General features: G+C 44.5%; 1 protein-coding gene across 4 annotated transcripts; it reads right to left on the bottom strand.

The window, feature by feature from the left end:
* Positions 1–10,377: 10,377 nt before the first annotated feature.
* LOC112240862 (activated CDC42 kinase 1) lies at positions 10,378–120,204 on the bottom strand. 4 transcript variants are annotated; one of them, XM_042308121.1, is made up of 16 exons: positions 120,006–120,204; positions 107,392–107,725; positions 55,256–55,433; positions 50,354–50,424; positions 46,921–47,130; positions 41,688–41,840; positions 40,735–41,018; positions 39,896–40,022; positions 39,590–39,736; positions 37,318–37,412; positions 32,693–32,887; positions 27,083–27,174; positions 21,462–22,945; positions 18,203–18,298; positions 16,402–16,529; positions 10,378–12,173 (listed from the first exon to the last, which is right to left on the bottom strand). In XM_042308121.1, the coding sequence occupies exons 3-16, from the start codon at positions 55,416–55,418 to the stop codon at positions 12,167–12,169; spliced, it is 3,252 nt and encodes a 1,083-aa protein (XP_042164055.1). In that variant the 5' UTR covers positions 55,419–55,433; positions 107,392–107,725; positions 120,006–120,204; the 3' UTR covers positions 10,378–12,166. The 4 variants fall into 4 exon arrangements, with proteins under 4 accessions (XP_042164055.1, XP_042164052.1, XP_042164054.1 ...); XM_042308118.1 differs by lacking the exons at positions 107,392–107,725; positions 120,006–120,204 and adding an exon at positions 76,602–76,740; XM_042308120.1 differs by lacking the exons at positions 107,392–107,725; positions 120,006–120,204 and adding an exon at positions 64,237–65,486.
* Positions 120,205–121,702: the final 1,498 nt, after the last annotated feature.

The following is a 121,702-nucleotide window of genomic DNA, read 5'->3' on the forward strand; positions in this document are numbered from 1 at the left end:
ACTACCACTAGACCAGCCCCCAGTACAGTACTACCACTAGACTAGCCCCCAGTACAGTACTACCATTAGACCAGTCCCCAGTACAGTACTACCACTAGACCAGCCCCCAGTACAGTACTACCATTAGACCAGTCCCCAGTACAGTACTACCACTAGACCAGCCCCCAGTACAGTACTACCATTAGACCAGTCCCCAGTACAGTACTACCACTAGACCAGCCCCCAGTACAGTACTACCATTAGACCAGTCCCCAGTACAGTACTACCACTAGACCAGCCCCCAGTACAGTACTACCATTAGACCAGTCCCCAGTACAGTACTACCACTAGACCAGCCCCCAGTACAGTACTACCATTAGACCAGTCCCCAGTACAGTACTACCACTAGACCAGTCCCCAGTACAGTACTACCACTAGACCAGCCCCCAGTACAGTACTACCATTAGACCAGTCCCCAGTACAGTACTACCACTAGACCAGCCCCCAGTACAGTACTACCATTAGACCAGTCCCCAGTACAGTACTACCACTAGACCAGTCCCCAGTACAGTACTACCATTAGACCAGTCCCCAGTACAGTAAAACCACTAGACCAGTCCCCAGTACAGTACTACCATTAGACCAGTCCCCAGTACAGTACTACCACTAGACCAGCCCCCAGTACAGTACTACCATTAGACCAGTCCCCAGTACAGTACTACCACTAGACCAGTCCCCAGTACAGTACTACCATTAGACCAGTCCCCAGTACAGTACTACCACAGAGAGGAAAGAAGATAATACAATTTGAGAGATTTATTTTGTTACCATTTAAGGCTTTAGCCAAGTTTAAGCTGAGTCAAGCAGGGCATTAGCATCAGGTATGCCTAATTCCCCTCTACACGCACACTTCCCCAGACGGCAGAAGATTCTCAGTGATCTCTACTCTTTCTTTGTCTCCCTCTACTTTACCTTGCTCACTTTTTTATTTGCGTAAACCTAAATAATTTCTCTGGGGGAATGTTCTGAACCCAACGCTTCTTTTATACCATAATGATCAGGAACGGTAACAATATTGTGCACACACATCTCAAAGATGATTGGAGGACCCACTCTTCTCATTAGTAAGCAAAAGTTCAGCAGCCCAAATGGAGTGTGTGTGTGAGTGTAGACAGTACATGAGTAAGGGAAATAATATGTCCAGGGCCTCTACCTTGGAAATGCCAACCTCTTTGTAACTATTTATAACAAGTGACTCCATAGCTGCAGAGCTTCAACATATTTATTGTGTAATGAAGTTTAATCTTCCTCGACTGCGAGCTGTTTTAAAAACATCATTAGGAATTCCACAATCATAAAACACAAATGGGATATTTTCATACAAGTTGTATAAAGGACAAACACTGTACTCTGAAACACAACCCACTGGTTGAATCAATGTTGTTTCCAGGTCATTCCACTGAAATTACATTGAACCAATCTGGAATGGACATTGAATTGATGTCTGTGCCCAGTGAAAAGTGACATCGTTTTATAACAAGGCTAATTCATAATGACAAACTAGGATCCATATGTGCCTCGTTTCAGGAAACTAGGTGTATGTTGCGGGTCACTACTTCACGGGAGAGCCATTTGAAGGTAACATTTTTTTTTTTTTGATCAAAATGTGTTTTTTTGTCAGAAATGCCTTCTGGAACATGTGAATTTTTATGTGCCTTAATAACAAACTTGTATGCCATCTGTAAATACAAATAAAATTGTAAAATTACGAGCCTTGTTATCACGAATAACTGCACAAGTGTTGCTCTCCACTTTCTGGAAAACAGAGTTTTGAAATCCGTGGAATGCCCGGGGGACGCAAAGTATGAAAGCTAAGGAGATAGAGAAAATTCTGGCGTTTGATTGCACGGAGCAAGTCGTAAAGAGAACACACTGGCTGTTGTATAAAACACCCGTCTCCGGATTACATCTAAGGGTAACCATGGCATCCGTGACAGAGAGGGAGAAGCGTTCATCCATGTATACAAATGAGAGTCTAGCTAGGTACATTTTCAGATATGATAAGTTTCTTTCATTGCAAGTTAAAGAGCACTGTTAGCTAGCTAGCCACCGTTGGCTGGCTGGATTGCTAGCTACCGTTATGTGTATGATCTGTGTAGTATAGTAATATTATTCATATCTCAGAGCCATTTGCATTGCTAGTTATGTTAACTAGCTAACATTGAATCGAGTTGGTTAGCTACCTGCAGATTCATGCAGGGTAGTAACGTTTATGAGTTGGGATTACGGTTTTTGTTTAGCTACCTACATGTCTAAACAAAAGACTCCACTGTGCCAGTAACCATTTCACTGTAACGTTTACACCTTCTGTATCCTGTGCAATGTGACAAATAAACCTTGATTTATCTGATATAGTGTGTTTACCAGAGACTGTAATGTGAAGAACAACATGACCTGCACTAAAGTCAAATGAGGATATAACGTTAGGCCAACGAGACGGTGTCCAAGTTCTAAAATTCTCCTCACATTCAGTAACCAATAACAGTACGTTATTTTCTGTAATTAACTGGTCATTAACTTGTAAATAAATGATCTTGTTGTGAGTTTATTGTCCTGTAATAATGAATACAAATTAGCTAAAAAGGTTAAGACATTGTCAGCTATATGATGTGGTCATTATTTGAACTGGCTAGCCAGCTAACGTAACATTACCGTACTGTACTGTAGCTAACGTACTGTAGCTAATGTAACGTTACTGTACTGTACTGTAGCTAACGTACTGTAGCTAATGTAACGTTACTGTACTGTACTGTAGCTAACGTACTGTAGCTAATGTAACGTTACTGTACTGTACTGTAGCTAACGTACTGTAGCTAATGTAACGTTACTGTACTGTACTGTAGCTAACGTACTGTAGCTAATGTAACGTTACTGTACTGTACTGTAGCTAACGTACTGTAGCTAACAAGCTAGAAACGAACCAAAACATTGTTTAGAAAGTTGCTTTTATAGTTGCCTGGTTTGGTAGATTGAAATACACTAAATTCATTTTTTAAACTTTACATTTTTTAAACTTTTTAAACTGTTTATTGGTGTTAGAATACACCAGTTACGCTATTTTGGACCACCAGGCTGCTGATGCCATGCTGCTGATTTCAAGCATGTGAATCCTTAAACAGATGGGTGGGGCTAAGGCTTAAGACGGTGTAGTGACGCCTCTATAACTGAGATGCAATGCATTAGACTGCTGCGCCACTTGGGAGCCCCAAAGACAATGAAGAGTTCTCCAGTAGGTGAACCAAAACATTCAAGGACCATTTTTCTCAAAAGTGGGGTAACAAGTTTAATCAACTTTCAAAACAGAGTTACTTTCCCATTGTTCCTCAACTGTAGTGTGTGATATACTATGTTCTAGCTCTGAGTCTGTAAAAAAAACACAATTTCAAATTTTGCTACATAAGACCGAATCGAGCCGGTCGGTCACATATACTCAATATTTACTGGATACAAGGTGTGCATCCTTGTAGAGAGCAAGCAAGGCCATTTGTCAAAAGGTTGAGTCAATCCTCACAAGAAACCCACATAATGGATTCAGATTAATCAGATTAATTAAAAATAATCTACACACATTTCATGCACATATACTGAAATGAAGCCGTAAACAGTGATTTGGCCATTTGTCAGAGGTTTGTCTTTCCTTCACGAGCAAACAAAAGAAGCACATGTAATAGGGGAGTTAATCCTTGTGCTAACCCTTAACCCTTGTGTTAACCCTTAATCCTTGTGTTAACCCTTAACCCTTGTGTTAACCCTTAACCCTTGTGCTAACCCTTATGTTAACCCTTAACCCTTGTGTTAACCCTTAATCCTTGTGTTAACCCTTAACCATTGTGTTAACCCTTAACCCTTGTGCTAACCCTTAACCATTGTGTTAACCCTTGTGTTAACCCTTAACCCTTGTGTTAACCCTTAACCCTTGTGTTAACCCTTAACCCTTGTGTTAACCCTTAACCCTTGTGCTAATCCTTAACCGTTGTGTTAACCCTTAACCCTTGTGTTAACCCTTAACCCTTGTGTTAACCCTTAACCCTTGTGCTAAGCCTTAACCTTGTGCTAACCCTTATGTTAACCCTTAACCCTTGTGTTAACCCTTAACCCTTGTGTTAACCCTAAACCCTTGTACTAACCCTTAACCCTTGTGTTAATCCTTAACCCTTGTGTTAACCCTTAACCCTTGTGTTAACCCCTGTGTTAACCCATGGGCTAACCCTTAACCCTTGTGTTAACCCTTAACCCTTGTGCTAACCCTTAACCTTGTGCTAATCCTTATGTTAACCCTTAACCCTTGTGTTAACCCTTAACCCTTGTGTTAACCCTTAACCCTTGTGTTAACCCTTAACCCTTGTACTAGCCCTTAACCCTTGTGCTAACCCTTAACCCTTGTGTTAACCCTAAACCCCTGTGCTAACCCTTAACCCTTGTGTTAACCCTTAACCCTTGTGCTAACCCTTAACCCTTGTGCTAACCCTTAACCCTTGTGCTAACCCTTAACCCTTGTGTTAACCCTTAACCCTTGTGCTAACCCTTAACCCTTGTGCTAACCCTTAACCCGTGTGCTAACCCTTAACCCTTGTGTTAACCCTTAACCCTTGTGTTAACCCCTAACCCTTGTGTTAACCCTTAATCCTTGTGCTAACCCTTAACCCGTGTGCTAACCCTTAACCCTTGTGTTAACCCTTAACCCTTGTGCTAACCCTTAACCCTTGTGTTAACCCTTAACCCTTGTGCTAACCCTTAACCCTTGTGCTAACCCTTAACCCTTGTGCTAACCCTTAACCCGTGTGCTAACCCTTAACCCTTGTGTTAACCCTTAACCCTTGTGGTAACCCATAACCCTTGTGCTAACCCTTAACCCTTGTGCTAACCCTTAACCCTTGTGTTAACCCTTAACCCTTGTGCTAACCCTTGTGTTAACCCTTAACCCTTGTGCTAACCCTTAACCCTTGTGTTAACCCTTAACCCTTGTGTTAACCCTTAACCCTTGTGCTAACCCTTAACCCTTGTGCTAACCCTTGTGTTAACCCTTAACCCTTGTGCTAACCCTTAACCCTTGTGCTAACCCTTAACCCGTGTGCTAACCCTTAACCCTTGTGTTAACCCTTAACCCTTGTGGTAACCCATAACCCTTGTGCTAACCCTTAACCCTTGTGCTAACCCTTAACCCTTGTGTTAACCCTTAACCCTTGTGCTAACCCTTGTGTTAACCCTTAACCCTTGTGCTAACCCTTAACCCTTGTGTTAACCCTTAACCCTTGTGTTAACCCTTAACCCTTGTGCTAACCCTTAACCCTTGTGCTAACCCTTGTGTTAACCCTTAACCCTTGTGTTAACCCTTAACGCTTGTGCTAACCCTTGTGTTAACCCTTATCCCTTGTGTTAACCCTTAACGCTTGTGCTAACCCTTAACCCTTGTGTTAACCCTTAACCCTTGTGTTAACCCTTAACCCTTGTGCTAACCCTTGTGTTAACCCTTATCCCTTGTGTTAACCCTTATCCCTTGCGTTAACCCTTAACCCTTGTGTTAACCCTTAACCCTTGTGCTAACCCTTGTGTTAACCCTTAACCCTTGTGCTAACCCTTATCCCTTGTGTCGTCTTAAGGGCAAAAAAATGACCCGCCACTATGTTTAACAGCAGAGAAAACCTCCTAAATTATATTTTTTCAACTTGAAATTTGTTGACTTTTCCTAGAGTGACCCCAACATTATAAAAAGTGAAACATCGCCTTTGTTCCTATTTCCATTAAGGCTGTACACCACCAGGGTACAAAGGTTGTCTTAAGGGTAATTTTTGACCCAGCAGTTATAAAATAATTTACACACCACACAAACCACAAAGACACACACACACACAATGAGAAATGTAGATTATGTGTACTACTGATTGAACTCAGCCAGCAGCTCCTGAACAGGAAGTTCACCATGGTCGGCACAGTTAGAAAGAACAAGCCTGACCTCCCCCCGCACTCCTTTCTGCTTTAGGCTATACAAGTGCTATTTCTTGCTAAAAAAATATGTTTACACCTATGCAATACCTTTAGCAATAATAATAACAATCCTATACTTTATGACAGGTGTATGTAATAAGAACGAGTGGTGTCCACTGATTTAAATACAGTCTTTCTGCATTGTGAAGAGGGAAAACCCAGATATTCACAACGTTTGTGATGAATGACAGGTTGTTTCTTCATGCTAAATAGATTTGGGGTTTAAAATTAAATTAAGATGCTTTATTTTAGTGGTTTAGTGAAGGCGGGTCATTTTTGACCCTTAGGACAAGGGGAGTACACAGAATGGTAAGACTACACAGGGGTTAAGTAAAATGCCCCATAGCTAGCTATCCAAAAAGTATCTAAGCCCTTTTCATTTGAGGCTACAGTAAATGTAAAATATGGAGATATAGTTTTTTTCTTCTCTTTCAACTAATTGATGAGCATTCAGGGCAGTGTTCAGAGTTGCCGGGCTCTTTATCGCTAAATAACTCTAAGTGAGTAATTGACAATTAGCTGCCCATTCTTCTAAGTGTTATGTAAAAACTGTTACTTTCCTCGCTGCACGTTAAATATTTCATTTAACCTTTATTTAACTAGGCAAGTCAGTTAAGAACAAATTCTTATTTACAATGATGGCCTACCCCCGGCCAAACCTGGATGATGCTGGGCCAATTGTGCACCACCCTATGGGAGTCCCAATCACGGCCAGATGTGATACAGCCTGGATTCGAGATTCAGTGCTTTAAACCGCTGCGCCACTCGGGAGTCACCCAATCGACGCTCATCAAGATGACTCAATAATCAGACATAACGAGAGCAAGGTAAAAAAAAGTTATTTAAAAAAAATAAAAATACATTTTATACATTTGAGATTGGCAGCATTTGCATTTGTACTCTTGCACAATTCCAAACACCCAGGGAAAGGGGGGGAATCAACCATACAACCATGGGGAAATAATACACTTTTGGGGAAAGTACATTGGTACAGGTTCGAGGTCATAATGGATCCACATGTACCTGAATACCCAACACCCCATCTGGCACCCGAGTGGGTCCACAACCAGAATTCTAAATAATATCACGGATCGGGTTCGAATCTGATATGATTGTCACGGGTCTCTGGTACGTGTAATTTTAACTGATTTGCCCGGAAGGGAATGCACAGATCCGAATGCAACTGCTGCACTAGAGCGAGAGAGAGAAATTGTAGTTTTTTAAGCTGCTGCTCTTGCTTTTCACCAGAGTGGCGCTTGTTGTTGGTCAATCATAAGTCATGTAGCAAAAGTTAGAAGATATCTCATCAGTGGAAGATGGAATGAAAATGATGGAATTAAAAGTTAAAGGAGAAGGATAGGCTACAACAACCAAGAGCTAAGAGGTTGGCTGCTACATCAGGGTAGGCTGCTTCATCAGGTTAGGTTGCTACATCAGGTAGGCTGCTACATCATGGTAGGCTGCTACATCAGGGTAGGCTGCTTCATCAGGTTAGGCTGCTACACCAGGGTAGGCTGCTACATCAGGGTAGGCTGCTACATCAGGAAGGCTACATCAGGAAGGCTGCTACATCAGGTTGGCTGCTACATCAGGGTAGGCTGCTACATCAGGGTAGGCTGCTACATCAGGGTAGGCTGCTACATCAGGGTAGGCTGCTACATTAGAGTAGGCTGCTACATCAGGTAGGCTGCTACATCAGGGTAGGCTGCTACATTAGGTAGGCTGCTACATCAGGGTAGGCTGCTACATCAGGTAGTGTGCTACATCAGGGTAGGCTGCTACATCAGGTAGTCTGCTACATCAGGGTAGGCTGCTACATCAGGTAGGCTGCTACATCAGGGTAGGCTGCTACATCAGGTAGGCTGCTACATCAGGTAGGCTGCTACATCAGGGTAGGCTGCTACTTAATATTCTGAATGGATTTGTTGTTATTAGTAACAGTAGGATGATAATGCGCAGCCACTGCAGCCTTAGTTAGCCTAGCTAGCTAACTAGCTTCTCTTCCATGCTTGATGCAGTCCAAGACAGGTACTACATAATCATATTTGATGATAAATAACCTAGCTAAGGCAGCTATTAGTCTACTATTGCGTGAGTTGGCTTGGTAGGTTGCTGTCTCTCGTCTCTCCCTCCCTGCTCCCCGTGTCACCTAGCAGTTAAAGGCATTGGGCCAGTAAACAAAAGGTTTGCTGGTTTGAATCCCTGAGCTGTCAAGGTAAACAAATATGCCGTTCTGCCCTTGGGCAAGACAGTTAACCCCCCCCAACAACACCCACTCCCCAGGTGCCGATGACATGTATGTCGGTAAAGCAGCCCCCCGCACCTCTCTGATTCAGAGGGGTTGGGTTAAAATGTGGAAGACATTTCAGTTGAATGCGGTTGTGCAACTGACTAGGTTCTCTTTCCCCTCTCTCCATGTCGTTCACATTACGGCCCCTCCTCGACCTGCTAGAGTGGCACCTTTCTCTCTTTTGAAATAATAAATAACTTATGCATATCGGGTCCGGGTGGGAAAGCCCCAGCTAAATTTCGGAAACGGGTCCAACTTTTTTTGTACCCGTGAAGACCTCTAGGACAAGTACATCAGGATGAACGAACAACAAACCAACACCGAGGTAATATAGCGATCAACTTCAAAACAACATGAACAGGAGAACATTGGTTTGGGTAATATTGCCGTAATGTTGCGTCAGTCCTTCTAACTACAGCAGCTTGGTATCATGTAAGACATAGGGACTGGGTTGCCTTATCGTGACATCATCTGACTGTGCCACTAAGCATTTTTCTGTGCATCAAGGAGTTCACCGCAGTGGAAGCACTTTTTTTTTGTCATGGCTGGATGGCCTTGACTGTTGGAAGAAGTTACAGGTGCCTTATTATTGCAGACAGGAAATGCTCAAAGTTTGAGTTTGGAACAAAGTTTGAGTTTGGAACATGGCCAAAGTGTCTACGGGACGGTTCACAGACAGACACTGTTTTGTGTTCTAATCAAGACACGGTGTTCTAATCAAGACACGATGTTCTAATCAAGACACTGTTCTAATCAAGACAAGGTGTTCTAATCAAGACAAGGTGTTCTAATCAAGACACGGTGTTCTAATCAAGACACTGTGTTCTAATCAAGACACTGTGTTCTAATCAAGACAAGGTGTTCTAATCAAGACACGATGTTCTAATCAAGACACGGTGTTCTAATCAAGACACTGTGTTCTAATCAAGACAAGGTGTTCTAATCAAGACACGGTGTTCTAATCAAGACACGGTGTTCTTATCAACACACCGATCACAACTACTTGGCAAAACATTCTCTCTTGACTTTTAGACATAAAGACACAAACAAATAAACACAGTCACACAAGTCCAAATTGCTACAGTACAAAGACTGGATAAAGATCAGCCTGCAAGCCCACTACATGGTAGGAGTGGTCTGCTAGGTGTCTGATAGTTTTACCGTGTTGGTCTGTGCTTAAATTTCAACTCATTTGAAGTCAGATTAAGCCTTCTAATGTAAGATTCATTTTATAATTGAAATCAACTATAAAAAGTTATTGGGTTTATTGTGGTCTGATGTAGCTCAGTTGGTAGAGCATGGCATTTGTAGCAGCAGGATAGTGGGTTCGATTGCCTGGACCACCCATACATACTGTAAGTTGCTTTGGATAAAAGCGCCTACTTAAATGGCATATATTATGATTATATAGTGAACAAAAGTATAAAACGCAACAATTTCAAAGATGTTGGTTAGTTACAGTTCATATGAGGAAATCAGTCAATTGAAATAAATTAATTTGTCCCTAATCTATGGACTTCACATGACTGAGAATACAGATATGCATCTGTTGGTCACAGATACCTTAAAATAAAATATGGGCCTTACAACGAGCCTCAGGATCTCGTTATGGTATTTCTGTGCATTCAAATCACCATTGATAAAATGCAATTGTGTTCATTGTCTGTAACTCATGCCTGCCCTTATCATAACCCCACCACACCATGGGGCACTCTGTTCACAACGTTGATGTCAACAAACCGCTCGCCCACACCACGCCATTCACATGGTCTGCGGTTGGACGTACTGCCAAATTCTCCAAAACAATGTTGGAGGCGGCTTATGGTAGAGAAGTAAGCTTTTTGTGCGTATGGAACATTTCTGTGATCTTTTATTTCAGCTCACGTTACCAACACTTTACATGTTGCGTTTTATATTTGTTGTTCAGTGTACAGTATATTAATGTTCAGTTCGCCAAAAAACGTCATTTGAATCATAACACATGGAAAAGCAGACAGCGTGCATCAGGATAAGACAGTATAGAAAATAAGTCGAAAACTATCACATATCACTATACAGTTTGCTCTAGGTTATACACTTTATTGTCTGAGACTAACGTCCAGTTGATGTCACTGACAAACATAAGTGAACTCGAGTCAAGGAAAGCATAACATACATGGCTTTAATAACTGACAAAATATATATATTTTTTTATATCTCAAGAATTGAATGTTTTCAATATGTCCCCCTTTTCAAACAACCGGTGCAAAACCCAAAATATATTAAAAACACTAAAAACTAAAAATACCAACTTCTAGCACATATTCGCTGCAAATATATAACTATAACTATTCATGTATGTAACCGTTTGTGTGCATTAAAAAAAATCTGTTATCTCCTCTCCTTAATATTATAAATCAAGTCGAAATCTCTAAAATAGAAAATAAAAAAAGGAGTCGACTTAAAAGTAGACCAGCTGCATTTTTTTCTCTCCTTCCCCTCTCTTGTATTCGTTCTCTCTATGGGCTTTGTGAACTTTGTCCTCTGCTAAAACACAGTAGAGCCTGGGAGGGCGGGCGGGCGGCGCAGCAGAAAGATGCTGACCTCGCTAAAACAAGCCCCTGTCCAATCCGAGGAGCTTAGCAAAGCTCACATACAGTAGGGGAGTGCTCCCCTGATTCATATGTCAGTAATAACACAAAAGAGGTCAGTCTAGTTGGTCAATGGTGTATTGTGGCAGTGATATAACTGAATCGGGGAGACCAGCAGTGAAAAAGAGGATGTTTTTTCTTCAGTGTTGGGTATAGGGTAGGAACCAGCAGACACCATGGTCCCTTTAAGAGTATGGTTCCACTACCTGCATTCTAAGTCGACTTCTACTCATATTCGGTGGTAGAACGGGAGGCTCCTTCGTGGAGGCTAGCCTCTAGGTCCTCAGTGGAGGCTAGCTTCCAGGTCCTCAGTGGAGGCTAGCTTCCAGGTCCACAGTGTGGAGGCTAGCCTCCAGGTCCACAGTGTAGAGGCTAGCCTCCAGGTCCACAGTATGGAGGCTAGCCTCCTGGTCCTCAGTGTGGAGGCTGGCCTCCTGGTCCTCAGTGTGGAGGCTAGCCTCCTGGTCCTCAGTGTAGAGGCTAGCCCCCTGGTCCTCAGTGTGGAGGCTAGCCTCCTGCTCCTCAGAGGCTAGCCTCCTGGTCCTCAGTGTGGAGGCTAGACTCCTGGGCCTCAGTGTGGAGGCTAGCCCGCTGGGCCTCAGTGTGGAGGCTAGCCTCCTGGTCCTCAGTGTAGAGGCTAGCCCCCTGGTCCTCAGTGTGGAGGCTAGCCTCCTGCTCCTCAGAGGCTAGCCTCCTGCTCCTCAGAGGCTAGCCCCCTGGTCCTCAGTGTGGAGGCTAGCCCCCTGGGCCTCAGTGGAGGCTAGCCCCCTGGGTCTCAGTGTGGAGGCTAGCCCCCTGGTCCTCAGTGTGGAGGCTAGCCCCCTGGGCCTCAGTGTGGAGGCTAGCCCCCTGGGCCTCAGTGTGGAGGCTAGCCCCCTGGGCCTCAGTGTGGAGGCTAGCCTCCTGGTCCTCAGTGTGGAGGCTAACCCCCTGGTCCTAAGTGGAGGCTGCTGAGGGGAGGACGGCTCATAATAATGTCTGAAATGGAGTCAATGGAATGGTATCAACCACATGGAAACCACCTATCTAGGTCTCAGTGTACAGTAGGCAAGACTGCAGCCATGGCCCATCACACAGTCAAATGTACCCCAGGTTCACACTCAAATCCCCGTCTTCTTAAGGGGCGTGTCTGGCAAGTCAGAAAAGAGGGATGGTAGCAGACTCCGTCCCCTCAAAGACAGATGACAAATAAAAAAAGTTCTGCTGTTGCTCCTAGCATCGGTCACCGCCTGCAATGGGATGAGAGATTTATTTTGATGTTCCATTATTTCAAAACAAATCCAAGTACATTCACAATTCCATATATTTTACTTGGTGCTAGATGAACATAATTTGATACAGTTTAAATTGTGGATAGACACGAGTATATTAGGTTATTGGGCTGGACCAAGCAGCAACACACAGAATTGATTCTTAATTAGTAGAATCAGTGACTTATTCATTAGGCACCAAACAGAAGAAATCATACTGAAACAGGGACCACCTGGTTCCTTTTTATTTTCCTATTCAAAACGTTTAGTTACAGTGTGCCCTAATGAACATGACCCATGTGTTTGGCTGTTTGTCTGGAGAAAAATCCAGCATCGGCATCAGCACCAGTAGGGTTAGTTTGCCCTAAATTCTCCTGAGATATCCTTTTAAAGGGATAGTTTGGCATGTGGGCACGACAGTGCTTTCAGAAAGTATTCACACCCATTGACTTATTTCACATTGTGTTGTGTTAGCTCAGGAATTAAAAACAAACATTTAAAAAAACACACCCAGAATAATAGTTTGTGTGGAGGTGCTGACTATCAGCGAATAAACTATAAACTATCAAAAATAAAGTAGCACACTCCATGTATAAACTCACAGCAATTTAATGGGTAATTACCGACGTTTAAGCATCACTGTGTCTTCCTCGGGGTGATGTCATGAATACGTGAACCAGGTTATGTAGACAACCAGTGCAATTAGTGCAACCAATGACAGTAGTGAGGGGTGTGTCATAATGATTAAGTTAATTCAAATGAATTAGTGAAACTGTTAAAAAAATAGTATATGGCATATTAAATATATTACGCTATTGTTATCATATAGAAACATCATGGACCATTGTACATCATATTAGCATCAACATACATGATTGTTTCATTCAATTTCACATAATTTCGTGTTTCATTTTTGTTACATGTAATATTGGTTCAACCTTAATATATAATGATCATCATCAACAGAGGGAACATATTAGGTGTACGCTAATAAGATGTAAAAATATATTTTTTACATTTATAACATAAATTAAAATGTGTTCAGGAGGGCCTGAGATCAAAGTCAATATTCAGATCACTAGGGGTCAATGTTTTTAGAGAGGATATCCAGTAAGCCTCTCTTTGTAGTAGTAGGATCTCGATGTTACCTCCTCTCCTTGGTAGAGCAACATGCTCAACACCTGTGTATTTGAGGGAGGAGATGGGATGGTTAGCTTCAACAAAGTGAGCTGCTACTGGATAGTCAATGTTCTTACACCTGATTGAGCTGCGGTGTTCAGCTATGCGTTGTTTTAATTGTCTTTTTGTTTGTCCTACGTAGGCTTTTCCACATGAACAGGTGATGAGATGGATTACTCCCTTGGTCTTGCATGAGATGATACCTCTAACAGGGATCTTTCGACCTGTATGTGGGTGTCTGAAGAAATACTTTTTTGTTGTTGGTGCAATTACACTGTGTGCATGAGCCACATTTGTAGTTCCCATTTGGGATAGGTGTCTGAGTGGGCTCAGGGGGCATGTCAGATCCCAAACTATTTCCAATATCGCAACCACGCTTATAGACCACCAGTGGGGGTTCCTTGAAGAGGTGTGCATTTTTTGTTGTCTGATTGCAGAATATGCCAGTGATTTTTCAGGATTTCTGTTATTTTCTCTGAACCCTTGGTGTTCTTAGTGCAAAAGATAGTTGCGTTGTTTTTCTTCTTTGGTTTTAGTTTTTAGTAATTCCTCTCTTGGTTTTTGATATATTTTCATCATTGCAGCATCAAGAGTTTTGTCCTTGTAGCCTCTCATTTTGAATTGATCTGTCATTTTATTTAGCATTGCTGTCAAAATCTGACTGGTGGCCACAGATTCATTTAACAATACATAACTGGCTATATGGTAGACCATTGTTGAGGGGAAGGGGATGCATACTATCCGCACATAGCAGGGTATTGTGATCTGTGGGCTTTGTGTATAAATCTGTGTGTAATGCATCATTCTCTTTGATGATCCATAAGTCCAGGTAGTGTATTTTTCTCTCATCAGTCTACATGGTGAATTGGAGGTATTCAGAGCTCTCGTTTAGTAGAGTTTGGAATTCATTTAGTTCCTGCTGACTTCCTTCCCAGAGCACAAAGACATAATCTGTATCTCTTCCATAGAAGTATTTTAGAAAGTAAGGGGTGTGTGTCTGTTTTAAAAAGGAAAGCTTCTTCAAATTGTCCCAAATACAGGTTTGCATAGTTGGGGGAAATTACATCCGGAATTGAAAATAGATTTAAAAAAAAATTAAATCTCACCCATCTCCACACAATACCACAATAGCGACAAAGTGAAAACATGTTTTTTTTTTAAATAAATGTATTGATAATGAAATACAGAACTATTACACCCCTGAGTCAATACTTTGTAGAATCACCTTTGGTGGCAATAACAGCTGTGAGTCTTTCTGGGTCTCTAAGAGCTTTTCCCCCCCTGGATTATACAATATTATATAAAATTCTTAAATCTGTCAAGTTTATTCTTGAACATTGCTGAACAACCATTTCCGCGCCATATATTTTCAAGCAGATTTAAGTACTTTTCTTTTTATCCCACAAAAAAAACTCCCTAATCCTTGGGGTGGCAGGGTAGCCTAGTGGTTAGAGTGTTGGACTAGTAACCGAAAGGTTGCAAGTTTATATCCCTGAGCTGACAAGGTACAAATATGTCATTCTGCTGCTGAACAGGCTGTCATTGAAAATAAGAATTTGTTCTTAACTGACTTGCCTAGTTAAAAAATAAATATAAAAAATACCCATAACATGATGAAGAGTGGTTTTCAGTGATGTGTTGGATTTGCCCCAAACGTAACGCTTTGTAATTCAGGACAAAAAGTTCATTTTTTTTGCCACATGATGATGTTTTGGAAAAATATTATTCTGTATAGGCTTCCTTCTTTTTAAAACAATCTTTATTTAACTAGGCAAGTCAGTTAAGAAAAATTCTTATTTTACAATGACGGTCTACCCCGGCCAAACCCTCCCCTAACCTGGACGATGTTGTGCCAATTGTGCGCTGCCCTATGGGACTCCCAATCACGGTTGGTAGATACTGTGATACAGCCCTGGATCGAACCTGGGACTCTGTCATTTAGGTTAGTATTGTGGAATGACTACAATGTTGTTGATCCATCCTCAAGTTCTCTCATAACACAACCATTAAACTCTGTAACCGTTTTAACATCACCATTGGCCTCCATTGGTGAAATCCCTGAACAGTTTCCTTCCTCTCCGGCAACTGAGTTAAGAAGGATGCCTGTATCTTTGTAATGACTGGCCTTATTGATACACCATCTCAAGCCTAATTAATAACTTCACCATGCTCAAAGGGACATTCAGCATCTACTTTCATAGATTCTTTTTTTACACATCTACAATCAGTGCCCTTCTTTGCAAGGCATTTAAAAACCTCTCTGGTCTTTGTGGTTGAATCCGTGCTTGAAATTCACTACTTGATTACAGATAATTTTATGTGTGGGGTACAGAGATGGAGTAATCATTCAAAAACCATGTTAACCACTTTTATTGAACACAAAACTTACTATGTGTTCTATTTTTACTCCTGAACGTATTTAGGCATAACAAAGTTGGTGAATACTTCTTCGGATCTTTCGGATGAATGATTTTTCTAATTTAAAAAACATTCTATAAACAAAATTCCACTTTTAAATGACGGAGTATTGTGTGTAGATCATTGACATAAAATCTAAATTCAGGCTGTAACACAACAAAATGTGGAAAAAGTAAAAGGGTGTGAATACTTCCTGAAGGGACTGCATCTATTTTTTTAAATTTAAATTTAAGTCATGGACTCATTTTTATGTCTTTGCATCCAGTATGAAGGAAGTTACAGGTAGTTTGGCAAAACAAATGCTATCTAGTATTAGCCCAAACACTGGAAGTCTTTGGGATCAGCTATTTTTTTAATTTAACCTGTATTTAAGTAGGCAAGTCAATTAAGAACAAATTCTTATTTTCAATGACAGCCTAGGAACAGTGGGCCTTGTTCAGGGGCAGAACGACAGATTTGTACCTTGTCAGCTTGGGGATTTGATCTTGCAACCTTGCGGTTACTAGTCCAACACCCTAACCACTAGGCTACGCTGCTGCCCCAGCTAGCATGTATATAAAGGGCTTTGTTGCCAAACTATCCCTTTAAGTTCTCCAGAATTCTATGTTACCTTTGCGTGACAGAGCTGTAGGAGTCCAGGAGCTGAGTGCTGGCCACTTCCAGGTTCCAGTTGTACATCTCCAGCATCTTGAGACACTCCAGCCTGGTCTTCAGGCCAAGACAGAACAGCTGCTCAACCTAGACAACAACAGGATCAGTTACAACTCACCCTTACTACTCATCATCTCTGAAAACATTGTATTATTCATGTATCTGTCATCAGATATTTCAAAATCAGCAAATGTTTTGATAGGTTGACTTCTGTAAAAAGGACTTATCCCCGTTTGTAAGCTAGAGCGGTTTTATTTCCATAACTTCCGAAGGGAAAATAAAGAAAGTCGCACACCATATGCTGCCAATGATTATAGATCACTGGGAGTTTATACAGTTGAAGTCGGAAGTTAACATACACGTAGGAGTCATTAAAACTAGTTTTTCAACCACTCCACCCACTCCAACCACTCCACCCACTCCAACCACTTCAACCACTCCAACCACTCCACAAATGTATTTTTATGGTTAGGACATCTACTTTGTGCATGACACAAGTAATTTTTCCAACAATTGTTTACAGACAGATTATTTCACTGTATCACAATTCCAGTGGGTCAGAAGTTTACATACACTAATTTGACTGTGCCTTTAAACAGCTTGGAAAATTTCAGACAATTATGTCATGGCTTTAGAAGCTTCTGATAGGCTAATTGACATAATTGGAGTTAATTGGAGGTGTACCTGTGAATGTATTTCAAGGCCTACCTTCAAACTCACTGCCTCTTTGCTTGACATCATGGGAAAATCTAAAGAAATCAGCCAAGACCAACAGAAAAAATATTGTAGACCTCCACAAATCTGGTTCATCCTTGGGAGCAATTTCCAAAACACCTAAAAGGTACCACGTTCATCTGTACAAACAATAGTACGCAAGTATAAACACCAATGGACCACACAGCCGTCATACCGCTCAGGAAGGAGACACATTCTGTCTCCTAGAGATTAATGTACTTTGGTGCAACAAATGCAAATCAATCCCAGAACAACAGCAAACGACCTTGTGAAGATGCTGGAGGAAACAGGTACAAAAGTATCTATATCCACAGTAAAACGAGTCCTATATCAACATAACCTGAAAGGCTGCTCAGCAAGGAAGAAGCCACTGCTCCAAACCTGCCATAAAAAAGCCAGACTACAGTTTGCAACTGCACATGGGGGCAAAGATCATACTTTTTGGAGAAATGTCCTCTAGTCTGATGAAACAAAAATAGAACTGTTTTGCCATAATGACCATCGTTATGTTTGGAGGAAAAAGGGGGATGCTTGCAAGCTGAAGAACTTCATCCCAACCGTGAACCGGGAAGCTTGTGGAAGGCTACCCGAAACATTTGACCCAAGTTAAACCATTTAAAGGCAATGCTACCAAATACTAATTGAGTGTATGTAAACTTCTGACCCACTGGGAATATGAATAAATAAATAAAAGCTGAAATAAATTATTCTCTTCAAGATTATTCTGAAATTTCACATTCTTAAAATAAAATGGTGATCCTAACTGACCTAAAACAGGGAATTTTTTACTTGGATTAAATGTCAGGAATTGTGAAAAACTGAGTTTAAATGTATTTGGCTAAGGTGTATGTAAACTTTGACTTTAACTGTACATCACGGGAAGTTTATATAGTGCTGTGATTAGAAATGTTGTAATTGTAGGTTCCAGCAACTATGGTGGATGAGTAACCAGGACAATGTAGTACAGCTCTGATTGGCTCCATAGTGTGACAAGGTAATAGTGCACTACCACCAAGGGCCCCTACCTTGAGGTGGTGCACAGCTTTCTGCACGTTCCAGTTGTGGTTCTGGAGGGCTGTCTGACACTCCTCTACAGTCACGCCATGTACCGCCTCCTGCACCTGTGGATGCCACACAAACAACCAATCATATCAACGCTTCTGCTACACTAACCAATCAGCTCTGCAGTCCTCTACAAAATCAACCAATCAGGTCAATACTGCTGCTACACTGACCAATCAGCTCGGCAGTCCTCTACTGTCAATCAAAACCACATACACAACACTTTAAAAAATAATAATGATTCAACTATACTCAGACACTAACACTTCAGTGGCATGCTCATTATGTTGGTTCTACAAGTCTAATACATTGTGGAAAATAATAGGTGTTGAGTGACTATCAGTCTTTTTGAGTGAGTGAGTGGGCTTCAAATTGTATTCTCTGCACTCGTACACTCTACCTCATGGATGTGAAAGGAATGGACTGGTCTGAGCAATATGGTGGAAACTCCCTGCAGCTGTCCTTGCACCAATCCAATGCTTTTAAATGCATAGAGGAGTGAATGAGCGCACACTTCTCAAGAAGGGTACAGAATTTAAATGCAGCGAGCGTGTGAGTGCTTAAATGAGTGAGTGCTTTAATGAGTGAGTGAGTGCTTTAATGAGCGAGCGTGTGAGTGCTTTAATGAGTGAGTGCTTTAATGAGTGAGTGATTTAATGAGTGAGTGAGTGAGTGCTTTAATGAATGAGTGCTTTAATGAGTGAGTGAGTGCTTAATGAGCGATTGTGTGAGTGTTTTAATAAATGAGTGCTTTAATGAGTGAGTGAGTGTTTTAATGAGCGATTGTGTGAGTGTTTTAATAAATGAGTGCTTTAATGAGTGAGTGAGTGTTTTAATGAGCGATTGTGTGAGTGTTTTAATAAATGAGTGCTTTAATGAGTGAGTGAGTGAGTGAGTGACTGTCTGACTGCCTGTCTGTCTGACTGTCTGTCTGACTGCCTGCTTTAATGAGTGACTGCCTGTCTGTCTGACTGCCTGTCTGTCTGACTGCCTGCTTTAATGAGTGACTGACTGTCTGTCTGACTGCCTGTCTGTCTGACTGACTGTCTGACTGCCTGCTTTAATGAGTGACTGACTGTCTGTCTGACTGCTGTCTATCTGTCTGACTGCCTGTCTGTCTGACTGACTGTCTGACTGCCTGTCTGTCTGACTGTCTGTCTGTCTGTCTGACTGCCTGTCTGTCTGACTGACTGTCTGTCTGACTGCCTGCTTTAATGCAGCCTCCTTATTGAACCTTTTCCAAGACCCTTTTCTCAGTCCATCCATCTTCCCAAGTGCTCTCGGTGCACAAATTACATTACGTTGTTATACATCAAATAGAATTTGGTTACAGTTTGAAACATTGAATTTCGATTTAGTTAGGAAGTAATCAATCCACCAGTAAGGAGAAGATGTCTATAAGCAAAAGCAGACAAACAGTTCCTTGGCCGGAGTTGATGTTATGGAAAGACTGGTCAGGAATTGCCCTCTGTTGCCCCCTCCTGTTCAATGATGGCATGTGAAACACCAAAACACTCTCCAAAGCAAAACAAAACCTTATTCCAAGGATCATCAACGACATTCAGCTGCGGGGCAAATATGTCTTGAGCGTCTGGTCAGAGGACCGGAACATAATTACAAATCATTTGTAGAGCACAAATTTACCACAAGAAGCCCAAACAGATATAATATTGGACTAAACCATAATCAATTTCAAACCCTGCTTACATTTGTATACCATCACATCTCTCTATAATGCGTGGGAATACTTGGGAACAGATTTCCTGGTGTTTTTAGTCTGTTATGTCCAACAATGAAAATTCTGAAAATAAATTCAAATTATAATCATAATTTTGCTCAGAAAACTTGGCAATACAAATAAAACCACTGGCCACCAGTTGGGGAGCCTATGGGGCTCTGGTTAAAAGTAGTGCACTATATAGGGAATATTGGACTGGTCCCCCAACAAGTCAGCTTCCAGTTCAATCTAGGTGTTGATTGCCTCTGATCACAACACTTTACTATATTATACAACTCCAATGACATGGGTTGGGACAACACTTTACTATATTATACAACTCCAATGACATGGGTTGGGACAACACTTTACTATATTATACAACTCCAATGACATGGGTTGGGACAACACTTTACTATATTATACAATGCCAATGACATGGGTTGGGACAACACTTTACTATATTATACAATGCCAATGACATGGGTTGGGACAACACTTTACTATATTATACAACTCTAATTTCATTCCACAGTGCAATGTAATCTTATAAAATATATCTTTGATGGATACTTGATTGGTTGAGAGAGTGTTGATTTAGATCGATTGGTTAGATAGTTTTGCGCAGGGTTGTCTGTGGACCGAATCCCAGTACTTTAATCCTCTAGGGACTTGGGAAGTTTGATTTGGCAGCAAAATGATAAACGAACAAGGTAAAGAAAAACTGGTGGGTGTATCCTCTTACCAAAGTTGATTTATTGTAACTCAATTTCTAGTTTCTTTTAAATACTTTTTGTATCATTCTTCTTGTTTTCTGAATCAGTAGTTGTGCTCTTTGTCTCCATATCCAACATACTGTAATGCCATACTGTAGCATCATTACTCATACTTCATTACTCATACCTCATTACTCATAACTCATTACTCATACCTCATCACTCATAACTCATTACTCATACCTCATCACTCATAACTCATTTCTGTTTTGGTAGGCCTGTGTGTTTCTGTTTTGGTAGACCTGTGTGTTTCTGTTTTGGTAGGCCTGTGTGTTTCTGTTTTGGTAGACCTGTGTGTTTCTGTTTAGGTAGACCTGTCTGTTTCTGTTTTGGTAGGCCTGTGTTTTGGTAGACCTGTGTGTCTCTGTTTTGGTAGGCCTGTGTGTTTCTGTTTTGGTAGACCTGTGTGTCTCTGTTTTGGTAGGCCTGTGTGTTTCTGTTTTGGTAGACCTGTGTGTTTCTGTTTTGGTAGACCTGTGTGTTTCTGTTTTGGTAGGCCTGTGTGTTTCTGTTTTGGTAGACCTGTGTGTCTCTGTTTTGGTAGGCCTGTGTGTTTCTGTTTTGGTAGACCTGTGTGTCTCTGTTTTGGTAGACCTGTGTGTCTCTGTTTTGGTAGGCCTGTGTGTCTCTGTTTTGGTAGGCCTGTGTGTTTTTGTCAAATAGACTAAGTCCTTTCCAGTTATCACCTGATTACGGATTATAAAAAGTGGCGCTTTCGGTACTACACACCATCTTGACCTGGTCTGTTGTGATTCCACCCGCTGCCCTGCTGGCTGACCCCTCAGAGCTGACCCTAGGCAGGCTGATGGAGGCCTTAATGCCCGGCCGGCAGCCCAGGCTGCTGTTGTTGTTGGAGAAGTTGGCCTTGATATCTCCTCCTTTGCTCTGCTGCTGCTGGTTCACCACCATGGGCCTGACCGTGGCCGTGTTGGCCTGCTGCCTCTCCTCACAGATCCCACCGCCGCCACCGGTCGGCATGTTTCCTGCTTCCCTGAAGAAGCGGTCGTAGCGGTCCAGGTAAGGCGGCCTCTCGGGCAGGAGGTAGTAATGCGTGTTGCTGACTTTGCGGCCGTCGCGGACAATGGGCAGGATGCATGGCCCCTTGGCCAGGTCCTTACCCTGGGCTTGTGCTTGGATGACCTTGAGCGCGGCGTATTTTGGGTCCGAGGCAAAGCTGTGCGTAGTGGGCATGATCATCCCCGGGGACGTGGAGAGGTAGGATCCGTATGTGGCCGGAGGAGGGGCGCTGGGGCAAACCATTGTCCTCTGCTGGGGGGAGCCCACCTGGAGCCCCATGGGACTGGGGGTGCGTGAGCCTGGCTGGGACAGGGGGTTCCGTGGGGGGATCTGAGGGGGCCGGTCCTGGACTTCCTCTGAAGGTGGAGTCGGGGACAGGGAGAGGTCACCGGACCAGCAGGTGTAGTCCCCTCGTTTGACGGGGCGAGGAGGGATGGGAATGCGGGGAGGGATCTGGGGCTTGTCCTCGGAGAAGGACAGGACGATATGGCGGTGCACGTCTATGGACTGGAGGCCTGAGCTCGGTGACGGAGAGGGGGGCTGGGGAACTCCTCCTGTGGGCACATTGAGCCTCCTCATGCACTCCTGCTGGAGCTCCTGAAAGATCTCTGCTGACTGGGAGAAGGATGTGTAGGCCTGGTCCAGCTGGGAGGGTAAGAAGAGGTTGTCCCCCAGGGGTTTCCCCTCCTCCCCAGCCGGGATGGCCTCCGTGGGGCTGTGGCTCTCACCCATCCCCCCCTGCTGTCGCTGCTCCAAGCTGTTGATGGTGCTCACCTCCATGTCCTCCTCGTCCTGCGCCACGTCATCGTACGCAGGAGGTGGAGGTAAGGGGCGGGCGTCCCAGTCCACCACTGGCGTGGGGTGTAAAGGGCAAGGCAGCGAGCACCATGGGCTCTGAGGAGGAGTCCTGTCCAGAATAGACTCCGCCTCCAGGGCCAGCTTGACCAATGAGGGCAACTGTAGCTCCGCCACTGGGGAGGGAGAGGGTGTGGCCGGGGGAAACTCCTGCTCAAAGTCGATGAGCGACACCTTGCTGGGGGTGTGGCCTGAACCCGTAGTCCGTTCCCCCTGTTTGGAGGCGGAGACCCAGGCGGCGGGTTTGAGCTTGAGGATGGAACTTGCTTTCCGTAGCGACAGCCTCTTGAGGCCTGAGGCGGTCAGCTCCTCGTCCTCAGTCACTGAGTCGTAGCATGGCTCTGGACAAATAAACAGACAAACAAACACAACTTAATGACTTTGGCAACAATACCCTAACCCAACTCTGTAACCTCTCATTACTCATGTAGCAGTGTAGTCCATCCCCAAGGTCCCAGCTGTCTACATTGAGTGCTCAACCTTGAGTGCTGCCTTTGATGTAAGGTTTATTTATGCGCATAATGTCCCTGAAATGAGTAGGTAATATTCCTCAGTGTGTCCATCTATAATGTGTGGATATTCATACACTGTGTATGAATGGAAACAAACACAATCCTACAGAGAACATTAGCTCTTTAAAGATGTTTAGGAGGAAATCATAAACATTAAAAAGCACCGTAATGATAAACATTAAACTCATAAAAACATTAAAAAGTACCGTAATCATAAACATTAAAAACAACTGTAATCATAACCATTAAAAACTACAGTAACAACTTGTATTTTAACCCACTCAATGCACAGCAACCCAGACTGCCCCGTTTGTGAGAGAGAGGGAGAGTAACGACAAGGAGGAAGAAGAGAAATGGAGACACTGAGAAGAGAAAGAGAGATAAGAGGACTGGAGCTAGGAAAGAGCAGAGAAGAAGGCGGGAGCTGGGGGAGAGACAACACTGGCTGGGGGAGAGACAACACTGGCTGGGGGAGAGACAACACTGGCTGGGGGAGAGACAACACTGGCTGGGGGAGAGACAACACTGGCTGGGGGAGAGACAACACTGGCTGGGGGAGAGACAACACTGGCTGGGGGAGAGACAACACTGGCTGGGGGAGAGACAACACTGGCTGGGGGAGAGACAACACTGGCTGGGGGAGAGACAACACTGGCTGGGGGAGAGACAACACTGGCTGGGGGAGAGACAACACTGGCTGGGGGGAGACAACACTGGCTGGGGGAGAGACAACACTGGCTGGGGGAGAGACAACACTGGCTGGGGGAGAGACAACACTGGCTGGGGGAGAGACAACACTGGCTGGGGGAGAGACAACACTGGCTGGGGGAGAGACAACACTGGCTGGGGGAGAGACAACACTGGCTGGGGGAGAGACAACACTGGCAGGGGAGAGACAACACTGGCTGGGGGAGAGACAACACTGGCTGGGGGAGAGACAACACTGGCTGGGGGAGAGACAACACTGGCTGGGGGAGAGACAACACTGGCTGGGGTGAGAGACAACACTGGCTGGGGGAGAGACAACACTGGCAGGGGGAGAGACAACACTGGCTGGGGGAAAGACAACACTGGCTGGTGGGAGAGACAACACTGGCTGGTGGGAGAGACAACACTGGCTGGGGGAGAGACAACACTGGCTGGGGGAGAGACAACACTGGCAGGGGAGAGACAACAGCACTGGCTGGGGGAGAGACAACACTGGCTTGGGGGAGAGACAACACTGGCTGGGGGAGAGACAACACTGGCTGGGCGGAGAGACAACACTGGCTGGGGGAGGGGGAGAGACAACACTGGCTGGGGGAGAGACAACACTGGCTGGGGGAGAGACAACACTGGACAACACTGGCTGGGGGAGAGACAACACTGGCTGGGGGAGAGACAACACTGGCTGGGGGAGAGACAACACTGGCTGGGGGAGAGACAACACTGGCAGGGGAGAGACAACACTGGCTGGGGGAGAGACAACACTGGCTGGGGGAGAGACAACACTGGCTGGGGGAGAGACAACACTGGCTGGGGGGAGAGACAACACTGGCTGGGGGAGAGACAACACTGGCTGGGGGAGAGACAACACTGGCTGGGGGAGAGACAACACTGGCTGGGGGAGAGACACCACTGGCTGGGGGGAGACAACACTGGCTGGGGGAGAGACAACACTGGCTGGGGGAGAGACAACACTGGCTGGGGGAGAGACAACACTGGCTGAGACCAATATTACTGGGGGAGAGACAACACTGGCTGGGGGGAGAGACAACACTGGCTGGGGGAGACACCACTGGCTGAGACAACACTGGCTGGGGGAGAGACACCACTGGCTGAGGGGGAGACACCACTGGCTGGGGGAGAGACAACACTGGCTGGGGGAGAGACAACACTGGCTGGGGGAGAGACAACACTGGCTGGGGGGAGAGACAACACTGGCTGGGGGAGAGACAACACTGGCTGGGGGACTGGGGAGAGACAACACTGGCTGGGGGAGAGACACACTGGCTGGCTGGGGGAGAGACAATATTACTGGGGAGACAACACTGGCTGGGGGAGAGACAACACTGGCTGGGGGAGACAACACTGGCTGGGGGAGAGACAACACTGGCAGGGGGAGAGACAACACTGGCTGGGGGAGAGACAACACTGGCTGGGGGAGAGACAACACTGGCTGGGGGAGAGACAACACTGGCTGGGGGAGAGACACCACTGGCTGAGGGGAGAGACAACACTGGCTGGGGGAGAGACAACACTGGCTGGCTGGAGGGAGAGACCAATATTACTGGGGAGAGACAACACTGGCTGGCTGGAGGGAGAGACCAATATTACTGGGGGAGAGACAACACTGGCTGGTGGGAGAGACACCACTGGCTGAGGGGAGACAACACTGGCTGAGGGAGAGACACCACTGGCTGAGGGAGAGACAACACTGGCTGGGGGAGAGACAACACTGGCTGGGGGAGAGACCAATATTACTGGGGAGAGACAACACTGGCTGGGGGAGAGACAACACTGGCTGAGGGAGAGACACCACTGGCTGAGGGGCGACAACACTGGCTGAGGGAGAGACACCACTGGCTGAGGGAGAGACACCACTGGCTGGGGGAGAGACAACACTGGCTGGGGGAGAGACAACACTGGCTGGGGGAGAGACCAATATTACTGGGGGAGAGACAACACTGGCTGGAGGGAGAGACCAATATTACTGGGGGGGAGAGACAACACTGGCTGGGGGAGAGACAACACTGGCTGGCTGGAGGGAGAGACCAATATTACTGGGGGAGAGACAACACTGGCTGGGGGAGAGACAACACTGGCTGGCTGGAGGGAGAGACCAATATTACTGGGGGAGAGACAACACTGGCTGGGGGAGAGACACCACTGGCTGAGGGGAGACAACACTGGCTGGGGGAGAGACAACACTGGCAGGGGAGAGACAACACTGGCAGGGGAGAGACAACACTGGCTGAGGGGAGAGACAACACTGGCCGGGGAGAGACAACACTGGCAGGGAGGAGAGACACCACTGGCTGAGGGGAGAGACAACACTGGCTGAGGGGAGAGACAACACTGGCTGGCTGGGGAGAGAGACAACACTGGCTGGCTGGGGGAAGAGACCAAACTGGCTGGCTGGAGGGAGAGACCAATATTACTGGGGGAGAGACCAGACTGGCTGGCTGGGGAGAGAGCCCAGACACCACTGGCTGAGGGAGAGACACCACTGGCTGGGGAAGAGACCAGACTGGCTGGCTGGGGAGAGAGCCCAGACTGGCTGGCTGGGGAGAGAGCCCAGACTGGCTGGCTGGGGAGAGAGCCCAGACTGGCTGGCTGTGGGGAGAGACCAGACTGGCTGGCTGGGGAGAGAGACCAGACTGGCTGGCTGGGGAGAGAGACCAGACTGGCTGGCTGGGGAGAGAGACCAGACTGGCTGTCTGACATTGTGGCAACAGTCAAGTCAAATTGGACACATTGTGGCAACAGTCAAGTCAGATTGGACACATTCACACACCAACCACCGAGAAGAAACACCAGCGAGAAGAAACATCAGCGAGAAGAAACACCAACCAGCGAGAAGAAACACCAACCACCGAGAAGAAACACCAGCGAGAAGAAACATCAGCGAGAAGAAACACCAACCAGCGAGAAGAAACACCAACCACCGAGAAGAAACACCAACCAGCGAGAAGAAACACCAACCAGCGAGAAGAAACACCAACCAGCGAGAAGAAACACCAACCACCGAGAAGAAACACCAACCACCGAGAAGAAACACCAACCAGCGAGAAGAAACACCAACCAGCGAGAAGAAACACCAACCACCGAGAAGAAACACCAACCACCGAGAAGAAACACCAACCACTGAGAAGAAACACCAACCAGCGAGCGAAACATACTTCCTAGAGTCACTGACAATAGTTGTCCAAATAAATAGTGTTATGGGACAGGGGCTGTAGGTTGTTCAGGAACCCGGCCACTTACTTTTTGCTCGTCCCAGTAGCTGAGTGGGCCGGGCAGCATTGAGGTCCAACCCCAAGACATCTGGTGGGTCCATGGGGTTTCCTAAGTACAGACTAGAGAAAGAGATACAGAGATACAGAGAGAGAGAGAGAGATACAGAGAGAGAGAGAGAGAGATACAGAGAGATACAGAGAGGGGGAGAGAGAGAGCGATACAGAGAGAGGGGGGAGAGAGAGAGATACAGAGAGAAAGAAACAGAGATACAGTTCAGAGAGAGAGGGAGAGAGGGGGGGATACAGAGATACAGAGACAGAGATACAGAGAGAGAGGGGAGAGAGAGAGGGGGAGAGATACAGAGAGAAAGAGACAGAGATACTGAGAGGGGAAGAGAGAGAGATACAGAGAGAGAGGGGGGAGAGAGAGAGACAGAGAGTAAGAGACAGAGATACAGAGAGAGGGGGAGAGAGAGAGGTACAGAGAGAGAGAGGGGGGAAAGAGAGAGAGAGATACAGAGAGAAAGAGACAGAGATACAGAGAGAAAGAGGGAGAGAGATACAGAGAGAAAGAGAGAGATGGAGAGAGAGAAAGAGGGAGAGTGAGAGATACAGATAGAAAGAGACACAGAGAGAGAGAGAGATAGATAGAAAGAGGGAGAGAGAGAGAGAGAGAGATACAGAGAGAAAGAGACAGATACAGAGAGAGAGAGAGAGAGAGAGAGAGAGAGAGAGAGAGAGAAAGAGAGAGAGACAGAGAGAGAGAGATACAGAGAGAAAGAGACAGAGATACAGAGAGAAAGAGGGAGAGAGATACAGAGAGAAAGAGAGAGATGGAGAGAGAGAAAGAGGGAGAGTGAGAGATACAGATAGAAAGAGACACAGAGAGAGAGAGAGAGAGATAGAAAGAGGGAGAGAGAGAGAGAGAGAGATACAGAGAGAAAGAGACAGATACAGAGAGAGAGAGAGAGAGAGAGAGAGAGAGAGAAAGAGAGAGATACAGAGAGAGAGAGAGAGAGAGAGAAAGAGAGAGATACAGAGAGAGAGAGATACAGAGAGAAAGAGACAGATACAGAGAGAGAGAGAGAGAGAGAGAGAGAGAGAGAAAGAGAGAGATACAGAGAGAGAGAGATACAGAGAGAAAGAGACAGATACAGAGAGAGAGAGAGAGAGAGAGAGAGAGAGAGAGAGAAGAGAGAGATACAGAGACAGAGAGAGAGAGAGAGAGAGAGAGAGAGAGAAAGAGGGAGAGGGAGAGAGAGATACAGAGAGAAAGAGAGAGATACAGAGAGAGAGAGAGATACAGAGAGAAAGAGACAGATACAGAGAGAGAGAGAGAGAGAGAGAGAGAGAGAAAGAGGGAGAGGGAGAGAGAGATACAGAGAGAAAGAGAGAGATACAGAGAGAGAGAGAGAGAGAGAGAGAGAGAGAGAGAGAGAGAGAGAGAAAGAGGGAGAGCGAGAGAGAGATACAGAGAGAAAGAGAGAGAGATACAGAGAGAAAGAGAGAGATACAGATAGAGAGAGAGAAAGAGGGAGGGAGAGAGATACAGAGAGAAAGAGACAGAGATACAGAGAGAGAGAGAGAAAGAGGGAGAGAGAGAGAGAGAGATACAGAGAGAAAGAGACAGATACAGAGAGAGAGAGAGAGAGAGAGAGAGAAAGAGGGAGAGCGAGAGAGAGATACAGAGAGAAAGAGAGAGATACAGAGAGAGAGAGAGAAAGAGGGAGAGAGAGAGATACAGAGAGAAAGAGACAGAGAGAGCGAGAGACAGAGAGAGAGAGAGAAAGAGGGAGAGCGAGAGAGAGATACAGAGAGAAAGAGAGAGAGATACAGAGAGAAAGAGAGAGATACAGAGAGAGAGAGAAAGAGGGAGGGAGAGAGATACAGAGAGAAAGAGACAGAGATACAGAGAGAGATGGAGAGAGAGAGAAAGAGGGTGAGAGAGATACAGAGAGAAAGAGACAGAGAGCGAGAGACAGAGAGAGCGAGAGAAACACAGAGAGAGACACAGAGAGAGACACAGAGAGAGACACAGAGAGAGACACAGAGAGAGCGAGAGAGACACAGAGAGAGCGAGTAAGAAAATTTATTGACTTTCCATACCAAGAGGTTCTTTACTCTGGGCTAGCCATAAATCAGGTGTACAGTGGCTCCCCCAGGATTCACATCTGCTTAACAAACCCTGGGCCACGTTCAGCTAGTTGCTAAACATTGTCGAATGTTGTCAGAGTGCAATGTGTGTTCTACAGAGTAGAATATTTCTATTTGAAAAACCTTGCGTCCTGCTGAAGGTGCCCCTGGCCTGATGGTGTCATTTCAACTGCGCTTCACCTGACTAAAGTCAAATTAACTATACTCTACTGCGCTCTACTGGTCAGAAAACCAATTTACTTTTTTGGCAACAAAGACTCAAGTGAAGATACTGTTTGATTCTCTAACATTTTGTTGTTCCTGTATGACTCAGCTATTAAGATGATGGAACTGGCAAAGCCAAGGTTGAGGGTTCAATTCCATTTACAAATTGAACCCTGACTGAACTGTCAGAATGTTATACATTTTATCAAATGTGATCAGATTTTACACGGATGGGACAGTTAGATGGAGAAAGTTATGAGGACATGTCTTTACTCATTAATATGGTTCAGGTTAGTTATGAGGACATGTCTTTACTCATTAATATGGTTCAGATTAGTTATGAGGACATGTCTTTAATATGGTCCAGGTTAGTTATGAGGACATGTCTTTAATATGGTTCAGGTTAGTTATGAGGACATGTCTTTACTATGGTTCAGGTTAGTTATGAGGACATGTCTTTACTATGGTTCAGGTTAGTTATGAGGACATGTCTTTACTCATTAATATGGTTCAGGTTAGTTATGAGGACATGTCTTTAATATGGTTCAGGTTAGTTATGAGGACATGTCTTTACTCATTAATATGGTTCAGGTTAGTTATGAGGACATGTCTTTAATATGGTTCAGGTTAGTTATGAGGACATGTCTTTAATATGGTTCAGGTTAGTTATGAGGACATGTCTTTAATATGGTTCAGGTTAGTTATGAGGACATGTCTTTACATGTCAGGTTAGTTATGAGGACATGTCTTTAATATGGTTCAGGGTTAGTGTCAGGTTAGGTTATGAGGACATGTCTTTAATATGGTTCAGGTTAGACATGTCTTTAATATGGTTCAGGTTAGTTATGAGGACATGTCTTTACTCATTAATATGGTTCAGGTTAGTTATGAGGACATGTCTTTAATATGGTTCAGGTTAGTTATGAGGACATGTCTTTACTCATTAATATGGTTCAGGTTAGTTATGAGGACATGTCTTTAATATGGTTCAGGTTAGTTATGAGGACATGTCTTTTTGGTTCAGGTTAGTTATGAGGACATGTCTTTAATATGGTTCAGGTTAGTTATGAGGACATGTCTTTAATATGGTTCAGGTTAGTTATGAGGACATGTCTTTACTCATTAATATGGTTCAGGTTAGTTATGAGGACATGTCTTTAATATGGTTCAGGTTAGTTATGAGGACATGTCTTTAATATGGTTCAGGTTAGTTATGAGGACATGTCTTTAATATGGTTCAGGTTAGTTATGAGGACATGTCTTTACTCATTAATATGGTTCAGGTTAGTTATGAGGACATGTCTTTAATATGGTTCAGGTTAGTTATGAGGACATGTCTTTAATATGGTTCAGGTTAGTTATGAGGACATGTCTTTACTCATTAATATGGTTCAGGTTAGTTATGAGGACATGTCTTTAATATGGTTCAGGTTAGTTATGAGGACATGTCTTTACTCATTAATATGGTTCAGGTTAGTTATGAGGACATGTCTTTAATATGGTTCAGGTTAGTTATGAGGACATGTCTTTACTCATTAATATGGTTCAGGTTAGTTATGAGGACATGTCTTTAATATGGTTCAGGTTAGTTATGAGGACATGTCTTTACTCATTAATATGGTTCAGGTTAGTTATGAGGACATGTCTTTAATATGGTTCAGGTTAGTTATGAGGACATGTCTTAGTTATATGGTTCAGGTTAGTTATGAGGACATGTCTTTCTTTAATGGTTCAGGTTAGTTATGAGGACATGTCTTTACTCATGGTTCAGGTTAATGAGGACATGTCTTTAATCATTAATATGGTTCAGGTTAGTTATGAGGACATGTCTTTAATATGGTTCAGGTTAGTTATGAGGACATGTCTTTACTCATTAATATGGTTCAGGTTAGTTATGAGGACATGTCTTTAATATGGTTCAGGTTAGTTATGAGGACATGTCTTTACTCATTAATATGGTTCAGGTTAGTTATGAGGACATGTCTTTACTCATTAATATGGTTCAGGTTAGTTATGAGGACATGTCTTTACTCATTAATATGGTTCAGGTTAGTTATGAGGACATGTCTTTAATATGGTTCAGGTTAGTTATGAGGACATGTCTTTAATATGGTTCTTTACTCATGTCTTTACTCATTAATATGGTTCAGGTTAGTTATGAGGACATGTCTTTAATATGGTTCAGGTTAGTTATGAGGACATGTCTTTCTTTAATATGGTTCAGGTTAGTTATGAGGACATGACATGTCTTTCTTTAATATGGTTCAGGTTAGTTATGAGGACATGTCTTTACTCATTAATATGGTTCAGGTTAGTTATGAGGACATGTCTTGGTTCAGGTTAGTTATGAGGACATGTCTTTATATGGTTCAGGTTAGTTATGAGGACATGTCTTTACTCATTAATATGGTTCAGGTTAGTTATGAGGACATGTCTTTGTCTTTACTCATTAATATGGTTCAGGTTAGTTATGAGGACATGTCTTTACTCATTAATATGGTTCAGGTTAGTTATGAGGACATGTCTTTAATATGGTTCAGGTTAGTTATGAGGACATGTGAGGACTTTAATATGGTTCAGGTTAGTTATGAGGACATGTCTTTACTCTTTAATATGGTTAATATGGTTCAGGTTAGTTATGAGGACATGTCTTTTTAATATGGTTCAGGTTAGTTATGAGGACATGTCTTTAATATGGTTCAGGTTAGTTATGAGGACATGTCTTTAATATGGTTCAGGTTAGTTATGAGGACATGTTAATATGGTTCAGGTTAGTTATGAGGACATGTCTTTAATATGGTTCAGGTTAGTTATGAGGACATGTTTAATATGGTTCAGGTTAGTTATGAGGACATGTCTTTTTAATATGGTTCAGGTTAGTTATGAGGACATGTCTTTACTCATTAATATGGTTCAGGTTAGTTATGAGGACATGTCTTTAATATGGTTCAGGTTAGTTATGAGGACATGTCTTTATGGTTCAGGTTAATATGGTTCAGGTTAGTTATGAGGACATGTCTTTATGGTTCATATGGTCTTTCTATGGTTCAGGTTAGTTATGAGGACAGGTTAGTTATGAGGAAATGTCTTTAATATGGTTCAGGTTAGTTATGAGGACATGTCTTTAATATGGTTCAGGTAAGTTATGAGGACATGTCTTTAATATGGTTCAGGTTAGTTATGAGGACATGTCTTTACTCATTAATATGGTTCAGGTTAGTTATGAGGACATGTCTTTACTCATTGATGATTTAAGGTTAGGATTAGGATTATGTCTTACTCGTCAATGCGGTCTGGGAAGCCCCAGCAGCGGTGTGGGTCGGAGTCTCCATGGCCAGTGTGGATGAAGCTGTGTTTAAGGGGCCTGCTGATGTCGTGGGCCGACAGGCCCGCAACGGAGGTCACCACGTTCCTGGGGAACTGGCCCACCTTCAGTGTGCGTTTGTTCTGGCCCCGCCACCAGTAGTTCTCCGCTCTGACAAAGACATAGACGTACGGGTGAACGTGAGAAAAAGCACAGACACAGTGCAGACAGACAGACAGACAGACAGACAGACAGACAGACAGACAGACAGACAGACAGACAGACAGACAGACAGACAGACAGACAGACAGACAGACAGACAGACAGACAGACAGACAGACAGACAGACAGACAGACAGACAGACAGACAGCAGATAAACAAGCCCATGCATGCAACACATCTATATAAAGACCTAACACATACAGGTATATAAACACATAACACATACAGGTATATAAAGACCTAACACATACAGGTATATAAAGACCTAACACATACAGGTATATAAAGACCTAACACATACAGGTATATAAACACATAACACATACAGGTATATAAAGACCTAACACATACAGGTATATAAAGACCTAACACATACAGGTATATAAAGACCTAACACATACAGGTATATAAAGACCTAACACATACAGGTATATAAACACATAACACATACAGGTATATAAACACATAACACATACAGGTATATAAAGACCTAACACATACAGGTATATAAAGACCTAACACATACAGGTATATAAAGACCTAACACATACAGGTATATAAACACATAACACATACAGGTATATAAACACATAACACATACAGGTATATAAAGACCTAACACATACAGGTATATAAAGACCTAACACATACAGGTATATAAACACATAACACATACAGGTATATAAACACATAACACATACAGGTATATAAAGACCTAACACATACAGGTATATAAAGACCTAACACATACAGGTATATAAACACATAACACATACAGGTATATAAACACATAACACATACAGGTACAGTTGAAGTCAGAAGTTTACATACACTTAGGTTGGAGTCATTAAAACTCGTTTTTCAACCACTCCACAAATGTATTGATAACGAACTATAGTTTTGTCAAGTCGGTTAGGACATCTACTTTGTGCATGACAAGTAATTTTTCCAACAATTGTTTACAGACAGATTATTTCACTTATAATTCACTGTATCACAATTCCAGTGGGTCAGAAGTTTACATACACTAAGTTGACTGTGCCTTTAAATAGCTTGGAAAATTCTAGATCAGGATGTCATGGCTTTAGAAGCTTCTGATAGGCTAATGGACATCATTTGATTCAATTGAAGGTGTACCTGTGGATGCATTTAAAGGCCGACCTTCAAACTCAGTGCATCTTTGCTTGACATAATGGGAAAATCAAAAGAAATCAGCCAAGAAATAAGAATTTTGGGGGGGGGACCTCCACAAGTCTGGTTCATCCTTGGGAGCAATTTCTAAACCTCTGAAGGTACCACATTCATTTGTACAAACAATAGCACGCAAGTATAAACACTGTGGGAACACGCAGCCATGATACCGCTCAGGATGGAGACGCGTTCTGTCTCCTAGAGATGAACGTACTTTGGTGCGAAAAGTGCAAATCAATCCCAGAACAACAGCAAAGGACCTTGTGAAGATGCTGGAGGAAACAGGTACAAAATAATCTATATCCACAGTAAAACGAGTCCTATATCGACATAACCTGAAAGGCCGCTCAGCCTTTGCTGCAGGAGGGACTGGTGCACTTCACAAAATAGATGGCATCATGAGGTAGGAAAATTATATGGATATATTGAAGCAACGTCTCAAGACATCAGTCAGGAAGTTAAAGCTTGGTCGCAAATGGGTCTTCCAAATGGACAATGACCCCAAGCGTACTTCAAAGTTGAGGCAAAATGGCTTAAGGACAACAAAGTCAAGGTATTGAAGTGGCCATCACAAAGCCCTGACCTCAATCCTATAGAAAATGTGTGGGTAGAACTGAAAAAACATGTGTGAGCAAGGAGGCCTACAAACCTGACTCAGTTACACCAGCTCTGTCAGGAGGAATGGGCCAAGATTCACCCAACTTATTGTGGGAAGCTTGTGGAAGGCTACCCGGAACGTTTGACCCAAGTTAAACAATTTAAAGGCAATGCTACCAAATATGAATTGAGTGTATGTAAACTTCTGACCCACTGGGAATGTGATGACAGGGAATTTTACTTGGATTAAATGTCAGGAATTAAATGTCAGGAAACAGCAGAGGGAACACCCCCCACATTGATGGAACAGTAGTGGAGAGGGTAGTAAGTTTTAAGTTCCTCGGCGTACACATCACAGACAAACTGAATTGGTCCACCCACACAGACAGCATCGTGAAGAAGGCGCAGCAGCGCCTCTTCAACCTCAGGAGGCTGAAGAAATTCGGCTTGTCACCAAAAGCACTCACAAACTTCTACAGATGCACAATCGAGAGCATCCTGTCGGGCTGTATCACCGCCTGGTACAGCAACTGCTCCGCCCACAACCGTAAGGCTCTCCAGAGGGTAGTGAGGTCTGCACAACGTATCACCGGGGGCAAACTACCTGCCCTCCAGGACACCTACACCACCCGATGTCACAGGAAGGCCATAAAGATCATCAAGGACAACAACCACCCGAGCCACTGCCTGTTCACCCCGCTATCATCCAGAAGGCGAGGTCAGTACAGGTGCATCAAAGCTGGGGCCGAGAGACTGAAAAACAGCTTCTATCTCAAGGCCATCAGACTGTTAAACAGCCACCACTAACATTGAGTGGCTGCTGCCAACACACTGTCAATGACACTGACTCAACTCCAGCCACTTTAATAATGAGAATTGATGGGAAATGATGTAAAATATATCACTAGCCACTTTAAACAATGCTACCTAATATAATGTTTACATACCCTACATTATTCATCTCATATGTATATGTATATACTGTACTCTATATCATCTACTGCATCTTTATGTAATACATGTATCACTAGCCACTTTAACTATGCCACTTTGTTTACATACTCATCTCATATGTATATACTGCACTCAATACCATCTACTGTATCTTGCCTATGCCGTTCTGTACCATCACTCATTCATATATCTTTATGTACATATTCTTTATCCCCTTACACTTTTTTTATTTAATTTTTTTATTTCACCTTTATTTAACCAGGTAGGCTAGTTGAGAACAAGTTCTCATTTGCAACTGCGACCTGGCCAAGATAAAGCATAGCAGTGTGAACAGACAACACAGAGTTACACATGGAGTAAACAATTAACAAGTCAATAACACAGTAGAAAAAAAAGGGGAGTCTATATACATTGTGTGCAAAAGGCATGAGGAGGTAGGCGAATAATTACAATTTTGCAGATTAACACTGGAGTGATAAATGATCAGATGGTCATGTACAGGTAGAGATATTGGTGTGCAAAAGAGCAGAAAAGTAAATAAATAAAAACAGTATGGGGATGAGGTAGGTAAAAATGGGTGGGCTATTTACCGATAGACTATGTACAGCTGCAGCGATCGGTTAGCTGCTCAGATAGCAGATGTTTGAAGTTGGTGAGGGAGATAAAAGTCTCCAACTTCAGCGATTTTTGCAATTCGTTCCAGTCACAGGCAGCAGAGAACTGGAACGAAAGGTGGCCAAATGAGGTGTTGGCTTTAGGGATGATCAGTGAGATACACCTGCTGGAGCGCGTGCTACGGATGGGTGTTGCCATCGTGACCAGTGAACTGAGATAAGGCGGAGCTTTACCTAGCATGGAGTTGTAGATGACCTGGAGCCAGTGGGTCTGGCGACGAATATGTAGCGAGGGCCAGCCGACTAGAGCATACAAGTCGCAGTGGTGGGTGGTATAAGGTGCTTTAGTGACAAAACAGATGGCACTGTGATAAACTGCATCCAGTTTGCTGAGTAGAGTGTTGGAAGCAATTTTGTAGACAGACATCGCCGAAGTCGAGGATCGTTAGGATAGTCAGTTAGGTTTTGTTGCGGAATAGAAAGCCGACTCTTGATTTGATTTTCGATTGGAGATGTTTGATATGAGTCTGGAAGGAGAGTTTACAGTCTAGCCAGACACCTAGGTACTTATAGATGTCCACTTGTGTCTATAAGGTAGTAGTTTTGGAATTGTTAGCTAGATTACTTGTTGGTTATTACTGCATTGTCGGAACTAGAAGCACAAGCATTTCGCTACACTCGCATTAACATCTGCTAACCATGTGTATGTGACAAATAACATTTGATTTGATTTGATTTGAATTGTGAAAAACTGAGTTTAAATGTAGTTGGCTAAGATGTATGTAAACTTCCAACTTCAACTGTATATAAAGACAACCCATACAGGTATATAAAGACAACCCATACAGGTATATAAAGACAACCCATACAGGTATATAAAGACAACCCATACAGGTATATAAAGACAACCCATACAGGTATATAAAGACAACCCATACAGGTATATAAAACATACATACATACATAGAAAACCCAATGACGACAGAATATTGATTTACAGTTCATTAGTTGATCACACACACCTGCCCTCGATGATGGTGATGACGTCGTCAACCTGAATCTGAAGCTTGTCAGCCTCATCAAAGTCCTGCAGCGCACACATGTCTGTTGGCATGGTCTGGAACGGAGACACACACACACATAAAAACCAAGTGTGATTACCTTAAAACACACACTGCACCCCAACCAGGCACCCCAACATAGTCATTTGGGCCCAAAACCTAAATATGAAATCAGAGTGTGAGTTCTTCCTCCACAAATCTCAGTTAAGTACACATCAAGTTAGGATTCCTCAGTTGGTGAGGCCATAATGTGCCCCATGACCCATACAGTGTGCCCCTGACCCATTCACTGTGCCCCTGGCCCATACAGTACCGTAGTAGAGTCACTAGGTGGAGCTCGAGGTCCAGGTAACATATTAAGAGCTCCCACAGTCAAGACTTCATCTTGTCATTCAATAATGCAAGTAAAAATTTCAAATGATATGACATTTTACACAAATTGTGTATACAAGTTAAGTATTTAGAACGGACATCTCAGGTTGTAAGCAAATTGATCCACTAAACTTGACGTCAGAATATACAATTGTCGCTCATGAAGGTCTTGTATACAACCTTGAAGGTACACATTCAAAATATACTCAGACATTTAAATACAAACATACACGTAATGCAAACACTAATGTAAACACACATCCCCCCCTCCCCCCCACCACTCTACACACCCCCCTCCCCCCACCACTCTACACACACATCCCCCTCCCCCACCCCCCCACCCTCTACACACACATCCCCCCCACCCACCACTCTACACACACATCCCCCTCCCCCCCACCACTCTACACACACATCCCCCACCACTCTACACACACATCCCCCACCCCCCCCACCCCCCTCCCCCACCACTCTACACACACATCCCCCTCCCCCACCACTCTACACACACATCCCCCCCCCCCCCCACCACTCTCCCCCCACACACACATCCCCCTCCCCCACCCCCCCCCATCCCCCTCCCCCACTCTACACACACATCCCCCCTCCCCCACCATACACACACATCCCCCTCCCCCCACCACTTTACACACACATCCCCCCCCTCCCCCACCACTCTACACACACATCCCCCATCCCCCTCCCCCCACCACTCTACACACACCATACACACACATCCCCCCCCCCACCACTCTCCCCCCCACCACTCACACACATCCCCCCCCCTCCCCCCACCACTCTACACACACATCCCCCCACCATCCCCCTCCCCCCCCCCCACCACCCCACACACACATCGACACACACCCCCCCTCCCCCACCCTTCTACACACACACACCCCCTCCCCCCCATCCACCCCCTCCCCCACCCCTCTACACACACATCCAACCCCCCACCCCACAAGCACATCCAACCCCCACACACACATCCAACCTCCTCCCCCCCCACCCCATCCCCCCCCCCCCCCCTCTACACACACATCCACCTCCCTCCCCCACCCCCACACACACATCTACCCCCTCCCCCACCCCTCTACACACACATCCACCCCCTCCCCCACCCCTCTACACACACATCCACCCCCTCCCCCATCCCCCTCTACACACACATCCACCTCCCCCCCCCCCCACCCCTCTCCCCCTCCCCCACACACATCTACCCCCCTCCCCCCCCCACCCCTCTACACACACATCCATCCCCCCCCCCCCCCCACCCCTCTACACACACATCCACATCCCCCCCTCCCCCCACCCACACACATCCAACCCCCACCCCACGAGCACATCCAACCCCCCACCCCACAAGCACATCCAACCCCCCACACACACATCCAACCTCCTCCCCCACCCCACCCCTCTACACACACATCCACCTCCCCCCCCCCCCCCACACATCTACACACACATCCCCCTCCCCCCCCACCCCACACACACATCGACCCCCTCCCCCACCCCTCTACACACCATCCACCCCCTCCCCCACCACCACCCCATTCACCTACCCCCTCCCCCCCCCCACCCCTCTCCACACACATCCACCCCCTCTACACACCCCCCCCTCCCCCACCCCACCCCCCTCTACACACACACCCCCCCCCCCCACCCCACCCCTCTACACACACATCCACCCCCTACCCCCCCCCCACCCCACACACACATCCAACCTCCTCCCCCACCCCACCCCTCTACACACACATACACCCCCTCCCCCCCCCACCCCACACACACATCCAATCCCCCCCCATAAAATACCCACAGTTCGTCAACTTTTTGTTTGTTTACTATTCTGGTGTGTGTGTACCTCGAGCAGGAACTCCCTGAGGGCGAGGAATGTGGGCCTGTCGTCAGGTTTCTGGGCCCAGCACTGCAGCATGACGTTGTAGAGGTCCTGGGGACAGTCCTCTGGCTTGGACAGACGCTCACCCTCCTTGTCTATCTTGTGTAAGATCTGAAACACAGATTGAAATACTGAAATTAAACCCAGAATGAAATCGTGATGTACAAAAGGGACAAATAGTTTTTTCACACGTCTGCTGCGTGTGTGTGTGTGTGTGTGAGTGTGTGTGTGTGTGTGTGTGTGTGTGTGTGTGTGTGTGTGTGTGTGTACCTGGCTGCCGTTGAGACCCAGCCAGGGCTCCTGTCCGTGGGTACACATCTCCCACAGCGTCACCCCGAACATCCAGGTGTCTGTAGCGTGGGAGAACGTCCGTGTCTTCAGGCTCTCAGGGGCACACCTGGAGGGAGAGAACACACACACACAGCTAATTCACATACAGCAAATGTACGGACACACACACACACACACACACACACAGCAAATGTACGGACACACAAATACGGACACACACACACAGCAAATGTACGGACACACACACACACACACAGCAAATACACACACAGCAAATGTACGGAGACACAAACACACACACAGCAAATTCACATAGAGCAAATGTAAAGACACACACTCACAGCAAACACACTCACAGCAAATGTACAGACACACACACACACTCACAGCAAATGTACGGACACACACACACACACACAGCAAATGTACAGACACACACACACACAGCAAATGTACGGACACAACACACACACACAGCAAATGTACGGACACACACACACACACACACACAGCAAATGTACGGACACACACACACACAGCAAATGTACGGACACACACACGTTAGACAACTGGATCAAAAAGGTGATGAGAACAGAGGAAACAAACACACTACGGCCACGTCAGGGGCACAATGTTGTCATGTTCAACAAACATGCCTAAAGACACGTAGAAGAAACAGATCAGATGTACAATTACAAGATCATGTCTGATCTATTCATGACATTTCTATCTGCAACGTCAGACGTCTGCTTACTGAATGTGGCCCCTGACCACGACGACACACGGAAACACAACACCCCCCCTGTCCCCCCTCTCACCAGGCGAACGGCACCTTGCGGTGCTCCTGCATCACGTAGTGCTCGTGGTTGTTGGGTAGCGCTCGCATCAGGCCGAAGTCGCCGATCTTCACCGTCTCGGCCGACGCCAGCAGGATGTTGCGGGTGGCCAAGTCGCGGTGGATGAAGCGGCGCTGCTCCAGGTAGGCCATGCCGCACGCCACCTGCACGGCGTACTGGCACAGCGTGTGGATGAGAATGGGGCCCTGCGTCGGAACGCAGCGCAGATGGTCCAGCAGGGAGCCCAGCGGGGCTAGTTCAGTCACCTGGGGGGGGGGGATATGACACAGATGAATAGAACAAGGAGGAAAGGTCAGCCTTCATTTTAGTCCTCTGTCTCAATCAATCACTCCTCTCCTCCTCCCGGCCTTGACATTTCTGACGCTGACATGATTTAAATGGGGACAGGAAGCAGTCTGAGCAGTGTGTTTACTTAGCTCTCTGTGTTTATGTGTAACTGGTGTGTGTGTCCGGTGTGTGTGTTTATGATAGTCTGCTATGTGTGTCCAGTGTGTGTGTGTGTTTATGAGTGTGCAGTGTGTGTATGTGTTTATGTGTGTCCAGTGTGTGTATGTGTTTATGTGTGTGTTTATGATAGTCTGGTATGTGTGTCCAGTGTGTGTATGTGTTTATGTGTGTCCGGTGTGTGTGTCCGGTATGTGTGTCCGGTGTGTGTGTGTTTATGTGTGTCCAATGTGTGTGTGTGTTTATGTGTGTCCGGTGTGCGTGTGTGTGTGCATGTATGTACCACAGGAGGTTGGTGGCACCTTAATTGGGGAGGATGGGCTCGTTGTAATGGCTGGAGCTGAATAGGTAGAATGGTATCAAATACATCAAACAAATGGTTTCCATGTCATTCCATTAGCGCCGTTCCAGCCATTATTATGAGCCGTCCTCCCCTCAGCAGCCTCCTGTGCCATGATGTGTGTCCGTACCATCTTCATGGGGCGTGTGAGCACCACCCCGTACAGCCTGATGAGGTTCTGGTGATCCAGGGAGTGCATGGCGTTCACCTCGCAGATGAAGTCGTCCAGAGCGTCCGGTTGACTCAGAACGTCTGTCTTTAAACACTTTACTGCTACCTCCAACTGGAGAAGAGAAGGGGGTAGGGGGGGTTAGCGTAATGCTAAATCCATAGTGAAAATGATTGATGATTAGCTAGAAAATGTTTACTTTGAGTGACTACAGTTGTGCTTACTAACAGTGTGGTGGCCTTCGAACAATCTAAAACTAGGAGACAATAGAACACCAGGGGTGTATTCATCCAACCGGTAGCTTCTGTTAGCTTCCGTTTGGTTCTGTTAGCTTCCGTTTGGTTCTGTTAGCTTCCGTTTGGTTCCTAGTGAACACACCCCAGATTGGTTCTGTTTGGTTCCTTGTGAGTACACCCAAGATTGGTTCTATTTGGTTCCAGGTGAATACACCCAAGATTGGTTCTGTTTGGTTCCTTCTGAGTACACCCAAGATTGGTTCAGTTTGGTTCCTAGGAAGTACACCCCAGATTGGTTCTGTTTGGTTCCTAGGGAGTACACCCCAGATTGGTGCTGTTTGGTTCCTAGTGAATACACCCGGATAAAGCACAAAATAAACTTCAGTTAGTGCTAAATACGGCTGCTAGAATCCTGACTAGAACCAAAAAATGTGATCATATTACTCCAGTGCTAGCCTCCCTACACTGTCTTCCTGTTAAGGCAAGGGCTGATTTCAAGGTTTTACTGCTAACCTAGAAAGCATTACATGGGCTTGCTCCTACCTATCTTTCCGATTTGGTCCTGCCGTACATACCTACACGTACGCTACGGTCACAAGATGCAGGCCTCCTAATTGTCCAGCAAACAGCTGGAGGCAGGGCTTTCTCCTATAGAGCTCCATTTTTATGGAATGGTCTGCCTACCCATGTGAGAGACGCAGACTCGGTCTCAACCTTTAAGTCTTTACTGAAGACTCATCTCTTCAGTGGGTCATATGATTGAGTGTAGTCTGGCCCAGGAGTGTGAAGGTGAACGGAAAGGCTCTGGAGCAACGAACCGCCCTTGCTGTCTCTGCCTGGCTGGTTCCCCTCTCTCCACTGGGATTCTCTGGCTTATTCATGCTCTTCCATGCCGTCCCTAGGAGGGGTGCGTCACTTGAGTGGGTTGAGTCACTGATGTGATCTTCCTGTCTGGGTTGGCGCACCCCTTGGGTTGTGCCGTGGTGGAGATCTTTGTGGGCTATACTCTGCCTTGTCTCAGGATGGTAAGTTGGTGGTTGAAGATATCCCTGTAGTGGTGTGGGGGCTGTGCTTTGGCAAAGTGGGTGGGGTTATATCCTGCCTGTTTGGCCCTGTCCGGGGGTATCATCGGATGGGGCCACAGTGTCTCCTGACCCCTCCTGTCTCAGCCTCCAGTATTTATGCTGCAGTAGTTTATGTCGGGGTGCTAGGGTCAGTCTGTTATATCTGGAGTATATCTCTCTAATTCTCGCTATCTCTCTCTCAGAGGACCTAAGCCCTAGGACCATGCCTCAGGACTACCTGGCATGATGACTCCTTGCTGTCTCCAGTCCACCTGGCTGTGCTGCTGCTCCAGTTTCAACTGTTCTGCCTGCGGCTATGGAACCCTGACCTGTTCACCGGACGTGCTACCTGTCCCAGACCTGCTGTTTTCAGATCTCTAGAGACAGCAGGAGCGGTAGAGATACTCTTAATGATTGGCTATGAAAAGCCAACTGACATTTACTCCTGAGGTGTTTCCACCCTCGACAACTACTGTGATTATTATTTTTGACCATGCTGGTCATTTATGAACATTTGAACATCTTGGCCATGTTCTGTTATAATCTCCACCCGGTACAGCCAGAAGAGGACTGGCCACCCCTCATAGCCTGGTTCCTCTCTAGGTTTCTTTATAGGTTTTGGCCTTTCTAGGGAGCTTTCCCTAGCCACCGTGCTTCTACACCTGCATTGCTTGCTGTTTGGGGTTTTAGGCTGGGTTTCTGTACAGCACTTTGAGATATCAGCTGATGGAAGAAGGGCTATATAAATAAATTTGATTTTTATTTGATGATTGAGCTTCCTGAACAACTGAACTAGATGTTTTGTGCTCAGCCACTGGACTAGATATTCTGTGGCCCTCAAACTCAACTCTGGACATTGAAGACAGTTCCACAGTGTTTTTTTTCATTATTCCCCTCTATTCAGGGACTGATTTAGACCTGAGACGACACCAGATAGGAGCAGAAAACCAGCAGGCTCCAGACCTCGTATGGCCAGGATGGGACACTCCAGACCTCGTAGGGCCAGGATGGGCAACCCCAGACCTCGTATGGCCAGGATGGGACACTCCAGACCTCGTAGGGCCAGGATGGGCAACCCCAGACCTCGTAGGGCCAGGATGGGCAAGACTAGGGCCAGGATGGGACACTCCAGTAGGGCCAGGATGGGCAACCCCAGACCTCGTAGGGCCAGGATGGGACACTGGGCAACCCCAGACCTCGTAGGGCCAGGATGGGCAAGAAGGGCCAGGATGGGCAACCCCAGACCTCGTAGGGCCAGGATGGGCAACTCCAGACCTCGTAGGGCCAGGATGGGCAACCCCAGACCTCGTAGGGCCAGGATGGGCAACTCCAGACCTCGTAGGGCCAGGATGGGCAACCCCAGACCTCGTAGGGCCAGGATGGGCAACTCCAGACCTCGTAGGGCCAGGATGGGCAACTCCAGACCTCGTAGGGCCAGGATGGGCAACTCCAGACCTCGTAGGGCCAGGATGGGCAACCCCAGACCTCGTATGGCCAGGATGGGCAACTCCAGACCTCGTAGGGCCAGGATGGGCAACCCCAGACCTCGTAGGGCCAGGATGGACAACCCCAGACCTCGTAGGGCCAGGATGGGCAACTCCAGACCTCGTAGGGCCAGGATGGACAACTCCAGACCTCGTAGGGCCAGGATGGACAACTCCAGACCTCGTAGGGCCAGGATGGGCAACTCCAGACCTCGTAGGGCCAGGATGGGCAACTCCAGACCTCGTAGGGCCAGGATGGGCAACCCAGACCTCGTAGGGCCAGGATGGACAACTCCAGACTAGGGCCAGGATGGGCAACCCCTCGTAGGGCCAGGATGGGCAACTCCAGACCTCGTAGGGCCAGGATGGGCAACTCCAGACCTCGTAGGGCCAGGATGGGCAACTCCAGACCTCGTAGGGCCAGGATGGGCAACTCCAGTCCAGAGTGGTGTCACACTTTCTCCCTTTCCCTAGCGAACACAGGCGATGAAACTAATTACATTCTAAACTGAAGATCATGATTGGTTGATTATTGGAGTCAGGTGTGTTAGCTGGGGGCTGGGGGCTGAGGCGGAGGCTGGGGTCCGAGGACTGAGTTACCCATCCGTGTCATAGGGTAATACTTGAACAGCCCTGTTTTATGGGCTCTGTAAACCTTGTGTCACATGTTCTGTAAACCAGTCCTTTGTTCTGTTGGGACTCTGCACCTGGCTTTACTGGTCCCATCTGGCCATGTTGGGGTCACTGTGTGTGTGTACTGTGTCTTTTGTGTGTGTGTGTGTGTGTGTGTGTGTGTGTGGTCAATCGGTCACTTCTGGAGAGTGTTTGGACAAGATTCTCTCTTTCTCCATCACTTCCTCGAGGTCAAGTCTATAGGGGCTAGTGGTCAAGGGTTTGACCAAAACAGATGTTGGAGAGAGTGTTTTTGGTTATTTTTCCATGTTGTCATGGTTTGAACTTTGAAGCCACTGATACTGTTCCCCAGGTGATCACGAGGAACTCCCTCCTCCTCCCTCTGTTCCTCTATCTATTCTGACACTTTACTGTGGAACTATACCGCAAGCCCCCTCCCTCTGTTCCTCTATCTATTCTGACACTTTACTGTGGAACTATACCGCAAGCCCCCTCCCTCTGTTCCTCTATCTATTCTGACACCTTACTGTGGAACTATACCGCAAGCCCCCTCCCTCTGTTCCTCTATCTATTCTGACACCTTACTGTGGAACTATACCACAAGCCCCCTCCCCCCCTCCCTCTGTTCCTCTATCTATTCTGACACTTTACTGTGAAACTATACCGCAAGCCCCCTCCCTCTGTTCCTCTATCTATTCTGACACCTTACTGTGGAACTATACCGCAAGCCCCCTCCCTCTGTTCCTCTATCTATTCTGACACCTTTACTGTGGAACTATACCGCAAGCCCCCTCCCTCTGTTCCTCTATCTATTCTGACACCTTACTGTGAAACTATACCGCAAGCCCCCTCCCTCTGTTCCTCTATCTATTCTGACACTTTACTGTGGAACTATACCGCAAGCCCCCTCCCTCTGTTCCTCTATCTATTCTGACACTTTACTGTGGAACTATACCGCAAACGTTCCATAAGCATGTGTGAAAGAACTGAAGCGTAAAAATAAGTGCTGCCTGTGCGGCTGGAGTAACACCTCTCATTGATTGATTGATTTATTTAATTTAACCTTCATTTAACCAGGAAGGGCTCATTAAGATTAAAATCTCTTTTTCAAGAGCGCCCTGGCCAAGATAGGGAGCACCAAGTCATTACAAAACAATTACAGACAGACAACATGAAGAACTACAAGTAATCCAGTAAAAACCATTGAATTCAGAAGAGTATAAAACAGCAAATTAAAAACATCAGGGAATCAGCCTCAAAATCCTTCATCGGTGATTTAAAAACACCAATCGGGACAAGTTTTTCCAGTTTAAAAGTATTTTGTAAGGTGTTCCAAGACGATGGCGTAGAGTACATAAAAGCCCTTTTACCAATAAGGCCTACAGTGGCTCTATTTCACTAACGGTCCAAAAACACGGGTATTCTCTCTTCCCTGTTGACGATTATTGATCATCTGAATTAGATGTGTTGTCTAGATGGGACCCTGTTTTCTAAACGGGAACCTATAGGGGGTAAGATTTAGACCAAACCCCCATACACAGACAGAAGCCCCCCCCCCCCCATACACAGACAGAACCCATCCCGCCACACCCCACCCCCATACACAGACAGAACCCATCCCGCCCTCCCCCCCCATACACAGACAGAACCCATCCCGCCACCCCCATACACAGACAGAACCCATCCCGCCACACCCACACGCCCCCTCCCCACCCCCATACACAGACAGAACCCATCCCTCCCCCCCCATACACAGACAGAACCCACCCCCTCTCACCACTTTCCCAGCGGGCATGAACCACTCGCCCCTTTTGACCACGCCGAAGGAGCCTTCGCCCAGCTTCTGGAAGAGGACCAGATCCTTCTCACTGATCAGACAGCTGAGTGTCTGCTGCTGGGGGTGCGGCGTAGGGGACAGCTTGCGGAAGGAGGAGGTGGGGGCCGCCTGCTGGAAGTCCCCACCGTCCGGCCGCTTCCCGCTGAACACCTGGAGAAAGACGAGAGAAGAGAGAAGTCGTTAATAGAAGATGAATGAAAAGACCAAACTCTTACTACATTATGTAAATGAGTCTTTGGGTGCTGTAGTGCAGGAGGTATCTGACCTGTATGAAATAGACAAACAGTACTTAGCTCTGAGAATATAATGTTCACCATTAAGATATATACAATAATATGCAAATTAATTACTTAAAAATCATACAATGTGATTTTCTGGATTTTTGTTTTAGATTCCGTCTCTCAGAGTTGAAGTGTACCTATGATAAAAAATACAGACCTCTACATGCTTTGTAAGTAGGAAAACCTGCAAAATCGGCAGTGTATCAAATACTTGTTCTCCACACTGTATACACTCAGCGGCCAGTTTATTAGGTACATCACCCCATTCACGGAAATGGTTCTACAGACAGTGAGTCACGTGGCCGTGGATTGCTATATAAATCAGGTAGACAGGCATCAAGGCATTCAGTTACTGTTTCGACTGAACGTTACAATGGGCGGAAAGAGTGACCTAAGTGACTGAGTGTGGTAGGATCGTCAGGGACCAGGGGCGCCGGTTCCAGTAGCTCAGAAACGGACATCCTCCTGGGATTTTCACGTACAACAGTGTCTAGGGTTTACAGAGAATGGTGCAACAAACAAAAAACATCCAGTCAGCGGCAGTCCTGTGGGTGAAAACAGCTCGTTGATGAGAGGTGAACAACAAGAATCGTGCAAGCTAACAGGCGGGCCACAAACAGGCAAATAATGGCGCCAGTGGTGTCCAGAACGGCATCTCAGAATGCACAACTCTTCGGTCCTTGTCACGGATTGGATATTGCAGCAGGGGGTAAGATTTAGACCAAACTACACAGACAAGACCCCCATACACAGACAGAACCCATCCACGCCCACCCCCATTCCCGCCACCCCCCCCCAGACCCATCCGCCCCCCCCCCATACACAGACAGAAACCCCCCCCATACACAGACAGACAACCACACCGGGTTCCACTCTAATCAGCTAAAAACAAGAAGAAGATGCTCAAGTGGGCACGCCATCACCAACACTGGATAATTGAGGAGTGGAAAAACATTGGCTGGTCCGAAAAATCCCGGTTCCTGTTGCCTCATGCTGACGGCAGAGTCAGGATTTGGCGTAAGCAGCATTAGTCCATGGCTCCATCCTGCCTGCTGTCATCGGTACAGGATGTTGGGGTGGTGTAATGGTGTAATGGTGTAATGGTGTGGGGAATGTTTTCCTGGCAAATGTTAGGTCCCTTGATACCAACTGAGCAACGTTTGAATGCCACACCTTATAGAATCCATGCCCTGAAGAATTCAGGCTGTTCTGGAGGCAAAGGGGGTTCCGACCTAGTACTAGATAGGTGGACCTAATAAACCTATGACTTTGACCAACCTATTGTATGACTTTGACCTTAGTTGTACATTCAGAATAGCAGTACCGTTGGTTGTCTGTGTGAAGGCAGGTTATATGTTTCTGCAGTGTGGTGTGTATCAATGTCCCTGTTCTTCAGTCTGTGGTGTGTATCAATGTCCCTGTTCTTCAGTCTGTGGTGTGTATCAATGGGCCTGTTCTGTGGTGTGGTGTGTATCAATGAGTCTGATCTTCAGTCTGTGGTGTGTATCAATGAGTCTGATCTTCAGTCTGTGGTGTGTATCAATGAGTCTGTTCCTCAGTCTGTTGTGTGTATCAATGAGTCTGTTCCTCAGTCTGGTGTGTATCAATGAGTCTGATCTTCAGTCTGTGGTGTGGTGTGTATCAATGAGTCTGTTCTTCAGTCTGTGGTGTGGTGTGTATCAATGAGTCTGATCTTCAGTCTGTGGTGTGGTGTGTATCAATGGGTCTGTTCTTCAGTCTGTGGTGTGTATCAATGAGTCTGTTCTTCAGTCTGTGGTGTGGTGTGTATCAACGGGTCTGTTCTTTAGTCTGTGGTGTGTATCAATGAGTCTGTTCTTCAGTCTGTGGTGTGTATCAATGAGTCTGTTCTTCAGTCTGTGGTGTGTATCAATGGGTCTGTTCCTCAGTCTGTGGTGTGTATCAATGAGTCTGTTCTTCAGTCTGTGGTGTGTATCAATGGGTCTGTTCTTCAGTCTGTGGTGTGGTGTGTATCAATGGGTCTGTTCTTTCAGTCTGTGGTGTGTATCAATGAGTCTGTTCCTCAGTCTGTGGTGTGTATCAATGAGTCTGTTCTTCAGTCTGTGGTGTGTATCAATGAGTCTGTTCTTCAGTCTGTGGTGTGTATCAATGGGTCTGTTCTTCAGTCTGTGGTGTGGTGTGTATCAACGGGTCTGTTCTTTAGTCTGTGGTGTGTATCAATGAGTCTGTTCCTCAGTCTGTGGTGTGTATCAATGAGTCTGTTCCTCAGTCTGTGGTGTGTATCAATGAGTCTGTTCCTCAGTCTGTGGTGTGTATCAATGAGTCTGTTCTTCAGTCTGTGGTGTGTATCAATGAGTCTGTTCTTCAGTCTGTGGTGTGTATCAATGGGTCTGTTCTTCAGTCTGTGGTGTGGTGTGTATCAACGGGTCTGTTCTTTAGTCTGTGGTGTGTATCAATGAGTCTGTTCCTCAGTCTGTGGTGTGTATCAATGAGTCTGTTCCTCAGTCTGTGGTGTGTATCAATGAGTCTGTTCTTCAGTCTGTGTGTGGTGTGTATCAACGGGTCTGTTCTTTAGTCTGTGGTGTGTATCAATGAGTCTGTTCTTCAGTCTGTGGTGTGTATCAATGAGTCTGTTCTTCAGTCTGTGGTGTGTATCAATGAGTCTGTTCCTCAGTCTGTGGTGTGTATCAATGGGTCTGTTCTTCAGTCTGTGGTGTGTATCAATGAGTCTGTTCCTCAGTCTGTGGTGTGTATCAATGAGTCTGTGTAGGTTTCTGTATTGAGTCTGAGCTGGTAATAAAGGTATGGGAGGTTCATTAAACAATGAAGACGGTAGACCATCACACAACCATGAACTGTACACCTAACTGTCTGGGGAATTTTTTAATAATTTTGTCCATTCCATTTTTTAAGTTAAAAATCTAAATTTCTGCCACATTTTTTTTTTTTTGGGGGGAGTCCTGTGCAGTTGTAATGCAAACAAATACACGGGTTAACACCAAATGTTTTATTTCAGAGTTTTTAAAGTTATTTTAGAAGAGATAGTGAATCATCCAACGGTTCCAATACATCAGTATGCATGGTACGGATATGTGTGAGTTTGTGTACTGTACCTTGCTCATCCAGGACTTGCGCTTGGACATGGCTTTCCTCCTCTTGACCGCCTCCCACAGCCGTCTCTGCCCTGCAGCGACACCAGCGAGAGACAGAGAGAAGAGAGAGACAGACACAAAGAGAACACACGAGAGGGAGTGAATGTCACTGACTATGCAGACCAAGAATGAGAAACCCTAAGGCATGTGATAAGTCATCTGATTCAACTACCAAGGTCCTGGCAACTCCTCCGATTCAACTACCAAGGTCCTGGCAACTCATCCGATTCAACTACCAAGGTCCTGGCAACTCCTCCGATTCAACTACCAAGGTCCTGGCAACTCCTCCGATTCAGCTACCAAGGACCTGGCAACTCATCCGATTCAACTACGAAGGTCCTGGCAACTCCTCCGATTCAGCTACTAGGGACCTAGCAACTCATCCGATTCAACTACGAAGGTCCTGGCAACTCCTCTGAATCAGCTACCAAGGTCCTGGCAACTCCTCCGATTCAACTACCAAGGTCCTGGCAACTCCTCCGATTCAGCTACCAAGGACCTGGCAACTCATCCGATTCAACTACGAAGGTCCTGGCAACTCCTCCGATTCAACTACCAAGGTCCTGGCAACTCCTCCGATTCAGCTACCAAGGTCCTGGCAACTCCTCCGATTCAACAACCAAGGTCCTGTCAACTCCTCCGATTCAGCTACTAGGGACCTAGCAACTCATCCGATTCAACTACGAAGGTCCTGGCAACTCCTCTGAATCAGCTACCAAGGTCCTGGCAACTCATCCGATTCAGCTAACCAAGGGTAGCCTTCTGGGAGGAGAGTTGGGCACCGCTGCCCACCAGTAGGGGACAGCTGCCCACTAGTAGGGGACAGCTGCCCACCAGTAGAGCACCGCTGCCCACCAGTAGGGGACAGCTGCCCACCAGTAGAGGACAGCTGCCCACCAGTAGGGGACAGCTGCCCGCTGCCCACCAGTAGGGGACAGCTGCCCGCTGCCCACCAGTAGGGGACAGCTGCCCACCAGTAGAGGACAGCTGCCCACCAGTAGGGGACAGCTGCCCGCTGCCCACCAGTAGGGGACAGCTGCCCGCTGCCCACCAGTGGGGGACAGCTGCCCACCAGTAGGGGACAGCTGCCCGCTGCCCACCAGTAGGGGACAGCTGCCCGCTGCCCACCAGTAGGGGACAGCTGCCCACCAGTAGGGGACAGCTGCCCGCTGCCCACCAGTAGGGTAGCCCTCTGGGAGGAGAGATGGTGGACTTGAAACATCAGAAAAGCATTTACATTTACACATTTGATTAATTTAGCTTAATTAATTTACACGTATCCAGAGTGACTTACAGTTAGTGCATTCTTCTTAAAGGGATACTTTGGGATTTTAGCAATGATGCCATTTATCTACTTCCCCAGAGTCATATGAACTTGTGGATAAAATGTGTATGTCTTGGTGTCCAGTAGCGTTTCTCCTCTTCCTCGAGCACACTCCTTTTTTCTTTATTTCTCGTGAAACTACTAGCAGCTAACTTTATTTTGGAACATTTTACTCACCATGACTGAGAAATGTGGTTGTCCCACCTCACTATGACTGAGAGACGCTAGTTAGCTATTGCGCTAACACTAGTTAGCAACTTCCTTCAGACGGCGCACAGAGACATAAAAATGGTATCCACAATTTATCTGACTCTGGGGAAGTAGAAAAAATCCCAAAGTTTCTCTTTTAAGATAGCTAGGTGGGACAACCACATCTCTCAGTCATAGTGAGGTGGGACAACCACATCTCTCAGTCATGGTGAGGTGGGACAACCACATCTCTCAGTCATAGTGAGGTGAGACAACCACATCTCTCAGTCATAGTGAGGTGAGACAACCACATCTCTCAGTCATAGTGAGGTGAGACAACCACATCTCTCAGTCATAGTGAGGTGAGACAACCACATCTCTCAGTCATAGTGAGGTGGGACAACCACATCTCTCAGTCATAGTGAGGTGGGACACATCTCTCAGTCACATCTCTCAGTCATAGTGAGGTGGGACAACCACATCTCTCAGTCATAGTGAGGTGAGTCATAGTGAGGTGGGACAACCACATCTCTCAGTCATAGTGAGGTGAGACAACCACATCTCTCAGACAGGTGGGACCACATCTCAATCAGTCATCTCTCAGTCATGGTGAGGTGGGACAACCACATCTCTCAGTCATAGTGAGGTGGGACAACCACATCTCTCAGTCATAGTGAGGTGAGACAACCACATCTCTCAGTCATGGTGAGGTGGGACAACCACATCTCTCAGTCATAGTGAGGTGAGACAACCACATCTCTCAGTCATGGTGAGGTGGGACAACCACATCTCTCAGTCATAGTGAGGTGGGACAACCACATCTCTCAGTCATGGTGAGTAAAATGTTCCAAAATAAAGTTAGCTGCTAGTAGTTTCACGAGAAATACTAGGTTCAGGTTTGCTCCTAGCAGAATTCAGCAATTTTTATGTTTGTCCCTCTTCAGATTCTGTAGCAACCACACAGCCAGTATAAACTTCCCCAAAACAGTCTGAATTAATCTAAGATAAATCCAAAAGTTTGTAATGAATTGACTTTCTTCCTAGTCACACAATTTTACATCTAACTAAGGTGTTTGGTGCAGTATTTCTTGAGTAAAAAAAAATGTGCATGAAAACTAGTCACATGTCTCGTTGAATAACAACAAACACTTAATTGAAGAATCCCGTCTCATAGTTCCCACTACTAGGAGTAGTATTGTTGACCAATGACCAACGAAGGGGCGTAGACTTTGGCTACCGACCTTCGACTTGCCTCAAGAAAACATTTAGTGTGTGAGAACAGCCCCCCCCAAAAAAACCTGCTGAACACCCAAAAAACAGTTAAAAACATGAGGGTATAATATATGCGAAAACTGTTTCAACTAGGAAGCATGCGGCAGGCTTTAGGGCAGTGGTATTCAAAGAAAGGGTCGCGGCAGAACTGCAGAGGGGTCACCTCAAAACATTTTATACAAATGTTTTTGAGAAAGATCATTTGAAAATTAAAATGTTATTGAGTAAATGTATTTATTGGTTTATTTTCATTTTGATAAGAGATGAAAATGCAATGAATTGAAGGTTATTTATTGACTTAAAAAGTCAACATTTACCGATTTTAAGGTTGTGTCATTAGAGTTGGGTCACAAGAAATATTTCTGGTCCACAGAAATTCTGCTAGAAAAAAATGGGTTTCCCGCTAAAAAAGTTGAATACCACTGCTTTACATGCTGATCAGACCATACGGGATCTGCTTGGAGAAATGACATTACCCTTTTCCATTATTACTCCCACTCTGTCCGGTTCTCTCTCCATCTCTGTCTCTCGCTAGCTCTCCGTTTCGCTCGCTCGTTCTCTCTCTCTCTCTCTCTGTCTCTCTCTCTCTGTCTCTCTCTCTCTCTCCTATCGGTCTCGGTCTCTCTCCATCTTTCCATCTCCCTCCACAAGAAAGGAGGGAGGACAGTGAAGTGTGAAAAGAAAAAAGAGGAGAGTAATTTAGCTTTATCAGGGGGCTTTGTCTTCAGATTGACTAGTTATGGTACTCTGTACAGGGCTTCAGACCAACAGTCGGCACCAGCCCATGATTTGGTGCAACAACAAAAAACGTCTGCAGCGTTACACAATAGAATACATTTACCTACTGAGATGGTATTCAATAAATAAGTTGTTTAAATCTAACGTTAAATCTAACATGTCCAATCAGCAATGCATGATTACAAATATTTAGATATAAAGCAACCTAATTGAACATTTTTGTTAGATTTTACTGTCAAAACTGGGCATCAGAATCATTATTTCTTGTTCATTAGAGCTACATTTTCCTTAATCTTTATGAGCGTTTATATTATATACATGCTTAATTAAATAGGTGCTAATTGTTTAACCTTTATTTAACTAGGCAAGTCAGTTAAGAACAAATTCTTATTTACAATGACAGCCTACTGGGGGAACAGTGGGGTTAACTGCCTTGTTCAGGGGCAGAACGACAGATTGTTTGACCTTGTCAGCTCAGGGATTTGATCCAACAACCTTTGGGTTACTGGCCCAACGCTCTAAACACTAGGCTACCTGCCGCCCCAATTCATCACCTAAAGAAGTGGAAACTCTAAATACATTAGCTAGATCGCTAACTTGAATAAAGGGGGAAAGGGGAGACACCTAGTCAGTTGTACAGCTGAATGACTTCAACTGAAATGTGTCTTCCGCATTTAACCCAACCCCTCTGAATCAGAGAGGTGCGGGGGGGTGGGCTGCCTTAATCAACATCCACAGCGCCCGGGGAAGAGTGGGTTAACTGCCTTGTTCAGGGGCTGAACGACAGATATTTACCATGTCAGCTCGGGGATTCAATCCAGCAACCTTTCAGTTACTGGCCCAATGCTCTAACCACTCAAATATAACACCTAGCCATGTACTAATCTAACAGTAAAAGTAATGTCCCCCCCCCCCCAAAAAAAATGTTTTGCAATGAGGCCAAGTGCACTCGCGATGGCCATTGTGCAATTTTGGGCATTCTGTATTTCAAAGCCATATCAGATATCTTGATTATAAAACAGTGTGCTTTGAGCTCAATAACGATCGTTGAGAAATAAGAGGGGCACAGGAGGGAGAGAGAGCCTCATTACAGCAGCCGGCCCCAGAAAAACAGGCTGACACTTTTACTACAGGAATCATGAGGATAATGCACTTTACTGTAACAAATGCATGGTTTTATCTGGCCCAAAAAAATTGGACGTTTTAATTGAGGTGACCAGGTAGAATGTGCAGCTCACCAATGCGACCAATGAAAAATGTAACTCGCACAGCCAAAAGTCAAAAGATTTGCAAAATGCCCCCCCCCCCCCCCCCACACCATCCCCACTATAACAACTCACCGGGCCGCCCCATGCCAATCTTCTCCAGGTCCTCGTTTTTGACGTAGTCGAAGTGGGAGATGAGCGTCACGTTAAGGTCGTCACGGATACGCAAAAGGTACTGCTGCAGCTGCACCTCCATCAGCAGCTCCAGGAGCCATTCTGTGCCCTCCTCAGACTGCATGCTACTGCCCAGCTTCTGAATAACACATATACAAAAAGGAGAAACTGGGTTTAAATATTGAAGAACAGACGACTGCACAACCTCTTCACAGACATAGCAAATTACCACACCCTTTCCTCCCCCGAGAATACACTGGCACCGTCATAGATCAGTAAGTAGACATCCGTAGCCGGACAGACATCCACAGCCAGACAGACATCCGTAGCCAGACAGACATCCGTAGCCAGACAGACATCCGTAGCCAGACAGACATCCATAGCCAGACAGACATCCGTAGCCAGACAGACATCCATAGCCAGACAGACATCCGAAGGCAGACAGACATCCGAAGGCAGACAGACATCCGCAGACAGACAAACATCCGTAGCCAGACAGACATCCGTAGCCAGACAGACATCCGTAGCCAGACAGACATCAGTAGCCAGACAGACATCCGCAGACAGACAGACATCCATAGCCAGACACAGGTGAAGACAGTATAAAGCACATTTGGTATCCAGATGATACACAGACAATCTATTCAAACAGACAATCTATTCAAACAGACAATCTATTCAAACAGACAATCTATTCAAACAGACAATCTATTCAAACAATGTATCCAGACCTTTTTCCTCATTCTCAACCATACCCTGTGTAGAGGGCAGTATGAAGTGCTGTATGGTCTTGTTTGATAGCTTAGCCTATACGTCAAACAACTGTCATCAGGACACAGACTTCCTTTGACTTCTGTCAAACATGTCCGGCTGCCCTCTTTTCTATTGGATTTGGAGTGCTGCTTTCAATTATCCAACTATCTAGTTCCGAGAGAGAGCAAGAGACAGAGCCTCTGAAAGAGAGACAATATAGATAGAAAGAGAGAGACAGGAAGACGCTTGACAAGTACTTCAGATGTCTGTGTGTGTGTACCTGCACACATGTACATCCACAGATCTTTATGACCAAGTCCAAAAACCTTCCACTGACTAGCAAGATAGACCCATAGCAAAAGACCACAACCCCAAAGTGCCTTTTTTGTCTGAATTCCACTCATGACGTACTGTCAGAGGTCTCTTTTTAAAAGGTCAAAAGGTCTACTGAATTTGCATTGTAGCCATGATGCAAAACAGTGTAGTTGTAGAAAGCTACTGGGTGTCCTAGCTCAACAAAGAGCTGACTTGATACCTTCATTATCTAAAATCAGGTGTTTGAAGAAAAGCCACACGATGCTGAGCTGTGTTGTTGAAATGGAATGGATGAGTATTACAAGGTACACTTGTATGATCTTAATTAGAGCCAGTTTTCTACAGCAGGAAAATAATCCTGCAGCAACAGGAAATGTGACGTTTTATGTGGATATTATTTCAAAATGGAAATTAAAAACTTCAGAAGCCTTTTAAAACCACAAATACACTACAAGTTTGAAATTTCCTGCATTTTAGGAAAGTTATCCTGCAACAGGGTGATCAAATTAAGATCCTACATCTGTACTTTATCCATGCATTAACTTCTGTTAAATCTTCGTTTTGGTTGCGATACTTAAACTCTCTTGCTAAGCTGGGGTTTAATCATTAGTACAAACAGAGAACATTTTGCAACTAAAACTAAAGTTTCTATTGGACAAATTCAGGTAGGTCACTCCCCATTTTGTTCTGTTTACTTATGTTTAAGAAACGTTTTGCAACAGAATCGGCGTAATGAATACACCCCTGTTAACACCAAAGTGTCACCTCTCGTGGTGGTGCCAAAGACGTGAGTTGACTTCCTGACAGTTCCTGTGCCCATCGGCCAGGCTGTCAGAGTTGATACCTAAAGAGGTGGGGATGGGGGCAAGGCTGTTGGCGCTGGAAATAAAAATATTGACATTGTGTACACAGACGTGGCACTTGGGAGGTATGAGGAGTGGAAGCTGGACGAAGTGTTCCGCTGCAAGGTGTCACTTGTCGCTGGGCGATGGGGAATGCAAGGTGTAACTTGTCGCTGGGGAATGCAAGGTGTAACTTGTCGCTGGGGAATGCAAGGTGTAACTTGTCGCTGGGGAATGCAAGGTGTCACATGTTGCTGGGCGATGGGGAATGCAAGGTGTAACTTGTCGCTGGGCGATGGGGAATGCAAGGTGTAACGTCGCTGGGCGATGGGGGAATGCAAGGTGTAACTTGTCGCTGGGGAATGCAAGGTGTAACTTGTCGCTGGGCGATGGGGAATGCAAGGTGTAACGTCGCTGGGCGATGGGGAATGCAAGGTGTAAATTGTCGCTGGGGAATGCAAGGTGTCACTTGTTGCTGGGGAAGCAATGTGGTAGGCAATATTATAATTTCTGACATCTGGCAGGCCATATTATAATTTCTGACATCTGGTAGGCCATTTGTTTGTCAACTATAATTAGATACATGCAGCTTCTCTTTTGTCATACCCTAACTTGTTGCCAAAGAAGACTAAATAAAGTAGTGATCACCAGAATAATGTCTTACATCGATAGAATGAATGCATTAGTAATCTAGTTAACAGCGGCAACGTTGTCTGTTGCATTTAGGGACCAGGGAGAAAATGCAATAACTGCCAAAACAGTGGAAAGATTGGTCCTGTACAAAATGTCCAAATGTGATCAGTTTGACCGGTTTTAGGGAAATGAAAAAGCTGAGGAAACAATGAAACAGGTTTCTGAAAATACTTTAGTTTGTCTTGGGCATATATTTTATGTGGTTGGAATACTGTCTGTTTTTTTTTTTTTGTCATATTTTCTCAAGAGATCCTGAAAGAAAGAAATCATATTTCTCCAGAAATGCATAATTCTGCAGGCATTAATATTATATTACATGTGAGAGGTTATAGACCTACAGTTAGTATTATATTACATGTGAGAGGTTATAGACCTACAGTTAGTATTATATTACATGTGAGAGGTTATAGACCTACAGTTAGTATTATATTACATGTGAGAGGTTATAGACCTACAGTTAGTATTATATTACATGTGAGAGGTTATAGACCAACAGTTAGTATTATATTACATGTGAGAGGTTATAGACCTACAGTTAGTATTATATTATATGTGAGAGGTTATATATAGACCTACAGTTAGTATTATATTACATGTGAGAGGTTATAGACCTACAGTTAGTATTATATTACATGTGAGAGGTTATAGACCTACAGTTAGTATTATATTACATGTGAGAGGTTATAGACCTACAGTTAGTATTATATTACATGTGAGAGGTTATAGACCTACAGTTAGTATTATATTACATGTGAGAGGTTATAGACCTACAGTTAGTATTATATTAGTTGTGAGAGGTTATATACCTACAGTTAGTATTATATTACTTGTCAGAGGTTATAGACCTACAGTTAGTATTATATTACATGTCAGAGGTTATATATAGACCTACAGTTAGTATTATATTATATGTGAGAGGTTATATATAGACCTACAGTTAGTATTATATTACATGTGAGAGGTTATATATAGACCTACAGTTAGTATTATATTACATGTCAGAGGTTATAGACCTACAGTTAGTATTATATTACATGTCAGAGGTTATAGACTTACAGTTAGTATTATATTACATGTGAGAGGTTATAGACCTACAGTTAGTATTATATTAGTTGTGAGAGGTTATATACCTACAGTTAGTATTATATTACTTGTCAGAGGTTATAGACCTACAGTTAGTATTATATTACATGTGAGAGGTTATAGACCTACAGTTAGTATTATATTACATGTGAGAGGTTATAGACCTACAGTTAGTATTATATTATATGTGAGAGGTTATAGACCTACAGTTAGTATTATATTACATGTGAGAGGTTATAGACCTACAGTTAGTATTATATTACATGTGAGAGGATATATATAGACCTACAGTTAGTAGTATATTACATGTGAGAGGTTATAGACCTACATTTAGTATTATATTACATGTGAGAGGTTATATATAGACCTACAGTTAGTATTATATTACATGTGAGAGGTTATAGACCTACAGTTAGTATAATATTACATGTGAGAGGTTATATATAGACCTACAGTTAGTATTATATTACATGTGAGAGGTTATAGACCTACAGTTAGTATTATATTACATGTGAGAGGTTATAGACCTACAGTTAGTATTATATTACATGTGAGAGGTTATAGACCTACAGTTAGTATTATATTACATGTCAGAGGTTATAGACCTACAGTTAGTATTATATTACATGTGAGAGGTTATATATAGACCTACAGTTAGTATTATATTACATGTGAGAGGTTATAGACCTACAGTTAGTATTATATTACATGTGAGAGGTTATAGACCTACAGTTAGTATTATATTACATGTGAGAGGTTATAGACCAACAGTTAGTATTATATTACATGTGAGAGGTTATAGACCTACAGTTAGTATTATATTATATGTGAGAGGTTATATATAGACCTACAGTTAGTATTATATTACATGTGAGAGGTTATAGACCTACAGTTAGTATTATATTACATGTGAGAGGTTATAGACCTACCGTTAATATTATATTACATGTGAGAGGTTATAGACCTACAGTTAGTATTATATTACATGTGAGAGGTTATAGACCTACAGTTAGTATTAAATTACATGTGAGAGGTTATAGACCTACAGTTAGTATTATATTAGTTGTGAGAGGTTATATACCTACAGTTAGTATTATATTACTTGTCAGAGGTTATAGACCTACAGTTAGTATTATATTACATGTCAGAGGTTATATATAGACCTACAGTTAGCATTATATTATATGTGAGAGGTTATATATAGACCTACAGTTAGTATTATATTACATGTGAGAGGTTATATATAGACCTACAGTTAGTATTATATTACATGTCAGAGGTTATAGACCTACAGTTAGTATTATATTACATGTCAGAGGTTATAGACCTACAGTTAGTATTATATTACATGTTATGAGACCTACAGTTAGTATTATATTATGTGAGAGGTTATAGACCTACAGTTAGTATTATATTATATGTGAGAGGTTATAGACCAGTTAGTATTATATTACAGTTAGTATTATATTACATGTGAGAGGTTATAGACCTACAGTTAGTATTATATTACATGTGAGAGGTTATAGACCTACAGTTAGTATTATATTACATGTGAGAGGTTATAGAGAGGTTATAGACCTACAGTTAGTATTATATTAGTTGTGAGAGGTTATATACCTACAGTTAGTATTATATTACTTGTCAGAGGTTATAGACCTACAGTTAGTATTATATTACATGTCAGAGGTTATATATAGACCTACAGTTAGTATTATATTATATGTGAGAGGTTATATATAGACCTACAGTTAGTATTATATTACATGTGAGAGGTTATATATAGACCTACAGTTAGTATTATATTACATGTGAGAGGTTATAGACCAGTTAGTATTATATTACACAGTTAGTATTATATTACATGTGAGAGGTTATAGACCTACAGTTAGTATTATATTACATGTGAGAGGTTATAGACCTACAGTTAGTATTATATTACATGTGAGAGGTTATAGACCTACAGTTAGTATTATATTACATGTGAGAGGTTATAGACCTACAGTTAGTATTATATTACATGTGAGAGGTTATAGACCTACAGTTAGTATTATATTACATGTGAGAGGTATTATAGACATACATTTAGTATTATATTATATTACATGTGAGAGGTTATATATAGACCTACAGTTAGTATTATATTACATGTGAGAGGTTATAGACCTACAGTTAGTATTATATTACATGTGAGAGGTTATATATAGACCTACAGTTAGTATTATATTACATGTGAGAGGTTATAGACCTACAGTTAGTATTATATTACATGTGAGAGGTTATAGATATTACAGTTAGTATTATATTACATGTGAGAGGTTATAGACCTACAGTTAGTATTATATTATATGTGAGAGGTTATATATAGACCTACAGTTAGTATTATATGTGAGAGGTTATAGACCTACAGTTAGTATTATATTACATGTGAGAGGTTATAGACCTACAGTTAGTATTATATTACATGTGAGAGGTTATAGACCTACAGTTAGTATTATATTACATGTGAGAGGTTATATATAGACCTACAGTTAGTATTATATGTGAGAGGTTATAGACCTACAGTTAGTATTATATTACATGTGAGAGGTTATAGACCTACAGTTAGTATTATATTACATGTCAGAGGTTATAGACCTACAGTTAGTATTATATTACATGTGAGAGGTTATATATAGACCTACAGTTAGTATTATATTACATGTGAGAGGTTATAGACCTACAGTTAGTATTATATTACATGTGAGAGGTTATAGACCTACAGTTAGTATTATATTACATGTGAGAGGTTATAGACCTACAGTTAGTATTATATTACATGTGAGAGGTTATAGACCTACAGTTATTATATTATATATATATGTGAGAGGTTATATATAGACCTACAGTTAGTATTATATTACATGTGAGAGGTTATAGACCTACAGTTAGTATTATATTACATGTTATGAGAGGTTATATATAGACCTACAGTTAGTATTATATTACATGTGAGAGGTTATAGACCTACAGTTAGTATTATATTACATGTGAGAGGTTATAGACCTACAGTTAGTATTATATTACATGTGAGAGGTTATAGACCTACAGTTAGTATTATATTACATGTGAGAGGTTATAGACCTACAGTTAGTATTATATTACATGTGAAAGGTTATATATAGACCTACAGTTAGTATTATATTACATGTGAGAGGTTATATATAGACCTACAGTTAGTATTATATTACATGTGAGAGGTTATAGACCTACAGTTAGTATTATATTACATGTGAAAGGTTATATATAGACCTACAGTTAGTATTATATTACATGTGAGAGGTTATAGACCTACAGTTAGTATTATATTACATGTGAGAGGTTATAGACCTACAGTTAGTATTATATTACATGTGAGAGGTTATATATAGACCTACAGTTAGTATTATATTACATGTCAGAGGTTATAGACCTACAGTTAGTATTATATTACATGTGAGAGGTTATAGACCTACAGTTAGTATTATATTACATGTGAGAGGTTATAGACCTACAGTTAGTATTATATTACATGTGAGAGGTTATAGACCTACAGTTAGTATTATATTACATGTGAGAGGTTATAGACCTACAGTTAGTATTATATTACATGTGAGAGGTTATAGACCTACAGTTAGTATTATATTACATGTGAGAGGTTATATATAGACCTACAGTTAGTATTATATTACATGTCAGAGGTTATAGACCTACAGTTAGTATTATATTACATGTGAGAGGTTATAGACCTACAGTTAGTATTATATTATATGTGAGAGGTTATATATAGACCTACAGTTAGTATTATATTACATGTGAGAGGTTATAGACCTACAGTTAGTATTATATTACATGTGAGAGGTTATAGACCTACAGTTAGTATTATATTACATGTGAGAGGTTATAGACCTACAGTTAGTATTATATTACATGTGAGAGGTTATAGACCTACAGTTAGTATTATATTACATGTGAGAGGTTATATATAGACCTACAGTTAGTATTATATTATATGTGAGAGGTTATAGACCTACAGTTAGTATTATATAACATGTGAGAGGTTATATATAGACCTACAGTTAGTATTATATTACATGTGAGAGGTTATATATAGACCTACAGTTAGTATTATATTACATGTGAGAGGTTATAGACCAACAGTTAGTATTATATTACATGTGAGAGGTTATAGACCAACAGTTAGTATTATATTACATGTGAGAGGTTATAGACCTACAGTTAGTATTATATTATATGTGAGAGGAGAGGTATTATATATATATAGACCTACAGTTAGCATTATATTACATGTGAGAGGTTATAGACCTACAGTTAGTATTATATTACATGTGAGAGGTTATAGACCAACAGTTAGTATTATATTACATGTGAGAGGTTATAGACCTACAGTTAGTATTATATTACATGTGAGAGGATATATATAGACCTACAGTTAGTATTATATTACATGTGAGAGGTTATAGACCTACAGTTAGTATTATATTACATGTGAGAGGTTATAGACCTACAGTTAGTATTATATTACATGTGAGAGGTTATAGACCTACAGTTAGTATTATATTACATGTGAGAGGATATATATAGACCTACAGTTAGTATTATATTACATGTGAGAGGTTATAGACCTACAGTTAGTATTATATTACATGTGAGAGGTTATAGACCTACAGTTAGTGTCCATATTTCACTTACTATTCCATTTAACCCATATACTTACATTCTAAATATTCTGTTTATTCATGGATACAGGGATACTCATGAGCCGGATATCAACGCTGCATGTAAACAACGTATCCTCAATAAGACCTTCAGCGGGATATGACCTACTATCCGTAATACTGTGAGCATGTAAATGTGGTCAGTGAGACCAACCAACGTTCAGAATATGAATGAATTCCAGGAGGAAACCAACGGTTGTCTGGCTTCGAACTAAAAACATGATTGCAACTGAACTCTGGCTTAGAAACGTTAAGTGATCTTACATTTCAAAAAGGTTAGTGGACAGGTTGAGCAACATGTGAGATGTGTACATGTTGGACAGAGGATAGATCCATTCAAGCAATAGGAGACCCACAAGTCTTTCATTCGGAGAACCTAATCTTTACTGAAATTCCTCCACCTTGACAGAAGTACTTTACTTATGGTACTATTGCCAGACCAGCCACCACCATACTTATTCACTGTAACAACTTGTCAACGAGACAAAACGAGTAGGCTTACTCTGTACACATGGAAGTGGGCCAGGAAAGGGAACGACATTATGAGCTTGTCGAAACGCCGCATCCTGAATTCTGTGTGAGAGAGAGTATTTTTTTTTTAAATCTTCAGAGACACCTGCTTCTGTGGCTTGACATTATCAGAGCAACGAGATTCCCCGGAGAGGGAACGCTGAGAGAGCGCTCCAACGATCCCGTTCCCAATCCCGGGAAAAATAAAACTCCAAGAGCTCTTGTAGCCACGCTACATTCCATTACGGGGCATTACCCAAGAACAATCTAAAGAAACCTAACAAATGATCAAATGAGAAGGATAAATCCAGAGGAACTGTTAATTTGTGAGAAGGATAAATCCAGAGGAACTGTTAATTTGTGAGAAGGATAAATCCAGAGGAACTGTTCATTTGTGAGAAGGATAAATCCAGAGGAACTGTTAATTTGTGAGAAGGATAAATCCAGAGGAACTGTTAATTTGTGAGAAGGATAAATCCAGAGGAACTGTTCATTTGTGAGAAGGATAAATCCAGAGGAACTGTTAATTTGTGAGAAGGATAAATCCAGAGGAACTGTTAATTTGTGAGAAGGATAAATCCAGAGGAACTGTTCATTTGTGAGAAGGATAAATCCAGAGGAACTGTTCATTTGTGAGAAGGATAAATCCAGAGGAACTGTTCATTTGTGAGAAGGATAAATCCAGAGGAACTGTTCATTTGTGAGAAGGATAAATCCAGAGGAACTGTTCATTTGTGAGAAGGATAAATCCAGAGGAACTGTTCATTTGTGAGAAGGATAAATCCAGAGGAACTGTTCATTTGTGAGAAGGATAAATCTAGAGAAACTGTTACTGTGTCAGTTTCTGTGTCAGTTTCTCTAGCAGCTTTGCGAAGTTGGCTGAGGTATAGCCCAATGCTGCCCAGTTCCTGCCCTCTTCTCTACCCTCCTCCGTGTGCCCAGCTCCTGTCCATTCGTTTATCCATCCCCACCATCGTGGGGCTAAAAATAGCAGCGACTTGGTTTTCGCCTAGATTCACTCAGAGCTGCCAGGTCGGGCCGAGAGTAAAGTGGAGAAGGGCGGCGTGATGACTCACAGAGTGTATCTGTATGTGTGGTATGGTATTTTAGTGAGCAAGTTTGTGTATTTGCTCACATCAGTGTGTGCACTGGAAGGACGATCTATTCCTTCTGTTTTGAGCAAGCTGGCAAATAATTCTGTCTTGGGCTCTCTCTCCTCCCTCTCTCCTGCCTCTCTCTCCTCCCTCTCTCATGCTTCTCTCTCCTGCCTCTCTCTCCTGCCTCTCTTTCCTCCCTCTCCTGCCTCTCTCCTCCCTCTCTCTCCTCCCTCTCTCTCCTGCCTCTCTCTCCTCCCTCTCTCCTCTGCCTCTCTCTTCTCCCTCTCTCTCCTGCCTCTCTCTCCTGTCTCTCTCTCCTCCCTCTCTCTCCTGCCTCTCTCCTCCCTCTCTCCTGCCTCTCTCTCCTCCCTCTCATGCCTCTCTCTCCTCCCTCTCATGCCTCTCTCTCATGCCTCTCTCCTCCCTCTCTCTCCTGCCTCTCTCTCCTCCCTCTCTCTCCTGCCTCTCTCTCCTGCCTCTCTCTCCTCCCTCTCTCTCCGCCCTCTCTCTCCTGCCTCTCTCTCCTGCCTCTCTCCTCCCTCTCTCTTCTGCCTCTCTCTCCTGCCTCTCTCTCCTGCCTCTCTCTCCTCCCCTCTTTCTCGCTTGCTGGATGGCTTGGCTCAGTCAGCTTGGTGATTCCTGGTATTCCTTCTCTGCCTCGTTTACCCCTCGCTCTCTTTCTCCCTGTTTCACTTTTCTTCCACCCTCTTTTTCTCTCCTTTCCCTTTCCATCTCCCTCTACCCCATGTTCTCTCCCTTTCCTACCTCCCTCCCTCTCGTAGACGCACAGGGAAGTGCTCCGTGTCGAGGACAGAGGCTCCATGGTATTCGGCTGAAGGAACATTTGAGTTCAGATTTGAGGTCAGATTGAACTGCAGGATGGAGAACTCGTTTCCTGTGCACCCCCTTCTTACAGTATGTTAGGATCTTAACCCTTTACACTGATGGGAATTGCCCTATAACTACATGGATAGGGATACATTGAAATATTTCTTACAGAAGAAATATGGAAAGTACATGCATAAACATGGTAACAATTGAAAGGGAAAAGTTTGGCAATTATGGGGAAATTATTAGACCAAATTTGAGGACAAGAGTTCACCTGACGAGACATGAATCCAAACATTACACTGTTGATTTGATCTGTATTTTACATTCACTGCCACATTAACGACATCTGAAAATCCTCTGGATACTTTCAGTAACACGATGAGAATATTCCTGGACAATGTGTTGTAGGTGCAACATAAGAGAATGACAAGGGGTTGAGGCAAAGGACTAACTGGTGTCTCCAAGTGGCCACACACACACACCTCTCCAAAGTGTGCATATTTCAATGCACTTTTATGACTCAAAGAAGAGTCTTCAACTAAAAAGGTGCTTTTTTGAGCGCTCTTTCCTAGCGGTGCAGTTGAGGAACTAGAGCAAGCACACTTGTAGTTGTTTAGTTAAGAACACAAACCTGCATCCCCGCCGTCACACAATTACTGTTGTTTACGCAATCCAAAAACGGTCCATTATAAAATCACAATCTGGGTCAGCCGGGTATCATTTGAAAGCTTATTCTATTGCCAACAAGACTACAGTGCCTTGCGAAAGTATTCGGCCCCCTTGAACTTTGCGACCTTTTGCCACATTTCAGGCTTCAAACTGTAACGGTTTTCTAGTGGTGATGAAGGAGAGTCGGACCAAACTGCAGCGTGTCGATTGAGATTCATGTTTAATCAAACGAAGAAACACGAACACTACACAAAACAATAAACGTAATCGAAACCGAAACAGCCTATCTAGTGCAAACTAACCGAGAGTACACATAGGACACTAAGGACAATCACCCACGACAAACTCAAAGAATATGGCTGCCTAAATATGGTTCCGTCCATGGTGGCGGCTCTGATTGGGACGTGGACCCCACTCAGTTAATGTCTAAGTCCCCTCTCCTTTCGTCCCTGGATAGTCCACCCTTGCCGCCGACCATGGCCAAATAGTAAAGTCCTCACCCAGAACCCCACTGGACTGAGGAGCATGGCCTAGTAGTCCTCACCCAGAACCCCAGATCGTGAAGGACAGCTCGGGACTGAGGCAGCTCGGGACTAAGGGAAAGCTCAGGAGTGAGAGGAAGCTCAGGAGTGAGAGGAAGCTCAGGAGTGAGAGGAAGCTCAGGCAGGTAGATAGATCTACCAGATCCTGGCTGGCTGGCGGTTTCAGCAGATCCTGGCTGACTGGCAGATCCTGGCTGACTGGCAGATCTGGAAGAGTCTGGTTGACTGGCAGATCTGGAAGAGTCTGGTTGACTGGCAGATCTGGAAGAGTCTGGTTGACTGGCAGATCTGGAAGAGTCTGGCTGACTGGCAGATCTGACGGCGCTGGGCAGCCTGGCGGCGCTGGGCAGCCCGGCGGCGCTGGGCAGACCGGCGGCGCTGGGCAGACCGGCGGCGCTGGGCAGACCGGCGACGCTGGGCAGACCGGCGGTGCTGGGCAGACTGGCGACGCTAGGCAAACTGGCGGTGCTGGGCAGACTGGCGATGCTGGGCAGACTGGTGGCGCTGGGCAGACTGGCGACGCTGGGCAGACTGGCGGTGCTGGGCCGACTGGCAATGCTGGGCAGACTGGCGGTGCTGGGCCGACTGGCGATGCTGGGCAGACTGACGGCGCTGGGCAGACTGGCGATGCTGGGCAGACTGACGGCGCTGGGCAGACTGGCGACGCTGGGCAGACTGGGGGCACTGGCGGCGCTGGGCAGACTGGCGGCACTAGCTGCTCCATATAGGCTGACAGCTCTGGCGGCTTCTTACAGACTGACCGCTCTGGCGGCTCCGTGCTGACTGGCAGCTCCTTGCAGACTGGCAGCTCCTTACAGACTGACAGCTCCTTGCAGACTGACAGCTCCTTGCAGACTGACAGCTCCTTGCAGACTGACAGCTCCGTGCAGACTGACAGCTCCTTGCAGACTGGCAGCTCCTTGCAGACTGGCAGCTCCTTGCAGACTGGCAGCTCCATGCAGACTGGCTGCTCTATGCAGACTGACAGCTCTGGCTGCTTCATGCAGACTGACAGCTCTGGCTGCTCCATGTAGACTGGCTGCTTCATGCAGACTGGCAGCTCGGGCTGCTTCATGTAGACTGACAGTTCTGGCTGCTCCATGCAGACTGACAGCTCTGGCTGCTCCATGTAGACTGGCTGCTTCATGCAGACTGACAGCTCTGGCTGCTTCATGCAGACTGGCAGCTCTGGCTGCGCTGAACAGGCGGGAGACTCCTGCAGCGCTGTGTCGGAGGAAGGCTCTGGCTGCGCTGAACAGGCGGGAGACTCCTGCAGCGCTGGAGATGAGGAAAGCTCTAACAGCGCTAGATAGGCGGGAGACTCCGGCAGCGCAGGAGAGGAGAAAGGCTCCGACAGCGCTGGAGAAGCGAGGCGCACTGTAGGCCTGATGCGTGGTGCTGGTACTGGTGGTACTGGACCGAGGACACGCACAGGAAGCCTGGTGCGGGGAGCTGCTACCGGAGGGCTGGGGTGTGGAGGTGGTACTGGATAGACCGGACCGTGCAGGCGCACTGGGGCTCTTGAGCACCGAGCCTGCCCAACCTTACCTGGCTCGATGCCCACTCTAGCCCGGCCGATACGAGGAGCTGGAATATACCGAACCGGGCTATGCACCCGTGCGCTCCACAGCATAACACGGTGCCTGCCCGGTCTCTCCAGCCCCCGGTAAGCACAGGGAGTTTGCGCAGGTCTCCTACCTGGCATAGCCATACACCCTGTAAGCCCCCCAAGAAATTTTTGGGGCTGACACTCGGGCTTCCATCCGCTCTGCCGTGCTAGCTCCTCATAATGCCGCCTCTCTGCTTTTGCTGCCTCCAGCTCGGCTTTGGGGCGACAATAATCTCCAGGCTGATTCCAGGGTCCTTTACCGTCCAATTCCTCCTCCCATGTCCATTTCTCCAGGTGGTGCAACCTCTCCCACTGTAGCTGCTGCTGCTCCTGCTGCTGCTGCCTCTGTTGCCTCTTCTCCTGTTGCACCTTTGGGCGGCTACACTCCCTGGTTTAGCCCAGGGTCCTCTCCCGTCGAGGATTTCCTCCCATGTCCAGAAATCCTTATTTAGCATCTCCTTTTTCGGCTTCTCCTGCCTGTTGACACGCCGCTTGGTCCGTTGGTGGTGGGTGATTCTGTAACGGTTTTCTAGTGGTGATGAAGGAGAGTCGGACCAAACTGCAGCGTGTCGATTGAGATTCATGTTTAATCAAACGAAGAAACACGAACACTACACAAAACAATAAACGTAATCGAAACCGAAACAGCCTATCTAGTGCAAACTAACCAAGAGTACACATAGGACACTAAGGACAATCACCCACGACAAACTCAAAGAATATGGCTGCCTAAATATGGTTCCCAATCAGAGACAACGATAAGCACCTGCCTCTGATTGAGAACCACTCCAGACAGCCATAGACTTTGCTTGATAACCCACTAAGCTACAATCCCAATACCACCACCAAAACCCCAAGACAAACACACCACAATTACAAAAACCCCATGCCACACCCTGGCCTGACCAAATACATAAAGATAAACACAAAATACTTTGACCAGGGCGTGACACAAACATAAAGATATAAAACTGTATTTTTTTGTGAAGAATCAACAACAAGTGGGACACAATCATGAAGTGGAACGACATTTATTGGATATTTCAAACTTTTTTAACAAATCAAAAACTGAAAAATTGGGCGTGCAAAATTATTCAGAGAAGGATAAATCAAGGGGGCCGAATACTTTCGCAAGGCACTGTAGCTAAGTTATAGAAAAAAATATGATCTTACAGTGTTAGGCTTTTCACAATTCAATGGAAACAGATTGTAATTTTGGTGCGGATAGAAAAGGAGACCTGAGTATATTCTGCTATGTGTAGAACAACCCAGGGTATGACACCACGTCATCTTGTAACTGTACATCAAACATAGTGATCAGGAACATTGGAACAATGTAAATGACATGAGTTTAATGATATGGAAATGTGACGTGCACATTTGGACTCCCGGGTGTTGTTTGCTGTCTTGTATCGAAATCATAATCCTTAACGTCTCATCTTTCAAAATACATAAAGTCCACTTAAATGTACAGCATTTACCTCATTTAGTCAGAAAAACATTTTCTACATGTTCCCAATTAGCAGGGAGGGATAGGGCAACTACCGGACGTCTGTCAGCCAAAACCTGTGAAAGTCTGACGTCATGTACAGTGTATAGCATGTTACCATACAGCCACTGCATTCCACTACAGCTGCACCATCACTGCCTGGTATGGCAACTGCTTGGCCTCCGACCGTAAGGCACTAGGCACCTGTACATCACTGGGGCCGAGCCTCCTGCCATCCCAAGACCTCTATATCAGGAAGGCCCTAAAAATTGTCAAAGACCCCAGGCACCCTATTCATAGACTGTTCTCTCTGCTACCGCACGGCAAGCGGTACCGGAGCGCCAAGTCTATGTCCAAGAGGCTTCTAAACAGCTTCTATCCCCAAGCCATAAGACTCCTGAACATGTAATCAAATGGCTACACAGACTATTTGGATTGCCCCCCCGTCTTTTACACTGCTGCTACTCTCTCTTGTTACCATCTACTTCAATAACTCTTACAGCTCTCTGACTGAATCTCTCACCCCCTCGCTCAATGACTCTCTCCGCCCCTCTCTCCCTCTGACCCAGTCAGCCCTTCTCTTGCCTCTCTCCCCCCACTTGTTTGCTGTCCCCACCACATTTACACCCTGTCTGTCTAACCCAGCACCAATCTCCCTCTCTCTTCTGCTCTCTTCCTCTTCCTCTCTCATTCATTCCTCCCTACAGTCTCTCCATTCCCTCACGGCTTTCGGGCCGACAGTATGTTCTTTATTTGATGTTGGCTTTATTTCCTGCCTGCTAACCCTCAGAAAATGTTATCTGTGCAGACTATAAATAAATCCAAACCAGCTGCTTTTCTCCCCTTCAATGGCAGGCTGTTTGCTTTTTCGCCAGCACTAATTAAAGTAGGTCCAAGGAGGATCCAGCCGGTGCCGTTTAGCGATACTACTCGGCTAACGCGAATGGAATGTTTTTGCAGTGTTCCTGGAACATTGGGGTGATGACAGCCGTTGGAGAGGAGGGTCAGACTCCGTCTACACTTTTCTCCATCTTCTCTGGGTCGCAGAAACATCCCACGATGTTTCCTTGATAGTTCTTGTTGGTTGGTTGGTCTCATATATTTTCAAGAAGTTTTCATTCCAAACTGGTACTCACACTGAAAGTGACATGTCCTTGTTGTGTTCATTAAAATAGATGGAATTCTTTGTGTTGTGGATTCACAGCTCGTAAGAGAGCGAGCGGATGTCCTGCATCTGGCTCCTGATCATCATGACAGGACAAAGAGAGCTTTCCTTCCCCAATGGTGGGGTCATATTAGGTTGTAGGCCAGACCGTTTCTGACTAGTGATGGGAAGTCTTTTTACTGACTCAGATCTTTTTGACTCTGGTGGGGTCATATTAGTTTGTAGGCCAGACCGTTTCTGACTAGTGACGGGAAGTCTTTTTACTGACTCTCTGAATCTTTTTGACTCGTTCAGTTAAAAGAAGGAATCTTTCGACTAATTCCGTTCATTTGATTCAGTAATACCAGAGCATGCAGGACCCCCTACCGATGAACTGAAAACTCAAGAGTCATGATTCTACAAGCCTCTTGTTCACCATAGGAGGCTTATTGGAGCTGCCATTTGTGACTCAGTCTTGTAGACGTGTGCTTTAAAAATGTACATTTTGTTTGATTGCTAAACATATAAATACGATTATTTCTTGATACATTCGAAACGAGGTCTAGGTGTGGCAGTTGAGGTGCTTGACTGCTGTGAGGGTGAAAAGCACAATATCGTTCGTGAACTGCACCGTCTCAAACGATTCTTTCTCCAGTTTGAGTTTGTTGACCAGAGACTGTGCATGTTTTAGTTCTGCAAAGCTCTTTTAATCATAACATTCAATAATCAATTCATTGAATTTATTCTTCCACCATGTGATCAATCATCAGTCCTAAACATGGAGTTTTCTTCTCTACGACCCTGATCTATTTACCTTATGTCTGATATGACAGACAGTTGGTGCATAGTGGGAACATATGACAGAGAGTTGGTGCATGGTGGGAACATATGACAGACAGTTGGTGCATAGTGGGAACATATGACAGACAGTTGGTGCATAGTGGGAACATATGACAGACAGTTGGTGCATGGTGGGAACATATGACAGACAGTTGGTGCATGGCGGGAACATATGACAGACAGTTGGTGGTCAGAGCACTTCTCTGGAGCCGCTGAGCCGGAGGAGAGTGTATTAGTCCTGCTGCAGGACTCATTGCGGCCAGCACAAGCAGGTCAAACAAACAACTAAAATTAACAAATCAGAAAAACTAATCATAACTCTCGAGTTCGTAAAATGAGTCGTTTGAAAAAGAACGGATCGTTTGCAAACAGCACATCACGAGTTCAAACACTACAGACAGAAGTTGGCACATCGGCGGTAGCAAATTCAGACGAGTCCCATAAAGCTTGTGGGGGGGTCATAGAGCAACATTTCTGGATTTGTTTCCCCGGTGATTTTACCCATGCACTACTGTGTGTTCATTGTCCGTAGCTTATGCCTGCCCATTTCAGAACACCACTGTCACCATGGGGCACCCTGGTGACGCTGACAACAGCAAACCGCTCGCCCACACAACGCCATTCAAGTGGTCTGTGGTTGTGAGGCCGGTTGGACGTACTGCCAAATTCTCTAAAACAACGTTGGAGGCGGCTTATGGTAGTGAAATCAGCATTCAATTATCTGGCCACAGCTCTGGTGGACATTCCTGCAGTCAGCATACCAAGTGCATGCTCCCTCAAAACCTGTGTTGTATTGTGACAAAACTGTGGCCTTTTACTGTCCCCCGCACAAGGTGCACCTGTGTAATGATCATGCTGTTTAATCAACTTCTTGATATGCCACACCTGTCAGGTGGATGGATTATCTTGGCAAAGAAGGGATGTAAGCACATTTGTGCACAAGATTTGAGAGAAATAAGTGGTTTGTGTATATGGATCATTTCTGGGATCTTTTATTTCAGCTCATGAAACACAGGATTTTTTCAGGGGGAGGGGGGGGCACAAGAGCACAAGGGGATTGATGGAGCTTTGGCAGAGAGTGGGACTCCCAACCTAATGCCACACATCACAGCGCCTATGAGTCCCCTTTTTCAATGCCACTTTAAGCAAGGGGGGCTTGAATTACTGCATAAACCCCCCTCCTGTCCTTCCATCCCTGACCAGCACTGTGGCAGAGAACTGGGTAATGTTCAGTTGGCACAAAATGAAAGAAAAAAATGGTGAAACAACTGACCTTGTCCAATAAGAAACAATGTTGCAAAAATGTTTTGCAACGTTTTGTTACAACGTTACATAGCCCAATCAATCACCGCCTTCGCATGAACAAAGTCAGAGAAAAATTGTGCTGCAGAGTATTGAGAGTTTGACAGTATTTTTTCCATAATTCAGTGTTTTTTTTAGCCAGAGGAAAACGAATGTCGCACATAGCGCAATATGCTGGAGAGAGGGATCACTGGTGTAAACAAGACATAGTTGTTGGGGCTTGGAGGACAAAACAGTAGGCTGCAAACAATACCCAGCCAACCAGCCAGTCAACCAGCCAGTCAGCCAGCCAGCCAGTCAACCAGCCAGTCAACCAGCCAGCCAGCCAGTGATCTCAACCAGCCAGCCAAGTGATCTCCACACAACCCTCCTGGGGGAGAAAAGCTGAGAGCAAGCTTCAGTGATTCATTATTTATAGCTAGGTTCATTCATATACAGTACCTGTTCAAAAGAAAACAACTGTCTTTCCCTCTCTCTCTCTCCCTCTCTCTCTCTCTCCTCTCTCTCTCTCTCAATCTCTCTCTCTCCATCGCTCTCTCTCTCTCCTCTCTCTCTTTCTCCCTCTCTCCTCTCTCTTTCCCTCTCTCTCTCTCCTCTCTCCATCTCTCTCTCTCCCTCTCTCTCTCTCTCTCTCTCCCTCTCTCTCTCTCCCTCTCTCTCTTTCTCTCTCTCTCCATCTCTCTCCATCTCTCTCTCTCCCTCTCTCTCTTTCCCTCTCTCTCTCTCAATCTCTCTCTCTCCATCGCTCTCTCTCCATCTCTCTCTCTCCATCTCTCTCTTTCCCTCTCTCTCTCTCAATCGCTCTCTCTCCATCTCTCTCTCTGCATCTCTCTCTTTCCATCTCTCTCTTTCCATCTCTCCATCCTTCCCCTCACCCTACATCCTTCACCCTCTCTCCCCCTACATCCCTCGCTCTCTCCCTCCCTTCCTCTTCCCACCCTCCCCTCCCTCACTCTTCCCACCCTCCCTCCCTCCCTCTTCCCACCCACCTTCCCCTCTCTCTCTCCCCAACCTCCTCTCTCTCCCCAACCTCCTCTCTCTCCCCCTCTCCACCCTCCCCTCTCTCTATATCCCTCTCTCCCACTCCATCCCTCTCTCCCTCCCTCTCTCCCTCTCCAGTTCATGAGGTAACAGCAGCCTGCTGTGTAAGGGGAGAGAAATGCTGCAGAAAGCAGAAAGCTGCAACTGTGTGAGCAACTCTGCATCCCCCGATTCACCTTCGCTGCTCAGAAAACTGCAACGTCAACCCAAGGCCACACACATTCATACTCACCAGAGGACCAACATACTGGTCACAGAACATACACACACACATGGCTTCTTTGCAAAGTATGTCGTGGACTGGACTGGAATGTAGTGGACTGGACTGTAGTGTAGTGTAGTGTAGTGTAGTGTAGTGTAGTGTAGTGGACTGTAGTGTAGTGGACTGGACTGTAGTGTAGTGGACTGGACTGTAGTGTAGTGGACTGTAGTGTAGTGGACTGTAGTGTAGTGTAGTGTAGTGTAGTGTAGTGTAGTTGACTGTAGTGTAGTGGACTGTAGTATAATGGACTGTAGTGTAGTGGACTGGACTGTAGTGTAGTGTATTGGACTGTAGTATAGTGTACTGTAGTGGACTGGACTGTAGTGTAGTGGACTGTAGTGTAGTGTAGTGGACTGGAGTGGACTGTAGTGTAGTGGACTGGACTGTAGTGGACTGGACTGTAGTATAATGGACTGTAGTGTAGTGGACTGGACTGGACAAACCGACAAGAAAGAGAAGAATCAAGACAAAACACATGCTGGGTAATGTACAGGAGATGAAAAACCAAAAGGTAACAAATTCTCAGAACACACATGCCTGGCATGGCTACCTCCTCCCCTGACCTAACAGAACAGGCTACTCTGTCAGCACAGAGACATGGCTACCTCCTCCCCTGATCAAACATAACAGGCTACTCTGTCAGCACAGAGACATGGCCACCTCCTCCCCTGACCTAACAGAACAGGCTATTCTGTCAGCACAGAGACATGGCTACCTCCTCCCCTGACCTAACAGAACGGACTACTCTGTCAGCACAGAGACATGGCTACCTCCTCAGAGAGACAGACAGCCCTCTAATGACTGCATATCACACTAGTGAGAAAGGAGGGAAAGAAAAGTAGAGAGGGATGGATGGATGGAGAGGGAGGACAGAGGAGGGTGTGTGTGCGTCCCATCACAAAAGTCATTCAGCAGCACTTCATCAATGACCTCATGGTTCCACATTCAATAACGTGGGCTGGGTGTGTGTGTGTGTGTGTGTGTGTGCGTGCGTGCGAGACAGAGAAAAAGTGACAGTCATGATCTGAAGGGTTGAGCAGACACACAGACCACAACAGATAGACGCAAAAAATATAGCTATGCATTGCCTAGCCTAGCCTAGCCTAGCCATAATCACTGCATCTGTTGAATGAATGGTAGATGGCAACAACTATACTGCCAGATGGGTACCTGGAACACACACACACACACACACACACACACACACACACACACACACACAATACATTAGCCTGGTGGTGTTCTTTATATTCAGGGTAAAATACAAAAGCACTAGACTTCAACAAGATTCTATCACATGAACAGAGATCTGAAAGCATTTCTTTAAAATCAGTCGGCTTGAAATACTTCACCTACAATCCAAATAATGACTCATAAGTAATAGAATACAGGATTTGAAAACACACACACACTTCCTGCCATGTCATAATGAAGGCCTCATGTTCTCTACTGATGAGTAGTTAGGCAGCAGTGCTGTCAGAAAACAAAGTGACCATCGCTCCATGATCGGTGTGGGTGTGAAGTGAACTACCTCCTCGTCAACGCTGGGCAGTCGCTGGTAGTCCGATGTCTCATCCAGTCGCTGGTACTCAGCCATCTCTCCCATGGCAATGTCAGTCAGTCAGTCAGTTAGTCAGTCAGTCAGCCATCTCTCCCATGGCAATGTCAGTCAGTCAGTCAGTCAGTCAGTCAGTCAGCCATCTCTCCCATGGCAATGTCAGTCAGTCAGTCATCTCTCCCATGGCAATGTCAGTCAGTCAGTCATCTCTCCCATGGCAATGTCAGTCAGTCAGTCAGTTAGTCAGCCATCTCTCCCATGGCAATGTCAGTCAGTCAGTCATCTCTCCCATGGCAATGTCAGTCAGTCAGTCAGTCAGTTAGTCAGTCAGTCAGTCATCTCTCCCATGGCAATGTCAGTCAGTCAGTCAGTCAGTCAGCCATCTCTCCCATGGCAAAGTCCAACACTGTCAGTCAGTCATCTCTCCAATAGCCTCAGTCCAGTGGTTTCCTGGTTCACCTTGGGCTGAGAATCACCAATTCAGTGTGTGTTCTGGCGAACAACAGACAGGCTATTCCTCGTCGTAGCAGTCAAAGATATCCCCTTCTTCTTTTCTGTAGACACTTCTTGGGTTTCATTCAAAAGGGGATGTTGTGGTCAGCCAGCCATAACAAGTGACCAAGTTTTTTTGATTAGGTACACTAAGAAAAGGACAGGAGCGCAAGGTAGGATTGTCCTCTTCACAATGGACATTCCTCTGGGAATGACAGGTTGAGTCAGGTTCTGTGGAGGGTTTCCCCTATATGTGGATGTAGCAGGAGTCCAGCTATGTTGTTGATCGGTGTTGAGGATAGCCTTGTAGACAGGTGTCGTCAAAGGGTGGCGGATCCTCGTTTATTTCCATCTCGTCTAAATGACCTTCCAGTCCTGCTCTTCGCTCTCTCGCTTTCCTCCTCGCATCACAGGCTGTCACCGTCCGTCTCCCTCTCTCTTTCTGTCGCGCGCTGCTTGTTCATTGGTCAATGCCTCAGAGCTGACGCACGCTGCACTAGTTCTCCCTCTTCTCGCTCAGTCGTTCTATTTCCACAGCATCCCTATGTCCGGGCTTTACCTTATTGCCTCATCTTCAAAACAAATACAGGAAGGCGGCATTGAAAAACAAGAGGATGTAGAATGCGTCTTTCACCCGAGTCCCAAGGGCTATTTTTCATTTTGTATGCATCTCCATCCTCCTAGTTTTTGAACAGCTGTCCACTCTGACCAGCAGCTTAGCACTGAGGAGAGGGAGAGAGAAACTGGGTGTGTTGTTTTTTTTTGGTGCAGTTTTAAACAGACTTCCTGATTGCTCAGTTGGAGCCGACGGTTAATCCCTTGTTGTTGTTGTCATCTCTTTCCTTCACAATGCTTATTTTTCTCCCAATTAATTTGTTTTTGCTCCAGCTGGTCGGCCATTTGATGAGTGGTCGCCTCCCCATTGCCACAGCGAGAGTGGAACCCCCTCTCCCCGGTCGTCGCCACGGGGATCTACAGTCAGCGGTGGTCCTGAGAGGAACGGCCAATGAGGTGGCAGGAGGCCGACAGGGGAGGAGACAGGCATTAATGTGGATCACTAATCCTGCCATATAGGAGGGAGAAAAACACGGCCACGCTGGGCGGTGTGCGTGTGTTTGCGTGTGTGTGTGTGTGTAGAAAGCACCACTCTGCTATGGGAGGGGATGCCCCCCCCCAATCTGGAGGCTAGCTGAGCTGACATCTGGATGAAAGGGGGAGTAGAGAGAGAGAACGAACGAATAAACGACAGAACAAGAGAGGCAGAAACTGTTTAATCTGTCGGCCTCCTGATTCTCTCTCCACAATCTAACCATGACAATAGAGTCATGGTCTCGATGGTACTGACCAAGGCATTAGCACTTGATCTCAATAACGGTAGCACTGAGGTTGTTAACTCTATCTTTCTCTCTCCATCTCTCTCTCTGTCTCTTAACGGTTTTGGCCGGTCTAGTGCAGTCCCGTTCCTGGGGCCTGTTATTCGCAACCCGCTTATCAGGCTTAATGCTCTCATCCCTTCTCCACCTCCGCTGCTAAATCTGTTCCCTCCTGGCCCTGCACAGCGGGCACAGACACACACACACACACACAGACACACACACACACACACACACACACACAATACATTAGCCTGGTGGTGTTCTTTATATTCAGGGTAAAATACAAAAGCACTAGACTTCAACAAGATTCTATCACATGAACAGAGATCTGAAAGCATTTCTTTAAAATCAGTCGGCTTGAAATACTTCACCTACAATCCAAATAATGACTCATAAGTAATAGAATACAGGATTTGAAAACACACACACACTTCCTGCCATGTCATAATGAAGGCCTCATGTTCTCTACTGATGAGTAGTTAGGCAGCAGTGCTGTCAGAAAACAAAGTGACCATCGCTCCATGATCGGTGTGGGTGTGAAGTGAACTACCTCCTCGTCAACGCTGGGCAGTCGCTGGTAGTCCGATGTCTCATCCAGTCGCTGGTACTCAGCCATCTCTCCCATGGCAATGTCAGTCAGTCAGTCAGTTAGTCAGTCAGTCATCTCTCCCATGGCAATGTCAGTCAGTCAGTCAGTTAGTCAGTCAGTCAGCCATCTCTCCCATGGCAATGTCAGTCAGTCAGTCATCTCTCCCATGGCAATGTCAGTCAGTCAGTCATCTCTCCCATGGCAATGTCAGTCAGTCAGTCAGTTAGTCAGCCATCTCTCCCATGGCAATGTCAGTCAGTCAGTCATCTCTCCCATGGCAATGTCAGTCAGTCAGTCAGTCAGTCAGCCATCTCTCCCATGGCAATGTCAGTCAGTCAGTCATCTCTCCCATGGCAATGTCAGTCAGTCAGTCAGTCAGTCAGTCAGTCAGCCATCTCTCCCATGGCAAAGTCCAACACTGTCAGTCAGTCATCTCTCCAATAGCCTCAGTCCAGTGGTTTCCTGGTTCACCTTGGGCTGAGAATCACCAATTCAGTGTGTGTTCTGGCGAACAACAGACAGGCTATTCCTCGTCGTAGCAGTCAAAGATATCCCCTTCTTCTTTTCTGTAGACACTTCTTGGGTTTCATTCAAAAAGGGGATGTTGTGGTCAGCCAGCCATAACAAGTGACCAAGTTTTTTTGATTAGGTACACTAAGAAAAGGACAGGAGCGCAAGGTAGGATTGTCCTCTTCACAATGGACATTCCTCTGGGAATGACAGGTTGAGTCAGGTTCTGTGGAGGGTTTCCCCTATATGTGGATGTAGCAGGAGTCCAGCTATGTTGTTGATCGGTGTTGAGGATAGCCTTGTAGACAGGTGTCGTCAAAGGGTGGCGGATCCTCGTTTATTTCCATCTCGTCTAAATGACCTTCCAGTCCTGCTCTTCGCTCTCTCGCTTTCCTCCTCGCATCACAGGCTGTCACCGTCCGTCTCCCTCTCTCTTTCTGTCGCGCGCTGCTTGTTCATTGGTCAATGCCTCAGAGCTGACGCACGCTGCACTAGTTCTCCCTCTTCTCGCTCAGTCGTTCTATTTCCACAGCATCCCTATGTCCGGGCTTTACCTTATTGCCTCATCTTCAAAACAAATACAGGAAGGCGGCATTGAAAAACAAGAGGATGTAGAATGCGTCTTTCACCCGAGTCCCAAGGGCTATTTTTCATTTTGTATGCATCTCCATCCTCCTAGTTTTTGAACAGCTGTCCACTCTGACCAGCAGCTTAGCACTGAGGAGAGGGAGAGAGAAACTGGGTGTGTTTTTTTTTTTGGTGCAGTTTTAAACAGACTTCCTGATTGCTCAGTTGGAGCCGACGGTTAATCCCTTGTTGTTGTTGTCATCTCTTTCCTTCACAATGCTTATTTTTCTCCCAATTAATTTGTTTTTGCTCCAGCTGGTCGGCCATTTGATGAGTGGTCGCCTCCCCATTGCCACAGCGAGAGTGGAACCCCCTCTCCCCGGTCGTCGCCACGGGGATCTACAGTCAGCGGTGGTCCTGAGAGGAACGGCCAATGAGGTGGCAGGAGGCCGACAGGGGAGGAGACAGGCATTAATGTGGATCACTAATCCTGCCATATAGGAGGGAGAAAAACACGGCCACGCTGGGCGGTGTGCGTGTGTTTGCGTGTGTGTGTGTGTGTAGAAAGCACCACTCTGCTATGGGAGGGGATGCCCCCCCCCAATCTGGAGGCTAGCTGAGCTGACATCTGGATGAAAGGGGGAGTAGAGAGAGAGAACGAACGAATAAACGACAGAACAAGAGAGGCAGAAACTGTTTAATCTGTCGGCCTCCTGATTCTCTCTCCACAATCTAACCATGACAATAGAGTCATGGTCTCGATGGTACTGACCAAGGCATTAGCACTTGATCTCAATAACGGTAGCACTGAGGTTGTTAACTCTATCTTTCTCTCTCCATCTCTCTCTCTGTCTCTTAACGGTTTTGGCCGGTCTAGTGCAGTCCCGTTCCTGGGGCCTGTTATTCGCAACCCGCTTATCAGGCTTAATGCTCTCATCCCTTCTCCACCTCCGCTGCTAAATCTGTTCCCTCCTGGCCCTGCACAGCGGGCACAGACACACACACACACACACACAGACACAGACACACACACACACACACACACACCTACATGGCAGTGGCCTCTGCTCCTGTGACCTTCGACTTATTATTGCTGTTGCGTTTTGTTGTGATACAAATAAAATCAAATTCTTGGGCAAAATGACGATGATTCATTAATTTCCCTACCATTTAATGGTGCTTGGGGCTTTGTCTGTTTAAGAATAAATCTAGGTGAAACGATTCTAAAACGATTCACACAACACAGTGTTACAGACTTGGGACTAGAGGAATGCCCCAATTTCAAATCAACCCCTTAATGTAGGATCTGGGGGTCGATATATAATCAATTACAACTTAAAAATAACAAACAAGAATTTATTCCACAAGTTGTTTGTCAAGGTAAAGAAAGCAGGTCCAACCAGGTCCAGAATGAAGGCTAAAGACACACAGTTAAGAACGACAACCTGCCGACTCTTCACCCCTTGCTATGTAACTTCCTCTCCTTCTCTTACCTTTTCCTGAACGAGAGGCTTCGTTGTCCTGTCCCTGCAGTGTGGTAGTCTAGCGCCCACCCCCTCTCAGCAGCTGAATTCAGTGTGAGGGCAACTCGGATGAAATGTCCTGTTGCGTAACAATCACATTTTGGAATAGGGAGTGTATTCCTAAATGTTGGGAAGAGATGTTTGACGTACCGATTCCATGGTATGAGTTGATATATTAAACAACGCAAGATTCAAGATTCAATTATTAGATAGAATTCTTGCCACCAACAAAATGTTTAATATTTAGGGCATAAAATCATCGAAGCTCTGCAGATTTTGTTGTGAGGATACAGAATCAATAGACCATTTATTTTGGTGTTGCCCTCAGGTAGCCTGTTTCTGGTCTCAGGTTCAGGAATGGCTGAAAATGCATAACATTGATCTAAAATTGACCCTAGAAATAGTACTGTTTGGAGATCTGGAGAGACCGGGTCAGTCATTTACTAATATACTAATACTCTTAGTAAAAGTATTTATCTTCAACTCGCAATCTGTGGATTCTATTCGATTAGATAGATTGAAACTGTAGTTTAACATCACAGCATAGTTGAAAGATATGTGTTGCATAGAAACCAGAAGAGGGTGACAAGCAGAGATAGATGGGATGGTCTGAGGGTGACCAGCAGAGATAGATGGGATGGTCTGAGGGTGACCAGCAGAGATAGATGGGATGGTCTGAGGGTGACCAGCACAGATAGATGGTATGGGCTGAGGGTGACCAGCAGAGATAGATGGGAAGGTCTGAGGGTGACCAACAGAGATAAATGGGATGGGCTGAGGGTGGCCAACAGAGATAGATGGGATGGGCTGAGGGTGGCCAACAGAGATAAATGGGATGTCCTGAGGGTGGCCAACAGTGATAGATGGGATGGGCTGAGGGTGGCCAACAGAGATAGATGGGATGGGCTGAGGGTGGCCAACAGAGATAGATGGGATGGGCTGAGGGAAGCTGAGGGTTGGGATGTGGAATTGGAGATAAATGGGAGTGGAGTTAATGTGTGGGAGATAGGTTGATGGTCAAAGATCATTTTTAAAAACTTTTAAGTCAAAATAAAACATAATAAAAAGTATGTTTGAATGACAGAGGGGCAGTGTTTTTACAGCTAATGCCGGTTTGCCTGAGGCGGATGTTTGTACACATGCATATATATACACACACACTCTCATTCAAATAAACACATACAAGAACACACAAATACATGTAATAGTGCCAGACATGCACACAAACATATACAGTTGGCTTTGCTGTTATGATTTTTCCTTGATGTCCTTTGTTAACATTTTTTTATGGTTTAGTTATTTATTTTTTGCATGGTTGTTTGCTGTTTTCTTCTGTCTTTTTCTCTCTTTAGTTCATTCGTTGTTGGTGCATTGGGGGTTCTAGGGGGTGGGGAATGGAATTAATTGTATTTGTAATCTTGGTGGGGGGTGTGGGAGGGGGCTCAAATGGTTGAGGGACAGCTATTGGGGAACTGTGGGGGGTCTTAGAGATCTTAGAGGGTACGGGTTCACGTTTTTTGGCCTGGTGGGAGATCTGTCAAGGTGCCCTTGAGCAGGGCATTGACCCTGGATACTTCTGTGTGTCGCTCTGAATGGGAATCTGTTGGATGACTGGTGTGTGGTAGTTGTTGAGCGGCTTTACTGCCGATTGTATGTTTCGGATATTCTATAAAAAAATAAAAATTAAACATCATGTGCAAAAACAAAACTCCCAATAGGGCGATCGTTTGAGATATTTGAACTCACGTATGAAAAGATTCAAGTCTAAGGGCCACTAGGAGCGCCACTTCTGGGTGAGCATTTTCTTGTTTGCTTATTGGCCTTATACAGTTTGCGATCTTAGTGCCAGCATCGGTTTGTGGTGGTAAATAGACGGATATGAAAAATATTGATGAAAACTCTTGGTAGATAGTGTGGTCTAGCTTATCATGAGGTACTCTACCTCAGGCGAGCAATACCTCAAGACTTCTTTAATATTAGACATCGCACACCAGCTGTTATTGACAAATAGAGACACACACACCACCAGCCCTCGTCTTACCAGACATAGCTGTTCTGTCCTGCCGATGCACGGAAAACCCAGCTAACTGTATATTATCTGTGTCGTCTTATCTGTGTCCTCGTTCATCCAGGAAAAAAAATGTGAATTTCCAGAATTTCCGCATTTGTGAGTTGTCTCCTTTTGAAAGACATTGTTAATGCTACAGCTTATCTCACTAGCTACATACATAAACAACAACACTGAATGGCTCAGAGTGGGAGGTTATGTGATTGACTGCCAGCATGCGCCACTTGTATCAATAAATCACTATCAGAAAATGTTTTGTGTGGTAATTATTTATATATTTACTGTTTTATTCACATGTTTTCAACATCATGCGTTCCGATTCTTGTGTAGATTGTAATGGACACCGTGTGTAAAATACTTTTTTGAGAGTTGTACTGATTATGATGGGCTAAGATAATTCCAGCTATGTGTGGAGCCATGTTTGTTGACATACAATGCATTCTGCGTTTCACGTAGTCGTCTGCCGACCAAAGATGTTATAACAAAATGAAGTGAGTAAGGGTTCACTCCTTTTTCTAGAACTTCCGAAAGTGAAAGGTGGGATGTGAACGATGGTAGACGTCACACCCGATTCAACATGCATACTATAAACAGACCAAACTCATCTTGTCTCATCTTATTATCTTTGGTGTCTGTGAAAAAACAAACATGGCGGCGCGCAGAAACTACCCATCGTCGGATTACTTTCGATTCCTAGAAAGTGCTTTACTAAATTATTTAGATCAATGGTGAGCTCACCCGAGATGTGATTAATTATAATAGTAATTGCTATTAGCTAATTCATATTATAGTTTATGTCAGCCGAGAGTTATAAAAATATGACCACTTGTGTTACGTCAATCTTTCCTCAGTTAGCGCTAGGAGAAATGTAGAAAAAAAATTCTGGTTTGGATGACTGTGTTATGCTGTAGCTACTAATGTGAATGTCTGAACATTGCATCCAAAAATAAACTGCTCACATTCTGGACATAACTTTGTAAAGACTGTGTTTGTGCAAAATGTTTCTGAAAAAACTGTGGCCAGCTCAAATGCTGATTGTTGCGTCATACCGAAACTGGACATTGTAAATAAGCTTTCTAAATCACACTGGTTTGATCGTACAATACAGGGACCACTGAAGAATGATCACACCCGTGTTTTGGCAAACTTAAATCCGTTTTACCTCATTTCTACCAGCATGTCATATGTGCAACCAGAGGAAAAAATAAAATAAATAAACTCTAGACCACCTTTACTCCACACACAGAGACACATACAAAGCTCTCCCCCACCCTCCATTTGGCATATCTGACCAGAATTATATTCTCCTGATTCCTGCATGCAAGCAAAAACTAAAGCAGGAAGGGGTCAGATGACGTGGATGCTACGCTACAGGACTGTTTTGCTAGCACAGACTGGAATATGTTCCGGGATTCATCCAATTGAATTATACCACCTCAGTCACTGGCTTCTTCAATAAGTGTATCGACGACGTTGTCCCCAGAATGACTGCACGAAAATATCCCAAACAGAAGCCATGGATTACAGGCAACATCCCCACTGAGCTAAAGGCTAGAGCTTTCAAGGTGCGGGACACTAATCTGGACGCGTATAAGAAATTCCGATATGCCCTCAGACGAACCATCAAACAGGCAAAGTGTCAATACAGGACTAAGTTTAACCATACTACACCGACTCTGAAATGCGTCAGATGTGGCAGGTCTTGAAAACTATTATGGACGACAAAATGGAAACCCAGCCGCGAGCTGCCCAGTAACGCGAACCTAACAGATGAGCTAAATGCCTTTCTTACTAGCTTCAAGGCAAGCAACACTGTGGCATGCACGAGAGCACCAGCTGTTCAGGACGACTGTGTGATCATGCTCTCCGTAGCCGATGTGAGCAAGACCTTTAAACAGGTCAACATTCACAAGGAAACGGGGCCAGACGGATTACGAGGATGTGTACCAACTGGCAAGTGTCTTCGCTGACATTTTCAACATCTCCCTGACCGAGTCTGTAATACCTACATGTTTCAAGCAGACCACCATAGTTCCCGTGCCCAAGAAAGTGAAGATAACCCCCCCATAGCACTCATGTCAGTAGCCATGAAGTGCTTTGAAAGGCTGGTCATGGCTCACATCAACACCATCTTCCCAGACACCCTAGACCCAGTCTAATTCGCATACCACCCCAACAGATCCACAGATGACGCAATCTTAATCGCACTCCACAATACCCTTTCCCACCTGGACAAAAGGAACACCTATGTGAGAATGCTGTTCATTGACTACAGCTCAGCATTCAACACCATAGTGCCCACAAAGCTCATCACTAAGCTAAGGACCCTGAGACTAAACACTTCCCTCTGCAACTGGATTCTAGACCTCATGACAGGCTGCCCCCAGGTGGTAAGGGTAGGTAACAACACACCTGCCACGCCAATCCTCAACAAATGGGCCCCTCAGGGGTGCGTGCTTAGTCCCCTCCCATACCCCCTGTTCACCCATGACTGCGTGGCCAAGAACGACTCCAACACCATCATTAAGTTTGGTGACGACACAACAATGGTAGGCCTGATCACCGACAACGATAAGACGGCCTATAGGGAGGAGATCAGAGACCTGGCAATGTAGTGCCATGACAACAACGTGAGCAAGACAAAGGAGCTGATCGTGGACTACAGGAAAGGGAGGGCCGAACACACCCCCACTCACATCGATGGGGCTGTAGTGGAACGGGTCGAGAGTTTCAAGTTCCTTGGTGTCCACATCGTCAACAAACTATATTCGTCTAGGTCCAAAAGGCTCCTTAACAGCTTCTACCCCCAAGCCATAAGATTGCTGAGCAATTAATCAAATTGCCACCCAGACTATTTAAATTCATAACCCCCCTTTGTTTTTACACGGCTGCTAATCGCTGTTAATCATCTATGCATAGTCATTTTACCCCTGCCTACATGTACAAATTACTTAGTCTAAACTGTACCCTCGCACATTGACTCGGTACCGGTACCGCCTGTATAGTTATTTTATTGTGTTTCATTTTGTTTTAGTTTATTTTGTAAATATTTTCTTAACTCTATTTCTTGAACTGCATTCTTGAACGGCATGTGACAAATAACATTTGATATAGCCGAATCCACTATAATGAAGGGGTATACAAATACCTTTGAATGCACAGTGTATAAACTCTAGATTGCTGGTGCTATGTATTGGCTAATGAGAGGCTTTGAAGACAATGGTTGGCCATATTGGGAGTATTTCAATTAATTTTAACATGAATTTAATAAATATAAAATACTGGGGCAATAACATTAGAACTTTCCAAAAATTATACTTTCAGGAATTACTGAATATATTTTTTACATTTTTATGCTTAGCTCACATAAAATAATTTCAAAGTATGAATTAATAAATGCTTTTCTATAGCTCCCAAAATCTGATGATGGTGGTGGGGGAGTACCAAGATGGCTTTAAAACAGTGTGTGTGTGTGTGTGTGTGTGTGTGTGTGTGTGTGTCACCTCTTCCAGTCACAGATGACCTGCTGTTGACTTAGTGGATGACTTCATCCTTGAGGTTGAGATCACAAGACAAGTCTACTATATGAATCACACTATGGATTGTTAACAGAAGCTAACTAGGCTAAAGACACAGGTCATTGCAGTTTACAAAGAAAATAGCTTTCTCGGAAGGGAAAGGGAGGTAGTACTGACGGTAATACTGGGAGAGAAAGGGAGGAAAGCTATGACGGTAATACTGGGAGAGAAAGGGAGGTAATACTGATGGTAATACTGGGAGAGAAAGGGAGGAAAGCTATGACGGTAATACTGGGAGAGAAAGGGAGGTAATACTGATGGTAATACTGGGAGAGACAGGGAGGTAGTACTGATGGTAATACTGGGAGAGACAGGGAGGTAATACTGATGGTAATACTGGGAGAGACAGGGAGGTAGTACTGACGGTAATACTGGGAGAGTAAGGGAGGTAGTACTGACGGTAATACTGGGAGAGACAGGGAGGTAGTACTGACGGTAATACTGGGAGAGACAGGGAGGTAGTACTGACGGTAATACTGGGAGAGTAAGGGAGGTAGTACTGACGGTAATACTGGGAGAGAAAGGGAGGTAGTACTGACGGTAATACTGGGAGAGAAAGGGAGGTAGTACTGACAGTAATACTGGGAGAGACAGGGAGGTAGTACTGATGGTAATACTGGGAGAGACAGGGAGGTAGTACTGACGGTAATACTGGGAGAGACAGGGAGGTAGTACTGACGGTAATACTGGGAGAGTAAGGGAGGTAGTACTGACGGTAATACTGGGAGAGAAAGGGAGGTAGTACTGACGGCAATACTGGAGAGAATAAAGGGAGGTAGTACTGATGGTAATACTGGGAGAGAAAGGGAGGTGATAAAGTGATACTGCCAAAGTGTTAATGTGTCATTACTACTCTAGAGGCACCTAGAGATAGGTGCAACCAGCAGAGATTATAGGGTAGAAACCCTAGAGGTACAGTGGGGCAAAAAAGTATTTAGTCAGCCACCAATTGTGCAAGTCCTCCCACTTAAAAAGATGAGAGAGGCCTGTAATTTTCATCATAGGTACACTTCAACTATGACAGACAAAATGAGAAAAAAAATCCAGAAAACCACATTGTAGGATTTTTAATGAATTTATTTGCAAATTATGGTGGAAAGTAAGTATTTCGTCACCTACAAACAAGCAAAATTTCTGGCTCTCACAGACCTGTAACTTCTTCTTTAAGAGGCTCCTCTGTCCTCCACTCGTTACCTGTATTAATGGCACCTGTTTGAACTTGTTATCAGTATAAAAGACACCTGTCCACAACCTCAAACAGTCACAATTGGTGGCTGACTAAATACTTTTTTGCCCCACTGTAGGTGCAACTAATAGAGATTATAGGGTAGAAATCCTAGAGGTACGTGCAACCAGTAGAGATTATAGGGTAGAAACCCTAGAGGTAGGTACAACCAGTAGAGGTTATAGGGTAGAAACCCTAGAGGTAGGTGCAACCAGTCGAGTTTATAGGGTAGAAACCCTAGAGGTAGGTGCAACCAGTCGAGTTTATAGGGTAGAAACCCTAGAGGTAGGTGCAACCAGTCGAGGTTTATAGGGTAGAAACCCTAGAGGTAGGTGCAACCAGTCGAGGTTTATAGGGTAGAAACCCTAGAGGTAGGTGCAACCAGTCGAGGTTTATAGGGTAGAAACCCTAGAGGTAGGTGCAACCAGTCGAGGTTATAGGGTAGAAACCCTAGAGGTAGGTGCAACCAGTCGAGGTTATAGGGTAGAAACCCTAGAGGTAGGTGCAACCAGTCGAGGTTATAGGGTAGAAACCCTAGAGGTAGGTGCAACCAGCAAAGATTTGAGTAGAAACCCTAGAGGTAGGTGCAACCAGCAGAGATTTGAGTAGAAACCCTAGAGGTAGGTGCAACCAGCAGAGATTTGAGTAGAAACCCTAGAGGTAGGTGCAACCAGCAGAGATTTGAGTAGAAACCCTAGAGGTAGGTGCAACCAGCAGAGATTTGAGTAGAAACCCTAGAGGTAGGTGCAACCAGTCGAGGTTATAGGGTAGAAACCCTAGAGGTAGGTGCAACCAGTCGAGGTTATAGGGTAGAAACCCTAGAGGTAGGTGCAACCAGTCGAGGTTATAGGGTAGAAACCCTAGAGGTAGGTGCAACCAGCAGAGATTTAGTAGAAACCCAGAGTAGGTTAGCAGAGATTTGGTAGAAACCCTAGAGGTAGGTGCAACCAGCAGAGATTTATAGGGTAGAAACCCTAGAGGTAGGTGCAACCAGCAGAGATTATGGGTAGAAACCCTAGAGGTAGGTGCAACCAGCAGAGATTTGAGTAGAAACCAGTAGGTGCAACCAGTCGGTTTATAGGGTAGAAACCCTAGAGGTAGGTGCAACCAGTCGAGTTTATAGGGTAGAAACCCTAGAGGTAGGTGCAACCAGTCGAGGTTATAGGGTAGAAACCCTAGAGGTAGGTGCAACCAGTCGAGGTTATAGGGTAGAAACCCTAGAGGTAGGTGCAACCAGTCGAGGTTATAGGGTAGAAACCCTAGAGGTAGGTGCAACCAGCAGAGATTTGAGTAGAAACCCTAGAGGTAGGTGCAACCAGCAGAGATTTGAGTAGAAACCCTAGAGGTACAGTTGAAGTCGGAAGTTTACATACCCATAGGTGGGAGTCATTAAAACTTGTTTTTCAACCACTCCACAAACTTCCGACTTCACCTGTAGGTGCAACCAGTAGAGATTATAGGGTAGAAACACCCGTGGTGCTGTGATAGCGCCAGCTGGTCTGTACTATCACAATATTTTTCACATTTTTGACAGTATGATAGCATTTTATGTTTTTAAATAATACATTTCTTAAAATGCTTTATGAGTAACTCATTACCCTGGAGTGGCAACACATTGATTTCAATGGGACTTTCTCCATTCTGATCGTTGTATACTGTTCAATTCAACTTCAAACAAAAAACACATTTTCATACATTTCTATCTAGGCCTTGTGAATTGGTGAACTGTTGGAATCATGGAAATTGAATGATTATTGTAACGCTATAGTTGGAATATAGTGGGCAGCACCTTGAATTCATTGTTTGACATGACAAATAAATAAGCCAGGGTAGGAACCAAAGTGTTGGTCAGTGTTTCCAAGTGACCCTAATTAGATGTTACATTACATGTTATCTTACCGGACACACTGTCTTCACGCCACTTCGATACAGCTACAACCGAAAGTAATTTCATAGCAGGTTAGGAGAGCATTTTCGCTAACCGTAACCCTTTTCCTAACCTTAACCTCAGTCTCCTAACTTACTATGTTAACTGTCCTAACCTGCTACAAAGAAGTCACTTCCGGTCATAGCTGTATCAAAGTTGCATGAAAATAGTGTTTCTAGTTTTCTTACCTCATGTAGATAACACATTCATGCATCACCTTCTTCCTCTCTGATTTAAAAGACACCGTTTCACAAACAACATGCTTATCTAGGCCAGGTACTAGCCTGGGCAACCGCTAGTGGGCTTTATGGATTCTCCACTATCGTCTGGGCTTGATGTGCGCAGCCGGTAATACACTTGTGTCCCCCGGCAATCGGTTAGCACATTACACATTCTGGCTACAAAGGCTTCAATTTCCTCCTAGATTTAACGGTGAGAAGGTGAAAAAAAATGAAAAAAAGTTGTGTGCATATTTCTTTCTGAAACACCATTTACCACCACGTGGCTAAAGCCTAGGAATGTTATTCCCAGATGTTGCTTATCGCCTTCAGCCAATCAGCTTGCACCCCTGGCTGAACGCTATGAGTCTGTGAGGTATGGCCCAGTCATGAATAAAGCCAATATACTGCGAGCTTCCAGCCAGCTGTGTGGCATATCCATGCACAGAGCAAGGAGCTTAGTGAGGAGGGAGAGAGAGAAGGGTTCAGAGCCAGGTCATAAAAACAAACACAGAAGCTGTGTCACCGGTCACAACTTGCAGACTTGTTTACGTGTTGCTGTGCGTTTTGTTGCCAACCTTACTTTGCTACCTGACAACTTTACGGTTTTTACTTTTTAATTACTGTTTATATTTTTGTTGTTTCCCCTCACTCAACTTTTTTTCATTCAACTTTTTCACTCCGGACACTTTATCTGGACATGGTTCGTCAGGACCTCCAACAGCCGAAGCTAAGTAGTAACATTAACATGATGCCTTCTAATTGCAGTCGCTGTACTCATAATATACAGGAAAATGATCGCCTTACGGAGAGGATAGCTGTGCTGCAAGCCCAGCTTCAGACGCAATCGTTAGGCAAGGGTAATTTCAGTGTAAGAAAGGATGAAACAGCGTCTGTGCCACCAGTAAGTACAGATAGTAACGTTAGTATAAATCCCCTCGCACAGTCCCTGCAGCCAGACAACTTTCTCATGGTTTCTGGAAGGAAATGTTGTAGGAATGCTCAATCGGTGTCGCTCATTCAGCCGACAGAAACTTTCAACCGGTTTTCCCCATTAAGCAGCGAATCGGAGTCAGAGGCCGAGTCTTCTCTTGTCTCTACTCCTCCCGGTACGGGGTCTGAGACGCCGAAGCTTCCCACCATTACCTCTGACAAATTGAAAACCCTAGTCATTGGCGACTCCATTACCCGCAGTATTAGACTTAAAATGAATCATCCAGCGATCATACACTGTTTACCAGGGGGCAGGGCTACCGACGTTAAGGCTAATCTGAAGATGGTGCTGGCTAAAGCTAAAACTGGCAAGTGTAGAGAGTATAGATATATTGCTATCCACGTCGGCACCAACAATGTTAGGATGAAACAGAGGTTACCAAGCGCAACATAGCTTCAGCATGTAAATCAGCTAGAAAGATGTGTCGGCATCGAGTAATTGTCTCTGGCCCCCTCCCAGTTAGGGGGAGTGATGAGCTCTACAGCAGAGTCTCACAACTCAATCGCTGGTTGAAAACTGTTTTCTGCCCCTCCCAAAAGATAGAATTTGTAGATAATTGGCCCTCTTTCTGGGACTCACCCACAAACAGGACCAAGCCTGACCTGCTGAGGAGTGACGGACTCCATCCTAGCTGGAGGGGTGCTCTCATCTTATCTACGAACATAGACAGGGCTCTAACTCCTCTAGCTCCACAATGAAATAGGGTGCAGGCCAGGCAGCAGGCTGTTAGCCAGCCTGCCAGCTTAGTGGAGTCTGCCACTAGCACAGTCAGTGTAGTCAGCTCAGCTATCCCCATTAAGACCGTGTCTGTGCCTCGACCTGGGTTGGGCAAAACTAAACATTGCGGTGTTTGCCTTAGCAATCTCACTAGGATAAAGACCTCCTCCATTCCTGTCATTATTGAAAGAGATTGTGATACCTCACATCTCAAAATAGGGCTACTTAATGTTAGATCCCTTACTTCAAAGGCAATCATAGTCAATGAACTAATCACTGATCATAATCTTGATGTGATTGGCCTGACTGAAACATGGCTTAAGTATGATGAATTTACTGTGATAAATGAGGCCCCACCTCCTGGTTACACTAGTGACCATATCCCCCGTACATCCCACAAAGGCGGAGGTGTTGCTAACATTTAATATTTACATGGAAAAGTCCACAGACCCACTCCAAAAGGCTTTCGACTCAGTGGGTTTTGTCCAACATGTCTCTGGACCTACTCACTGTCACAGTCATACTCTGGACCTAGTTTTGTCCCATGGAATAAATGTTGTGGATCTTAATGTTTTTCCTCATAATCCTGGACTATCGGACCACCATTTTATTACGTTTGCAATTGCAACAAATAATCTGCTCAGACCCCAACGAAGGAGCATCAAAAGTCGTGCTATAAATTCACAGACAACACAAAGATTCCTTGATGCCCTTCCAGACTCCCTCTGTCTACCCAAGGACGTCAGAGGACAAAAATCAGTTAACCATCTAACTGAGGCACTCAATTTAACCTTGTGCAATACACTAGATGCAGTTGCACCCGTAAAAACTAAAAACATTTCTCAGAAGAAACTAGCTCCCTGGTATACAGAAAATACCCGAGCTCTGAAGCAAGCTTCCAGAAAATTGGAACGGAAATGGCGCCACACCAAACTGGAAGTCTTCCGACTAGCTTGGAAAGACAGTACCGTGCAGTATCGAAGAGCCCTTATTTACTGCTTTGCATCTGTCCTCGTGCTCCTAGACCTTAGTGCTGCTTTTGATACCATCGATCACCACATTCTTTTGGAGAGATTGGAAACCCAAATTGGTCTACACAGACAAGTTCTGGCCTGGTTTAGATCTTATCTGTCGGAAAGATATCAGTTTGTCTCTGTGAATGGTTTGTCCTCTGACAAATCAACTGTAAATTTCGGTGTTCCTCAAGGTTCCGTTTTAGGACCACTATTGTTTTCACAATATATTTTACCTCTTGGGGATATCATTCGAAAACATAATGTTAACTTTCACTGCTATGTGGATGACACACAGCTGTACATTTCAATGAAACATGGTGAAGGCCCAAAATTTCCCTCGCTAGAAGCCTGTGTTTCAGACATAAGGAAGTGGATGGCTGCAAACGTTCTACTTTTAAACTCGGACAAAACAGAGATGCTTGTTCTTGGTCCCGAGAAACAAAGAGATCTTCTGTTGAATCTGACAATTAATCTTAATGGTTGTACAGTCGTCTCAAATAAAACTGTGTAGGACCTCGGTGTTACTCTGGACCCTGATCTCTCTTTTGACGAATATATCAAGACTGTTCCAAGGACAGCTTTTTTCCATCTACGTAACATTGCAAAAGTCAGAAACTTTCTATCCATTAAAGATGCAGAAAAACTAATCCATGCTTTTGTTACTTCTAGGTTAGACTACTGCAATGCTCTACTTTCCGGCTACCCGGATAAAGCACAAAATAAACTTCAGTTAGTGCTAAATACGGCTGCTAGAATCCTGACTAGAACCAAATTTTTTTTATCATATTACTCCAGTGCTAGCCTCCCTACACTGGCTTCCTGTCAAGGCAAGGGCTGATTTCAAGGGTTTACTGCTAATCTATAAAGCATTACATGAACTTGCTCCTACCTATCTCTCTGATTTGGTCCTGCCGTATATACCTACACGTACGCTACGGTCACAAGACGCAGGCCTCCTAATTGTCCCTAGAATTTCTAAGCAAACAGCTGGAGGCAGGGCCGTGGTGGAGATCTTTGTGGGCTATACTCAGCCTTGTCTCAGGATGGTAAGTTGGTGGTTGAAGATAACCCTCTAGTGGTGTGGGGGCTGTGCTTTGGCAAAGTGGGTGGGGTTATATCCTTCCTGTTTGGCCCTGTCCGGGGGCATCATTTGATGGGGCCACAATGTCTCCTGACCCCTCCTGTCTCAGCCTCCAGTATTCATGCTGCAGTAGTTTATGTGTTGGGGGGCTAGGGTCAGTTTGTTATATCTGGAGTACTTCTCCATTATCCATTATTAGAGTACTTCTTTATCCGTTATCCTGTGTGAATTTAAGTATGCTCTCTCTAATTCTATCTCTCTTTCTTTCTCTCCCTCAGAGGAACTGAGCCCTAGGACCATGCCTCAGGACTACCTGGCATGATGACTCCTTGCTGTCCCCAGTCCACCTGGATGTGCTGCTGCTCCAATTTCAACTGTTCTGCCTGCAGCTATGGAACCCTGACCTGTTCACCGGACATGCTACCTGTCCCAGACCTGCTGTTTTCAAATCTCTAGAGACAGCAGGAGCGATAGAAATACTCTTAATGAACGGCTATGAAAAGCCAACTGACATTTACTCCTGAGGTGCTGACTTGTTGCACCCTCGACAACTACTGTGATTATTATTATTTGACCATGCTGGTAATTTATGAACATTTGAACATCTTGGCCATGGTCTGTTATAATCTCCACCCGGCACAGCCAGAAGAGGACTGGCCACCCCTCATAGCCTGGTTCCTCTCTCGGTTTCTTCCTAGGTTTTGGCCTTTCTTGGGAGTTTTTCCTAGCCACCGTGCTTTTACACCTGCATTGCTTGCTGTTTGGGGTTTTAGGCTGGGTTTCTGTACAGCACTTTGAGATATCAGCTAATGTACGAAGGGCTATATAAATAAATTTGATGTGATTTTGATTTGAGAAGCTAGTGCCTTTAAATAGTCATTGCCTCAGTTCTCGGGTCTATCAACGACATCCCGTGCAGCATGCAAACCTCAATTTGTGCTTTGAGAAAAAAGGCAGTGACAATATCATAAAAAATAACTAAACAATTCATACAGTATAGTAAGCCTGTTGCATAAAACTAAATTAGGAAGGCAGACAGACACAGCTGCATCTGGATTCAATTTCTTTTATACCTTTTTTATAAACTGGGTGGTTCGAGTCCTGAATGCTGATTGGCTAACAGCCGTGGTATATCAGACCATATACCACGGGAATGACACAACATTTAATTTTAACTGCTTTAATTACGTTGGTAACCAGTTTATAATAGCAATAAGGCGTTGCGTCGTGCCTAAGAACAGCTCGTAGTCGTGGTGTATTGGCCATATACCACAAACCCCCGAGGTACCTTATTGCTTAAATATACAAGCGAGGCAAATGCTATTGCATTCCTTTCATTAGTGGTAACACCTTTCTCTGAAGAAATTAAACAAAAACTGGGCTGAGACTTGTTTTGTTGCATAGGCCAGAGGGTTTCAAACCTCTCCTCAGGGGTGCCCCAGCGGTTCCATTTATTTGATCTATTCTACATATATCACACTTGATTCAACTTGTCAACTAATCATCAAGCCCTTAAATCAGGTGAGCTAGTTCAGGGCTACAACAAAATGGTGAAACGTATAGAGGGCCCACCAGGAGAGGGTTGAGAACCCTTGCCATGGGCTATTAAATTAACATTGACAGAATGATAGGGGAGCTAAAATCCCCCAGAGATTGGTATGGTAACCCAAGCAAATGTCCCAAAGATGCTAAAATCCCTCAGAGATTGGTATGGTAACCCAAGCAAATGTCCCAAAGATGCTAAAATCCCCCAGAGATTGGTACGATGACCTAAGCAAATGTCCCAAAGATGCTAAAATCCCCCAGAGATTGGTACGATGACCTAAGCAAATGTCCCAAAGCTGCTAAAATCCCCCAGAGATTGGTATGGTAACCCAAGCAAATGTCCCAAAGCTGCTAGGCTTTGAAGGCATCTCATGGATTCAGTTTCTCTAGCAGCTGAAAATTGCTTCACCTGCGACACACCGCACCGCACCTCACATACACACACTGCACCTCACATACACACACACGGCATCTCACACACACCTTGACGGTCTTCAGACGGAGCCATTTTGTGGCTTATTCTATTGCCGACACTGTCCCTCCAGCTCATCTCCTCCCTCCCAACCCTTACCATCATACCGTCACTGACAGCGACAACAAATAACCTATATTAACCTCACTATGGGCAGCCACTTCCACTGCTCGCCACAAGAGGGAAGAGTGTGGCAAGAGGAGGACATCCCAGACCAGATGTAGAGGCATGCAGAGGATGGTAGAATCTCTTATCTTATTCCTAAAGTAAGGAATAATGTAATTGTTATTCATGACATTGTTGTCTGCATGTGTTCTATGAGTTGCACCATACCGAACGCAACCCAGGAGTGTGGAAGGTTTGAGTGAATGGCACCACAACATTTGCAAAATAGATTATTATCTCAGAACATCCTGGTTAAGAGGTTATGTAAATAATTGCAATCATCGTTGCGCTAGCTTAATCAACGGAGAGAGAATAAGAGATCATTGCCATCTTCCTCAGTTTAGAATAAAGGGCTACCGTTTTGAGTGGTTACAGCTCTGTTGCCTTTGGTATTTGTGTGTCCATCCTGATGTATAAACCCACCCTGCCAGAAATAGCTCTATGCTCCGGTGTGCAGACAACTGTGGGCTGTGGGTGTGGCAGGAGTACTACCTTTCAGGAGCAACGGAAAAAAACCATTGGTCATCAGGCTCCTAACTTCATACTTGGCCTAATTATCTGCACCTGGGTCTTCAATTACACAGAACCAGTCAAATGGGTCAAACCAGCCATGCAGAAATGCCTAATCCAACATTGAACCTTTGGTAATTATTCCTTGGCAATTCATGTCAATCTGATAGGATAAGCAATATGGCAATGGTTCCACCTTGCCGTCTGATAGGCTAGCCGTCTGATAGGCTAGACGACTTTTTCGCCGTTATTCTGCTTACACCAATGCAAACCTTTCAAGTCTAAACAAGTGACTACACAGCTTGTAGTTGTTCACTCTCCACTGCAGTGGGTACAATGAGGTATGCAGTGGGTGTAGGCACTAAGTAGTATCTAGCCAAACTATTTCAGATCTGTGCTGCCGAGTTGGATGAAGAACGGGAGACGAGGAAAGGAAGCCATTTTGGACAATCAATAAGTAGCACCATTTACCCAAGTACCTAGTTGGCGTGTTAAAAGTTTTGCAGCCCAATGCTGTTTTTTGCATGTTAATAACTCACAAATAAATTACTTTGAGGCATCTTGTTCTATTTATAGAGAATCAAGGTCGCCATTTCGACTTGCTAACTAGTATGTGTTTTCCATCTCTCAACACTTCCCTCTCATCCATACTCCTTACGTGCTCTGTGCTCATGTGGGAGGATCTGAGAACAGGGCACAGTAGTAGAATCGGCATTTGAAATGTTTTGACTGTTTGAGAACTTTGTTGTTGTTTTTTTAGAGGCCCATTTATCTCTAGGCCTCCCAAGTGGTGTAGCGGTCTAAGGCACTGCGTCTCAGCGCTCGAAGCATCACTACAGACATCCTGGTTCGAATCCAGGCTGTATCAAAACCGGCTGTGATTGGGAGTCCCATAGGGCCCAGCGTGGTTTGGCCAGTGTAGGCGTTCATTGTAAATAAGAATTTGTTCTTAACCGACTTGCCTAGTTAAATACAGGATAAATAAAAATAGAAGCCTATGCCAACAGTGTGCAATGATGCCTAATTTATCATCACCATTAAAGATAACATATCCTAATGGCTAAATTGTCCCATTATTTATATATCAGACAATTAAAAAAAGCAAGTGTCATTTGATATTGATTTATTCAAGCGTAATATCAACTGGTTACATTATATGGTGGAACAGAATCTCAATCAAGGCAGTATTCTCAGCGGTGGCCCTTGTAGAAACCTATGGCTGTTTAATGGCATAGTTTTGTTTATTTAAAATACAAGACACTCTTCCTAAGCCCTTATCACAGTCAAGACACCTATTTTCTATATATATATATATATATATATATATATATATATATATATAAAAACATTATGTAACATAAGAATAAAATAGAACTGAATATTTTTTCCAAATTGATCAAAAAAAGATGCCAGGGATAATTGATGCGCTTCTGGGACAGTTATTCTCAGAATGCTCGCTTGAAACTGAGCTCAATTTGGAGAGTTGAAAGACAAAAAAGTCTGGGTTACAAACCAAAATGTGTCTTCTTTTCAATACACAAACATTTAATTTAGTTTAAATCTGCCTGTTCTTATGGAATAAAAAAAAATCCACATTGAACAACACTGCATAGTAATGAATTGCGGCCATGCTTAATGATTCTTATGAAAATATGCTCTAAATCTTCATCAAACTAATATTTTTGTGTATTTTCAGTGTGGAACCTGTCGATCTGAAAACTGTATTATCTCTACTCGTTAACCTTGCCCATGGCGCCAGCTCAGGAGATGAGATTATACACGGGATTTACGGCAATTGGAAACAGATCAAGGACCTGGAGATTGGGTGTCTGATAAAAGATTGTTACTGGAGTATTTACTAGGAGTCCCAGAAACACAAACAACCCTGGAGGAGGTGACAACCTTAATCTCAATCTCCTGTGTCTTTTTACTTTCTGTTTCACAATATTTTTCCACTCTCTTCTCCCTCGTCTCCCCCCACCCCCCTTTCCCTCCTCTCTGTCCTCCCCTCTCTGTCCCCCCTCTCTTTCTCCGGTTCATCAGGGTGTTATGTGCAGCTCGTCTGTATTCTTCCTTCAGGAAAGCACCAGAAGAGCGAGCTACACATTGACCAGATTGGCAGCGTAGGCTAGCCCACTCACCGCAGGCGTGATGCAATGCAAACTCTATATGACAGAGCACGTCAACAACACCCACACACATATGCCACACCTACACGCTTAACGCCTACGCGCGTGTCCGCATACCAACACCTATCATGAAAAACAGTATGCCACTGTGGAGGGATGGGCATGTGTAAGAGAGTACTCGAACGGACGTCAAAGTTCGATATTTAACCTGAGATCAAATACTGTAAAACTACTAGTTGGAATGTGCTTTTGTCCCTACAAGTGATTGGTTGTCTTGAAGACTGTTCATTTGCTTTTCACTCCAGATACACAAACTACATTCCTTAGCAAAGGACGACAGTTTTATCACAAATTCTAAAATGGTTGGTTGATGTAGGAAAATGTGTTTCATTTTTTTTATTATATATATATATATATAATTGTGTCATTTTAGCATTTTAATAGTCCTGTTTAGTTTCCGCTTAGGCTACTTTTAAAACTACTAGTACCGTGTAGAAGTGGTTAGCCTAGGGCTAGCCTATAACCCCACCTAAACATAGCTAGATTGACTGCATGCCAACTAGGCTTGGGCGGTATACCGTATATACCGTACACCAGGTTTTCTGGAAATATCCACGAGATGGTTTTTCAATACAGTTAACTATTTCTGTAAAGTTTTTTCAATACATTTTAATATTTGTAACTACTTTTTAAGTAAATAGTCTACAGTCAACTTGTGTGATATGTTAGGATGTCAGGCAGATCGCGTTCTTCATGGAATGACAGATTTGTACCTTGTCAGCTCAGGGGTTTGAACTTGCAACCTTCCGGTTACTAGTCCAACGCTCTAACCACTAGGCTACCCTGCCGCACAACATTTTCCAGATGCCGAGCAGAAATTACAATAAGAAGCATTTCACATCTGCAGCACAATATTTGTTATGCATATTATCTTGTTTACCTCTGTGAAAAATTCAGAATTCTGCATTAACACGAACCCTAAATTTAACTTGCTAGTTAATCTAAGTAAGTAAATAGCTGAATTAATAAGGTGACGTGGCATCATATTGTGTTAGCTTAGTGCTGTGTTTGAGAAGTCAAAGCCCTTTGTAGGAGTTCTGTACAGCTGCCACTATCTTCATTTCCTTGTGTTTTTTTCTCCTCTCCGTTCTCAGCACGTCTTCTCCTTCCCCCCTTTTCTCAGAGCAGAGCAGGCAGGCCCGCTGCCCTAGCAACACCAGACTCCACACAGACACAGCGTGTACACATGCTGCTCTAAAGCCAGTACTGTTCTTCCTTCAGACAAGCATATGTAAAAACGTTGTTCATTTGCACAATGTCTCTCATTCACATTCGCTTGTAAATGTCCAAACTCACCAGAAATGGCATTCGGTAGCTCCTACCTATATATGTATAACTTTATGAGCTGGATTGCATGTCTTGGCAATTTGTTTTATTTTCGTTTGCGCTCGTTAGCATAGTTAGCTAACAGCCTCCACGGAAATTCGCTTTTACTAATAGACACCCAATTAGGCTTTTTAGCTGGACTTTTTTTGGCTTCCCATTGTGTACTAAGCCGGTAGTACCGTATATCCTGTTATGAGAAAAGGACAGTATGACTATGTGAAAATCTGGAGACCACGCACCCCTAATGTGCACCCCTAGTGTGATAGCTACCCTCACGCTGCTCCCTCTTAGGAGGTCCTGGAGAACATGTCAGTGTCCAACTGACAAAACAACTGGATTGAAGCCAGCAAAATGAATCCTAAAGCATATTATATAGCAGACTATAAAACACATGGTGAGTAGAGTAGTGTGGAGTAGGCTACATGAAAACAGGTCAATATGTTTTGAGGAATCCTTTTAAGAACACTTCAAGGAGACACGCACTTAAAACAACACTATCTAGACACAGTGTACTGGAGGGGGAGGTGAAAATGAAACCAATGACTTAAACATGCAGCACAAACACACCCAGTCCACAGGGAGAACTACTGAAAACACACCCAGACCACAGGGAGAACTACTGAAAACACACCCAGACCACAGGGAGAACTACTGAAAACACACCCAGTCCACAGGGAGAACTACTGAAAACACACCCAGTCCACAGGGAGAACTACTGAAAACACACCCAGTCCACAGGGAGAACTACTGAAAACACACCCAGTCCACAGGGAGAACTACTGAAAACACACCCAGTCCACAGGGAGAACTACTGAAAACACACCCAGTCCACAGGGAGAACTACTGAAAACACACCCAGTCCACAGGGAGAACTACTGAAAACACACCCAGTCCACAGGGAGAACTACTGAAAACACACCCAGTCCACAGGGAGAACTACTGAAAACACACCCAGTCCACAGGGAGAACTACTGAAAACACACCCAGTCCACAGGAGAACTACTGAAAACACACCCAGTCCACAGGGAGAACTACTGAAAACACACCCAGTCCACAGGGAGAACTACTGAAAACACACCCAGTCCACAGGGAGAACTACTGAAAACACACCCAGTCCACAGGGAGAACTACTGAAAACACACCCAGTCCACAGGGAGGAGGAATATTGAAAAGGGTACCACCACCTATAACTGGCCCTGCCCTGTTCAAGGGCCATTTTAACACGCCACCGGACACGCTAAGGACACGCCTGACATATATCCGGCAATAGGCACACTGCATGTCCTTGACTGTTGTAAGGCGATACCTGTGTGTGTGTGTGTGTGTGTGTGTGTGTGTGTGTGTGTGTGTGTGTGTGTGTGTGCTGCGCTTATGTGAGGGATGGAGAGACATAGAGAGAGTGTGAATAACAACACTGAACCAGGAGATCAATGGGGAGAGATGAAGAGAGAGGAGTGTGAGAAAGACAGCTAGAATGGACCGGAAATAAGACAGAATTGAAGAGGCAAAATACAAAAAGAGTCAGGATAGAGGAGGGAGGGTGAGGTAACAGCCGGATGTATTGTGCCTTCAGAAAGTATTCAGACCCCTTTGACTTTTTCCACATTTTGTTACGTTACAGCCTTTACTCAAGAACTTTCTCAGCAAATCTACACACAATAGCCCATAATGACAAAGCGAAAACAGGTTTTGAGAAGAAAAGAAAATACATTTGAAAAATAAATACCTTTATTTACGTATAAGTATTCAGACCCTTTGCTATGAGACTTAAAATTGAGCTCAGGTGCATTCTGTTTCCATTTTTTATTTTTTCACCTTTATTTAACCAGGTAGGCAAGTTGAGAACAAGTTCTCATTTACAATTGCGACCTGGCCAAGATAAAGCAAAGCAGTTCGACACATACAACAACACAGAGTTACACATGGAGTAAAACAAACATACAGTTAATAATACAGTAGAAAAATAAGTCTATATAGAATGTGAGCAAATGAGGTGAGATAAGGGAGGTAAAGGCAAAAAAAAGGCCATGGTGGCGAAGTAAATACAATATAGCAAGTAAAACACTGGAATTGTAGATTTGCAGTGGAAGAATGTGAAAAGTAGAGATAGAAATAATGGGGTGCAAAGGAGCTAAATAAATAAATACAGTAGGGGAAGAGGTAGTTGTTTGGGCTAAATTATAGATGGGCTATGTACAGGTGCAGTAATCTGTGAGCTACTCTGACAGCTGGTGCTTAAAGCTAGTGAGGGAGATAAGTGTTTCCAGTTTCAGAGATTTTTGTAGTTCGTTCCAGTCATTGGCAGCAGAGAAGGACCTCCCTCTCCGTATTACCTCTCACCTCTCCGTATTACCTCTCCGTATTACCCCTCTCTCCGTATTACCTCTCCCTCTTACCTCTCCGTTTTACCTCTCCCACTCCGTATTACCTCTCCCTCTCCGTATTACCTCTCCGTATTACCTCTCCCTCTCCATATTACCCTTATCTCCGTATTACCTCTCCCTCTCCATATTACCTCTCCTATTACCTCTCCCTCTCCATATTACCTCTTATCTCTCCGTATTACCTCTCCCTCTCCATATTACCTCTTACCTCTCCGTATTACCTCTCCGTATTACCTCTCCCTCTCCGTATTACCTCTCCCTCTCCGTATTACCTCTCCGTATTACCTCTCCCTCTCCGTATTACCTCTCCATATTACCTCTCCCTCTCCGTATTACCTCTCCGTATTACCTCTCCCTCTCCGTATTACCTCTCCGTATTACCTCTCCCTCTCCGTATTACCTCTCACCTCTCCGTATTACCTCTCACCTCTCCGTATTACCTCTCCCTCTCCGTATTACCTCTCCGTATTACCTCTCCCTCTCCGTATTACCTCTCCCTCTCCGTATTACCTCTCCCTCTCCGTATTACCTCTCCGTATTACCTCTCCCTCTCCGTATTACCTCTCCCTCTCCGTATTACCTCTCCCTCTCCGTATTACCTCTCCCTCTCCGTATTACCTCTCCCTCTCCGTATTACCTTCCGTATTACCTCTCCCTCTCCGTATTACCTCTCCGTATTACCTCTCCCTCTCCGTATTACCTCTCACCTCTCCGTATTACCTCTCCCTCTCCATATTACCTCTTACCTCTCCGTATTACCTCTCCGTATTACCTCTCCCTCTCCATATTACCTCTTACCTCTCCGTATTACCTGTCCCTCTCCGTATTACCTCTCCCTCTCCGTATTACCTCTCCGTATTACCTCTCCCTCTCCGTATTACCTCTCACCTCTCCGTATTACCTCTTACCTCTCCGTATTACCTCTCCGTATTACCTCTCCCTCTCCGTATTACCTCTCACCTCTCCGTATTACCTCTCCCTCTCCGTATTACCTCTCCCTCTCCGTATTACCTCTCCCTCTCCGTATTACCTCTCCGTATTACCTCTCCCTCTCCGTATTACCTCTCACCTCTCCGTATTACCTCTCCGTATTACCTCTCCCTCTCCATATTACCTCTCACCTCTCCGTATTACCTGTCCCTCTCCGTATTACCTCTCCGCATTACCTCTCCCTCTCACCTCTCCCGCTTTGCATTACCTCTCCGTATTACCTCTCCCTCTCCGCATTACCTCTCCACATTACCTCTTCCTCTCCTCTGTTGTCTTCTATTACAACCTCTACCCTTCTGTTATTACAGTCTCCTCCGTTGTCTTTACACTCCCACTACTAGTACTTTTTCCTCTTGCCCTTCCACTCAGTCCTTAGTAATGTACTGTCCAGTAAACCAGGCCTGGATTGACCCCTATAACAGCCCTGGTAATGGACACAGGGATAACAATCTCAACAGGGGAGTGACCAATTAATCAGAAGCTGTTGGTCTAGCACAGAGATAAGACCATAATTGTCAGAGCAATTATAGTTTATTAGGATGTTACAAACTAGGATACCACAATAGGATACATTTTGGATAAACAAACTACAACTCACATGGACCTCAGCGTAAAACTATTTATCATACGCCAGCGCGCAGACATACACACACACACACGATGCTAGTGCGCACACAGACACGCACACACATGAACAAAGTCTGAACATAAACTGCAAATGCATGAACACACCCACATCCCACACACACTGCCAGTCTCCTTCTCACCCACACACACCTCTTATGGTGCCCAGCCAGTCAGCCAGTCAGCCAGTCAGTCAGTCTCTGAACAGCAACAGTGAGCAGCAGACACCTGGCTGGCTCGTTGGCCTGTATCCTGTCTGTGGGTACTGAGGGGGACAGAGGGGGGGGAACAGAGGACCTCCTGTGTAACCAAGCAGGCCCTGACTCACTGACTTACTGACTGCCTGACTCACTGACTCGCTGGCTGCCTGAATGGCTGACTGACTGACTGATTGCCTAAATGGCTGCCTGAATGGCTGACTGACGGTTTGCCTGAATGGCTGACTGACTCTTACCTCATCAACTCACCTGGCTCTAGATCCGCCCCTGTCATGTAGATGTCTCACCAAAAGAGACAAAATAAACATTAGCTCTCACAGATATTCTGGGCTTTGCGGTCACAAGCCTGTTTTCGCAAGGAAATGGTCAACCAGTGTGTGTGTGTGTGTGTGTGTGTGTGCGTGTGTGCATAGGAGTATGTGGTTGGGTGGCTGTGTAGAAACAGTAGAAAGTGCACTGTATGTCCAACTTTGTTTTGGTCTTACTGCTAAGGAACCACAAAAGCCATGTCAAACTTAGCAGTTTTACTCACTGCTTTAGCACACTCCGCCAACCCTGATGTCCTTGCAGTGTCTGAATCCTGGCTTAGGAAGGCCACCAACAATTCTGAGATTTCCATACCCAACTACAACATTTTCCATCAAGATATAACTGCTAAAGGGGGAGATAGCCTGCAAAGTTCTGTCATACTTTCCCGGTCAAACAAGTTGAACTTCTAATTTATTAAATTAACCTCTCCAGAAATAAGTCTCTCACTGTTGCCGCCTGCTATCGACCCCCTGACCTCCCAGCTGTGCCCTGGGCACCATTTGTGAATTGATCGCCCCCCATCTAGCTTCAGAGTTCGTTCTGTTAGGTGACCTAAACTGGGATATGCTTAACACCCCGGCAGTCCTACAATCAAAGCTAGATGCCCTCAATTTCACACAAATCATCATGCCCAATTTTTCAGTTTTTGATTTGTTAAAAAAGTTTGAAATATCCAATAAATGTCGTTCCACTTCATGATTGTGTCCCACTTGTTGTTGATTCTTCACAAAAAAAATACAGTTTTATATCTTTATGTTTGAAGCCTGAAATGTGGCAAAAGGTCGCAAAGTTCAAGGGGGCCGAATACTTTCGCAAGGCACTGTACCTAGGTGTCTGGCTAGACTGTAAACTCTGCTTCCAGACTCATATTAAACATCTCCAATTCAAAATCAAATCTAGAATCGGCTTTCTATTTCGCAACAAAGCCTCCTACACTCACGCCGCCAAACTTACCCTCGTAAAACTGACTATCCTACCGATCCTCGACTTCGGCGGTGTCATCTACAAAATAGCTTCCAATACTCTACTCAGCAGACTGGATGCAGTCGATCACAGTGCCATCCGTTTTGTTACCAAATCACCTTATACCACCCACCACTGCGACCTGTACGCTCTAGTTGGCTGGCCCTCGCATCATATTCGTCGCTAGACCCACTGGCTCCAGGTCATCTATAAGTCTATGCTAGGTAAAGCTCCGCCTTATCTCAGTTCACTGGTCACGATAACAACACCCACCCGTAGCACACGTTCCAGCAGGTATATCTCACTGATCAAGCCAACACCTCATTTGGCCGCCTTTCCTTCCAGTTTTCTGCTGCCAGTGACTGGAACGAATTGTAAAAATCGCTGAAGTGGGAGACTTATTTCCCTCACCAACTTTAAACATCAACTATCTGAGCAGCTAACCGATCACTGCAGCTGTACATTGGGTGGTCTATTTACAGATGGACAATCTACCTACCTTATCCCCATACTGTTTTTATTTTATTTACTTTTCTGCTCTTTTGCACAACAGTATCTCTACTTGCACATCATCATCTGCTCATTTATCACTCCAGTGTTAATCTGCTAAATTGTAATGATTCGCTCCTATGGCCTATTTATTGCCTACCTCCTCATGCCTTTTGCACACACTGTATCTAGACTTTCTTTTTTCTACTGTGTCATTGACTTGTTTATTGTGTTATTGGTTTGTTTATTGTTTACTCCATGTGTAACTCTGTGTTGTTGTCTGTGTCACACTACTTTGCTTAATCTTGGCCAGGTCGCAATTGCAAATGAGAACTTGTTCTCAACTAGCCTACCTGATTAAATAAAAGTAAAATAAAATAAAAAATAAAATAAACATTCAAAACAGCACCGTAACTCAGGATCTCACTTGCTCATTCCCTCCTCCAATCAGAGCCAGACTGATTTCATTTCCTGTATGCATCGCTGAGATACTGTGGACATAATAAGCACAGCTTTGACAGTGAAGGTATATCAGATCTCATTCCTGTATTGCATTTGGCCAGACTCTACATTCAGACTCTACATTCAGACTCCATTTGCCAGATGAGCAACTTGCCTGACACACCCATTCGTTCTAACTAATAAACATTTTTACCAAAGTGTACATACTATACACACACACACATCCAAAGTCTTACCTGCTAGCTGTTGGGTTGCTATCTGAAGACAGAGCGCAGGTGTCCTTCTGTCTGTCGACCCTCGGTCTCTATCTGGGGACAAGCCTAGTCTCAGGGACAGTAGAGACGAGGTCTAGTGGTCGTTGGTTGAGTATGGGGGGGAAGGTCAGAGGTCACCCACGGACTGGTTGGCGGCAGGCCCCAGTCCGTGGCGAGGCACAGCTCTGGCTAGGAGTCCATCATGGTGCCGCGATGTTGTGCGGAAAGGTCAGCTGATCACATGGTCCCGTACATCCCCGTCCATGGAAAACCACACACGACAACACACACCCAGGGGTCTGTTTCTGGAAACTGCCTGGGGGGGGTAAAGGTCTCAGAATCACCGAAATACCAATGAATGTCAACCTACAGCCTTATTTACTGGAAGTTGTACTGAAGGCTCCTCCTACTTGATGAAGGATACTGTACAACATCGATACCAACTATGACTGGGAATTGCCAAGGACCTCACGATATGATATTATCACGATACTTAGGTGCAGATACGATGTGTAGTGTGATTCTCACGATTCTATATATAGTGTGATTCTCACGATTCTATATGTAGTGTGATTCTCACGATTCTATATATAGTGTGATTCTCACGATTCTATATATAGTGTGATTCTCACGATTCTATATGTAGTGTGATTCCTGCTGTTTTCCACTCTCTAGAGACAGCAGGAGCGGTAGAGATACTCTTAATGATCGGCTATGAAAAGCCAACTGACATTTATTCCTGAGGTGCTGCCTTGTTGCACCCTCAACAACTACTGTGACTATTATTATTTGACTATGCTGGTCATTTATGAACATTTGAACATCTTGGCCATGTTCTGTTATAATCTCCACCCGGCATAGCCAGAAGAGGACTGGCCACCCCTCATAGCCTGGTTCTTCTCTAGGTTTCTTCCTAGGTTTTGGCCTTTCTAGGGAGCTTTTCCTAACCACCGTGCTTCTACACCTGCATTGCTTGCTGTTTGGGGTTTTAGGCTGGGTTTCTGTACAGCACTTTGATATATCAGCTGATGTACGAAGGGCTATATAAATACATTTGATTCTCATGATTCTATATATAGTGTGATTCTCATGACTCTATATGTAGTGTGATTCTCATGATTCTATATATAGTGTGATTCTCATGATTCTATATATAGTGTGATTCTCATGATTCTATATATAGTGTGATTCTCATGATTCTATATATAGTGTGATTCTCATGATTCTATATATAGTGTGATTCTCATGACTCTATATGTAGTGTGATTCTCAATGTATTGTGATTCGATACTGTGATTTTATTGCGATTTGATGTTCCCGAACATATAACTCACTATATGTCTGCTGTAGAGAGACAAGAGAGAGCAGGAGAAAATCAGTTTTTGATCAGACAGGGAAGTAAAAGTGCTGAAAACATGTTGGCTCACTATTTAAAAAGAAGACAGATAGCAAAGTATATGTTGTGGAGCAGGTACAGTCGACCTGCACTAACTAATGCTTAGTAGCAAAAATATATATTTGTTTTTACTAATCGATAGTAAGTATCGATAGAATATCATCCAAAATAATATTGTGATATATAACTGTATCGAGTTTCCCCCCATCACTAACTTTAGACCTACTTTGGCCTAAGATCAAAGCAGGTAGCGTGGGTTGTTGCAACATAGGCTCTCTTCAAGATTGGAAACAAAACCCTGTGTTTTCTATGCAAACATAAAACCACAGTGATCATTACACCCTGATGAGTGATGGGGTCAGAATGAGCACACTGAGGTGGTCTAAACTGAGAGCTCAACAGGGGGCCTACTGCCAACTTCAACAAGCATCAATATCTAATGAGGTAAAAGATGAGGGGGGGGGCAGTCGTTCTCTGATGTTACTTTATGCATGGAGTCCAGAGATGCTAGGAGAGAGTCCACCAGTCAGTCAGTCCACCAGCCAGTCAGTCAGTTCACCAGTTAGTCGGTCAGTCCACCAGCCAGTCAGTCAGTCAGTTTGTCAGTCCACCAGTCAGTGTGTCAGTCCACCAGCCAGTCGGTCAGTCCACCAGTTAGCCGGTCAGTCCATCAGCCAGTCGGTCAGTCCACCAGTTAGTCAGTCAGTCCACCAGTCAGTCAGTCCACCAGTCAGTCAGTCAGTCAGTCAGTTCACCAGTCAGTCAGTCAGTTCATCAGTCAGTCAGTCAGTTCACCAGTCAGTCAGTCAGTCAGTGTGTCAGTAAAGTCAAGTGCTACTGCACAGCTAAACTGACAATTCTACATCCTAAGTAAGAAATTAAACCAGTCAGTCAGTCCACCAGCCAGTCGGTCAGTCCACCAGTTAGTCAGTTCACCAGTTAGTCAGTCAGTCAGTCCGTCAGTCAGTTCACCAGTCAGTCAGTTCACCAGTCAGTCAGTTCACCAGTCAGTCAGTTCAGTTCAGTCAGTCAGTCAGTCAGTTCACCAGTCAGTCAGTCAGTTCACCAGTCAGTCAGTTCACCAGTCAGTCAGTTCAGTCAGTCAGTCAGTCAGTTCACCAGTCAGTTCACCAGTCAGTTCACCAGTCAGTCAGTCAGTTCACCAGTCAGTCAGTCAGTTCACTAGTCAGTCAGTCAGTCAGTGTGTCAGTAAAGTCAAGTGCTACTGCACAGCTAAACTGACAATTCTACATCCTAAGTAAGAAATTAAACCAAAAATCCTCTGAGGGGGAAGTTATATTTATTAATATTTTTATTTAACCTTTATTTAACTAGGCAAGTCAGTTAAGAACAAATTCTTATTTAGTATGACGGCCTACGTTGAAGTCCTTACCAGGTGAAGATCAACTCCCTTCAAACCACCTTAAGGTGAGGTTATCCTAACTAAAGCACCAGGGAAATGAGCCATCTGGGCTGAGCTTCCTGTTATTTCAGTTACTAATAACACATCATGTACTAATGCTAGAGCTAACCATCACACCTGAGTTACTGTACAATAACACACCATGTACTAATGCTAGAGCTAACCATCACACCTGAGTTACTGTACAATAACACACCATGTACTAATGCTAGAGCTAACCATCAGGTGTTTTTATGAGGACACGTAGAGTGCGTGCTTGGGCGAGAGGCAGGTGATCATCTTTCTCTGAGCGGGCGTCCAGAAAACGGAATATACACACCAAGAGACATAAATTAACTGAGGGACGCGCACACACACACACACACACACACACACACACACACACACACACACTATACTATACCGAATTGAATTATAGTTACGCAATTCACTCAGTGGGCAGTGGCAGGCGACGGTATCTGTAGAGTGTTCAGAAAACAAAGTCTACCTAGGGAGGACAGTCATCGATACAGATCAGTCCTTGTGCCTAGGCCTAATTTAGATGGTAAATGTTCACTGCTTGCACAATGTTGTACAGTTTAAAAACGTGTCATTACCATTACCGGATCTGAATTGTCATTCAAAAAAAAAACAGGCGATTTCCTTGTAACCACATTGAGCCAGAATTCCACCGTAGCCGTGATATGAATGTGATCCATTAACAAAACAGACGACAGAGGAAAAATGTAAGTGGACCAGTCAACCCACCTCTGATTCACAGGTCAGCAATGAGGCCTTTCATTAATGAGCCATAATGAAATCATCACACCACTGTTAGAGAAACAAGGGCGATTGAATGGCCAATCTTTATTAATCATGAGCACTTGAACACAGACAACTGGCATTATTTCTTTGCACGATTGTCCCTCGTGTCCCGAGGTGACGTTTAAGGTCAGTACGAATGGTAGTGACTGAGGGCTGAGTGATAACCAGTAACATGGTAGTGACTGAGGGCTGAGTGATAAACAGTAACATGGTAGTGACTGAGGGCTGAGTGATAACCAGTAACATGGTAGTGACTGAGGGCTGAGTGATGTAACAGTAACATGGTAGTGACTGAGGGCTGAGTGATGAAACAGTAACATGGTAGTGACTGAGGGCTGAGTGATGTAACAGTAACATGGTAGTGACTGAGGGCTGAGTGATAAACAGTAACATGGTAGTGACTGAGGGCTGAGTGATGTAACAGTAACATGGTAGTGACTGAGGGCTGAGTGATAAACAGTAACATGGTAGTGACTGAGGGCTGAGTGATAAACAGTAACATGGTAGTGACTGAGGGCTGAGTGATAAACATTAACATGGTAGTGACTGAGGGCTGAGTGATGTAACAAGTAGAGGTCGACGATTAATCGGAATGGCCGATTAATTAGGGCCGATTTTAAGGTTTCATAACAATGTGCAATCGGCATTTTTGGACACTGATCATGGCCGATTACATTGCACTCCACGAGGAGACTGCGTGGCAGGCTGACTACCTGTTACACGAGGGCAGCAAGAAGCCAAGGTAAGTTGCTAGCTAGCAATAAACATATCTTATAAAAAAACTATCAATCTTAACATAACACTAGTTAACTACACATGGTTGATGATATTACTAGTTTATCTAGTGTGTCCTGCGTTGCATGTAATCAATGCGGTGCATGTTAATTTATCATTGAATCACAGCCTACTTCGCCAAATGGGTGATTTAACAAGCGCATTCGCGAGAAAAGTACTGTCGTTGCACCAATGTGTACCTAACCATAAACATCAATGCCTTTCTTAAAAACCAATACTCAAGTATATATTTTTAAACCTGCATATTTAGTTAATATTGCCTGCTAACATGAAGTTCGTTTAACTAGGGAAATTGTGTCACTTCTCTTGCGTTCTGTGCAACAGAGTCAGGGTATATGCAGCAGTGCGAACTGTGTGAAGAATATTTCTTTCTAACAGAGTCAGCCAACTTCACCAAACGGGGGATGATTTAACAAAAGCACATTTGCAAAAAAAGCACAATCATTGGACGAATGTACCTCACCATAAACATCAATGTACCTCACCATAAACACCAATGTACCTCACCATAAACATCAATGTACCTCACCATAAACATCAATGTGTACCTCACCATAAACATCAATGTACCTCACCATAAACACCAATGTACCTAACCATAAACACCAATGTACCTAACCATAAACATCAATGTACCTCACCATAAACATCAATGTACCTAACCATAAACACCAATGTACCTAACCATAAACACCAATGTACCTCACCATAAACATCAATGTACCTAACCATAAACACCAATGTACCTAACCATAAACACCAATGTACCTCACCATAAACATCAATGTACCTCACCATAAACATCAATGTACCTAACCATAAACATCAATGTACCTCACCATAAACACCAATGTACCTCACCATAAACATCAATGTACCTCACCATAAACACCAATGTACCTCACCATAAACATCAACGTACCTAACCATAAACATCAATGTACCTCACCATAAACACCAATGTACCTCACCATAAACATCAATGTACCTAACCATAAACATAAACCAATGTACCTAACCATAAACATCAATGTACCTAACCATAAACATCAATGTACCTAACCATAAACACCAATGTACCTAACCATAAACATCAATGTACCTAACCATAAACATCAATGTACCTCACCATAAACATCAATGTACCTAACCATAAACATCAATGTACCTAACCATAAACATCAATGTACCTCACCATAAACACCAATGTACCTCACCATAAACACCAATGTACCTAACCATAAACACCAATGTACCTAACCATAAACATCAATGTACCTCACCATAAACATCAATGTACCTAACCATAAACATCAACGTACCTAACCATAAACATCAATGTACCTCACCATAAACATCAACGTACCTAACCATAAACACCAATGTACCTAACCATAAACATCAATGTACCTCACCATAAACATCAATGTACCTCACCATAAACATCAATGTACCTAACCATAAACATCAACGTACCTAACCATAAACATCAATGTACCTCACCATAAACATCAACGTACCTAACCATAAACACCAATGTACCTAACCATAAACATCAATGTACCTCACCATAAACATCAATGTACCTAACCATAAACATCAATGTACCTCACCATAAACACCAATGTACCTAACCATAAACACCAATGTACCTAACCATAAACACCAATGTACCTAACCATAAACACCAATGTACCTAACCATAAACACCAATGTACCTAACCATAAACATCAATGTACCTCACCATAAACATCAATGGCTTTCTTAAAATCAATACACAGAAGTATATATTTTTAAACCTGCATATTTAGTTAAAAGAAATCCAGATTTGCAGGCAATATTAAACTATGGAAATTGTGTCACTTCTTTTGCATTCATTGCACACAGAGTCAGGGTATATGCAACTGTTTGGGCCACCTGGCTCGTTGCGAAATAATTGGCCAGGATTTTACGTAATTATGACATAACATTGAAGGTTGTGCAATGTAACAGCAATATTTAGACTTAGGGATGCCACCCGTTAGATAAAATACGGAACGGTTCCGTATTTCACTGAAAGAATAAACGTTTTGTTTTCGAAATGTTAGTTTCCGGATTTGACCATATTAATGACCTAAGGCTCATATTTCGGTGTGTTATTATATTATAATTAAGTCTATGATTTGATAGAGCAGTCTGACTGAGCGATGGTAGGCAGCAGCAGGCTCGTAAGCATTCATTCAAACAGCACTTTACTGCGTTTGCCAGCAGCTCTTCGCAATGCTTCAAGCATTGAGCTGTTTATGACTTCAAGCTATCAACTCCCGAGATTAGGCTGGCAATACTAAAGTACCTATTAGAACATCCAATAGTCAAAGGTATATGAAATACAAATGGTATAGAGAGAAATAGTCCAAAAATAACTACAACCTAAAACTTCTTACCTGGGAATATTGAAGACTCATGTTAAAAGGAACCACCAGCTTTCATATGTTCTCATGTTCTGAGCAAGGAACTGAGACGTTAGCTTTCTTACATGGCACATATTGCACTTTTACTTTCTTCTCCAACACTTTGTTTTTGCATTATTTAAACCAAATTGATCATGTTTCATTATTTATTTGAGACTAAATTGATTTTATTGATGTATTATATTAAGTTAAAATAAAAGTTTTCATTCAGTATTGTTGTAATTGTCATTATTACAAATAAATATATATATTTTTTAAATCGTCCGATTAATCGGTATCGGCTTTTTTTGGTCCTCCAATAAATCGGTATCGGCGTTGAAAAATCACAATCGGTCGACCTCTAGTTACAAGCCATGCTGTAGGTCTTGGTCATCTATACTGTGAATGTTGTTAGTAGCCAACTCTAACTTCCACAAGGATATTTAAAAAACTCACCCAGTGTGTAGTATAAAGCACAGGCCAAGTTAGATCCCACTGATTGAAAATTCACAGTTTTCTTTAACTTTCTTTAAAATGAAGGCTTGCATTCAAATGAGAACGCACTTTCATCCACATCATACTGTATTTCAATAGACGACACTGTAAAGAATATTCCTTCACAGTATAGGACCATCAGTCAAACTAAGGCATAAGGTGTCCAAAGGTCAAAGCAGGACATTTGATACAGTACTACAGGGACCAATGTTTTCTCTATACACTGGAGGGGGTGGATGGTATTATGGTGAAAACTGGGTGGGTTTGTATTTCAATTCTCTCTAAGGAACAATGAGACAGTGCAGTGAATCCTGTTCTCACACTTATTCACACAGCCCCCCCCCCGTTCGGCACCTATCCGCAGAAACTGAAAAACACTTGGTTGCCTCAGGTAGAAACCTGATGTGCTGTAGTGTCTCCTATGACTGAATTAGTTGACTCAGTTACCCTGTTCTTACGGGAAGCAGAATTCTCTAAGTTTGCCACTCCTGATAAAGCTGCCTATTTTGTGATTGCTGGGCCTTTGTACAGTTCATTGCTGGGCCTATTCCCAGTTGAGATAAGCGTGAGGAACTCAGACTTTCATGTGAATCATTAATTGATGTGAGATGGAAGACATCGGGCCTACCGAGTGGTACAGTGGTCTAAGGCACTGTGCTAGCTGTGCCACTAGAGATTCTGGGTTCGAGTCCAGGCTCTGTCGCAGCGGGCCGCGACCGGGAGACCCATGGAGCGGCCACAGTTGGCCCAGCGTCGTCCGGGTTAGGAGAGGGTTTGGCCGGCAGGGATGTCCTTGTGCCATCACGCACTAGCGACTCCTGTGGCGGGCTAGGCGCAGTGCACGCTGACACGGTCGCCAGGTTTACGGTGTTTCCTCCGACACACTGGTGCGGCTGACTTCTGGGTTAAGTGGGCATTATGTCAAGAAGCAATGCGGCTTGGTTGGGTTGTGTTTCGGAGGACGCACGGCTCTCGAACTTCACCTCTCCCGAGTCCGTATGAGAGTTTCAGCGATGAGACAAAACTGTAACTACCAATTGGATACCACGAAAATGGGGTAAGAAAAAAAAGAAATGGAAGACATTGAAACAAGACCAATTGACCTGAGAGTTCTAGTGACACTGTCTCTCCAGAATGGTGGTGACCAGTAATGGCCCTGGCCTTTGTCCAATCAAACCCTTTGCGAGAGAACAGGATGTGTCTGGGCCCACCAGTGGATTGATCTGTATTGTATTACTGCGATCGAAGCTCTGTGTTGACATAGTCCTCCATTAGTCATAATGGGAAGTTGTCTGTGACTGTGGTAGCTGGAGTGCAGTTGCTTTGTGCTGCAGCCGTTTCCCATAGCCTTCTGTAGCGGTAAGATCATCGTTAGAACCATCTAGAACCATCTAGAACCATCGTTAGAACCATCTTATGACGTATCTTTAGTAGCCAAGCTGTTTCCCCCAAAACCATCATTACTAAACGCTTGTTATTTACCAACCACCTCGTACCTTCTACGGGTGGTCTTTTTCCAAACTTTGTGGCCCCCTGATTGCTGCAGCGGTCTAAGTCACTGCAGCTCAGTGCTTGAGGCATCACTACAGACACCCTGGTTCGATTCCAGGCTGTATCACAACCGACTGTGATTGGGAGTCCCATAGGGCGGCGCACAATTGACCCAGCGTCGTCCGAGTTTGGCCCAGGGTAGGCCGTCATTGTAAATAAGAATTTGTTCTTGACTGGACTTGCCTAGCTTAAATAAAAGGGTAAAACAATTTTTTTTTTAGAAAAAGAACAGCTAAGTACGTCGTTATGTGGTTTTTCTGGCTCAATGTGTTTCATGATGTGTGACAACATGTTCCCAATCTGTGATTTACTGCATTATTATAGGGTAAGCGTCATAAGTCGCTCTCAATATTTGCAGCCATAAGGTGATAATATCTCTCTAGGATCTGATCCGTCGTCAGTATTGTGGAAAAATTCTAATGTTAAGGTAAGGTTTGAATGGGGAAAGCTGATCTGAGAGCAGCGCTACTTTTCTTTCGATCCCATCGGTATCGACACATGGTTTACCGACGCACTCGGCGAACGTTCTCTCTATCATTCCACTGTACTGTATTTCCATATACCCAAGTTTACATTTAATTCCGTTTGTGTTCATTTGGCACACAGAAACAAATTCGCAGACGACCGCCACAACAAAACAAGCAGCAAAATCCTCAAAAGTTGTTGTAAGAATGCACACTGTCAACAGAGATTGGTGCTTATTATCGGATGTATTAGGTTACGGGGGGCTATAATGTTAATCATATGTTAGAGAAAGACCCCACTTAAAGATTCAGAACATGAAAAATCATATTTGTCTTGGTAAAACGTATTTTATAAAATAAAGATGTGAAATTTCCCCACCAAAACGCATTTTCACCCACTCTGGGTAAAGTGGGTAAACACCCTACCTACTTTTTGGATTCTTATACTTTCCATGTGGGAAACTCATCCATCTACAATGAGTTTCCAAGTCTGACATTTCAGAGTTTCCGAGTTGTCTTGAAAGCGGCAACAATATGGGCTCTGTCAGTGAACTCAATAGTTACTTCCACTGGCTGGCTGCCTGGTATTCAAGCCCTTGCATTCATCTACTAAAGTACTTCAGATGGTGGTGTAACAGTATAGCTTTAGTCCCTCTCCTCGCCCCTACCTGGGCTCGAACCAGGGACCCTCTGCACACATCAACAACTGCCTCCCACAAAGCACCGTTACCCATCGCTCCACAAAAGCCACGGCCCTTGCAGAGCAAGGGGAACAACTACTTCAAGGTCTCAGAGCTAGTGACGTCACCGATTGAAACGCTATTAGAGCACACCCCGCTAACTAGCTAGCCATTTCACATCGGTTACACTGGCACTCGGCCAGACTAAATGCAGGACTAGACCAGACTAAATGCAGGACTAGACCAGACTAAATGCAGGACTAGACCAGACTAAATGCAGGACTAGACCAGACTAAATGCAGGACTAGACCAGACTAAATGCAGGACTAGACCAGACTAAATGCAGGACTAGGGCCAGACTAAATGCAGGACTAGACCAGACTAAATGCAGGACTAGACCAGACTAAATGCAGGACTAGACCAGACTAAATGCAGGACTAGACCAGACTAAATGCAGGACTAGGCCAGACTAAATGCAGGACTAGACCAGACTAAATGCAGGACTAGGCCAGACTAAATGCAGGACTAGGCCAGACTAAATGCAGGACTAGACCAGACTAAATGCAGGACTAGGCCAGACTAAATGCAGGACTAGACCAGACTAAATGCAGGACTAGACCAGACTAAATGCAGGACTAGGCCAGACTAAATGCAGGACTAGACCAGACTAAATGCAGGACTAGACCAGACTAAATGCAGGACTAGGCCAGACTAAATGCAGGACTAGACCAGACTAAATGCAGGACTAGACCAGACTAAATGCAGGACTAGGCCAGACTAAATGCAGGACTAGGCCAGACTAAATGCAGGACTAGGCCAGACTAAATGCAGGACTAGGCCAGACTAAATGCAGGACTAGGCCAGACTAAATGAAGGACTAGGCCAGACTAAATGAAGGACTAGGCCAGACTAAATGCAGGACTAAGTGCCTGGGGAAGTCTGCACTGACAATTTCCAAGCCTCAATGTTTAGATCCTTGCCAGTGAACATTTCTTCTTTTGCCAAGATAATCCATCCCCCTGACAGTTGTGGCATATCAAGAAGCTGATTAAAACAGCATGATCATTACACAGGTGCACCTTGTGCTAGGGACAAAAAAAGGCCATTTTAAAATGTGCAATTTTGTCACACCACACAATGCCACAGATGTCTCAAGTTTTGAAGGAGCGTGCAATTGGCATGCTGACTGCAGGAGCTGTTGCCAGAGAATTTCATGTTAATTTCTCTACCATAAGGCACCTCCAACACCGTTTTAGAGAATTTGGCCTCACAACCGCATACCACGTATAACCACGCCAGCCCAGGACCTCCACATCCAGTTTCCTCATCTGCGGGATCGTTGGAGACCAGCCACCTGGACAGATGATGAAACTGAGGAGCATTTCTATCTGTAATAAAGCTCTTTTGTGTGGAAAAACTCATTCTGATTGGCTGAGCCTGGGCCTGGCTCCCAAGTGGGTGGGCCTATGCCCTCCCAGGCCCACCCATGGCTGTGCCCCATGTGAAATATATAGATTAGGGCCTAATAAATGTATTTAAATGAACTAATTTCCTTATATGAACTGTAACTCAGTAAAATCGTTGAAATTGTTACATGTTGCGTTTATATTTTTATTCAGTTTACAGTATAAAATCGCTTTTCCCGCCTTGACAATTATCAAGTAGACAAGGTGGTGTCAATTGTCAAAGACTTAGAATGGCAGTTAGACAATTATTTAAACTCACCGCCAGGTTCTCATATGCATTTTTGTTATGAGCACACACTGCATTGCTCGCCTCACAGCCTACCGCCACTGCACCATCGAGAGCGTCCTGACAGGTTGCATCACGGCCTTTGCGATAATTGCTCTGTCCACGACTGCAAGGCCCTCCAGCGGGTGGCAAAGGATGGCCCACTGGTCCCGGTACATCACTGGGACCATCCTCCGACCCATCCATGTACTCAAAACGGTGCCTGAAGGAGTCCCGCTGCATCATCAAGGACACCACACAGCCCCAGCTACGAGCTGTTCATTCCCTTACAGTCGGTCAGACTGTATCAGACGGAGCCTGAGGTCTGATACCAACAAGCTCAGAGACAGTTTCTATCTACAAGCCATCAGAATGCTGAACACTTGAACTGGACTGACCACCTGCACCTTAGCACACATGCACTCACTCACTCATGTTCACACACACACACACACACACACACACACACACACACACACACACACACACCTGTTTATTTATTATTGTTAAATTCTGCACAATTTAAACACTTGCGCCCCAATCCCCCCCCATCCCCAAAAGGTGTAAATATTGAACTATAAATTGTGCCTTCCTGTATTATATTTATGCTAAAAATATATATTATATTATTATTATAAATATATATTATATTATATTCTACTGAGACATTTACTTTGTGTTCGTATTCTTTATCTTGCATTATTTCTTATTGTTGTTGCATTGTCGAGAAGGCATTTCGTTGGACGGTGTATAACGTTATAACGTTACCATGTGTATCCTGTACACATACAACTTCATTACATACAACTAATAAAACTTTAAACTACCTGTAGATCTCTGTTCCTCTCTCTCTCTCACGGCATTGCTCCCTGGCGAGTCGTGTTTGGCTGCCTCTTTCTTTGAAACTCTCCAGTTCCTTATGAAAACTTAACATGGGTCGCTAATTTTGTTTTTATTCTTCTATTCTCATTTGACCATATTCTAGCGTTGCTTGCGTCGGCTCGAGCAGACGTCATCCACTCAACCCTGCTTTTTTCTACGCGTTTATGCCGTCAACCCACTCTTAAAGGCACATGTCCCTAACTCACGTTTTGAACCTGAACTTGGTAAAGTACCGAGCTAAACGTACACTTGCACCACTGAAAATACATTTTACTGCGACTGCACTTCCAAATACAAAACAATGCTGAATGCAAATTATTTAATTTTTATTTGGTGTCTGACTTTGCTGTCATGCACAGCCAGTGTTTAAAAAAATATATACATATGAAAGACAGTATCGACTTCATCGCAAGCTGTAATAGGGGTTTCACAGATGTGTAATACTGTAAATAAAACGTGTAGAAAGAGCATGTGTTGGTTGTACTGCGGCTCCCGTATTTTGAAGAGATGGCTGTCACTGCTTTGCTGCATGTAGTTTCTCTTGTATGTTGTATTGTTCTCTGTCGCCATCAAGCGGTGCTATAATGACAGTATATTAAACTGCAGGGCCAGGCAATATGAAGATGAAAATTCTAAAGGACTGAAGTGGGCATCTCCAGTTTTGGAGGACCATAGCGTGCACAGGCTGCTCCTGCCCAGTTAACACCTCTGTCTCTGTGTGTGTGTGTCAATTCATGTTAGAGTGGTCTGTGTTTGTGTCCCACATGGGCTAGCAGGGCTGGATTAGTGACGGGTTCATTGTAATGACTGGACTGGAATTCATGGAAGGGATCCAAACATGTGGTTTCCATATATTTGATACCATTCCAATGACTCCATTCCAACCATTACAATGAGCCCGTCCTCATATAGCTCCTCCCAGCAGCCTCTGCTGTAGAGGCACTACTTGCACTACTTCCGCCCTACATTGAGTTACAGTTCATATGAACAAATCAGTCAATTGAAATAAATGCATTAGGCCCTAATCTATGGATTTCACATAACTGGGAATACAGATATGAATCTGTTGGTCACAGATACCTTGAAAAAAAAAATGGGCCTCAGGATTTCGTCACAGTATTTTGGTGCCATCGATAAAAAATGCAATTGTGTTCTTTGTCCGTGGCTTATGCCTGCCTATACCACAGGCTTCACAGCCTTGACATCAGCAAACCGCTCGCCCACACGACACCATCTGCAGTTGTGAGGCCGGTTCGACGTACTGCCAAATTCTCAAAAACAATTGTGGCTTATGGTAGAATTCTCTGGCCAAAGCTCTGGGGGACATTCCTGCAGTCAGCATGCCCATTGCACGCTCCCTCAAAACTAGAGACACCTGTAGAATTGTATCGTGTGACAAAACTGCACATTTTAATGGCCTTTTATTGCCCCCAGCACAAGGTGCACCTGTGTACCCTTGATATGCCACACCTGTCTGGCAGATGGATCATCTTGACAAAGGTGAAATGCTCACTAACAGGGCTGTAAACAAATTTCTGCACAAAATTTGAGAGAAATAAGCTTTTTGTGCATATGGAACATTTCTAGGATATTTTATTTCAGCTCATGAAACATGGGACCAACACTTTACATGTTGCGTTTA

Source organism: Oncorhynchus tshawytscha, linkage group LG28 (assembly GCF_018296145.1).
Source record: "Oncorhynchus tshawytscha isolate Ot180627B linkage group LG28, Otsh_v2.0, whole genome shotgun sequence".
In the NCBI taxonomy this organism is placed as follows: Eukaryota; Metazoa; Chordata; class Actinopteri; order Salmoniformes; family Salmonidae; genus Oncorhynchus; species Oncorhynchus tshawytscha.

Coding starts and splice junctions, on each gene's coding strand:
- LOC112240862 (XM_042308118.1), bottom strand. CDS start 76,676: ATGGGAGAGATGGCTGAGTACCAGCGACTGGATGAGACATCGGACTAC. Junction 37,413..39,589: donor TCAGGGAGTTCCTGCTCGAG/GTACACACACAC, acceptor TCTCCGTTCCAG/ACCATGCCAACAGACATGTG. Junction 16,530..18,202: donor AAGCTGTGCACCACCTCAAG/GTAGGGGCCCTT, acceptor GTTGTTGTCTAG/GTTGAGCAGCTGTTCTGTCT.